Genomic DNA, 144,179 nt, shown 5'->3' with positions numbered 1-144,179 from the left:
ACCTACGTAAGATTCCCTTTTCTTTGTGATGGCTCATAAAAATTACTTTTTGGAAACGGTTGCAGACATTTTCATACGGGTCGAATATCCTGCAGATGTTTGTTAGTTTAACACACACAGATTGTCACACTCCCTCTCAGGTTTCCGCTGTTATCACAACCCTCCTGACCACAGTTTACCGTTGGTGGATTGATTTGACAGAAGACAGAAGCATTTTCAGGTGTCTTCCACTCTCTGTATTCTGTGATTTTTTTTTTTTTTTTGCACAATTAGGCAATGCAGTTGTCATTCACCACCTCACCACAAAAAAAAAGAGATCTGCACCAAAAAAATAAGATGGGAGGTACAAATGGCCACGTACTTTGCATTGTTTTCATGCTGGCATTTAATTAGCCCTTAACTGTCACCCCATCCCGAATACGGGACGCATAGGTTTACTTCACTATATTACAATCAAATCTAATATAATCTTGACAAACTATATATCGTTGGAAAGGTCTAAGGTTTTTTGTTAAAAATGATGTAGGAAAAGTAACAGATTAATTTATGACAAGAGTGCACCCTCAAAAATCTACATTATAACAGGAGTTTTGACCTTTGTTTAAAAAAAAGACTTCTTCGTTGCCTTTTTCTCTATCACATTTTAGAAATCATCAGAAATTATATATCAACTGAAAACTTAAAATCTCAAAATTTACACATTTCACTCACAGCCATGCCCTGTGTTAGAGGACGTGTCACCCAAAAATGAACATTTTGTCATATTTTACTCATGTTCATGTTTATAAGACACTGGTTAATTTTAAGATACAAATTAAGATATTTTAATCGAAAACTGAAACCTATAACTGAAATGCATATGTGAATAAAAGCCTTAATTAAAATCTTTTTATCATAAGTTAGTTGCATAAACATAGCCACATTGTTAAGACTTTGTCTTTAGAACTAGTCTGACCAGCAGCTAGCCAAGAGGTGATCAGACTTCATTTTTAGATTCAAATTAGACAATTCTCCATTTTTATAACTGACTTTCAGAAGTTATGACCAGTCATAAAGAAAAATTTGCCATCTAAAATTAGTTCAGAATATGTAAACACCCCCATAACTCTTCACAATACTCTTCACAATATCATAATTAAACTGCATTTATCATTTGCTATCACATTTAACAACATTTTCTTTAGTTCATTTTTATTTGACAGTTTGAAAAGTTATTTGTTTATATTTTTATATCTGAAATAATACATGGATGACCAACTCCTATTAATAAGGCACTCCTACTCACACTGGTGAAATTACTTTTATTTGCATTATCAACTGTGAAGAAAACCTATACCTCATTACTGAATTTTCCTGACAAATTCCCAAGTGTTGGTTTAAGAAACAGAAGCAGAAAGTGGAAAAAATCAGGTTTTGGCAGCTAGAACTTGGTCCCTCACATACCTCGTTTTTATTGACAGGCCATAAACCATAACCGTCTCCCTCTCTGAGCTGCTTTCTACAATAATCCAGGGTAAGCACATCTTTATGAGATTCCCTAGACCTGCAGTTAAAGTATACAGACACGCACACCAATGGTGAGCCGAGTCTGTGAGGATGGGGCCTGATTGTGAGGGAATCCTGTGTATGGCATGAAGTCATGACTGATGACATAGGTGCCAGCCACGGAGAGCGTGAGAGGGGCCCTTCCATTTAGAGGCCCACAAAAACATGCAACCTAGGAAAGGAAAAGTGAGGAAACTAGATTTAGGACAACACTGCTTCGGTCTCAATTTAAAAGAACTATGCAAATCCCCAGGGCAACCCTCTAAAGAGGCAAATTCAGTATGCCAGATGGCTAGTGAGACCCTATACCCTAAATAGAAGATTAAACACAATACAGCCATATGCCCATCCACCCCACCTTCGCCCATCGGAAGAGTGAGGCACAGTTGCTCCTACGCTTATGCATTATTAAGGAGGTGCACTTCTTCTCCCCACACCAAAATCCCTCCATTATTTATGTTGAAGGACTGAGTAGGATCCTAATAGGCATATAGGATTTCTTCGTTTGTTGTGCAGGCTCTGTCCAATGAGGAAGGCTGGGAGTGGGTGGGAGCAAGTGAGCAGGCTATAAATAGATAGCTCTCTAGCTCTCTGACTCCGTGTGGAGGCTGACACGGGATGCGCTCAGCATGCATAACGAGTAAAGGTAGCACCGAAGAACTCTTGTGGCCAAGCATATAGCAACTCACTAGTAGCCATTTGACAGACCTGCTGATTAGAGGTGTAAAGCAGACTGTGAGCGGGTCTAGCTAGTGCTCGGCAGAATTTTTATCCAAACAACTGCTGCAGGAGATGCAGACTTCTTGGCTGAGTACTGAAGCCAGTATGAGGATGTTATGTAATGGCAGCTAATATGGGTGTCGGATACATCTTATGCCTCTGGGCAATGCTGAAATGACTGACTGGAGTGTGGATGACTCAAACAATCTGCAAGTGCACACTACAGTGTCCTTAAATGATCCAAAACCTACATAAGTAACTTGAATATAAGTTACAAAGTATTACATTTGTAATTCGTTCAATAGTTAAAACAAATTCATATATGAATGCTGACTCCACCCCAAAAAAAGATTCATGTTTTTGTTTGTTTTTTGAAAGGTACAGACAGAAAATATACAGAAATATTCACTCATATTGTTTAGTCAAATAATATCATCCTCAAAATTGGTCATGCATTTTAAAGATCAGCACAGCTGTGCTTTGGCTGTGGGCACAAGGCCATCACAGGCCATGCTCATTTCAGACCAAAACATAAATAAAATAAAAATATGCAGTTGTGATATTGCTTTCATACAAAATTTAAAGTTAAGAACGAGTAACTTGCCTTTCAGACAAAAACGGCGAATTATTTTATACATTTCTTACCTGCCCATTAAATAGTTCCACTAGAAGCCATAGAATATGTTATTTAAAGAAATTTAAATAAGCGTTGATTTCAATGCAAAGAAATTAAACTTTTTTTCCGAGAATTTCTGATGTGTTACAGTGCGGTCATTATTAGTGTTGATATGATTATACCGGTACTAAATATCAACACCTTTGGAACGCCAAACAAATGTAAGTACTAGAACTACCTGGCATATGAAGTTTAATAACATTATATTCCATTGTGTAATATATTATGCATGCGTCTCCAAAACGCATGTAAATATGTGGTTACATAATGAAACAATGCCTTCATCTTTCTCTAACGGAGCGCTCACATAACAATGCTGACCAGCCCAAAGCAATGCATTATTGATATTTTTGCTGCTATCTCTTTAAATGGGATTGGTCTGTTTTGTGTGCGTGTGCATGCGAGAGAGAAAGAGACAGCGAGTGGGAGGCAAGCTTTGTGTGGAGAAACAGAATGAACGGGCTGTTATTTTAGGCTAGGGCATTTATACACTTGTATAATATTTCCTTCCATACACATGTAAAGTGGTATTTTACGGGTTCGGTACTGAGAAAGGTTTACATCTCTATGGCAACATCGACATATCAAATTATCATCACCTCCGCAAGGAAATAACGGGCAGGGCTGCTGCTGCTGCTACTGGTATATTTATTTATTTATTTATTTCCCCTCATGCGTCCTGCAACGCCGTGGGAAACGCGATCGAGTCAGGCAGCGGTATCTGATTTATGATGGATTAATGGTCGTGTGAGCTGCGTATGAAAGAAAGGTAAGAGAATCGGCTATTGATACAGCAAATTATTCTTTAATGTGATGCATGTTTTGATCCAGCTTAGATGACGTTTGACGCAAAGGGTTCAAGGAAAACCAGAATATCAGCGACTGGTAATAACAATTGTCCCCAGGGTTACAAGCACTGATGGGAAGAGTATCAGTATTACTGATCTGAATAAAAGGGTGAAAGGACAAGGGAACGAGAATGCAACATTATTACTGCTCGGGTGAATGTGCATGTCTTTGGCTGTATCTCAAAACCTAGTAAACTGCCTACCTAGGCAGCATTTTTGTACATCGGGGGTATGCTGCTTAAAAATGTTGCACGCGTTTACACTGTAATACATATGTACTTATTATACTGTCTAATTTTTAAGTAAAACATCTAAACCGCGTTTAAAACAGGATAGTGTACTAATAAGATTTTTTTCCCATTGGCAAACTGTTTGCTTCACTTAACCTCACTTAAGTTTGTTTGAATTATGCTCAAAACTAGAATAAATAAAATAAACTGAAAATAAACTGAATTCAAGCTTTTCGATTTCATTTATATCGTTATAAACGACACAAATGTACTCATTAATGAAGATATGTTCTCCTGATGCCCAGGTAGGCAGCTCGCTAGGTTTTGAGACAGTCTTTGTCTCGCTTATGGGATGCTGAATAGTCCTCATGTAGATGACGTCACCTGTCCGTCTTTCCGAGGTCGAGATACACACGTTATCCTCCGCGTTTCGCGCGGCTGTCATGATGTAACAGGCAAATGTTTTGTTCTAGAAACGGCAACGGCGTTTACAGAACGCCACAAGGCCCCGTAGAGTGTTTGTTAATATTTAGACATCTGCATTATTCCACACTTGGCGCCAAGGTTGCTCTCTGTGCAGTGTTATACGACGACAGGAACTTAAAGGGATAGTTCACCCCAAAATAAAAATTCTGTCATCATTTACTCTGATGTTTTCCAAAGCTATATGACTTTATTATTACATGAAACAGAGAATATGCTCATCATGTGTGTTTTTCTTCTATATATTATCAGTGAATTGAAGGTTTAGAGCAACAAAATGGTGATAAAATGATGACAGAATTTTTATTTTCAGGCGAACAGTCTTGATAATGTTTATCTTCAAGTGATGATGCTGAGAGATAAGGCTTCAGCAAAAGCACATGCTCATGGCTGCAAATGAAGACACACCTCTCACTACACAAGCTCAACCGTTAGGCCTATAGGATTTCTTAAAAAGTCTAGCCAGGGATTGATTCTCCTAAGCTGTTTAGAAGCTTAGAAGACCCTTAGTGATTAGGCCTACTATTCTAATTTAAAAACATCAGTGAGTTAATGAGAGTTAGGCTATGTTTAGAAAAGATTACAATAATAATACTCTAACCATTACCACTGGATATAGTAATGTGCGCTAAGTGTGCATATTTTCCTTTATGCATAACCTGATGACTAATTACATTTGCCAGTAATGAGTAGAATATAACAGAGCTTACTGCACAGAATACTGTATCGCACAATGCAATGTGCTTTACTTGGCTTTCCATGTTAGTGTGACTAACTCTCTAAACACTAGGCCACAACTTCCCCATGTAGTAAGCTGTTATTTCATTCTCAAAATTTCTAAATGACATATCCAATATGGGCACTTAAATCTGGCCTTTGCTCAGTATTCTTACATTTTATTTAAGATTTATTATTAGCATTTTTGCCTTTATTATACAGGACTGTAGAGACTTAACATGAAGCAACATGAAGGGGGTGGGATCAAGAAATATCAGGGGTCAGGACTCAGGTTGCCTAAAGCAAAACCGCGCCTCGTGTTGAACCGCTGTTCACCAAGCTATTTGTTCTGACAGCATTAAAATGAATGATTTTATCTGGATGAAACATTAACAGTGACAGATCTCTCTCTATTGGTTTGTCAGGAATAAGATCAGCGATAGCAGCTACCGCTGTAAGTAATTTTATAGGTGAAAGTGAGCATGTGTGGAGGCCCACTCAGTGTTGACAGTCTAGTGTACACTATCCTCACTGAGAGAATGTAGATTACACATCTTCACTTTCATATCGAACATCCCCCTCTCTAAAGGGTCAGTTATAATGATAAGTTATACCAAGGACTTTATAACTATAAATTTTTAATTATCATTCTAATTCTATCAGAGTAGAATTAGAGTAGCACAGCAATAATAATAACGGCAAAGAGGAACAATATTGTGGAAATCACTTTCTGAATTTTTTTCCAGCTGATGAACAATAAAACTACTGAAAGTTCCATCATATTTAAAGAGCTTGAATATTTAAATTGACAAATGCATTGTGTTCTTATGCAGAACACTCTGTTGTTGTGGATGCTAATATAGTTATCGTAAAAGTTATCGTCTTTGGTGTGAACATGCCTTTAGCAGGTGGCAAGTTCATCAATTTCTTACTAAGGGCCTGTTTACACTAGTGCGTTTTCATTTTGATACAGCGTTTTAGAATTAAAACGATCTGCGTTTACACTGGCGTTCCAGATGCATTTCAGAAATAATCTCTGTCTACACTACATAAGCGAAAATGCATGTCCCGTGACCATTCATCCACAGTGGCCATGCGCGTAAAAGTGTAAACAAGTAGTCGGTTGCTAATCACTGGCAGGTTCAACAATGAGCATGATGGTGAGGAAAAGCAAGGACTTCATTGTGTGAACAGATGATGAGGTGAAATTTTTACTCAAATTAAATAATGATTACAAGGTGGCCGAAAATGTTGATTGGGAATCATGCCAAAACAAATACAGCAACATACTAGACAGAGACATGATACGGTTCTATACGGTCATCAAGGATACACAGAGATCAAGTGGGCAGCCACGCTATCGTTTTCAAAAGTCCCTGTTGTGGTCCGTTTACACTGAAATGCAACATCAGAGTATTCAAACTAAAACGGGGTCAGCAGCATTTTCAAAAGTCTCAGTTTTTTCGAACGTGGAAAACGCCGGAGTAGTGAAAACGATAGGAATAACGTGGCAAAAGTTATGCGTTTTAAAACGAAAATGTACTAGTGTAAATGGGGCCTAAGTCTGCTGTTTTCCAACCGATACAGTTTTGGCTTCTCAAATGGAAAACCTCAAACTGTCTGAGATCAAACTGAAGTCAAACTGAAGCACCATATTAACTGAATTATTTTGATACTGTTTTGGTTCCTTCTCTGTTTTAGAGACTGTACTTCATTCCTTATTCCTTATTTATTGTTCTTCTGCAGTCATTCACACGCTATAAGAAACTTTTCCTTAAGCTAGCGGCAGCTCTTCCAGGAACAAAACAGACACAGATGCAGATTTTCTTTTTACATTAATATAATTTGTAAAGTCTGTAATGTTAAAGTGGAACCATTCCTCAGCGGGTAAAGATTTCATTCTGTGGTCCCACTTACAAACTTCCAAAGACTCGCTTTAACTTCATCTAACTTCCAAAACTTAATTTGAAATTCCACCGAGGAAGTCTCAGAAGTGTTCTTAAGCCACCTCTCGCTGAGAACACGACTATAGATTGTGGGGTTGCTTTGAACATTCAAATCCCTCTCAAAGAGACCACTGCCAATCCTGTCCACTCCAAGGAGCTTCCAATATCCCATCACCCCTGTTCTCTCTCGTCCCATCCCCCACTCTCATTGTGTGCCAAGCACCGCACATCTGTCCATGGCAGAAGCACCAGGGCTCCATTCTCTGCTTGTTTGTTGTCAAATGGCTTGTGTGCTTCATCAGTAAATCCAAATAACATGGGTAAGGAGGCTGGGCCTGTGGGCAAACTGGAAAGGCTTGCAAAGTGGCAGAGGGGAGAACAGATTTACTCCATGCAAACACACTGCCAACTGTTGGGGAAATACTCTGGAAAGTTTAGAGTGGTTTGCCCCTTGAGTGATGCAGACCAGTTCCCTTGTATTCCAAAGCATTTGCAAATTGACATGTTTTTTAATGGCATGTTTGTAAAGGAAACATTTCAGTCCAAACAACTCCTTGTGTTTAGAACTGTATTGAACTGTACTGTGCAAAGTCCAACTATTCTCTAATCATCTGACCTTAATAGAACAGTTTATCCAAATATAAGATGTCATCTTTACTCACCCTCATGTTTTCTAAATTTGCATGACTTTCTTTCATCTGTGAAACACAAAAGAAGATATTTGAAGAATGTTTCAGCTGTTTTTGTCCATATAATGAAAGTCGGTGGGACCTATATTTTCAAGCTCCAAAAAGGTCTTCCCAGCCATATACTTTGGAAGTAAGACAATAAAAAAACATTTTTTGTCAAAAATTGCTGGTAAATTTCTCAAATAATTACAAAGAAATGGAAGAAAGACTGAAGCTGAAACAGTAATCTTTGTTTTGTTTACAAATTTTTACAGTGTAGTTTAAGGCATTAGCATGTGAACTCAACCACCAGCAATTAGTTCAACTTGTAAAAGTTATTTTAAATAACAGTAATCATCCCTAGAAAAGACGGAAATACTTAGACGTTTCTCTGAATTGGGGATTGACCCAATATAAGTCTTTGTTTGTTTGTTTGTTTGTTTTTGCAAATGTATTTGCAGTTAAAGACTCAAATGAAATCAAATGAAATATTCAGAGCTAAAAGCATGTCAATAATCTAAACAAACAAGTTTAATCAGTTATTTAGTTGACCTATTTGTAACCAAGTAGTTAATGTATCTTCTACAAACTAATTCTAGCTATTTAATCCTCTCAGCTTGATTCAGAAAGAACTTCTGTATGTGTGGCACTTTTATTTGGAAAAGTATAAAGGCGCCCAGCATGCGGACACGATTTATAGCCATGTGCTTCTAAAACACCACCATAATTATTTAAGAAGGTGCTTTTTTCCCTTCTGTATATCCTGATGAACTCCCTTGAACCCATCTGGACAGCAGCCATGTCCTTTACATGCCTCACTTTCAAATAAACTGCTGCTTAACTGTGTTTCTGGAGGTTTTCCCTGGATACTTCCCCTTTTCAAATACTTCATAGGGACGACAGCTGAACTGATTTGTTCTAGTGCTGGATGTGAAGAGAACAACCATGTAGCTTCAGCATCTGAATATTAAATGATTACTTGAATTTCAAATTGTTCTTAAGAATTTTAAATGACATGCAGCTACATGTACATATATATATATATATATATATATATATATATAAGATGTTAACAGCGTTTATGTAATAATGTTTCGGTGTATAAAATCCCATTGACTGAAATATGAGAGGACCTTCACATCGAGGGGTCACTGTGTCTGAGAAATACTGACCAACAGATTTACTGGTTATTTTAACACGTATCTAACACAATATACTTCCTGTGTAACTGAATGAGTTTTCTTATTATTGTGCCAAGTCTAAATATAGATTTTTTTGTTAGAGAATATCACTATGGTATTGCGACAAAAAATACACTTTTTAAATATAGATCCCTACCCCAAACCTCAATGCACATTACTTCTTTTTCTTTAAGATTATACATTTTGTGCTGAAATGGAGGGTAAAGACAGCATATGGATGGGGCCTTGGCAAGCTGCCAGCGATTCCTTCTTGGCACATATCTCGGTACAGAGAGTTCCCATCAAGCCCCATCCAAAATATGTCAGCTAGCTTTTTTATACCACTTGTCCCTCTCCACTCGAACATTTGCTGCACATGGTTTGCCATTGCATCTCTGGCCCAATGAGTGTTTGATTTGCCCCAGTGGAGAGGGCCACTAGCTCTTTCTGTGCCAATTTTATATAGATATGCTTATAGAACTCTCGACTGCATTGCCCACACAAGTGACACATCTTGGTGGGCCAGTGCGCTCCTCTGCAGTGCAGATCTGTAGCTAAAGGCGTTCTGATGTGCTTCATCAGGCAGTTCAGTTGCTCTCCTTGGTGCTGAAGTTGCACTAACAGGTACTTTTCTCTCTCTCTTTCTGTGTCCTTCACTGCTTTTCCACTAGCGGCACTTTTCCTTAGACATGTCACAAAGACATCTGCTATTTGAGGTACTTAAAGTTCCTTTTAATTCTAGGTGCTATTTCTTGTAAACTTGTTGCCAGTTCATTTGGGTTTTAATACAGTGTTCCCCAAGCTTTTTTGTTTTGTGTACCCCTACATTCCCATCAATAATGCCTTAACACGCCTTCATTAATATAAAACCTCAGCATTGTTATCAATATTACTTAAAATGGTTATTAATACAGTTTTTCACTTTAAAATGGAAACAAATCAGACTCTTGAAGTCTCACCTCTCTTTTTTAATGGGATACCTGAGCTTGTTTGTCTTCACAGGTTTTGACGCTTAATAAATGATAGTTTTGATCGTTTTTTTCTGTAGGTTCTAGCACTAATGTTCTTCAGATGTCATCTTAGAAAGCTCCACCTCTAGAGTGTGGGTGTGGGTTTGTGGTCTACTCTTTAGTGTTTGATTTCCTAGGGAAGCAAATTAGATGTGCTTCCCCCCACTAGTTTTCAAAAGCTGTGAAATGAGTTGTTCATTTGCATAGTTTTTGCCTAGATTGTGTTTCTCCTGTGAAGGTTTAGTGGTCATTCAGTCAAAACACTCTCATGCAAAATTAAAATGTTTTGCTTTTCTTTAAGTAAATCCATCTAATTTGCTTTTAATCATTCTGCATTCAAAATCATTATAGGGTGTTTATGGTATAAGTGTTTGAGCTGCGGAGATAGTCACGACAGCTTATTGAGAAAAATGTCTGAAAGCAGGCAACACTCATTGACATTTTACACTTGAAGCATTAGTGCACAGAGCACGCACACCTGCATGGAAGTTTTAAGGTGGACCAGAGTGTTGAAAAGGCACCTGTTTTTCACAGAACAATTTTAATTCCTATTTAGTTATTTTATCACCGTTTCGATTTCACTGAATCTTCAATCTTTCTTTGTTCATTCTCTGTGCTGCAATGTCTCTATTCGCATTGTAATTAAAAAATGAATGCACACAGTAAATTATCTGACTATATTGTGAATAATAAATGAGCCTGAGAGTGTGTGAGCGAACTCCTGTATTGATGTGTGAAATACAGTAAAGCAGCTGATGCTCATGTTATGTCATGCACCTCTTGAGGTCACTATCAAGGGGTCCATCAAAGATCAAATTTCTACGTTTTTGTTCACTCTTTCCATACCGACATTTACTATCAGTTACTGCAGACAAAAAACAACTAATGTCATTGTTCTTACTATTGCAATCGATATAGATATATCAGATATTGTACAAACAGATCCAATTACTTGGTAAATAACACAGAGTAGCCAGTCAGTCTTAAAGATCGGATTTGAAACAGAAATCTAATTTGTTCAGTGTTAACCAAGCCTCTGAATCTACATCTACTGTTACAAATAGTAGGCTACAGTGGGGCTAAAACCCCATCTTAAGCCTTTACAAAATGTGTGGAAAATTGTAGATGTTGTTTTGATTAAAAAAATATGTAAAGATGAGTGCAGCTAAAGTTTGTAAAAAGCTGAGGACTGATACGATTATCAAACTAACAGTGTTTTTTTTACTTTTAGACCCAACATGAAAAAAAATAATAATTACACCTTAAGAAAATGTAACATCTACTGAGAGAGAGAAACACACATAATAATATTTTGCTCAAAATATTTATCTATGAAATGGTTGGCAGAGCAAGTACAAATCTGTCATTGGAAAAAACAGTTATTGTTAAGCCCTGCCATAGAAATTAACACTTTCTTTAGAGCTGTGATCACATTTATGCATAGTGTGAAAAAATATTTTTTAAATCATAATTATATATTTTGAAATATCACTGTCAATATGTTATTGTATTTAAGAGCAATGATTCAACTCTGGTCTATTCACAGGCTTCCAATGCTGAATATGTCCACTCCCAGTGACCTCAAGTCCCCATGCGTGACGCGAAACGGCATGGTCAAGCTTCCCCCCCAGCCCAATGGCCTCGGTTCGGCCAGCATCACTAAAGGCACTCCAGCTGCCAAGAATCGCCTGTGTCAGTCGTCCTCCGTGCCCACCATCTTGCCTCCCACTAGCCTGCCCTATCACCTGGAGCCCCTGCCCACAGCAGCCTCACTTCTGGGCCCCGACCTGGACACGAGCCCTGTGACTGCCATCAAAGCTCCCCTCTGGCAATTTCCCAAGACCCTGCTAGAGAGACAACTGGTCCTGGACGAAAAGGTGCTGAACCGGCTCTTGTGGTACTTCACCACGGCAGAAAAGTGCATTCTAGCCCAGGTGTGCAAGACGTGGCGGAAAGTGCTCTACCAGCCCAAGTTCTGGGAAGGCGTGACACCTATTCTACATGCCAAGGAACTCTACACTATTCTGCCAAATGGGGAGAAGGAGTTTGTTAGCCTGCAGGCTTTTGCTCTCAGAGGATTCCAGTCCTTCTGTCTAGTGGGGGTCTCGGATTTGGACATTTGTGAATTCATCGACAACTATCCGCTGTCGAAGAAGGGAGTCAAGTCTGTCAGTCTAAAGAGGTCGACTATTACAGATGCGGGACTTGAGGTAATTATATATTCCATTATGTCATGCTGTCTTTTATTTGACTATCGAGTAATTCAGATATGATTTGTGTGGAAACAACTATGTTTACAATACAGGGGTCACGAAACTTGATCCTGGATGGCCGGTGTCCTGCAGAGCTTAGTTCCAAATGGCCTCAATACACCTGTCTGGAAGTTTCAGGTTAGGCCTTGATCAGCTGGTTCAGGTGTGTTAATTAGGGTTGGAGCTAAACTCTGCAAGACACCAGCCTTCAACTAGTCTGGTGACCCCTGGTATGATGTGTAATGGTAAAAAATCTATCAACTGGCAGAGATTTATAACAAAAGTATATATAAAACACACACACTCATACACTGCGAACTGCAACTACCAACAAAATAATGCCTTACTATTAAATTGTCCAACTTATTAAATTGTTATGCATAATTTAACATATTGCTTTACTTTTTGAAGTGAATGAATTACATTTATTTGTACATTTCTGGGGTTCTCAGAAGCAGAAGTCCACATAGTTTGGAAAATACTATAGACCAGTATGAAGACGATGTCACAGTTAACATCACTTGCAGCTGCGCGAACAGTGTGGTGGCAGAAAAACACTGGTAACAAGTGGAGGGAAATAGGTAAAATCCATGGAATAAGAGAAAAATATATATTTTTGTGCCTTTGGATGTAAGAATCAGAAGGCAAATAATTTTTTAAAGAATACTGTCGTCAAAGACGCCATTTGAATCTAAATGCAGTCCATCTAATGGACAGGCTATAAAACCTGTTATGATTAGTATTACCCTACTTTTTAAGCATAAATTGGATTTCATAAATAGGTCTAGCTGTAATATTCACATACACATATTGTATTAGCCCTACAGTTACAGCATGAAATACTATTTAACAGGATTTTTAACAGGACTCAACAATAGCAAATTTGTCAATTCTGAGGAAAAAAAGCCAGAAGTCAGGGATAGTTGATTTTTCTTATCAGAATTGTGAGATATAATTTCAGAATAGTGAGAAAAGTCAGAATTTTGAAATATAAACTACATTTTTTATTTTTTTATTATTTTATTCCATGGCTTCCATAAACTGCATTTTGAAAACTGTCATTTTCTGCCACCAGATAGGCTCCTCCCACAACAAAACATCACTGTTTGCAAACACTGAATTGGTCTTTAGGCCCTAGTGATTTATGGAAACTACAGAATTTTTTTTTTATATCTATATATCTATATATATATATATATATATATATATGGTATTAGTATTTTTAAAGTAAAGTATTACTTTTTAAGTATTTTTAAGTAAAGTAAAGTTCATGAAGTGTTTCAAACATGAGTTGAGCAATGATTACTCATAAATATAAATCCTTTGAATTTAAGATCTCCATCATTTACTGCCCACCCCTTTTAAGTATGATTAAACAATTAGCTAGATGGCAATGTGGTCGCAGCATCCATCAGACATGGTTAGAAACAACTGTGTTTTGTAAGAGCATGCAGCAATGATCACACTCATCACACTTGTCTCTATGCTGTTGCTATTCTAGGACTGGGCTTTTGTTGCCATGGTGAACTCTCAAATTGTTCGTGACAGCATCCAAGCTTTTTTCCCCTCAGATATGCAAACCAGCATGTGCAATGATAGAGACTGTGGAGCTTCTTCTGTCTGAGAGAGGACTGGGCACCTCAGGCTTGTTTGTGAATTATATAGGGCAGGGCAGATATCACAGCACAGTTCTTGGATCGTGACCAAGTACTCAATAAGAGAGCAGAGTCCTGCCCTCAAGAGTTCATTTTCTTGCCTTAAATTAGCTCTTTCATTTACATTTTGTCTTAACCATTGGTCTCTTCAATATAATTAAGATGTTCCTGAAACATTTCAATGATTAAAAACAGAATATGTGCACATTGTTTCCTTTTTCATTGGCTCAGTAACTAGGTCAGTGGGGTCACACAATCCATTAGCTGTGGAACACCTAAATGCAGACATTTGCTGTTAATCCCAAGAATTCTCTTAAATATTCAGGTGTTCGTTATTTGGGCCATATATCCACTGCATATATATTTTGGACCATCTTTCATTTCCCAATTTACATCAATCAGAGGTGCATTTCCCAAAAGCATTATTAACTCACTATTGTCACAAGTTCAGTTAAACTCTACTGGTAACAACAGAACTTGCAACCAAAGTCGCTTTTGGCAAACGCATCCCAGTTTATGAATTAGCCTAGTATTAGAATAGGTCAAATAATCCTCAGTTTCTATAAAACAAATGTTTGGAAGTGCTTAAGATATGTATGAGCATCGTTATTTTTTATTATTTCCATTTTGTCTTGTTTTATAAGTTAAAGAATGTGGCACTAAAGAAATGTTAATGACAGCATTTGTAGCATAATGTTGGTTACCACAGGAAATTATTTTGACGTTTAATTATATCTCTCATGAATTTAAAAAGAAGCAGACAAAATATAGTAACAACACATCTGGCCAAACATTTATGACTGAAATAGGGTCTCTTGAATGATAATAGTTCTGTGACATTACATAAGGACTTGGCTCAACTAACAGCAACACCAGCACTCTCTGTCACTCACTGATGATATTGTATTGGGTGTCCACATATATCCCAGGTTATTTCCATGCTTTCCCGCTTTGCTCAATAATTTCAAATCTTGAATTTTGTTGTCATTGTAGAGTGGGTATTGCAGTCTAATTGAGACCGAACTCTGCGATATTGATGAAAAACAATGGACATTAACGACATCGTTGGGGTGCACATATCGCAAACTGAACTGAACTGAACTGAATGTTCCTTGTCTATTCCAAACTTTGGGAAAGTTTGTTTACTTGCTTTTTTTGTCTGCAACTGGCAACACGCAGGTGTCATACGTCTACAGCAATGCAGCCGCAATTTCAAAATGAATCTCGGAATAAATTCTGAACTTTGGTTCGACTCCAAATCTTTAAAGAAAGAATTGCGACGAAGAGGAAGAGTTCCGTTCTGTAATGTTCTGTGCATTAAGCAGAAATGATTGCTGAAATTGCAAACATAAATATTTAATCTCATATGTGTATAAGTAGGCTACCTACTTAATAAAGTCATCGATAAATGTATGAGTCGGTGAGCGGGAAAAGTGTAATGACCGTTACTTTTTAATTTATATGAGCGCGTGGCTTTCTGTGCAGAATAGTAGAACGTAAAAGTAAGCCTACAGATTTATCATTTATATGCTTTTCTCTTTACGCTTAACCATGGTTTATTATTTTCAATGATAAATTTGGATTTATAACATACATCTGATAACTATAACATGTTGACATTTTCAAGATTTAACTGAAGACAGCAATCTCAGTCATAATTATGTTCTTTGAACAAATTTGACCAATGAGAAATGTTCTGTATTTGTATTATTAGGTTGTCAAAAATCCTTCCTGCAATGGTTTTGGGAATGTTAATTTATGGTGAAAACAAAGCAATAAAGAAAGCAATTAGAGAATGTTTAATGTAGAGAATGTTTAGTCATTGGAGCCATTAGTGAACAAAGGCATTCCTGCAACATTCTAGCAATGTTAGGAATTGGTTTACAAAAAAATAACTAAGTGGGAATCATAACCTAAAATTCTGGGAACATCCTGGGTTTTCAAACTCTTCTGGAGCTTCTCAAGCTTATTTAATACAGTTGAATTAACTCATCAGCTGTTTAGTAGAGTAGCCCATTACCTAACCTAGGTATGTTTAATAAATAAAGAAGACTGCTTGAAAATGCCTACTCCACGATAATGCTCTGAATGTTCATTAAGCTTTGGACAACTTGCACTGCACTAGTAGCACATTTGCAGTGAAGTGTATGCTTGACATAACATTGCTTCTCCTGAACTCTTCAGGTGATGCTGGAACAGATGCAGGGTCTGATGCACCTTGAACTCTCCGGCTGCAATGATTTCACAGAAGCCGGCCTGTGGTCCAGCCTGAATGCGCGGCTTACCTCTCTCAGTGTCAGCGACTGCATCAACGTGGCAGATGACGCCATCGCCGCCATTTCTCAGCTCCTTCCCAACCTATCGGAGCTCAGCCTGCAGGCCTATCACGTGACTGACACGGCCATGGCCTACTTCACCGCCAAGCAAGGCTACACCACCCACACCCTACGCCTGAACTCCTGCTGGGAGATCACCAACCATGGCGTAGTTAACATGGTGCACAGCCTGCCAAACCTCACCTCCCTCAGCCTGTCAGGCTGCTCGAAGATCACAGACGATGGCGTGGAATTGGTTGCAGAGAATCTGAGGAAGCTCCGGAGTCTGGATCTGTCCTGGTGCCCCCGCATCACTGACATGGCCCTTGAGTATATCGCCTGTGACCTACACAAGCTGGAGGAGCTGGTTCTGGACCGGTGAGTGTGCTGAGTTTGCACTATGGAGTGTTAAGTAAATCTTGCTGATATTTCTTCTTACAGAGCCTCACTGGGATTAAATTTGGTACATGGAAAGAATGATTACTATGTTCGTATTGTGTGCTTATGACTCTCCTTTATATGGCTGTATTCAGATGTGTGCGGATCACAGATACAGGCCTGGGTTACTTATCTACCATGTCAACTCTGAGAAGTCTCTACTTGCGCTGGTGCTGTCAGGTAAGTGTTTGTGCGACTGTTTTAGTCAGCTTAATGGGATAGTCTTGTTATGAAAATAAAGATATGGGTTGCTGACATATACGTTATCCATTAACTTTTTTATTCATCACAATTAGGTTAAAATGTAAATAATAGATCATTTCTAGCATGTCACATCAACTAAACATTTCCCTGTACTTTTAGGTGCAAGACTTTGGGTTACAGCATCTATATGGCATGAGGAGTCTTCGTCTTCTCTCTCTAGCAGGTAAAAACACTCTGGAAGTGCTGATACTGCAGAAGGCAATGATAAAGCCCTGATAAAGTTCTATAATGAAATGACACTGTATGTTTGGAAGTAGATTGTTTCTATGAATACCTGAGCTCAGTTAATCCCTCAAAAACAGATAATGCTGCCAGAGTAAAAATATATTGCTTTGGAACAGAAAGATAAACTTTCCTTTTAGTTAATGAACACATAATCATATACAAAGCTAATTCAAAATGACATTTGCAGATTAGAAAAATCCCCCTGTTCTAACAGTAGCTGTGCATAAGGATTTTCTGTTCTAGTGTTTTTTTTCACCACATAGCTTCATACAAAGGCCATAATAAACTTCACTTTTAAACTACAAACTTTACATTTCTGTGGTTGAAAACATTTCCTCTGAAACTGATCCTTATCTGTTAGTTGAACTGCGTTTAGCTTGATTAGAGACATTTGACGGAATGAAAACAGGAAATATATATATATATATATATATATATATATATATATATATATATATAGTACACTAAACGTCATTTTATGAGATTGATTTTGATTTGAAGTAACTAAATGTTTTAAAAATAAGCCACTTATCTTTATATTAATAAAATTTTATCTTTATAATCTTTTGACAGCAATAAAAAAAAAACCTATTTTTTTTATATAGGTTTAACGAAGTAAAATTTAAATGAAATCATCTGTGATGCAAAAAGAAGTGTTGCCCTACATCCCAGTGTTCATACTATCCATCCTAAATTGTATGTGAGATTAGAAGTGTGTCTCAAAACAAAAATGATTTTTGAAGTGTGGATCTGTGCACACTCTAATGCCTAAGTTTTCCCACAATCCATTGCGCTTTGGTGAAGGATTCGGTTCAGGACTCCAAACACTAATAAAAAGCTATAAAAAACATTAAACATGGCGGATGTGTGTTATGGACAGTTAAGTGGAGATGTTTACCTATATTATATTTCATCTGCAACAACAATGTAAACTTTAATAAATATCTGTTTGGCCTTTAACTTTTAAATGCATTATTATGCCCAACAAATATGAGCAGAGTTCTCTGCATAAAGACCCCGCAGCTGGCAGATAAATATTGTAGGATGTTAAATGAAATGAAATATGGAGATATGGAGGACATTAACTGTGACAAGATGATTGACAGGCCAGTTTACAAGTTGACAAGGTGCATGTAACTATGTGTCACAGTGCATGTATGTCCCAAAAGCTTGCTACTCTTCTGCTCCACACACAAAAGTGTCTACTTTTTCTTCACCAAAAGAGTACATACTTTAAGGGCATAGTATAAGTAGGCATTAGGGTTGCCACCTTCAATACAGAAAAATAAGGGACGCCTGGGGGGGACGCCTGGGGGGGACACCCCTCGGGGCCACGATGACCACAGGTCCGATGACGTGCCAGTGATGGTAAATCACAACTTAAAACATGTTTTCATAAAAAATACCACACGGTTAAACACAACCTGAACTATAACTTATAACCGTGTGGTACACCTGCGTTAACTCCGCTACTGTAACCTAGAGAGGAGTAGGATGAGAAATTGCTAATGAACTTTAGTAATTGTATAAGGTGGCGTGAACACAGATTTTGGATAAAATATTTGTCATTGTTTGCGGACAGTAACACCATCTAAACAGTGAAACCACATAATAAATAACCGATCTACAAACATTTCTAAATTCATGTAAAACACACAATTTTTTTAAATTATTATTGGTAAATTAATCTATTTTATATTGTCTATTGTTAATTCTACTGTAGCCTATTCAAGAATGCAATCATTTAAATTAGTTAAGTTGTTTATTTGCTTCACATAGGCACTATATTTTTACTATTAAATATATCCCTCTTATTAAAATAATGCTTTGTCTGACTGTACACTTTAACCGTAATAAACAAATCGGTAACACTTTAAAATAAGGTTCATTAGTTAACTACATTAATTAACATTAACTAATAATGAACTGCACTTATACAGCAATTGTTCATGTTTGTTCATGTTAATTTCCACATTTAATAATACTTTATTAAAATCTTGTCAATATTAGTTAATGAACCGTGAACTAACATGAACAAACAATGAACAGCTTTATTTCTATTAACTAACATTAACAAAGATTAATAAATACTGTAACAAATGTATTACTTACTCATTGTTAGTTCATGTAAGTTAGTACATTAATGTTTAATAAATGAACCTTATTATAAAGTGTTACCAACAAATCATACCATTACATGATTCATTAACATTTTTAACATTATTTCTTAACAAATAGGCAACCTATGAAATCTAATGTAGTCAGTCAGAAAATGATTGAGGTGATAAAAAAAAAAAATCTGCCTCAGGAAATGATTGAGTTCTCCCGAGGCATGCTGTCGCACGTCATCAACCACAAGCCACCGTGCGCAACAGAGAACACTCGCCGATAAATTGACCCGCCCTCCTCTGACTCTGATGGCCGTGAACCTGAAACAAACCAATCAATCCAATGATGGCAGCGAGTCTTACCCAATCAGGGGCAGAATAGGACGAGTCTTCACAGAATGCCGGTGGGATGATTTGTATGGGATGCAGCATTGAAGACAACTCCGAAAATATGGGACAAACCCCGTCCCCATTTTAAGGGACGGGTGGCAACCCTAGTAGGCATATTAGGATGCAGCATTGTTGTCACACAGCATTATAAACAGGAAGTGAGCTGGTGAGTGGAGGGGGCTGCTAGTGTTTGAATTTGACCAGCTCTCATTTTCTCTGTCTCAGGGTGCCCTCTGCTGACCACTACTGGCCTATCAGGCCTGATCCAACTCCAAGAGCTGGAGGAGCTGGAACTGACCAACTGCCCGGGCGCCACAGCCGAACTCTTCAAATACTACTCCCAGCATCTGCCGCGCTGCATGGTCATCGAGTAGAGCAAAGAGTTTCATGGGCACCAGCACCCACCACATCACCAAAACCTCCTCCTACAGACTGATGATAAACCCAACTTCATCCTGGACCCACAGGAAGAATCAAAGAGAGAACCTGAATGGAAGTTTTTTTCTGGAGGGGTGAAAAGAGATCATTGACATGGAAGACAAAAAGAGAAATCTGAAAGAAAAGGTCGGAACGGGCCTGGACTGACGAGCGAGAAGGCAAATGTACAAAGCGCAGTGGGTCAGAGGCTAGATCTTTCATTAAATAACATGACACATAAGAATCAGCCCCCACACATACATGAAACATGTTCCTCCACTGAACTGTGAGACTAGCTTCCATGTCTCATCCAAAACTGTTTATCTTGAAGTGACAAAGGTGTGCGCTGCCTGTTTGAGCTGTCTATCATATATCCAGGGAAAGTTAGAGAGGAACCGAAACATTTAAGGGAAAGAATGAGGTTATGGAGCCACTGCAATAGGGTCTGTCTCTTCGCTTTTGTCCAGTGCCATCCGGGTTTCTCGCTCCCCTCAGTGGTGCTGCCGCTCCATCTCGGTGTCTGATCAAGGGAAAAATCCAGACCTTTAGAGATGAACAGCTACCTAGATTTTCACATCAACGCTACTTGCTTTTTGTCATGCTCTTTTTTTTTATATTATTTTTTTAAGCATTATTTTTGATGAGAAGGATTACTGTGAAACATGTATGGTATGTGTTGGTGGTTTTGGACACTTTGAATAAGACGGAAATCCAGGTACGGTGAAGGTACAGTATTAATTGGTACTGTCCTCTGAAAGGAACCAGCATAATCAGAAGTCAGGAGGCTATTTTTTTCCCAGCAGATTGCTCTTTTAAAGACATTTCCAGATATTTTGAGTTGGAAAGAACGAGGCAGTTCGGAACTGCTCATACATTTTAATATAGTTCAGAGGGACTGTGGTTTGTACAAAAGATAGCTTGGCTTTTCCATCTGCCCGTTTTATTTTAATTCCATTTTGATGTCAGTTGATACTAGTGGATTATGTGCAGGTTTCCATATTAATCCTGATTCAAATGAAAATGAGATCTCAGAGTGATCCCATAATGCAGCTGGGCCACGTGACAGCCTTTCATAGACTGAAACTGCACGTCATTGCTTACTTGTCACCAGGCCAAACCATTACAGCTGCGGACAGCATGGCAGTTCTACCATAGTTTCTTACAGTACGGGCGAATTGTCTCTTTCAGCCCGAGTCCTTTTAAATACATCTGGTGAATACGGTTTACAGTGATTTTCATCAAATGCAGAGGCAGGCCAGTGTAATTAAAGAGATCACAAACATCCCACTCAAGCTTATTACAGTAGTCTCTCTTCATCTAGCAGTTTTGCTTTCCCATTAAGCAATACCCACATGTCTGCTTTTAGATTAGCAGCGCCTATTTATTTTCAGAGGTGTCGGGTTCTTCGCCCTCACAATTGTGCTCATCTGTGGTGCCTACCTCGTTTTATCATGGGGTATGTAGAATACAGGTCCGTAGGGGAATTTGCTGAAACCGTCATTTGTTGTTTTCCAACCCACACCATACACCATACTGAACCCTGCATTTGTCCTCTCAGGAGATTAACATGCTGCTCAGATCACCTCAGATGGGTTTGCTTGGATGTTGATCACCTTAATGTTCACCTACTTTACACAGTGTCAAACTTAACACATGCAAAGTGGCAGAAAATATGGGGTGGTGAATAATTTTGGAGTCTTAGATTGGCGAATTATTTATTTAAAAGCAGCCCCTAAGTCCTAACTAGCAAAATGTGTTTACCTCTGAATATTCGAATCATCTGTGGACCGATATGGTAACAGTGCATGCGATTTGGTACTTCTTTCTTCAGGAGAGTGTACAGAAATGTACTTGTTGACTGAGATTTTAGGCATGCTGTCCCACTCGAACCACGGCTGGTTAGCGCCCCTGCTGGTACATGCCTGAACTACATCATCTAGATGCAAAACGTGTATCTCTACATTGCTGGCCATCCAAAATTAGCAACATATTTTGACTTATTTTAAAAACAAACGTTTGAAAAGTAATGGCATTGAGGAACCATATTAAGTTTTCCCAAAGAAATCTTGCAGTGTACTGTTCTTTTAACAACTATTTTTGCCAGGAAGGAACCTTTATTTTGTGGACAGTTGAGAACAATAACAATTCCAATCGATTGCTAGCTTTCTCCAGGTATTATAAACCTCTTAGATTCACACATTAAGCTAATCTTACTCCAAAAAGTATAGAACATACAGATGTAAAATATGTCAGTGCACTCTTAAGAAAAAAAAATACAAATGTTGTCACTGGGGAGGTACCTACCTTTTCTAAATGCACATCGTTGTACCTAAAAAGTCTATATTAGTACCTTAAATGTACATATTAGTACCTAAAGTGTAGATATTAGTACCTAAAAGGTACAAAAGTGTACCTTTTGAAAAGCTACTGCCCCAGCGACAGCCTTTGTACCTTTTTTTCTGAGAGTGCGTAATTCCAACATCACAGTCTTTAAGTGGACACTTCACTATCCCACTCTAAATTCACTAGGCTTTAAAGATAACAGATTATATCTACTAAAAGACACATTAGCACTCACCTCAGACAGTGGGGTGGGGGGGTCACAGCTAATCAGGGTCAGCGGCTGCTGGTTACCCAGGTGAGATCCCCTGAGACTTTTAATCTCACAACCTTGTGTGACTTTATCTTTTGAATCATTGAAGTTGTTACGTATTTATTTGCTTTTACTTATCATTGGTAGTGAGTTAATTTATTGACACGATGCACATATTTATTTATCTATTTATTACATTTCCAAGGATTGTACTAGCTTTATTTAGAAGTAGAAAATGATTTAGATTTTTAATTTTATTATGGAAATTGGAGTTGAGCTTTATTCGTTTATTTGTAGGGTTAGAATAACCGCTGTCTCCGAGGCACGTGCTTTTTTTGGCGGGCAGACTGTTAACACACAGCTGACAGAAGAATGGAAGGGCAATAACCTGTTGACAGAGGCCTGGCTGACAGTGAGTTGACCTATTTCTAGCCCAACCGCTGCTCATTTTCTCGTGTTTACTGACTAATCTAGTTCACCTCTTTTGTTTTTGATTGTACAATGGATGTAAGGTGAGAGATGCTGTCATAAAGTCTAGTATCCTAATAGTGTATCGGCATTGTGTCCAGGACTGGATGTGAAATATTCTGCACTTGTTCATATGCCTGTGCTGAAATTGTAGCTCTTGTTGGTTGCTTTAAGGTATCCTGATAACTATTAAAATACATATTGCAGTATTTACATTCATTTGATAGTCTTACAAAGAAAGCAACACGATTTTATTCACAATCTTAAAGATCTGAAGGAAATCCCATCAAAGCGTCTCCATAATAGAAACAACCATTTTGAGATGAATGAAATAAAGAGAGATTATTAATATATCGCTAAGGCATTGCATAGTATTTGAGGACAACTGTATGAAACTGTCAGAGATATTGTATTAATCTTGTATAAATACTATCGTTTTCACTTCCAAACCGAGCCTTTTCCCTCTTTGTATAGAATGAGAGTTTATGCGTGTGGGAACTTTTTTCACATAATAGAACCTTAAATATAAGTATGATAACTCATGCACTAACCCCACTGTAATCTGTAAATATCTATCAATATGTCGAGGTCATCTGTCAAAAGGTTTCAACTGTTTTTGAGGCTGCCTGGCTCTAAGCGCACACGTGAGAAACCTGGTCAAGAAAGAGGCAAGATATGCAAAAAGGTTTATGTCTTTTAGCGATGAGTAACATCAGCAATGGATAGTATAGAAGACTTAAGCTTGTTTCGCTTTGTATGTTGAGCTAATATCAAAGACACGTTAATACAGGCTAAATGCAAGAACATTAACAGATGTTTATTGTGTGTCTACATTGCCTTCCTCATATGATCGAGGCAGGGAGTCAATGAAGTACTGGTACTACTGTATGAATTTCGCTTTATTGCCAGATAAATCTGACTGGCAGATATGGACTGGTTCTGTCTGATTTAAACTGTAAATTTAAACCATTTTCAAGGCCAGTTTCCATGAATAGTGTTCCTCTGATTTTGCTCTCTGAAGGTTTTTACTAGCTTATCCCATCCAGGGTGTGTCGGGAGTTTCTGTTCACCCTCCAGCTTGCTTTTAACTCTAAATGTCTGGCGCTTCTAATTGTTAAGCGAATAGAATAAACCATCTGTAAATCATCACCTCTAACTCTTCCCAACTAACATATGTCAGGATTGTTTCTTTTATAAAATTTGAGAATGACATGATTCAACAACAGAAAACAGCTCTTTTGTTGGCTCTTTGTATGTACTTGTACATGTAATATTAAACCAATATTAGTAATGCTTTTGACATTCATACAGGGTCTATAACAACGACTTTTATTCTGGTGCAAACACTTGGTTTGGGTGACTGTGGTACAACAGCCTATAATGAGCAATGTTAAATATCTTCCTCACGCTGATTATCTCAGATGTTTTTCTCATTTCTTTGGTATTTGATTTCTCTGGCGTGACATGGGCATGTCACAGTTCCCAGTTCTTTAGGGGACATTTCTTTCTGTAAATACTGTTGTAGTGGTTAATTTGAAATGAAATAGAAAAAAGACAAAAGTTTTATGAACTCCATCTCATGGCTGCAGTGCCTTGTCAGACAAGCGTTGTTGTTTTCAGTTGGTTGGTTCCAGTCTGCACCGTTTTAGTAAAAGTGGTACAAAATAAGCACCATTTTTGCGTCATTAATTTTCTCTGACATGAAATTGTTATGGCATAGTTCACCCCAAAATTTATTAAATGATCGAACCGTACAGCTTGCTTCTGTGGAACAACATATAAGGTGAATAAATGACTGATTTTTCATTTTTGGGTGAACTATTCCTTTAAGACATGTTGTTAGCTGTTACTGTATGTTTGAATGTGCAAGCATTCACAAACACATCTACCTTACCTATTTTGAGACACACCGTTTCTGAGACATTTATTTATTTTTTTTAATGAATAAGGCTCTGAAAATGAAGAAAAGCTTAGTTGTGCTTTGCAGGCCAACAAAAACCTATCCCGCAGAGCTTGATAAAAGATGTTTCAATCAGGCAGCTGGGGCTCTGCTTTATAAGCATGTGTTATATAAGAGTCTTAAGTAAGCTACTTTGGCAAATTTAGCCTGATGTTAACACTCCTGCAGCAAGTCACAAAGAAAACGTCTTCACTTGGCACTCAATAAAAACACAAACAAGGACACGAAGAAAACGGATCAAAGGTGAAGCGACTGTTGAGGTATGATTAAGGTTTTAAATGCAGAAAGACATCTGTCTGTCTTTTGTAAAGAGTTTAGGCCATTCTAAAATAATAAGACATTTTTTAAGTCATTGTACATACAACTATCACATAAAAATTATAAACACTACTGTTCAGAAGTTTGGAGTCGGTAAGTTTTTGTTTTTAAAGAAGTTAATTTTATTCAGCAAGGATTCCTTAAATTGACCCAATGTGACGGTAAAGACATTTATAATGTCAACGGATTCATTTTTCTTAACCTTTTTAGATTAAATATTATACAAAATAAAACACTTCCAGACTTCATCAAGCAGCACAACCATTTCCAACTAATAATACAACTAATAAACTAATAATAATGATAATAATATAAAAATTTCATAAGCACCAAATCAGCATATTGGAAAGATTTCTGAAGGATAATATGACACTAAAAACTGGTGTAATGGCTTATGAAAATTCAGCATTGCCATAAATCTGTAATGGCAATGCTGAATTTTCATAAGCCATTACACCAGTTTTTAGTGTGTATATATACAGTACAGACCAAAAGTTTGGACACACCTTCTCATTCAAAGAGTTTTCTTTATTTTCATGACTATGAAAATTGTAGAGTCACACTGAAGGCATCAAGGGCTATTTGACCAAGAAGGAGAGTGATGGGGTGCTGCGCCAGATGACCTGGCCTCCACAGTCACCGGACCTGAACCCAGTCGAGATGGTTTAGGGGTGAGCTGGACCGCAGACAGAAGGCAAAAGGGCCAACAAGTGCTAAGCATCTCTCGGGGAACTCCTTCAAGACTGTTGGAAGACCATTTCAGGTGACTACCTCTTGAAGCTCATCAAGAGAATGCCAAGAGTGTGCAAAGCAGTAATCAAAGCAAAAGGTGGCTACTTTGAAGAACCTACAATATGACATATTTTCAGTTGTTTCACACTTTTATGTTATGTATATAATTCCATATATAATTCCACATGTGTTAATTCATAGTTTTGATGCCTTCAGTGTGAATCTACAATTTCCATAGTCATGAAAATAAAGAAAACTCTTTGAATGAGAAGGTGTGTCCAAACTTTTGGTCTGTACTGTATATATATACATACACAGATATTTGAAATTGTAATTAGTTTTTGACTGCATTCTGTACAAATTAATGCATCCTTGGTGAGACTGAGGCTGCATCCGAATATTGAAAAATACTGCCTTCGGAGGACGCATTCCAAGATAGGAAGGCATCATGGCACATCCGAATTCAATGTTAGCTTCATTTCCTGTCTCCTGAGATGCCTTCATCTCGACGATTTTTAAAGATAGCATAGATGTATCCTTCGCTGCCTTTGATATCCCACAATCCTGTGCGTTCCATTCTGTGACAGTTAAGCCCAAAATTAAAGATGGCATCTGAAATTTGCGGTCAGTGGTCAGTTTGTGTGTAATTGTTTCTATTTGATCAACGTTTTCCACTTTTGATGTCATTTCTAGCAATAAATTAATATTTCAGTAATGAAATATTCCACTTAGTTATCACCAAAGCTCTCTATATTTTGCTGTAGATCATTTAACCGTTACACTGCCTCAGAAGCCTGTTCGAAATCAGTTTCATGAGGTGCCTTCGTGCAAAAACGCTGCCTGCAAAGTCATTGCCTGATACGGCAGCGAGGCAGCAAGTCACCTGCCTAAGTTTTCGGATGCAGCCTGAGACACTTATCATTCATCCATGGAAGAAAATGTACCTCACCCCAAACTTTGGAACAGTAGTGTAAAATATTACAGCAATCTCCAAAGAAACTAATAGCATTGATCAGTGGCTCCACATAAATATTGAACGGTGGCAATTTTTTAATCATAAATCAATGGTGTTTACATGTATAGTAATATTAGTAACAAGGAAATGATGACGATGCCGCTAATACATGTCGAGTAAAAAATGTGATGCTGTGATAGAAAATAAGAAGACATTATGGATATGTACAATAGCTTTGATAAGCAACAGGGCAAGATGGACTCCTGACGTCCAATGGAGAGAAGTAAACAGCACAATGTGTACCTTTAAACAGCAAGTTAACTAGGTTAGTGAAAGACAAACATCCCTACATACAACCGTAAGCTTGACCTGTTACTGTTCAGCAAACATCAGTAAGAATCGACTTTCTCTTGTTCCCTTATCTATCTCTGCATTAGAAATGATCAATAGTATTACATTTCACACCGGAACCTTTAAGGTCAAAGGTTATATTTGAAAAATTTCCCGTTATATCAAGAACACACTGGCTAGCATCACAGCAGCCATTTATAGATAGCAGGAAAAGAGTCTTTAATGATCTGTTAAGAAAATACCTTCAGCTTCGAAGCAGCTATGGTAACAAAAATATTTGTCTAAGGTTCTTTTTAACCTCTTCTTTTACAAAAGTACAGGGAAGGATCATATTTAGCGAAAAAAAAAAAAAAAATAATTACTTATGGAAATAAAAGATCAAAAGGAGCATGTCACATTGCTGGTTCAGTGTAAATGTATAGGTGCAGTAACACAGATAGGGATTATGGGATTTTCTCATGCTGTGAGGTGTCAGGCGTGCAAGAACACACACACATTTTCCAACATGCCATCCCTCTGTGCCATTCATTCGGCAAAAAACAGATTAAAGAGAGAAAAAAAAATCTGTATGTTACTGTATGTTTGAATGTGCAAGCATTCACAAACACATCTACCTTACCTATTTTGAGACACACCGTTTCTGAGACATTTATTTATTTTTTTTAATGAATAAGGCTCTGAAAATGAAGAAAAGCTTAGTTGTGCTTTGCAGGCCAACAAAAACCTATCCCGCAGAGCTTGATAAAAGATGTTTCAATCAGGCAGCTGGGGCTCTGCTTTATAAGCATGTGTTATATAAGAGTCTTAAGTAAGCTACTTTGGCAAATTTAGCCTGATGTTAACACTCCTGCAGCAAGTCACAAAGAAAACGTCTTCACTTGGCACTCAATAAAAACACAAACAAGGACACGAAGAAAACGGATCAAAGGTGAAGCGACTGTTGAGGTATGATTAAGGTTTTAAATGCAGAAAGACATCTGTCTGTCTTTTGTAAAGAGTTTAGGCCATTCTAAAATAATAAGACATTTTTTAAGTCATTGTACATACAACTATCACATAAAAATTATAAACACTACTGTTCAGAAGTTTGGAGTCGGTAAGTTTTTGTTTTTAAAGAAGTTAATTTTATTCAGCAAGGATTCCTTAAATTGACCCAATGTGACGGTAAAGACATTTATAATGTCAACGGATTCATTTTTCTTAACCTTTTTAGATTAAATATTATACAAAATAAAACACTTCCAGACTTCATCAAGCAGCACAACCATTTCCAACTAATAATACAACTAATAAACTAATAATAATGATAATAATATAAAAATTTCATAAGCACCAAATCAGCATATTGGAAAGATTTCTGAAGGATAATATGACACTAAAAACTGGTGTAATGGCTTATGAAAATTCAGCATTGCCATAAATCTGTAATGGCAATGCTGAATTTTCATAAGCCATTACACCAGTTTTTAGTGTGTATATATACAGTACAGACCAAAAGTTTGGACACACCTTCTCATTCAAAGAGTTTTCTTTATTTTCATGACTATGAAAATTGTAGAGTCACACTGAAGGCATCAAGGGCTATTTGACCAAGAAGGAGAGTGATGGGGTGCTGCGCCAGATGACCTGGCCTCCACAGCCACCGGACCTGAACCCAGTCGAGATGGTTTAGGGGTGAGCTGGACCGCAGACAGAAGGCAAAAGGGCCAACAAGTGCTAAGCATCTCTCGGGGAACTCCTTCAAGACTGTTGGAAGACCATTTCAGGTGACTACCTCTTGAAGCTCATCAAGAGAATGCCAAGAGTGTGCAAAGCAGTAATCAAAGCAAAAGGTGGCTACTTTGAAGAACCTACAATATGACATATTTTCAGTTGTTTCACACTTTTATGTTATGTATATAATTCCATATATAATTCCACATGTGTTAATTCATAGTTTTGATGCCTTCAGTGTGAATCTACAATTTCCATAGTCATGAAAATAAAGAAAACTCTTTGAATGAGAAGGTGTGTCCAAACTTTTGGTCTGTACTGTATATATATACATACACAGATATTTGAAATTGTAATTAGTTTTTGACTGCATTCTGTACAAATTAATGCATCCTTGGTGAGACTGAGGCTGCATCCGAATATTGAAAAATACTGCCTTCGGAGGACGCATTCCAAGATAGGAAGGCATCATGGCACATCCGAATTCAATGTTAGCTTCATTTCCTGTCTCCTGAGATGCCTTCATCTCGACGATTTTTAAAGATAGCATAGATGTATCCTTCGCTGCCTTTGATATCCCACAATCCTGTGCGTTCCATTCTGTGACAGTTAAGCCCAAAATTAAAGATGGCATCTGAAATTTGCGGTCAGTGGTCAGTTTGTGTGTAATTGTTTCTATTTGATCAACGTTTTCCACTTTTGATGTCATTTCTAGCAATAAATTAATATTTCAGTAATGAAATATTCCACTTAGTTATCACCAAAGCTCTCTATATTTTGCTGTAGATCATTTAACCGTTACACTGCCTCAGAAGCCTGTTCGAAATCAGTTTCATGAGGTGCCTTCGTGCAAAAACGCTGCCTGCAAAGTCATTGCCTGATACGGCAGCGAGGCAGCAAGTCACCTGCCTAAGTTTTCGGATGCAGCCTGAGACACTTATCATTCATCCATGGAAGAAAATGTACCTCACCCCAAACTTTGGAACAGTAGTGTAAAATATTACAGCAATCTCCAAAGAAACTAATAGCATTGATCAGTGGCTCCACATAAATATTGAACGGTGGCAATTTTTTAATCATAAATCAATGGTGTTTACATGTATAGTAATATTAGTAACAAGGAAATGATGACGATGCCGCTAATACATGTCGAGTAAAAAATGTGATGCTGTGATAGAAAATAAGAAGACATTATGGATATGTACAATAGCTTTGATAAGCAACAGGGCAAGATGGACTCCTGACGTCCAATGGAGAGAAGTAAACAGCACAATGTGTACCTTTAAACAGCAAGTTAACTAGGTTAGTGAAAGACAAACATCCCTACATACAACCGTAAGCTTGACCTGTTACTGTTCAGCAAACATCAGTAAGAATCGACTTTCTCTTGTTCCCTTATCTATCTCTGCATTAGAAATGATCAATAGTATTACATTTCACACCGGAACCTTTAAGGTCAAAGGTTATATTTGAAAAATTTCCCGTTATATCAAGAACACACTGGCTAGCATCACAGCAGCCATTTATAGATAGCAGGAAAAGAGTCTTTAATGATCTGTTAAGAAAATACCTTCAGCTTCGAAGCAGCTATGGTAACAAAAATATTTGTCTAAGGTTCTTTTTAACCTCTTCTTTTACAAAAGTACAGGGAAGGATCATATTTAGCGAAAAAAAAAAAAAAAATAATTACTTATGGAAATAAAAGATCAAAAGGAGCATGTCACATTGCTGGTTCAGTGTAAATGTATAGGTGCAGTAACACAGATAGGGATTATGGGATTTTCTCATGCTGTGAGGTGTCAGGCGTGCAAGAACACACACACATTTTCCAACATGCCATCCCTCTGTGCCATTCATTCGGCAAAAAACAGATTAAAGAGAGAAAAAAAAAATATAGGGGAACTTTCTCTTAGCCAAAACCTGGTTCAATTATACCCATAATTCATCCCAGATGCCTAGCCACAATATAGATTTATTTCAAATAGACTCATATATGAAGTTTACACGCCTAAGCGGAAATGTCTTTAGTCAAACGTGTCGATTTTCCATCAATGGCGATCTAGAAGTGAAATGTTCATCTCTTCCGTTCTGACTCGGGGTGAAGGACGGGCACTCGCTCCATCCCTTTCAAAGGTGACTCTCTGCATCGCTCTTCTCTAGGGTACCGTTTTCCAGGGTTAAAGGTGAAAGCGCCAGTCCATTGGCATTGCTCTCGTTAAGTCTCTTCACTCTGTAGGTCTCATAGTGGATGTTGTGAGTGACGTCCTTCAAATCTTGCAAGTGGGACCTTGAAAGTAGAGCGCAGTAGAGCATAATATCAGTTTTGATCCCACAGTAACACCCCCTAAGGGAAATATGCACAGTGTAAAATATAAGTCAATCTCTTATGTGGAACTGAATTGTTTTCTGACTACATCAGCTTTTTATGATCCCTTTGTGTGATTTGGTTGGTGTAATTTGATCTCGGCTTCAGCAGGAGGCCAATCAAAAAGTGTGAAAGGCGATTCAAAAGTGTGGAGAGTTATAACGGTCATCCTTTGTTTCCCGTTTCAGCAGGGAATCACTCTCATACCATCTGTCAATGGGCCGCCATCCAAGAGTTACGGCAAGGGGGCTTTGTGACCCGGCCTCACCCGATCAGACAGTAATTAACCTGTCCTTTACTGAGCTCACAGGAAACAATGTCCTCTTGCCTTTCTCAGCTGTGCTGTTCGGCCCTACTACTCAGATATCCACTTTAGAAAGCCGATAACCATTTCAGCTGGTTAAATCTAAAAAGCAAAGTTTGCAAAACTGATGTCATGTGACCAGAACAGTTAGTTTGATCCCAGATTATAACTACTGTGTACTTACGTTTAAATTAATCATTTGGAACAAAGCACTTATTGTGTACATACATGTTTTACATTGTATTTATATTTTTAAAAAACCTGCATGTAATTACATCTGTAATTAGATTTATAATTACACTGTTGACCTATCCCTTACACCTTAAACCACCCTTAAACCTTCCCATTCCATCAAACCTGTCCCTAACCTTACCCATATCCCACCGTGATAGCAGCAAAAGTGTTTTGCAATAGAATATGAACACAATAAGTACATTATAATGATTTTTTTATGTAAGTACATAGTAGTTGAGGCCACTTAATAGTGAGACCGTTAGTTATAACTGCATGAAACCCTGACCAATCCGTTGTTTAAAGAATCTAAAGGAATGCTAATCGAATTTGTTTCATAAGTTGGAGTCAATTATAAAAAGAATCAAATAAAACTATGTAAAAAATCAACCAAACTTCTACAGGATACAATAAAATATAAGATAAATGAATAAAAAGGATATTTTAGAATGCAATGAAAAAAAAGCATAAAACAAAAAGAAAAGAAAGACAATAAAATTAAATACAATTTTTAGTTTTTCCAGTATTCTCTTAATAGAAGATTTTAGTTTTCTCGCCCCAGGTAGGATTGGTTCTAAATTATGATTTGAAATCATATGATTATGATTTAAATTCAGATATCATCCCTTTGGTATTTTTTGTTTATTTATTTATTGTTGTTTTTTATGCGATGAGATAAGAATGTCTAAAAACATTAGTTAAATTAAATTTAAATTAAATTAAATGTATACATTTAGCAGACGCTTTTATCCAAAGCGACTTACAGTGCATTCAGGCTAACAATTTTAACCTATCATGTGTTCCAACCCGAGGAATCGAACCCCCAACCTTGTTCTTGATAATGCATTAATAATGATAATGCTCTACCACTTGAGCTACAGGAAATAGTTGAGCCAGAACTGTTGGGCAGTGCCACCAGTTTTGTATTCTTGTGGAAGTAAGCCTTCTGTACCTCTGGTTGTCCACCTACAGCTGAACATTTGATTTACAATAGTATGGGATGCCATTGATCTTGCGGTTTGGACCATATTCTAAAAACATAAAGTTTGAGATGATATCTTGTCAACCATAATGTAAGGGTTATAATAGTCTGCTCCCATTTTACCTAAATAGTAAGATCATATGCCATTAGTATACTAAAGTCATTCTGTTATGATATTTGAAGACTTGCAAGTTAAAAAATATGACTTACCTGATAAGAAGATCTCTCAAGAGTGCAAACTCGCAATGCGCAACATTTTCAACTGAAATACACAAAATACAAAGGCATGTTCAAGAATTCATCCAGGGATATTGCGCCACTGTACTTTGGACACACACCACTTGATGGCAGTGTTGAATAACCTAAATCACAGACAATCTTGCCTTGAGAAGCCTGTCAGCCATCATTACACATTTAGATTTGAAGATTGTTACATTTACCCTGCCGAAAATACCAGCATGGATTTCCATGGAGGTCAACCAACAATCTTTCTGGTGAAACTAGTTAAGAAGCCTGGCGGAGACACCAGCATCCAAAACACAAAATATCACAGATGACCCACAATTCATAGTGTTCATTCAGACTCTCACCTTCGATGATCCCCCACTTTGTTTTTCTTCCCAAGACTTTGTTCCCATTCACCTGGTGTTCCTTATCTGTTCCCACCACAGCAAAGGGGATGTTTTCCTGAAAGAAACATTCGCCACACCCTCAAAATTTCATTGAGTACAAAGTATGAATCCACTTAAAACAACTTAAGAAATCGATCACATAAAAATTTACCAAGATGTGAACTAGTTTGTTTCTTCATCAAAACCTGTTTTGAGATACTGAGCATTACAGTATTTGCTCACCAGTGGATCCTCTGCAGTCAATGGGTGCCGTCGGAATGAGAGTCCAAACAGCTGATAAAAAACATCACAATAATCCACAAGCAATGCACTTGTGACTCGGGACCATCAATTAACATCTTGTGAAGTGATAAGATGTGCATTTCTAAGAAACAAACCCATCAAGACATTTTAAACTTAAAACCACTGCTTCTAAAACCACAGTCCTCTATCAATAATTTTCCTTTTCCAGTGACAACATCATCTTATCTGAATCAGGAGGAAAATATGCATAGATCAAGCTCCGTTCTAAACAGATATGTAAGTTTTGATGTAAGAGAACAACCATGGATGGACTTTTCAAGGCTTGATGGATTTGATTCTTCCAAACAGCTTTTCATTTCACTAGACATTAAGTGATGGACTGGAGTTCAGTGTGGACTCTCATTCTGACGGCACCCATTCACTGCAGAGGATCCATTGGTGAGCAACTGATGTAATGCTAAATTTCTTAAAATCTGTTCAAATGAAGAGACAAACTAATCTGCATCTTGGATGGCCTGAAGATGAGAACATTTTCAAAACAATTTCACCCCCAAAAATGATACCTCTGTCCTAACTTCTAAACCCTTCACCAGGAATGATCATTTTAGGGTGAACTAACCATTTAGATCAACACAGCACAGCAATAAATTCTTAAAGTAGTGCAGTCATACCCTAATTTTATCGTTGAGTATCCGGTCTTCAGCGTCCTCATCATATTCTTTCTGTGGATACACTCTGATCCCGTTGGCCTGCAGGTCCTGTCTTATCTGCAGAGAGAAGATTCCAGTTAAGATGGATTCACACTGATTTTTACAACCTACCGCACACACACATATAAACAAAACCCGCACACTCGCCCCGGGGGGTGAAATATGACAGCAGATTCTCTCCCTCCAGCTCTTCCCGCTGTATTTTACTAGTCTCAATCTCAACCCTCATGCATTCTTGAACTCAGAGGCCACAGTAAAGTTCACCAGGAAATTCTGTTTTTTTTTTCTCTCACAGTCAGAATTTCGGGCCCGAGGTGCAAAGCATTAGACATTTATGCCTTTGCTGCCATGTGTTCGTGTGGGGGAGGATTTTGGAGTACTGCTGTTGTACATGGATATGATATCAGCGATTGATATCTTGAGCACAGTGTGACGTCCGCCCCCGCACGGCGCTCTGCTCGGGCTATTGAGCAGTGAGAGACAGCTCTGGATAATGGGCTGAAATGACAGAGTACATCATTAGGAGTGTTGTTTGCTGTATATTGATAGAAGACACACTGTGTGCGGGGGCCGTTCTGGCCCTGCGGTCTGTGCCGTCGGAGCTGTCCAAAAGTGCTCCGTGGGGAGAACTGATGGCAAGTGGCCCGGGCCCAAGTAGTAGCTATACATCAGTCAGAGGAGAGACCGTCTCTCGACGGAGACGTCGCAGACACTGCTCATAACCTTAGTGTGCCCTATTCATTTTTCCAACCCAGAGCGAGCGGCCGCATGCCAAGAGACCTTTGGATATCCGAATGCGATGATTCTCTCTCGCTCCATTCAGCCCAGGCTTTTCAATCCATCTCACCTTTTTTTTGTGAATTTTGAAAATTCCAGCATTTACGGCAGCAGGTCATCCATATTCATGACCTCAATTATGCGAAGGGCTGAATATTTACGTGTGGGTGGGAAATATAGAGGGATGAATCCAATTGTGGCTGCATATTATCAAATGTGAGTGAAGTTCTGCGCGCAGGTGTTGATGACGGACAGCTCACCCTCTGTTTGAACTCTAGCCGCTCCTCTAGAGTAAGTGTGTCTGCTTTGGCGATCACAGGGACGATGCTCACTATCTTCCCCAGTCTCCTCATGAACTCCACATCTATAGGGCGTAACCTGTAGAAGAGCAGGACGGAACATTACTGAGGGCCATTTTACACCATTTACACATTTAACACCTTACTGACTTCTGTATTCTCTAAATACAACCCATATAAATAATTTACTATATGATAAAAGCATCTTCTAAATGAATAAATAAAATAATAGATAAATCTAGATGTAGATAGATCTAGAGGCCAAAATAGATGTTAAAATATCTTTTGAAGTAACAAAATAATGTTACATACACCATTTTTATTTAGCGAGGATACATTAAATTGATCAAAAAGTGACTGTAGAGACATTTATAAAGTTGCTTAAAATGTCTTTTGAACTTTCTATCCATCAAATAATCCTGAAAAAAATGTATCATGGTTTCTACAATAATATTAAGCTAAAATATAATTAACTTTTTTTTGACATTGATGATAATAATAAATGTTTCTTGAACAGCAAATCAACATAATAGAATGATTTCTGAAGGATCATGTGATACTGAAGTAATGGAGGAATGATGCTGAAAATTCAACTTTAGCATTAGAGGAATAAATTACATTTTAAAACATTAACATTAAATTGTAACAATATTACTGTTGTTACTGCATTTTAATTTTGATCAAATAAATGCAACCTTGGCTGAGCATAAAAGACTTCTTCAAATACATGATTACTTGACAAAAAAAGTCTTACCAACCCAAACTTTTGACCACTATTGCATATTTTCCTAGATGATATGCATTACAAACATTAAATATCAAAATGTTAAAATGATTTACAAATTATGTCTGTATGTTAAGGTCCACTGCATCCAAAAGACAGCAACTACTTCACAGCTGTCAGATTGTTTTCAGTAAGATGCATATGTTTTGCTGCCAAAAGAATGATTTTTTCACAAACTCTCACTACTGTAGGTTAACAGGTTAAAATCTCTAAAGTAACACCCCTGTGATTGTAAAATGAAACCATATAATATTAATTGTGACAGATGCACAACAGCATTTTAACACATTAGGCGGTGTAAACCACATGATGCGTGCAGGACGTTGATACACACCAGTGTCCAGTGGCTGGCAGGAAGTAGACACAGCAATGAACACGAGTGTCTGGGATTCTTCTCTTCCGGTTGACATTCAGCTCCTCTTTCAGGTATTTTTCATACTGTTCATTGACATACTTTACAATGGGCTCCCAGCTGAGACAAAAGACACAGGGAAGGATTATCATCACAATTAACAACATATGCTTATACTTATAGTTAATGTAGCAGTCGAAGTCGAAGCAAAGTCGAAGTATGATTTTAGTGGAAAGCCTATGCCAAAATGCTCTCTAATTACTAAAGAATTGATCTCACACAGATGTAGAGCTATCTGAACAGCTACAGTGGAGACCAAAAGCCTGAGTCTGATCTAGTGAAAATTATATTATCAACATAAATGAAATAAACGGTTGAATCAACACAAACTTTTGGATTTGGTTCTGTGTAAAACCTGCTAAATATGTTCTCCAGCATGATTTTATAATAACCCAACGAGCATGAAGTGCTTCAGCAGAACATCTGATCTTCTGTACAAAGGTCACAGATGTCAGTGACCTAGAAAATAGTACAGTATCTTAATTTGGAGTTTTATTTTAAAATGATTCATAGTTCTAAAATGGTGTTTATTTTCGAGATTAAATTTCGATTTTGAATACCATATACCATATTTTAAATGTGCTCTAAAACTTTCAGACTCTACTGCATTTTTAAATAGTATGAATTCATCTGATAATGTTGCTCTCACCAGTTCTCATTGTTGATTTGGTCTCCAAATCCAGGGGTGTCAATTACCGTAAGCTTCATCTTCACCCCTTTCTCCTCGATGACTAGAATATAACAAGGAAAAAGAGTAAAAGAGTGAATAGAAAAGGCAAAAAGAAATATTCAAGATGGATCCACAGCAGACTGAATGAAGATTAAGGTCACAAGGATTTAACTTTCAATTTCCAGAAACATATATTCTTAAGGACTATCAATTAAAATTGCACACCGAAGACCTTAACTTTTTCATTTATTCTCTATATCGGATATAATGTTGCAAGAATGCATTGTATAATATGAAAATCAGCCTGTAAAAAAGGGTCTAATAAGCTGTTTGTGCAAGCAGAGATGCCTACTGTATCCCTGGCATTGGTTGATTGACATTAGCAGTTAACTCATCATGTTAAGCCTTCTTGATGAGAGAATCACAGAAAAAATATGACGAGACTGTAATGAGGAAAAAATAAACTGTCAATGAGTTTCAAAGTGCTATAAGCCTATCTGACGATGATCAATTTTCCGTTCACAGTGGGTCGTTAGCAAAAGAGAGTGCCATTTTTTTGGATTGGTGGGCCAATGATTGAAAACCCCCTCATGATCAGCTAATGGAAACACATATGCTTCTCTTGGCATGACTCAGAGACAAAGCAGGGCTTAGTTCTTCCTGTATTCACCCACATGGAGGGAGCAGAGCTGAATGGTGGCATTGAGCAGCCCGCCACTTCATTTTCTGCACTGTGTAGTCTTTGAGAGAAGGGGGGACTGTGTAACACTCATCTCCCCTGGCGGTCAGCTTTTTTTTTCATGGGCTGTGAGGGCCAGTGGGCAGCTTTGTAGTGTGTGGAGGTGTCAGGCACCCTGAGACTTTGGTACTCTTTGTTTTCCACAGGCCTGTAGTTTAGAAAGACAAAACTGCTGGGGAAGCAAGGGACGGCAAGACATCTGCTAGACAGAATGTCTCAAAACGGAGACTGCAGAGGCAGTTTAGTAGTTTAGCAGTAACACAAGGAGTAGTTTTTGTCATTTGGATAGAAAATACCAGAACAGGTCTATTGTGCCAGCCTTTTTTTAAAGTATTTGCAGAAGGTTATTTTACACTGATGAATACTAGAATGAGCTAGCAAAATGAACGAAAAAGCAAAATGTTGCTAGGAAACAAAAAGGCACCATTAATTAGAATCTAGACAGAAGGTTGTATCTTGTCTAAGAAAAAATAACATTTATTGCTGGGAGGATAGGAGACAATCATTACATATGCATACACAGCCATTCAGGTGCTGTATTCTTTTTAAAGAAATAAAAGTTTTAATCAACAAGGATGCATTAAATTGGTCAAAAATGACAATAATAATAATAATTCAAACAAATGGTGCTTTTTTTTTCTACTTATCAAAGAAAATCTTAAAATGTATTACAGATTCCATGTAAACAAACAAAGAAAATAGAATTAGAATGATTTCTGAATGATCATGTGACACTGAAAACTGGAGTAATCTTTGCTTAGAATTCATCTTAGGAATTCAAATTATAATTCTAAATATATTAAAATAGAAAACAGTTATTTTAAATTATAACAATATTTCTATTATGACAACTATCGGAAGGATTGGCATGGTAATGAACTTGACCATGTTAATGTGTTGGTCTTGGCGGAATAGATCTGCTACTCTGCTGCTGCTGCAGAGACTGAGATGTGCTACTTCCAATACATCCACAACATGCTGCTGTGAGCATGTAAGAAATACTGCTGCTGCACATATATCATATATGAAATAACCCCATAGTATAACATGCATAAATCGCCCTGTCTCGGATCTATACAGGTGGAGCTGGGGAAGGTGGAGGGTTTCTGAAGTGCACTTCAACTGCTACAGCAAGCTCTAGTCAAGTATTTAAAGTATTTGCAAGCTCATTGGCTGCCGATACAAAAAGAACCAAAATAATTAATAATAAAAAACAAAATAATAAAAGAACAAATAATAATAATTTTTTTTTAAATAAAATCAGCTGCATCATGTGATGATGTCAGTATGTCAGACTGAGTTTGACCTATTGGACTGCACCATCTAGAGTGTCCTGACAGAACTTTGGATTTCACTGTATTTGTGATCAAATATGCAGCCTTGGTGAGACTTCCTCCAAAAATGTAAAAAAGATTAAAAAAATTTTTTAAATGCAAATGAAAATATTTTAATGTAATAAGTTCAATGGTATAGAACATTTTCCCCATCTGTAATTGTATAGATAGTGATAAATTCTCACATGAGGACTAATGCAATCGAAAATAAATATTTAGATCATGTGTCAAGCTCTACGGTCCTGCTTTTCTGAAGGCTAACATAAAAAAACGAAAAGGAACAGGACACTCTCATTCACTGTAATGTTTACGTTGTGCTACGCTGAGAAGTCAGTGAGGGGTGTCTCCTGAAGCACAGGGATATCTCAAGAAGTCACAAGCTAAACCGACTTATCATCAATCTTCTTTTGTTAAGAAACAGCACACCCAGCTTCTCCCATTCTTTTCTTCTCATCCACCCTTTCTCCCATTCTGCATGTCAAACATTTATTAACTATTGGGCCATAAGTTTTGATAGGTGTGTGAGGGATGAGGTTTAGCTATGGCAGGACAGAGATACAACAGATGCTGCTACAACTGGATAGAAACCTCTTTCCAGTTGCAATGACACAGATATGCTAAAAACATTTGTTCTTGATTTTACACAAAAAAAACTTCCAAAAGCTTCTAAGATTTTCCACAAAAACAGTTTACTGAAACAGCAACTGTGAAGATTTTAATGCACATATTTACAGGAAATTATAGTTTCGAATCTAAAAACGGATTTCTACAATTTGTCCTTCGGCTTACTGAAGTGAAAGCTGCAAAGAAGCAAAGCTGTTGCAAGAGTGTGACAAAGGGCTAACATTTACATATCTAAAACCTGTCAAGGGGAAGTCAGAAACGGAAGAGAGATCAACAAGCAGATCTAGGTCTAAAACTTTACCTGAAAACAAAATCAAATGACTCATTTTAAAACCAGTGGGCAGCAAACTAAAGGAATAAGGAGAGAGGTTTAGCATAGCGGCTACAAAACCTGCACGTGGCTGTAGTAACACCTAACACCATAGCTTCTGTGATAATTCTCTGTAGGGTTTTGTAATTAAATATTACTGCACCCATATCCAGACTAGGGTTAAAGTTCAGTGGTCAGAAACGGAAGAGAGATAACCAAGCAGATCTAGGTCTAAAGCTTTACCTGAAAACAAAATCAAATGACTCATTTTAAAACCAGTGGGCAGCAAACTAAAAGAATAACAAGAGAGGTTTAGCATAGCGGCTACGAAACCTGCACATGGCTGTAGTAACAATTAACACCATAGTTTTGGTGATAATTCTCTGTAGGGTTTTGTAATTGCATTTTTCTGCACCCATATCCAGGCTAGGTTTAAAGTTCTGCGGTCTTCATACATTTCTGCTGTCAGGTAGGAACCATGGAAATTAACATAGCAGGCTACGCTAATGACCCAGCCCAGCAAAGGTCTTTGCACAGCAAATGACTGACACTTAAAACTACAAGCGGAAGCATGCTTATGAAATGCTAATTTGTAGGTCATTCTATTTAAGGGCAGATTTGTGGTTAAACTAGACAACATGGGTAACTCCGAAAACTTCTGACCCAGATGGAAATAGCAGGGCTAATTAGATAACAGTGCAATAGCGTATACATTTTATGAGTTAGTCTACAGTTTGTAGTCCTAGTGGCCTTTGCAACCCATTAAAAGTTAGCACAATTTCTTTAGTTGTCCTACCGAGCTATTTCTGAACACAAGAGACAGAGGACCACTATCAAATTTTATGTTTGTTAGACCCTTGTCAGACAGTCTAAAATGAGAAATGAAGATGGATTGCTGGGTGCGACTACACTAACTACTGAGGGCAAGCAAACACACACACACACTCAAACAATACATTAATTTAAAGGACTAGTTAAGTTGGATACGGCATCTGCCTTTCACGCCTCTTTCCAACGAAGCATGGTGGCGGTGCCAAAAGCAAAATGGAGATTCATTGCTTTCTCATTGCCAAATGTGGGATGTTTGAAAGTACGTGCATCTCATGCATAGCTGCTTACATGGTCTATGTAACTGATCTGTTTGTATTGTACACGGTCATTTCCCATATTTTTACATTGTTCGCACATACAATCAAATGGAGTATACTTCAAAAGGCTATGCTGTATGCTTATGTCAAAAGTCAAGTATACTTTGGGCTTAATGCTCACTCATAGCTTATCTTTAAAATCTAAAAAAATTAAAAAAATAAATTAAGCGTAGATGAAATTGATGGAACATCCGATCTTTTCTTCTGTATTGTGATATATTTTCTATTGTGCATTGCATTCAAAAGGCAGATGAACATGAGCATCCAGTTATGACATTTCCATGCCTACTTTAATAACAGTGTTATGATACCTAAAAGCGCTGTATTTAAATTTAAAATGTAAACAATTCATTTAAATTTGAGAGTTTTATTTTTTATGTTGACTAAAGTATTGTGATAAAACCACAAGATTAAAACAATTACCAGGTTATCAATACCAGTGCCAAAATTTATTGCCAATTTTATCATGACATTTTTCTCTTATGAAAATAATCAATTATATGATCCTCAAGTAGAGTCAAGAAAATCAGTAAAACAATTCATAGTTTACATCAAAAGCAAAGTAGCAGACGTTACAGCCCTCAGAAACCTTTGAAACAAACTTTGCTTCATTGCCAAAACAAGCCTAAATGAAACCTAATTCTACACATCTCCACAAAATCACACCTTCCTGTTTGGATAGAAGAACCCAAGCCTCTGTTGATTGTTACTCTGGAGGAAGTATGCAAGACAGAGACGCCACATTGCTCAATCAACCAATTCATTCACTCAGCTGAGCCAGACGCCTTGTATAAGTGGTGGCCTCTATTAGACCAGCAGTCATCTCCTGACCAGTGGGATAAAGCACATCCCCTGTGCATTCTTCCTCTGTCATTCTCTCTGAAAGAGAGCTCATAATGACAGCCGTGGCCTGATCTCAGCAGTTGAAGTCGTGTGATTGATCTCTCCTAATCCGTCCCCTTTGCAGGCTTTTTAATTTCTTTTTCCTTTCAGAGCACATGCTCCGATCACTGGCCCTTTTCCAAGTCAAACCCTACAAAACACTGAGCTGCCTCCAGTTTGTCCTGTCTAAATGTCATTCTTCTTTAATCCCTTCATCCTTTCAGAAGTCACTCAGGCCAACACTGTAACACGTCATCTTACTGATGTGAAACACCATGTGTGGTTTGTACCAATACCGTAGAATAGTGAGAGTCCAATTTAAGAAAAAAATGAATGCAGTGAGGCATAGTACACTAAGTGTACAATTCCTCAACTACAAAATAAGTGTGGGCATTTTATGCACTCATCAGTTGCATTATTTCCCTATGTAGAAGAAGAGGAGGGGCTAAATGGTTACACATCAGATTGGTTCGAAGCATCTTGTCCGTTAAATTGAGTGGAAAAAAATGCGAATTCTAATAAAAACCTGTTAGGTATTCTACTTCTCTTCACATGGTGCATATATATTTATTGTATTTACAGTATAATTAGCTTGGTTGCATTCAAAAAATATGATTGTATCATAAAATTACCATAAAATACATAACAGCACCAGTTTACAACACCTTCATAAACAAAATAAAAGCATGGTAACAGTTTATATTAGGGACCAATTCTCACTACTAACTTGTTTATTATTAGCATGCATATAACTAGCATATTGGCTGTTTATTAGTACTTATAAAGCACATATTCTCCATGACCATATTTTACATTCTTAATTCTACCCAATACCTAAACTTAACAATTAATGAGCTGTTATTTAGCAGTAATTAGGAGTATATTGAGGCAAAAGTCATAGTTAACACAGTTAATAGTCAGTTAATAATGATAATTAGACCAGGAGGGTCCAATAAAATGTGACCAAAAACATAAAGCAAAAAAAGAGTGTCTTGCCATCTTGCTTCGAGTAAAGTCATCTGAATACACATGATGTAATTACGACTTCCCAACTCATAAACATGAACTTCACAGGAGGACTTGAACATTCCATGAAATTAATACACTAGATAGCACTGTATATAGAGGGCGTACATAATTTGGGACACATGTATTGACAAAATGCCCTTTCGTGGCTATTCAGGGCAAAAGCACAATTTTGAAAGACCATAAATGTTCAGAGACGTTTACTGGGTCCAATGCTGCAGTTATGATATTACCAGCAGGGGCAAACAGGCTGTGCAAACTAGCCAAACCTTGACCTCTTGGGTGTGACGGGTGTGTGATGTTGTAGCTGTGAAGAAAGAAGCGCTGAATACTCACTGTGGCTGATTGATTGCAGTTGGACAGTTTTCGAGATCTTCTCCTCATAATTAGGAGTGCAGGACTTCCTGCTGACCTTGGACTTGAAGAGTGTGTTTACAAGCGTTGACTTCCCCAGACCGCTCTGACCTGTCAATGAGAACGAGAACAGACTTAATGACTTTTGTTTGTAAACTGCAGTAAAGCACAATTAACTGCATATGTAGCAGACCCCGGGCACGTTTATTTGCAGGACGACCTTTGCTTACCATTAGCAGGGGGGATAAAACTTTATTACTGCACATAGATAAGATGGCACACATAAAATTGAGGTCATAAAGTATCACATGACCAGGCAGTGCAGGCCTCCAGGGTTTACATAAGCCCTTGATACTGCAAATCATCGGTGATGTAATAGGACCAGGTCAAGCCAAGGCAAAGTGCTTTAGCATCTTATCTGGTGGGTGTCCAAACACACTGACAACACCACGCCGCCGGGAGCTTTGGGGAGCTTTTCCACTTAATGACTCTTTCACACTAGTCCTCACGGAGATCAGATCAGAGGGAGGAAGCTATTACCAGAGAGGGAGCCTTATCAAGGCCATCTCAATTCACACAAATAAGAGTAAATCTATGGGGCCACCTTCACTGCTTCAAAGGACATGTGCTCTGTTAATGTGAGCCGCTTAGTATTGAGTGCTGATGATGGGCAGTGTGTGTTCGGTCTCGCTCAGAGGGACCCTTGGGCCCACTGGTCAGCTTCCCGTTCACAGTGCAGGGGTGGGGAATGTGCTAATCGCTCTCACCGCTCCGTTTCTACCTGTTGAGAGGCCTGGCTGCCTCGGGAAGCTGTCAATGGCTGAAACGATTTGACAGAGACAGACGACGGAGCCGGGGAGATCTGGCCCCTTTATCATTGTCCACCTCAGCAGAGGCTTTGATGGATTTACGCCATGGCCTCTTACCATGGGAGGCAGTTGACATCAAATTTATGAGGAACTGACATTGCAAGTTGTGTGTCCTCCTGGGCCTATATGATTTACCAGTTCAGACAATGCCTGAGTAAAGCAGGGCCTCCTGAAGATTTCAGTGTGATCACATATACCATACCTGTTCTGTGGGGATGGGAACAAGAGGTTTCGATTCCCCTAAATGACTCTTATTCTATACCATTTAGAAAGAAATAATTGGAAAAAGAAATGCAAATCCATTGCCAATTTATGATGACATTTTTAACAACTAGTCAGCAACTACAGTGATTTAGGCTACAATAGTTAAAAAAAAAAAAACCTTCATATGAGTCATATGCCTTTGATAATCAGACTATGCTGATTGCACTGCATATTTTTGATTCACTAACAAGAACCGACTCATCCATTCATGATTCAGACTTTACCTGTCATGCTGTATATTTTTGATTTGCTAAAAAGATCTGGCTTATAGACGGTTTCAACAGCAACAACATAAACAAACGTTACTGCGCATGCGCGCTTTTGTGGACCTAACTTAACTTCCGGTATACTTCCAAATAGAATCAATAACAACATCCAAGTCCCTCTTGAGTAGATTTTTTTTTTCGATAACAAACAAAATATGTTTGCTGCGTGGATCAGGTGGACTTAATGAAAAGGCAAATTAATTATTTCCGAGCAGGAGATGCATAAAGTGCGAGAAATAGAGGTTTCCCCAGTAACAGCTGTAAACAAAGCAGAGCTACACTCACAAACGCTGCGTTATCAGACATATAACATGCAGTCTTCCATCAGAAATAGTGAAATAAAAACACCCGTGCCTCCTTTTGATATTTAAACATATAAATGTAAGGAATTATTATTATTAAACGTGCACTACGAAAATCGATCAGTTTTAAAATCGTGGCGAGTCTCCAAAAATAAATAAATGTATGGGAAACATATCCCACAGCACAAACACCTTAGCCCAACTTCAGTCTACTCATCACCTTGACTTAAACTGCGTTTGTAGAAGGCACCGCAGCCAGACCGATATACACAACACAGACCGGAAGTTAACTTAGGGCCAGGCGCGTGAGCCCAATGAAACAGTCTATAAGATTATTTTATTCTGCAAAAGGACTGCTTTGGTCGTGCTTTGTTGCAAACTGTATATTCAGCAGTGACACTATTTAGAGCATTTTAGTACAGTGTTACATCTGCATCACTGGAAGAATAATGTATGGGAGAGAGCCATTAAAGGAACCAAACATCAACTGACCTCATAAAAGACCCCGTGCCGAGATAATGTGAAAAGAATAAAGGCTAGACCCAGTCAGGTGAGTCATGCATTGACACACTCGCCCAGAAACGCTGTGTTGTAACAGATTGTCATTTAACCACAACCACATGAAACTCCAACAAATGCAGGTTGCAATTTCACCAGTGTCATATGTGTTTAACTCCAGTTGATTTCTCAAAAGCATTTCAAATGGTGAAAACACATCTCCTTTGAGACACTTTGAAGCACAGTTTGCAAAGCTTTTCTTTGAACACAGTATCTACAAAGCCCCCTTGGCTTGAGGGCGACAACAAAGCTGAATGTATTGAAAAATGTCACAATATGCTAAGCTCGTATTTGGGAGACAACTGCTACTTGACTTATGGGAAACTGGGAGACTCGCAGTAGTCCTCAGGCTACAAAAAGGTCCTGACCTTTACAACCGAGGACAAACTACACAGACCAACAGACTCCGAGTGCTACCATATGTGTGTGCGACTCTCGGATAAGAGCACCCCAGGGCAGGGAAATGTGGACAAGTGAGCATAGCCCACCAAACTCATCCTGTAAAGTTTCCTCCATTGCTGCGACTTCATCCTGTTGTGTATATCTTGCTTTCGCACAATTCCTCCTCTTCCTGTATCTTGTCAAGTTTGCATACACTGTCAAGTCATGCTAGTTAATACATGCTAGAGTTCCCAAACACACCCTTGTCAGAACCCCTGCCCTTGTGTTCTACAATGCACTGCCAGGGAAACAAGAAAATACACAAACAGAAGACGTACTGTACATAAACCATAAAATGTTTTAAATTCAAACATTCATTGTTCAGAATTAAAGTCCTTTGAAAGGGGCAAATCAAATGATCTGTCAATAGCTTTACAGTGCATCGAAAGTGAGTCAAACAGATCTTTCTTGCTCCATTTTTTACTACTAGCATTTCCATGCCTGTCTCTACCGGGAAAGGGAGAGAACGGTTCACCTTTGATGTATGTCCAGAGTAGCAGGCATGGAGTGCACCACCATACCTACTACATAGAAACACTGTTACCTCCACAGTTCACTGAGGCAAGGAAGAAACTTTCACAGGCCAAATGTTACAGAGGCAGCTTTTTTGGGAGTTAGCACTGGAACAGAGCCGTGTTCGCTCTGCAGAACTCATCACAATACTGATCTGCTTTAACACGCTTCTGATCTGCTCCCCATCAAACAGGTTTCAAGCTGCTCTGGATAGAGAGGAAGAATCCAAATGGCCAAAATGAGAACAGGTGAAGACTGTTTTTGTCATATCTCTGCCTAATATCATTCACACACACTTTGAGTGGATCATATTTAAAGCTGAAGTGTATTTATCGAGTGTTTCAGTCAGCGTTTCTTCAACCATGGCTACTTTTATCAGGGGTTTATTAAAAAAAAAAAAAGAAAAAAAAGGAAAAAGAGAAAGATTTTTATTCTTTTCCTTTTGTTAGATAAACATCACATTAAAACCTTGACCCAAAGCTAGACGTTCAGTCTTTAAATATGAAAATTAATTAAATTTGTTTTCATGTTTAAGACTGATTTAAAGGTGCTGTATGTAAGTTTTTGACAAAAATACCATAATATGTTTGCAGATATTTAAGAAACATGCTAAGTTAACATACTTGTTTATCTGAAAAACAATGCTACAGTCAGTTATTCCCCTTTTTCAAAATGTGTGTTCCTGATCAGAATGTTGGTCTTTTTTTTGGTTTGTGAAACCCGCCCACTGCCAGTTTACCCAATTGTATTTCAGCACCCCGGGTTGCCAGTTGGCGGAAAACACAGCACATTTAATTTCATTCATCGTCAAGTGCGCTCATTCCTGTTGCTGTAGTCAATCTGGCAACCTGCACGTGCTTCAAGTCTGAGGAGGAGGGGCCATGTGAAAAAATATTTAAAAATAAAAATATTCCAATATTTTGAATTTGGACTGCAATACTTGGTTCAACCACTCTGTGTCAATCCTACATACAGTACCTTTAAGTCATAATTCACAAAGCTGTTTGCACTGCACTCTTTTTTTTCATACAATATTTTATTTTTGTGCATCAATCTATTACTTAATATATGAAACCATGATTCACACTGACAAAAAAAGTCTTCTTTTAGTATTTAATTTTATATTTAATTAATGTAAAATAAAACACTAAAAGAAGTCTATTTTTGTGAGTGTGGATCATGGTTTCATATACCAAGTCACGATTTATAAGTCATAACTGTAAAAAAAAAAAAAAAACCTTCAAACAAACCAATGCAATATTTATTTGTTTTAATATGATACTGCTTTTTAAATATTTTAAAAGTATTTTTTATTGTGCATCATTTCCAATCAAACGGTTATTTGGACAAATGTGTGAAATATTGTTTAATTACATAGGACATTTAAAATGAGATATTAGCGTTAGAAAAGAATCAGCCATTTTATTAAAAAGTTTAAAATGTCTATAATAAAAGCAGGCGTTTAATAAAACTCTGCTTTCTATGCAGAAGGAAGGGGGAAAAAAAGTGCTACATGAATACAAAAAAGGGATGTGGTGTTTCCTTTTGCCAAAAAAAGATAGGGAAACTTCCACAACCATTATGCTCTGGGCTTGAGCCAACAGTCTGTGGATGGGAATACAGAACTGCAGAAGTACGATCCATAGTTTAACAGTGAAGATACTGTGTTTTGCTGACAAAACAGGGGGCATAGGGAAAGAGTACACATATTTATATGTACTCCTGACATTGTAACAATACAAAGCTGGTTTAAAATCAACAAACTTGTCCTTTCAGATGGTAATGAGACTGCTGTAGGAATTTTCATTACTTAAAGGAAGCCAAATGGTCCTGGGCTGGGACTACCCGAGTGTCCAAACAATGACAGATGGGAATGGGGTTGCAGGACTGTTTTGGAAGAACAGTTTGAAAAGCTAGTGGTGAACTCAGTGGTGCAGAAACTACACACTTCAGCTTTAATTTGTTTTGCTGACATCGCTACGGAACAGCGGCTGATACTGGGTTTCTCTGTGAAACTCGCAGCCTTTGAAGGATTTGGCAAAATGTCCTTTCTATTACCACTATGGAGGAGCCACCACGGGGAGAGAAAGCACAAGCAAGGGAGTGAGAAAAACCTGGCAGTTCGGTTTAAAAAACAGAGGAATGAAAAAAGTGAAAAAAAGTAGAATGGCTCTCATTGGAGAGCTGCATGGCCTTGAATTTGTGATGCTGTGGCCATCATAAATCCCCTTGGCTGGCCCAGTTGGGGAACACACTGAGCCACATTTGGATCCAGTCTGGTCCTGCCTCCCAGCACACAGACAACACAACAATAGCCCTTGCCATTTAATTAGGTAAGGACACACTCAGCCAACACCCCCCTCTCTTGCTAGACGCTCAGGGGGGTTTGCGGGGTTCCAGCGCTCTGATTGGTCAGGCTTGAATGAGGTGGCCAGTTTGAATCAGGCAGATGTCCAGAAACTGCCCAGGACAGTTAATACCAGCAAGCTCTACTGAGCTGGCAGAGTACAGCCCTAGCAGGTAACCTGGCATAAAATCTGTGACTTAAGACTTATAATAAAATACAGTCTTCTCATGAAATTCATAAAAATAAAAAAAATAATCTCTTTTCTATTTTATTATATCATTCTTATATATAATCATTCTATTATATTTATGTCATAACTCATGTCTTCAGTGTCACATGATCTCCTTCAGAAATCAATGTGCTGATTAAAGAAACAATACATATATCATTACCTTATACAACATTTAATGACATTTTAAGATTTCTGTATATCAGTATTATTTTTGTGGAAATCATGATTTTTTTTTTCATAAATTAAAAAAAACGGCTTTCGTTTGGAATAGAAATCGTTGTAACAATATAAGTATTTGTCAGTTTGATCAATCTATGCAAACATATCATGCATTGTGATTTTGTTGCTTAGAAATAAAAGGATCTTTGGTTAAATGATGGTCTCATGTCAGAGCCACCACATACATATTATATATATAGAAAAATATTGCAATACAGTTTGACTATATCACCCATCCTATTTACTACACAAGTAATGTTTGTTTATAACAAGCTCTTTCATGACAGACAGAATCCACCTTTAACAAATACACTATTTTACCAAGTCAACAACAGTCTCTGAAAGGAGATGAGTTTTTAACAGGCAATGGTACGATTTCCTCTTCACCTATCTATGCTTCCTGTTAGAGGCTGAACAGTCTTTCTGCCCCCATCATAGACAACCACACTCAACTGTTGATGTTTGTGACTTTTTACCTGATTTGACACCTAAAGTCTATTCTATTTTCATCTCTGCAGTCTTGGCTAAATCGTCCCCATCTCAACTAAGCTCATAAGACAAAACGAGTTAAAGTTCACACTTTGAGCACAGAGAAAACAAGAGGTGTGAAGTCGTTTAGACAGAGCCGTTATGCATGTCGTTTGAAATTCAAAGTTTCTATGTACTTTGCTGAACCAGTTTTGAGGGCTTTGTATTTTTCTGTTTCTGTATAAGTAACTGGACCTATCCTGCTTAAAAACACATTCACAATTCAATTTAAGTCAGAGCAATGTTCCACTTACCAACCACCATGATGTTAAATTCAAAGCCAGCCTTCATGGTTTTGCGTCTCATCTGGTCCAGCACTGCCTCAATGCCGACATATCCGAAAAGATCTCTGCCCTTGATAATGCCTTGTGTGTCAGATTCACTGAGGCATGGCAGAGGATGTTCTATCTCCACCACTCTCTCCTCCATCACCTCCATCTCCTCCTCCATCCGGACAGGTGGCTCCAGATCCAGGCCCTGCTCCTGTGCTGTGTCTGCCGACAGAGAGAAAGAGAGACCTATAAGTTAAAGGGGTCATATGATGCGATTTTAGTTTTTTCTTTCTTTTTGTATTGTTACAAGCTCTCGGTGCTTAAAGAAGATCTGTAAAGTTTCAAAGATTATAGTCTTTATTATTTAAAACAAAGATATATTCTTTATAAAAGTTGAGACTCTGCCACGCCCCCCTAAAACGGCTCATTCAAACCCGCCCCCACATTTCTACGTCACTATGTGGAAATATTTGCGTAATGCCACCCAAATGTTCACGCAAAGAAAGAAGGTGTGGTTTCAGTAACCACAGTTAGTGTTGAAGCAGCCATGTCAGGGCGATGCTGTGTGTATCTAGGCGAAGGCAAAACCACTTTATTTGACCTTCTGAAAGTAGATGCATTTAGCAATCTTTAAGATTACTTACAACAGAACAGCAACACATTTAATCGATGACCGTTTTGTGAACCTAGGAGAGGAGGTCATTCTGACTTTGCTACGACAATCTGCCGCTTCTGAATCAGCTACTGGAAGTATGGTTTGTTATTAGTTTAAGTATTTGCTATTGAATGTTCAAATGCGGAGTATTGCGCGTTGTATGTGTGTGTGTGTGTGTGTGTGTATGTCAGAGAGACAGGGTCACACAGTGGAGTCAGCTGTCTTAACCGTCCATGGTTTGTGTACTGAAAACACATACGAGCTTCATCACTGTTTGTCACGCGACTCTGTTCCTCTTTCAGGCTTGAACTGACGGTAAAATTAAGGACATTATTAAGTGACTTTACATTTATTTTGAAAGAGGAAGCTCACGATTATAGAAAGGGACGTTACATTTCTGACGAGTGCTTGCGTTTCCAATGCATTTCCAATCATGATGCACTGGGTCAGTTGGCCAATCAGAGCAGACTGCGCTTGTCAGAAGGAGGGACTTTGTAGAAAACAATACGTTTGAGAGAAGAGGGGCATAGAGGACCAACAATAATGTACTGTATTTGAAAAAAAAACTTTTTTTTTGTACATTAAAGCATGTCAACATATTCCAAATACATGGTGTTATAATGATATTTAAAAAAACATCATATGACACCTTTAACATATAGAAGATATAGTACAGTATCCTCTCAGGAAGCCCTTAAACAAATATTAGAATACACATATTTCTTTAGAAAAATCTCAGTCCCAAATGAGTCCTTGCAGCTTGCATCAGAAAGGCTTTGGCAATATAACTCAGCATATCAAGGGGACCCTTCTGAAACCTAAAAATAACAAACAAAAGACTGTAGAACGGCATTAAATGAATCAAATTAAAAAAATAAAATAAAAAAGTGAAAATTAAAATTCATTTTAATATAATAAGTATTAGCTAAAATATTAGTACTTTTGTTGTTGTATTTGCCATTTTTGTTGTTTTTTATTTTTCTATTTAGCTTTATTTTATTTCAGATTTGAGTAGAAGTTTTTCATTTAATATTTGTATTTTATTTTAACACAATAACAGAACTGTTTACATTTTTATTACTATTATTACTGAATGGGGAAGCAGAAAAAAGCCCTAGACCAGGTAAGGTTAGTTTCCTTCAAGCATTTTTACACTGGCATTCTATTACATCTAGCGCCCACGTTTCCTGACATATTATGTTCTTGCACAAATGCCTAATTCACGGCTTCAATTAATTTGAGGAAAAGATTTTTATTTTTTGCCAGGCTTGTTTATGAGTCAGAGAGTTGTGCCGCTGTGAGCATGCTCTGAGCATGCAGGTGGAGATTAATACACATTATGATGACTGACAGGAGGCAAATGTAGGTGAGGCACAAATCGATTCAGATGGGGAATTGAAATAATGAAGACGAAAAATTGAGAATTGTCCATAATTGTGCTTCCATCCTAGGCTGAAATGAGGCATTAGATTCATTTGTTAATGTTTGATATGTGGGTCAGGAAGAGGTTGATTTTATCTTAAGGTTTACTCTGCATTCACAAAATGGAAATGGATATGTAAAGTACCACCAATATGCATTGAACTTCATGCAGCATAGTGTCAGCAGTGAAAAAACAGCAACCCAGAGCAAAAATTGTTTTGTTCAGCTCAATTGAGTTGACTTGCGAGAGCGGCCAACACAGAGACAGCAGTTCACACGGCACTGGTTAACTACTGAGTCACACACACCTGTCAGCTGGCTCGGCCGGAGGATGCCCCGTCTGACTTAGTGAGCACAGCAGCAGCAGGGGCTGGAGAGTGCTACTGGGCTAATGTTTTTTTTTTTTTTTCTTATCCATGTACTGTAGTTTGTACCATTAGGCTACTATCTTGAGACAGCTCTGTTTATAAGAGGATTGGTAACAACCCCCCTGATAACCCCTGAAGTTGTCCTGGTGGAGACAATACTCCAGTCACAACTAATTGTTTAACTCTAATCATTCAAAGGCACGATTACAAAGAAAAGGACCACTTGCATTATTTAAAGAAGAAACCAAACAAATACATTTGAGGCATAATGCTTTTTAGCTTGTTTATTTTCATATAAAATATGGCATTTAGTTGCTTCAAACAATTGTGTAAAACTATTTAAAACATCAGCCATGTTAGGGGCTATGCATTACAAGTAATGCAAATTAGATAATCTGATTACTTTTTTCAAGTAACTAGTAATGCATTTCTTTTTAATTTACAAGAAAATATTGGAGTAACTTTTTCAAATAAATAACTTCAGTCACTTTTTTCCCCATTTAATGATTGACAGTTCTCCTGTCCGCATGTTGAGAGAAAATCAAGAGTAAAGGCTGATTTATACTTCTGCATCAACACTCGCCGGAAATTGTGCATAGTACCTGCAGGCTGCGGCGTTGCATCTCTCATTTAATCTTTTTCAGTAACCAATGTCTTTTCTGCTGACCTTCGATGATCCAGTTAAACTATACTAATAAGCAAAAATTAGTCTTGATACACATTTGCGCTTCTTTTTTTTATTGCTTAAGTGTGTTGAACGTTTTTCTTCTGCATTCTACTGTACAGACAATGAATTTCATTTTCCTTTACCCTGAGGCTTACTCCTTTTCCCATTGACAAAAATAAAACTTTTTTATATAAAAAAAAAAACGAGCAAGCCCTGCCATGATTTAAAAAGTAACGCAAAGTAATGTAATGCATTACCTTCCATAAAAAATTATGTATTTAGTTACTTTTTTAGGGAGTAACGGATTATTGTAATGCATTACTTTTAAAAGTAACTTTCCCCAACACTGAATATCAGTGTAAATAGTAATAATCGCAATTAATAATTTCAAGGGAGTAATTGACATTTACGATCGACAATTTTATAATTGTGCAGTCACAATATAAGAAGATCTAGAATATAACAAGGGACCTCAAATATGAGAAGACAAGCTTAATTACTCTGCCAACACCACAGCTGCTTTCACACAAAGTGTGTGTGTCTGTGTTAAAATCAGCTCATTTGTGTATGAAAACATGGGACTGTAAAATGACCCCCAGGAAATGCCAAGTCTACTATCCTTTATTATGCATTGCTAATGGCAGTGACTGTGAGCTGCACCCAACATGACACTCTGATTGCTTCATACACATGAGTGTGTCCCATTAACAGGTCAACTAAATGTCATTAACACAAGTATGCAAAGTACACCATAACAATAGAATTTATCTTCAAGGGATAGTTCACCCCCAAATGTTGTCAAATCACCTTCATGTTATTACACATTTGTATAACTTCCAAGAATAGGTTATTTCTAGAATGTTTTAACCGTTTTTGCCACAATGCTGGCAGAATTGTTTATTTTTGGGCTGAACAATCCTTTCAAGACAAGCTACACCATGAGTTGTTTACAACTAATATGATTATATAATTGTCCACCTCAGGCACAAATTGATACCTTCTTAATTTTCCTTGGTATTAGTATTCCTGCAAGTGTTGATGTGTTTTTGCTAGAGGCTGTAAAGATGTTATTCACCCCAATATGGTTTTCTCACAACTTCTAAAGACTTTCTCATGCTGTGACTTCGGCCTGGCCACAACCCTGAATCTTGCTGAGTCATACTGTCCAATTATATTGGCTTAAGAATTGAAACATTGCATGGCACATGCAGAAGCTGATTCATGTTCATTTTAGAGAGTCAAGAACTATGTGTAGGAAATCAGCATGCAGCCTGTGCTGCGTTTGATCAGCTGAGACAACCTTTGTGAACTGAGGTCCAGAAGACTTAATCAGCTATAAATATACCTTACGTCCTCCATCCACCAAAATGGAACTAATCTTAGGCTTCTTATTCCCTAACTAACAATACATTCCAGAGTGCCATCCAGCACCTGAGGATCTACACAAGACTGCATTGACTTGAGGTGAAGCAAGTAAATTTCTGATTTTGAACTTTGTGTGATTTGAAAAGTATGTGTTGTTACTGTTGGACGCACAAAGTTTGAAGTAAGAAAGCAAAACTTATGCAAAAGGGAGAGGAGACAGCCAGACTGTGGATTGGCAGATTTATTTATTTGATGCTGTCTGCCTGTTAATAGAAGCTGACAAATAAAGCCATGCTTGGAGATTGAGAGGGGAGACATAAAGTCGTCCAAAGGCTTGAGAAAAGCAAACAGAGTGAGAGAAAAGGGCTCCAAAGTTGGAACTTTTTAATAAAAACCTTGCATATTGAGTTTAAATAAAAGCAGATCTGTCTGGAGGTTTGCTCAGTGTCTGTTCTTGTTCTTTAATAATAAAACTGTTCACAGATGTGGCCCATCTCCATTTGACATGACTAAGAAACACAGCAGCACACAGCGAGAAAACAAAACTCACTCTTACTTAGTACAAAGCACCTCAGATATAAAAAAAGTTAGTTTCTCAAACCTTTTTGCACCCTTTTCCCTCATAACCCCATCAGTAAGGCTCAAGTATTCATTTATTGGCACCAAACCATAAATATGTTTATTTTAACTCATACTTCACTGAAGTAATAAAAATCTGTTCAATATTGTTTTGATTAGCTGAGTCGGAGACCTGGGCAAGTACAACTAGATGTGTCAAACTGAACTTAAAAGTTTTACAAACTGAACTAAAAGCAATTTTGAGATATAGGGTTATATATAAAGCAAAAAAAAAATGGTAAATGTCAAGATGATCTACAACTAAATCTGTGGTGTAATCACACCAATGCCCAATGTGGTCATGAACAGATCTATGACAGGAAACTAGGAAATAGAAAAAGAACACATCTAATTTTATAATAAAGTCACCTCCAGTTTCCCGTGAGAATCACAAAGACCCACAGAGGCAAAAAAAGAAAGAATGTAGAGCTAAACGACCACCCATGTTACACTTTAAAGATGTTCAGATATGTAGTGCTAACTGCTAAATGCTAGCATCTGATCTACAGCTCAAAATAATGGATGTTACATGCCATTGTTTTGTCTCATAACCTCTTCCCATATGGGAAATATCATCACAATATGAATTTTAAACCACAGCAGTATCTCTAAAAATACACTGTAGACCTATTTGGCCGATAATGAAAGAGAGAAAGAGAACTATCAATAGTGCGTGTTAATATTAAGCATTGATGATTGGTGTAAAAGTTTCTGAGGCCTGTGTTGTGTTTTGTGTGACTCTGCATAGATTTTGTTTAATTTAGCTACAGCTTTCTGTAGCTAGCAATAGAGAACACCGTTTACTGCCATACACTAGCTGATTGCTAATTTTTATGCCAATTACAAAGTTACTCAGCAGTAATCTAGTTCAAATGCTGGAAAACCTCAACACAAAATGCTAAAAGACTGCCAAAATGCTAAAACTAATCAGTCCCAGGACCATGTAAAACACATTTTATCCATGCTAGTCAACAATACCACAAAAAATACCTTACATCTGAACCTCATCATGGCACCATTTTGGACTCTTAGGCTCTCTGTGTCAACTTCCTGTTCATTTTCATCACAAATTAGTAAAACTTCAAAAGTATACTTCTAAAATGTTGCAGCACACAAGAGGAAATGACTCAAATGATTTTGTATGAGAGAGTGAGCATTTGATTATACTTGCTGCAAATGGCAAACACGCCTGTTGCATCTTGAAAAGGGGTAACCAATAACCATAACCGAGTTTCAAACATCAGAGCGTGTCAACCCTCAATTCCTTCCTGCCTGAAAATTTCTGAAATGACAAAAATAGAGCAAAACAAGCCAACTTTGAAGACATCATTTTAGAAAAGTGTCCTCTCGGGCAGCCATGAGACTCTCCCTTCCCCCTTTTGGCACTGTTGAAGTGCACCATTGCTCTTGGTTCCATTGTTATCAGAGGGGCAGTGAAGCTGAGACACACGCAAAGCTCATGGGATAAAAAAAGAGATTCTTACCTTCTCTCATTCACAAAGCTCTGTCCACTCCGCTTTCCCCACTAAAGACCCCGCGGCCCACACCAGACAGTCCGCAACTGTGATGTACCTCAAGGCTCGTCCCTAAACTTCTGCTTTGTGCTCTGTGTAACTGCCCATGCACTTCTCCCCCTCTCTCAGTGTCTCTCTCCCTCACTATGGAGAAAGAGCGCAGGGGTAACGGCTAAAGCTGCTCATGCTCATTCAAATGCAGATCGCCAAGAAGCTTCCACTAATCCAAAAGAGGACTTCTCCCATCCACCCCTCCTCCTCCCCCTGCATCTCTCTACTGCTTCTCTCAAACTCATTTGCACACTAGTAGGGCTGCTGTCAGTCGTCCGGCCCAGGCTCCCCTGCCGACCCCACAATGAGGAAAATACGTAATTGACCCATAAAATCAATTAGGAGAAATTTTAGTGCTTCTTTGAATAGTTGGCATCCACAGACTCGCTCATCTGAGAGAAAAAGAAAAGCAAATCGCAGTTACTCGTTCAGTGCTGGTAATAATAAGTGCCGTCTGTGCTGTCACGCTGGGCTGTTTAGGCTGTGGATTGCTGTTAAAAGACGTGAAAATGGTCAGTCAGATGTGAGTGGTTTTTATACCGACAACGAGCTGGTAGTTTACCATTTACAGAAAAGCAGCATGGATACATATTATTATTGCACAGCAAGCCAGATATAACTGGATAAAAACATTGGTATGTTTTCATTTGAACAGTTACAATTTTAGCTGTTCTTCAAAACTATACACAGATTTTAATAAAATGGATTTAATGGAAAACCATGTGTGAACTTGAAGGGACAGTTCACTAAAAAATGAAAATTCTGTCATTTACTAACCTTTAGGTTATTTCAAAATCGTCAAAAAAAATTTCATCAATCATAAAAGTAGTTTGTATGATCTTTGCAGTATATTCAAGTCTTCAAGAGCAATATTTTATAATGACCAGATTGAAATTTAAGATTTATAATCCAGTTGGTTTTTAAACATTGCGACCTGATCGTTGAGTCAGTGGGATGGATTTGAGGAGAAAATTCTGCAATAAATGAATCATTTAGGCCAAATGGGAAATTAAGCAAATGATTCTCTGAAAAGATGACTCAAAAGAATGATTCGTTTATCCCAACTTCTCAAATTCTAGTCTTTTGCCTCACACCAAACTTACAGCTTACAATGTAGTGCTTTAGAGAACTTTAAAGATACTTTTTTTTTTTTTTTTTTTTTTACCATGACAGCCTCTGTCCCAATTCACTATTATTGTACTGAAAAGAGTGGCAAGAATATTCTTAAAATAATAATAAAAAATACCCTTTACATTTGAATGTAGAAAGTGTCACACAGGTTTGAAACGACATGGGTAGATAATAACAGAATTGATTTTTTTTTGGGTGAACTATCTCTTTAAGGACTCCCCTCCAGATCTGTTTAAACATGAGGAGGTAAAGCATCTCTGCACAGTTTCACTGAGGAAGTGTGTTTTTCTCACTCTCGAACTGTCATTCTGACTTATCACAAAATCTAAGTGTTTAGTCTTTATGCTCTCCATAAAATGAAGTCCACCTCATATAAATTAAAGTCAAGGAAACCGCTGAATACACCCATGTAAGGATGGGCCTTTTTCAAAACAGCTAGCCATGAGAGAGTGTGAAAATGCCTTTGAGTGAAAGAAAGTGTGTTTGTGTGTGTGTGTGTGTGTGTGTGTGTGTTAGTGTGCAGGTCAAACCCATGCTGAGACGCTGTGAGGATGGTTTTATGTTTGAATCACAATAATGTTCCTTTGTTTGACATTCAATAGATGGCTGATGTATCATAGTGAGGCCCCAAAACAACACACTCACACTTCCCCTCATAACACACCAGCCAATGACAAAACCACAACATGTTTCTACAGCTCAATACAACAAATAGGCCTATTGCAAACCACAACCAGTTGCATTCGACAAATGACAGCTAGTAAGCAGATTACACAAACTAGAAACATTCCAGCAGAGACATTGGTATAGTAAAATATTAACAGAAATCAGTCTTTTACCTTAACAGATAAGTGGGATCCTGGAGCAGCTGCCCTGCCCCATGTGCTGTCAGAGAGTGAATTGCGAACTGTTCAGGATGTCAGTTACGAGAATGTGTGAGTCTAACGTGCCTGTGTGTGTGTGTGAGGGTGTGTCGTAGCCTAACCACAGACAGCACTCCGAGGGTGATGCATTTCCTTGCCTTTGGGCCTCTCTCTTCCTGGTTGTATTTTAACTAGTTTTACGCCACACAAAAGAAAAGGAGTTCCTCCAGCTCTGTTATCACCATGGTTACCTAAATAAGAGTGTTTCTCAAGAGTGGGATGGATGTTTATCCATTTTCCTTATGTCATCAGCGCAACTCTCTGTTAAAATCCCACCCCTTAAGATACGAGGATATGTCTTTCACAATCCCAGAAAGGTAAAGTAGAAAAATGGAAATGCAATCCTTGTGAATAGAATACAATCTGCTGGGATGCGTGAATGGAAATCCGGTACGAAATGAACTAAGAGAAGCCGTGGAAGCTTCCAGAAAGAGCAAATTCCCATCCTACAGTGTCTAACCTCACACACACATATATACACTTGTGCCTGCAGCATATCACCACATGGCGCATCTCTGCTGTTTTGGGAATTCTCTCATCACAGCTGACAGGAAAAAGCATTTTGATTAATGTGGCAATCGGAAAATGACCTTTGCATGCGGCGAGAGCTGTCTATTTTACATTCAATATTTAATCATTTGATAAAGTATAGAACAAGCCCAATGACAGCAATTCATCACTTTCATCTAAAAGCCTTTCGCAAAGCTCCGAGCCACATGCAGGGTCTGTATGCTCTGCTGCGTCTACAGCTAATTAACTGACTGCGGTTTGTTAATGGAGTTTCCTACAAAGTGCTCTCCACTGCCACATTGTTCTGGTCATTCCAGGTCATTATCTGATGACTAATACTTCTTCTTCTATTCGAGTCCACACACTCTGGAAATCTATGTATGATAAGATACACTTAAAATAATTCTGGGCCACTGCATGACAAGGATTGCTTACTGAGAGATAGTTCACCCAAAACTATTTACTCACCCTTGTGTCATTCCAAACCTGTATGAATTGTATTCCTCTGAGCTTTTTGAGAAGAGATTTTGAAAACTGTCTTTGACCATATAATATCAGATAATATAATAAAAGTCGATAGGGTCCAAAACAACACTGTATGGACGAGGTACAGCTTTGTAACAACATGAGAGTGAATATTTAATAAATGACATTTTTGACTGAGCTATTCATTTAAATTCATAAACCATTTGGTGGTACAAACATAGAGGTTGTCTAAACAGATGTTGATTTTTACGGATGTTGATATGGTTGAGTAAAAAGGCAAGATAGGAAGAGGAAGAGAGGGGGAGGAAGTGTGCGTTTGCTGTGCCACAAGGGACAGTGAATTGCCACTAAATGTCTCCATTACTGCTCCTCTTTAATAAAAAGCACATGTATGCACAGACGCTGTCAGTTCATTCATACTGTTGCCAGGGTAACCTCCCCAAAGAGACTGGAAGTATCGGGTTACTATGAAGATCTGTCGCCACACACCGTGAGAAAGCTGCTGGTCTTTACTCCAGCTTTGCTTGTGTGGGATTCGAGGGGTTAATTCAATTAAAGCATCTTAACCTCATCCTAATCCAAGCATGCTTAAAAGGACATGGCAGACGGAAGAGAAGGATTCTGAAGTTTGACCCCATCCTCTGGTGCGTTCTCAGTGTCTTCCACACATAGTGGGAGGGACAGGTGAGGACAGAGCGAGAGGGCAATGGCAAACTGCCGGACATCTGTTAGAGCGCCTTCTAAACTGAGCTGATGCACAGCTGGAGTTTCTGCTGAGAATTACCAGAAGAGAAAAGTATTACAGAACAACAAGTTTCTACCAAATGTGAACTGGGCCCTTAAAAAGTTCCTTTAGTTTGCATCTATAATAATGGCATTAAAATAAATTTCTGCATTAGATGCTCTCCTTGATACTACAAACACGATTCCAAAAAAGTTGGGACACTGAACCAATTGTGAGTAAAAAAGGAATGGAGTAATTTACAAATCTCATAAACTTATATTTTATTCACAATAGAATATAGATAACATATCAAATGTTGAAAGTGAGACATGTTGAAATGTCATGCCAAATATTGGCTCATTTTGGATGTCATGAGAGCTACACATTCCAAAAAAAGTTGGGACAGGTAGCAATAAGAGGCCAGAAAAGTTAAATGTATATATAAGGAACAGCTGGAGGACCAATTTGCATCTTATTAGGTCAATTGGCAACATGATTGGGTATAAAAAGAGCCTCTCAGAGGGGCAGTGTCTCTCAGAAGTCAAGATGGGCAGAGGATCACCAATTCCCCGAATGCTGCGGGCGAAAAACAGTAGATTAATATCAGAAAGGAGTTTCTCAGAGAAATATAGCAAAGAGTTTGAAGTTATCATGATCTACAGTGCATAATATCATCCAAAGATTCAGAGAATCTGGAACAATCTCTGTGCATAAGGGTCAGACGAATCAAAATTTGAAGTTCTTCTTGGAAAACTGTGACGCCATGTCATCCGGACTAAAGAGGACAAGGAAAACCCAAGTTGTTATCAGCGCTCAGTTCAGAAGCCTGCATCTCTAATGGTATGGGGTTGCATGAATGCGTGTGGCATGGGCGGCTTGCACATCTGGAAAGGCACCATCAATGCTGAAAGGTATATCCAAGTTCTAGAACAACATATGCTCCCATCCAGACGTCGTCTCTTTCAGGGAAGACCTTGCATTTTCCAATATGACAATGCCAGATCACATACTGCATCAATTATAACATCATGGCTGCGTAGAAGAAGGATCCGGGTACTGAAATGGCCAGCCTGCAGTCCAGATCTTTCACCCATAGAAAACATTTGGTGCATCATAAAGAGGAAGATGCCACAAAGAAGACCTAAGACAGTTGAGCAACTAGAAGCCTGTATTATACAAGAATGGGACAACATCCCTATTCCTAAACTTGAGCAACTTGTCTCCTCAGTCCCCAGACTTTTGCAGACTGTTATAAAAAGAGGGGACACCACACAGTGGTAAACATGGCCTTATTCCAACTTTTTTGAGATGTGTTAATTCCATGAATTTTAAAATCAACTTATTTTTCCTTTTAAATGATACATTTTCTCAGTTTAAACATTTGATATGTCATCTATGTTGTGTTCTGAATAAAATATTGAAATTTGAAACTTCCACATCATTGCATTCGGTTTTTATTCACAATTTATACAATGTCCCAACTTTTTTGGAGTCGGGTTTGTACAAATATATAAGTGTAAATTCATTGTAATGTTACATCTTATACAAACTAAACTAAAAACTAGCTCATTAACAAACCAACTAAATACAAACCAACTAACTAAACATCAAACTGACTAGCCAACAAACTAAATAACTAACTAACCAGCTAACTAAAAAAACATCTAAGCACAAACCAACTAATTATACAGCTGTGGCCAAAAGTTTTGAGAATGACACAAATATGAATTTTTACAAAGTCTGCTGCGACAGTTTTTATAATTGTAATTTGCACATACTCCAGAATGTTATGAAGAGTGATCAGATGAATTGCAATTGCATTTCAGCCTTGCCACAAAAAGACCAGATGACATCATGCCAGTAGACACTTTTCCACTGTCGGGCCAGTGCGAGCAAGTGCTTTAAACGGGCTGGGCGGTGCTAATAGCCTCAGACATGTAGCACTGGGACCAAAAAAGCACTGCGTTTCCATCGTCGGGCCAGAAGCTCCGCTGCGCTTCACTAAAACCTGCCCTTTACACGCCTCTTAGAAACAATGTCACACAACCACATCATTTCAAAAACAAAGGGAAGTTATCAGAAAACTAATAAGAAATAAGTCACTGGAACTAGCGCGGTCACAAAATGAAGATGATAAAGAAGGCTGTTTGTTTGATAAAATAAACACCAAACAGTGCGATAGCCCCTCATGGACGACTGATTAACTATTCTCTCATTAACACAGGTGAGAGTGTTGATGAGGACAATGCTGGAGATTACTCTGTCATCCTGATTGAGTTAGAATAACAGACTGGAAGCTTTAAAAGGAGGGTGTTGCTTGAAATCCTTGTTATTCCTCTGTTAACCATGGTTACCTGCAAGGAAACATGTGCAGTCATCATTGCTTTGCACAAAAAGGTATTCACAGGCAAGGATGATGTTGCTAGTAAGATAGCTCCTAAATCATCAATTAATCAGATCATCAAGAACTTCAAGGGGAAAGGGGCAATTGCTGTGAATAAGGCTCCAGGGCACCAAAGAAAGTCCAGCAAGCTCCAGGACCATATCCTAAATTTGATTCTGCTGCAGGATTGGGGAACCACAAGTGCAGAGCTTGCTCAGGAATGGCAGCAGGCAGGTGTGAGTGCATCTGCACGCACAGTGAGGCGAAAACTTTTGGAGGATTGCCTGGTGTCAAGCAGGGCAGCAAAGAAGCCACTACTCTCAGGGACAGATTGATATTCTGCAAAAGGTGCAGGGATTGGACTGCCGAGGACTGGGGTAAAATCTTTTTTCTCTGTTGAATCCCCTTCCCGACTGTTTTGGGCATCTGGGAAAAAAGCTTCAAAAAGTGATAACTAAAGTTCACACTACAAGATTTTAAGTAAACAAACTCGCCGATGTGTCGGGCTGTGATCGGGGGAAAATCAGTGGGTGATTGGAGCTCACCAACCTTTACGTGGGAACTACTCAACGACACGTCAAAGAGGCCCATTGACGCATCGCAAATGTCAAATGAATATCTAGCATGCTGAATATCTGGAATGGTCGGCCGACTCGACATCACGTGTTGTCAGGTGTCTCGACAAGCTACAGCCAGTGAGAGAGCAAGGCATGTGTTGAGGTCAGTAGAAGAAAAACAGCAGCAAAAACATAGCTTTAAGAAATGTTTGGAGACAAGAAATGGAGCAAATTTTTTTCACAACAGATCATCACGCAAACTTATTTGTTTAAAGTGTTTGCAAACCAAATGTTATTGCACTCTTGTTCATATAGCAGTACGTTTAAATGAAAAATGTGCACAATACACTACTTTTGAATGCATTATTAATTTTGTGTATAACAATGCAACTAATCGCAGGTAGTCATGCGATTAATCACGATTAAAAAATGTAATCGTTGCAAGCACTAAATTATACTTAAGTATACCATAGTAACACCTGACAAAAAGATCTAAAAACACTAAAGCAGCAGACATTGTGAAAATTAATATTTGTGTCATTCTCAGAACATTTGGTCATGGCTGTACATCAAGCTGACTAACCAACAAACTTAACTACTAAACTAAACTAACAAACTAACTACCAAAACAAAGTACGAACCAACTGACTTACTAAACATCAAATTTACTAAACAACAAACTAAACTAGCTAGTGCACTAACAAACAAACAAAATAAAAACCAACTAAGCATCAAACCGACTAACCAACAAACTAAACAGCTAAACTAACTAGCTAACTAACAAACCAACTAAATACAAACTAACTGAACATCAAACAGACTAACCAGCAAACTAAACTAACTACGCCGCCAACCTACCAACTAAATCTAAACCAACTAACTAAACATAAAACTGACTAACCAACAAACAAAAAAACTAAACTAACAAACTTACTAGACATTTAATAAACCAACTGACCAACTATACATCAAACTGATTAACCAACTAAACTAAGCTGCACTAAGCAAAACAACCAACTAGGTAAAAATAACCAATCAACTTACTAACTGGTTTAAATCAATAATAAATAAAGGGACTGGACAGACCCCATAATGATCTGTGTTGGAATACTAACTAACTAATTAGAACTAAAATAAACTTAGCTAAGCACATTGGTTTGAATCATGGTCTGGTCAGGCATTTTAATATTTTAGCTCGAATTACTAACTACCAACAAACCAACTCACAAACTACACATCAGACTGACTAACCAACTAATTTAAACTAAACAATAAACAAAGCAACTAACTTAATACTACCTACCAGCCTACTTACATACCAATCATCTATCAGTCTGCAGCAAGTAATTTTCTAGCAAATAAAGTAAGTGAAATAGTTCAACATCATTTGTTCCAGTGGTCAGAATAGAGGCTGTCATTGTTTGACAGTCTCCTGTTAATCTGAGGTGGTAAATATACACTCTACACCTCCACATCGTGCCACTTTGAGGTAAACAAATGCTTCCAAGTAACAGCCGGTGATTAAGCTTAATAAGGATGACAAAGTCAACTTACCATCAACAGTGCCCAAAGAGCCGAGTCGTGTTCTGCCCTGACAGCTGCTGCTCCTGGTAGGACACGGTTTCCAAAACTAGCAAAAACGATTGCATACAGTACAAGCGCACAATGCACAAAACCGCCCTCACACACTTCTCTTTTTCACTTTCTATTTTGCTTTCTTTGCATTAACCGTTCACTCATGGATTCTTGCCAAGAGGATGTATTTAGGAGAAAAACACACACAGACACATACACACGATCAGCAATCACTTTCATATTCTCTCCCTCTGTATTTGTGTTTGTGTAATGGCCTATAATAGTATTAGTTGTGCTATCATCCTTCAGTCATTATAGCATACCCAATGACATTAAGAAAACCATCAATAAACACAAGGTGTCTCTATAATTATTACTGCCTGCTCCCTTGAGTAACTTAATCACTATGATAATATAATAGCTGCCTCTTTAGCACTGGTTCAAGATGGCACACCATGTTGGTATCACAATGGCTGAGTGTGTTTTCACAACATATGTGGCTCTACTGAGCCTCGTTTCATTTTCAGGGCAGGATGCAGTTGTTCTTAGGGAGGGATGACTCTTCCAGGAAGCCCTGTCATGCTGTCCAAGAGGATATCACCTTTCCCCTCTCCCCCTCATCCGGGCTGGGGAAAATGTGGGTCCAGAAGGCTTAGAACTTTGACCTTCTACACTAGATCTACAACACAATGTTTTAGGCTTCACAGATGAAACATTTCCAGTGTGATTTTGGGCTTTTGAATTATTTAAGGTGATTTTTTGTAACACATAAAGCAACTTCATAGGAAAAATATGTGCCAATCAGTAACCTAATAAAGGCACTTTTATTTATACGGAGCAAGTTGCATTATGGAGGTGGCCATGTTAAAATCACATAACACTTGTTGAATTAATCACTACCAAATGCAAAAAGTGCTGAAATTTTTTTTTTTAATATTTCCACCTACAAATAAGTGTTATTTTATATAAATATCCAGTAACTCTGCTAACGTGGAATTGGTCTGAAAAGGGGAAGTGTCACAGACATCCTATTTTTACTAACGTCTTCAAGAAAAATCTGAAATGAAGTGTATTTATCAGTGCTGTTATCAGACCTTAACTATGACAAAAACTCAGTAATTGAAATAAAGCTGATACAAATATTACACACACACACACACACACACACACACACACACACACACTATAAACAATTAAGTGTACAAAATGAAGCAACAAAATTTAACATAAAATGAATTCACACATGCACACACATCCTGCCATGTGAAATCTTTTCAAAACCTTGGCTTTCCTTTCCTTTTTTTTCCTGAAGAACAAGTAAAACTCTTCATTGGAATCTATGCCAATATAGACCTCAGAGTATTCAAGTTGTTTGTTGAGTTGTCTCGCAAACTGACTTGGTGTCAGATAGTGTTTTCCTAACATGGCAACTCCAAGAAGGCCTCTGCCAGGAATGTGGAGTCCCATCGTAGCGAGTGTCAACACGTAAACACCCAGCAGGTCGGGGCGAGAGCCTCAGCACGTCGCTTAGAGCTGAAGGAAAACACTCAGATAGAGATTGCAGCACCACCCCTGCCCAGAGCAAAGGCTGGTTATATAGACATCACAGTAGCAACTAGTAATGCTTTTCCCAATTGGGCCGTACTTACAGTTGCTTCTGGAAGATGTAAACTCCTGGAATATACTTATGCAATAATTGTGATTTGTCTAACTGCAACTTGAACCTGACCTGGAATCCTGACTTGAAAAACATTTTTCTAAAAACCACTAATGCCACATACTGCATCTGTCACACTGTTGGATCATTTAATCAACAGATAAAAAAAAATCTAATTACAGTTAAAATGAAAAAAAAATAATAATAATAATAACAATAATAATAATAATAATAATAATAAACAAATTAATTACTATTAAGCACCTTAAAATTATAAAAAGAAAAAAAGAAAACATACAATGTTCATGTTTAAAACATACATGTTCAAAACATATCTTAATACATGATTTAAATATATATTTAAATATAAAATATAATATAACAATACAATAAAATATAAATTCAGGGTAGTATAATTACACAAACACATACACGTGCACACATTCCACCTCATAACATCGGAGATAGTAAGTAAAATAAGCATCAGTCATTTGCAAGAAGCAAAATGTGCCTGGATAATCTGCATAGAAAAGAACTAGAGTTCCCTAGTACCCTAAGGTGTTCGCCCTTTCCTTTCCACCCTTATCCCCTCTTTTGACCCCATTTAGTGACACAAGGTCTCATTTGTACCCTTAATCTGTGCTAATGTGTAAGTTAACCCTCTCATTTGCAGGGGGACATAAATGAAGGGAACAGCATTCCAGATGAGCTGCCTTGCCAGCTCAGCATTTCACAATCCCACCCTTATCCCATCATGTGGAGTGGGGTTTGTTTAGGGGTCACTAGAGATCGGGCATCTATAAGGGATCAAAAGGAGATTCGACCAACATAGTGCTTAACACCAGTGAGAATGAGAACTCCTGTTCGTTTCAACCCAGACTCAGTTAGTATGTAGAGTATACACTCATGGCCTGATAAAAATCACTCTCTCTCTCTCTCTCTCTCTCTCTCTCTCTTTTTTGCTACAGGCACTCTGGAATAATTGACTCTTAATTATTGTTTTTATGTGATTAGAGGCTTGTTTAAAGTGAAATAAGAACAAATCAGCATTATACAACCGTATAAATTCCTGCAAAAAAAGAGCACGCTCTCAAAGCGGTGTGCGTGAAGAGCTGATTACAGCTTTTTGGAAACGCATTAGCGTCAATCTAAAAGAATGTGAGAGCGCATGTTTTTATTCCAGGGAGTAAATAAATCTTTTAGAATAAAGGATTTGAATCAGCTGGGCTAATCTGACATGAGAACATTACTACCCCCTAGTGGTTGATCGGATAACTGCTAGATCAAGCAAAGGCAGGCGCTGAAGTTCCATGGAGGCTTGAAGACCCGTATGCCAGAATGAAAAAAAAAGGAGTGGATGAAAAGGAAAAATTTGAATCCATCCATCAAACTACCAATCTTCTCTTTAAAGCTGCAGTTATTATCCAAAGTGATGTAGGTCAATCTAAATGAGTCTATCATAAGAGCATGTGATTGTTGCTGTTGTAAAGGACAGGAAGAGCATGACTGGAATGAGAGAGAGAGAGAGAGAGAGTTTCACAGACTTTTCAGCTGTATGTCATACTCATACATTAACTTGATGCTTTTTTTCCCTATAATTTCTCTCTCCTGTTGCACACCTTCACATACTTGCAAGCTGTCAATTTTGCTCATTTTTAGAGATATTTATTACTACTGCTAAAACTTAACTTGCTTTTTTATTTTTTTTGTGGAGCTTAAAGATAAAATAGCCAATGCAACTTCAGATGATATATATATATATATATATATATATATATATATATATATATATATATATATATATATATATATATAAACTGTTCCAAAGAAAATATAATCAGAGTAAAATTTATTCAGCAAGGACACATTAAATTGACCAAAAGAGAGATTTCTGTTATTAAATTTGTAATGCTACTAAAACAAATTTTCTATGATTTTTATTATTTTTATGCTGCTGTTTTGAACTTTCTAGTCATAAAAGAAAGCAGAAAAAAAGTCACATTTGCCTCAAAAATATTATGCAGCACAACCACTTTCACCACTGACACTTAAGCAAATCGCTTAAGTGCAAATGTTTCTTGAGCAAATCAGAATATTACAATGATTTCTGAATCATTATGTGACACTGAAGACTGGAGTAATAACTGCAGCAAATCCAGCTTTTCCATCACAGTAATAAAGTGCATTTTAAAATATATTAATATATGTCTTGTTGATCAAATAAACACAGCCTTGGAGAAAAAAAAACATTTGAACAACCGTACCATCCCCAAACATTTGAATTCTAGTGTATAATAAAGACTATTACTTCATGCTGTGCATGACTGAAAAATAGATATTTTGTACATTTTCAAATCCATTTTTGACAGTAATAATTATGTTTAGAATCCAAAGAAAACATTTAATACATTTTTACATGATGAGTGCTCAACTTGACCCTTCTAGCATGTGAAGAAAATTGCATAAACGAACACAAAGATAACATTTAAAGATTTCTCCTGTTCATTATCCCAGACATCCTTATTCATCACTGATGCTATATATACCAATCCCCAAACATATACACGCAAGCTCACTCACGTACATTTCTACAAACACGTACACGCCGGACCCCACAAATGCATAACCATGGAGCACAGCGGTATCCGTTTCCCACTTTTCCTCTCCTCTAGAAAGGTTAGAGACATTTAGAAAGCAGAATTTTTTGCCCCCCCGGCTACACTGTTTGATCCTGACACATTGAAAGAGGGTGTGATTTGTCCTGTAGTCGAGAGCACATCTGCTGTCTGACCCATATTTCCTGTGCTTTACGCAATTGATTGGAAAGAGCACAGGGAAATGTGATGAGCAGGCAGCATCATGTTCTCACACAGGCAACATATCAGCGAGTTGTGTGTGTGTGGCAGAACGGGGGAGTTCATGTATGTTAATGCATGTTTGAGAACAAACGCCTGCCTTTCCTTCCAGGTCGGCCAGAAAAGTCATTACATAAAGCCGCTGTCTTTCCACAAGCCATAACTCTGGGTCTTTTGTATCAGCCTTGCCACTATTACAAGTCCAGCCTTGCACTGTTTCCCCAGGGTTTGTTTGTTGATGGAGCTGAGACAAATTGCCATGCCTACAGGCACTAAACCGTACTATGGGAATACTGATGGTCCTGGCCTTTACACAGAGTACTGCTTCCAGATCAGACACCGTATCACGTATCCTGCAGGAAAATCTTATCCAAACTCTGCTTCTAATAACCTGTCTGCTGCACACGGTTAATTACTCCATCACAGTTGAACACTACAGCACTGAGTCAACAAAAAAAATGGCTGAAATTCTTCGAGGGTCAGAGTCCAGCTATTGAAGTTAGGTGCTACCGTGTTTGCATAAGGCGGTGATCTGTTGTATAAGGTATTCTGGTGGAAAGGGCTGGTGTGAAGCACTGGTGTGCACATGCAAACTGTCAAGACCAAAATAGCCTTTAAAAGTTGATAATGTTTTAAAATGTAATTTATTATTTTGATGGCAAAGCTGGATTTCCAGAATCATTACTCCAGTCTTTAGTGTCACACAATTCTAATATGATGGTTTGCTGATTAAGAAACATTTCTTCTTATTATCATCATCAATGTTGAAAACTTCTGTGTTACTTAGTATTTTTGAGGAAACCGTGCTTTTTTTCAAGATACTTGATGAATGGGAAGTAAAAAAAGCATTTATTTGAATCTAAAATCTCTACTGTCATTTACTGGAATACACTTTACTGGCATCTTTGTTAAGGATTATCAGCCTTATATTGCTTATCTTAAAAAAAAAGTAAAAAAATAAAAAGTTAATCAATCTGAAACCAGACTTTTGAATGGTAATGTATGTTTAGAATGAATGGTAGTAGAACACTTAATAGTTAATTTCCCATAATGCTTTGTAAATTTCTCTTCCCCTCCATTCCAAGGAATACTCCAAACCAACTTACTTTGGTGTTTTAGCTCATATCTTGTAATGTTTGTTTTTATTTTTATTTATTTATTTATTTATTTTTTTGTAATGCAAATTGTTTTCCCATCAGATTACATTTAATAGGTTTCATTAAAAAAAAAAATTGTAAACAATTTGAGGGTGTGTGATTATGCTAATAATGATTGACATTTATAATACATCAGAGGGCATCAGTCCCATTGTAACAGTTTCCTGCTTGGAGTCGATTTGTCCCCCCAAAGAGCTCAAAACAGCCTCATCCTTATTCCGTTTCCATTCTGCTGGCTATGGAGAGTAACTGGTCAAGGACCTCTGAAGCTGGGGCTTTCCTTTGCACTAACAATAACAGGATCTCACCACCAGATGCTCTGTGTCTATCTCTCCCTTTCTCAGTAAAGATATCCACTACACTTTTATTTTTCCTGGTCTCATCACTTTCGGGTGAACAAAACAGAAGAGAAAAACACCCGAGTCCTGACCATCAACAAGGGCTCCATTCATATCTTATCAAACAAGCCTGGACTCAAAAGACTTAAGGAACCTCTTTCTTTGTGGTGCCCATCCCCCATTTTCCATGTCCTCCTGGCTTCAGCAGGGTGTCTGTGGTCCTTATCTCCAGACAGAAGGGTGAAGACTCTGTGTAGCCTCAATTCATCTCCCTGTGAAATGTGCATTAGCCTCATCAATTTGCTTAACTTACTTTGAGAGAGCAATCGCTGTAATTGAGTGCTCATCTAATTAGAAATCATTCACACCCACAAAACATGTTTAGCATGTCGGGTTCAGTCCCTTTCAATAAAGCCGTCTTAAATGATTGGAGCTCGTCTGGTCCAGGGTCAGGGATGATCACACGGGTGTGAATGATTTTTATTGGAGGTGGCAAACACAGCTTGTAACATTTATTATTCAAATTGATTTTAACGTTGGACTAAATATATATTTTATGGCGTTTGGTTCCATTGGCATACCTTAAAATTAGTTCCCTGCATTAATATTAAGCGTGAAATATCCAGCACGAGTAACACCCAATTCTTGATTAAATGAGTTGAATAAATCAGTTCTTCTGTGGTTCGCAAACATACAACTTAATCAGTTATGTCCATTCTTTTGAGCTGGTTCTTTTTTTAGTGAATCACAAACATGCAGTGTAACCAGCAAACTCTCATTTTTGAGTAAAAAATTTTTACGAGCTGATTCTTTTCAGTAAATCTCAAACACACAGCATGATCAGCGAAGTCCAGTTCTCAGCCAAATGGTTTCTTTGAGTCAGATCTTGATTGGTTTTTGATATAACAACCCAAGTGAAAAATAAATATGCAAACATGTATTTGACTTACATTTATTTCATGTTAAGTATACTACAAATACATTTTTATATGCTTAATAAAAACACTCTGCAACTGTACTTTTGGTATGCTAAACTGGTGTTCTTAAAGTCTGCTGAATTGGAACAGCATTGCTTAATGCACTTTAAGTGTGTGAAAATACTGCTGAGGTCCAACTAAAGACACACTGAAGTATATTTGATTGCGCAAAAGTGGAACTATTGCAAGTATACTTCTGGTACACTTTAAATATCTTGGACTTAAAGAAAATATTATCCAAAGATCATACATATCTTCATCCACAGTGATATTAAAAACAAATATTGGACTTAATATTAAGAAATTTGCATTGTGCACATTTAGAACTAAAAGAAAGTTTAAAAATAATTTTTATATCAGTAGGTCTCATGCGATATGTCAATAAATATGTTAATTGACATGAACTGTACTTATAAAAATAAAAAAATAAGAAGAAAATTAGATTAATTGTAGACTACAGGCTGTTGTAGTCTACAGAGGAAAGCAATCCTTGGCACACATCAAACTTTTTATGGTAGCTGGATGTATTTCAAAGGCGAGCTTAAGTATCTTATCTTTCATGTTTAAACACTTGGGTGAGTTTATTATGGCTCTAAAATGAGGGAAATGCACAAGTTTAGTTCAGCGCATGGATCTGGCATTTCCTTCCTCGTGAGTAGTTCCCCGTCCTGTCACAAAGGATAAACACAAAAACAAGCAGCCTCCCATTATGCACAGCTGATGCTGCTCTCCTCCCCAAAACAATATCATCCTTTTAAAGAGAGGAAAACAGATGCTAGGAATTAATACGATTAGTTCTGCAGCTTCCCTGCCCATCTACACCAAACTCTCTATGTTTATCTATGAACTGTGGTAGCTGGTTATGAATGACAGTCCTGTCCGTCTACAGATTCCAAATATTAGTATTATCATCTGGAGCTTACAGGCATATCAGGTGCTGGGGAAGTATCTGCTTCAAACAAACCGAGGGTCACTTGGACAAAGAGACAGTTGTTTACCACAAAAGGCATATAAAACCTCCTCTGTGATGTGACTTCAGATTCCTGTTGCCCCTGGGAAATCTTTTTCAATTCGGCACAATAAGATTGTGTGTACTGAGACAGCTGGAGCTATGTGGGAACTGGTGAAGTATGTGTTAAAGCTTTCCAGTAATGTGATATAACGGCTTGAATTCATTGAAAGCTCCCGCTCACTCACTGAAAAAAGGGGAATTTGCTAGGAATGCAGATAGTGATGTTTATCTGTGTTTCAGATTCAAGATTCACTATGGAAATCATGCTAGTCAGTTAACAGGACAGAAGATTTGTGGATGAGGCACAATGCGCCTAATTAATATGCAAATTTCACACATTTCATTGCACGCATTTGTATGCCAACTTGGAGCTATCAAAACATTGTTGGATGTACACTGTTATAAAAGACATAATACTTCTATTCAGCAAAGATGCATTAAATTGATCAAAAGTGACAGTAATAATAATGTAATGTAAATAAGGTAATGCTTGTTTGAAGTGTTTTTTTTATTCAGTAAGAAACCTGAAATATTTACCTATAGATGCCCACCAAAAATTCTTGTGACCACATAATTCACTCATCTGATTGGCTAAAATATTACAAAAACGAACATATTTAATGACGCGTCATCTCACGTCTGGACAGATGTTGCAGGTGGTTGTTGAATAATATGCAAAAATGGCAAAAGTGGCAAAACCGTTTAGTGAATTTGCCCCCAAGGCTTTTATAAGTGAGTGTCTCATTCCCATCTTTTTTAAGACATATTATTATCAGTTCCTTCTTCAGGCAAAGTGATATGTAATGTTTAGAGCTGTTTTTGCACATCGGGGCATATATTTAGGGGAGAGACTCACTGTTGCAACTGTCAGAAAGGGCACATAACACCCCTCATTACCCATGAGTCACTGTAAAGAATTAGTGAGAAAGAGCACTTCAGAGTTTACTGTTTCCTGTTTATTAAGATATGGTGCCTTGAAGGCTGATACAAACCCTGAGAGAATGTCAAACAGCTTAAAAGATAACAGCTACAAAAAAAAACAAGCCTTTCATTTCAGATCAGGAGAATAAACAGTCTGCTCTCAGACTCTAACCCTCAGTCTGTGACTGCCATTTGTTTAGACTTTTACACTAACAGAAATAATTGGCTCTCGGCTTCATCTATCAACTCAAAACCTGACTTTCTTTTCGCAATTGTCAAGATAACCTTCTTCACAAAGGGTATGGAAATGATGCAAAACACCAGCCTGCCAATCACCCAAAAGCCCCCATGTTGAATGCACCAATCTGAGGTCCTTTAGTATAAAATGGGGGGCTTGGGACTCAACGTTAATAAAGAGTGTGATTTTTCTCTCACTTGAAACCAGAGTACCTGCAGGTCTGTTGTTTGACCCATCTATTTCCCATAGCTCTGTAAGAGAAATGGAAACTCAGGCCCAAGAGAAAGATCAATCAATAGCACATGCGAATGGCCTTTTCAGATCAAAGTCGGCCAAATGTGGGCAGAGAAGCTGTCAAAACAATGGACTCCCTGCACAACAAAGTCAGATCAGTCCCTCCAAAAGCACATATTTCACAGATTAAATATAGAAGGCTTCACCAAGCATAACAAACAGTAGATTAACGAAGGCACGAGCGAGGCCTGGTGAGTCACGTCTGTAGAATGAAGGTGCGACATTTTACGGCGCGGCGGAGCGGTTACATTAACACTCCGGCCACACTCAGATTACAGTCCTGGGTCTGTGATCATATCCTTGACACCCTACATGACCGACAGTGAAGCCCTTAACCTCTATTTCCGCTCGTGCCAGCGTGATCAGTCCCCCATCGAACCTCTGGAGGTAGTGTATCAGTCAACCCGCGGAGAAACGGCTCTGATGTTCAGACTTGGATAATCAACAAAGAAATGTTTGGAATGGAGCAACATCTTGGTCTAACAAATATGGGGATTAAATTGCACTTCTGTTGACAGACTGAATCAATGAACCTTTGAGCCCATGGCTTGATTAAAGAATTCCATATTTAAAAACCAAAAAAAAAATATGGTGCGAATTTTTAATTACAGTAAGATGATATCGTTCTGGCAGAAGTTTGTCAAAAGCATCCATTGTTAAGATTCTGCTGGATAACATGCTATGACTGGCCCATAATTGGGCCTTAAAAGTACAATGTTACATTTATTTACATAAATCTGGCATGGCTTAAAGGCACAGTTCTGCCAGAAATAAAGCCATCATCTACTCAAATACATGATTGTGTGTAAATATAATTATATCATAAATTTATATGTTAAAAAAATAAATAAAAAAAGAATCATCCTCATGTTGTTATATACCTGTAAAGACTTACTAATTAAAATATTTTGAAGAATGTTGGTAACTAAACAGTTTTGGTTACCATTCAATTAACAAAATGCCTTTTACAGAAACATTTGGAATGACATGACAGTGAAAAAATTATAGATTTTTATTATTATTATTTTTGGCTTAACTATCCCTTTTAAGAATATGCTTAAAATGAATGTTCTGCACATAGTTTAAAATTGTTTATTGTTTTAAAATACTTTTTAAAAAAGTTTCCAAGGCAGGGCTTAAAGTTCTTTGCACCAAGCCGGATTTCCGGCGTGCAGCGTTTGGTTGCGGAAAAAAAAAAAAAATCCTACATTAAAAATAAATAAATAAATAAATCTTGTTGATTGATATCACTTTCGAGTCCATGAGTTCACCTTCAGTTGGTATGATCTCACTAGATTTGTAACGTAAATAATTATAAACCTTTGCCAACACAGGAGAATACTTCAACCTATGTCTAAATCTGCCATGTATTATACATCGTGATTTCAAAATAAATGTTTCTGCATGTGGCCAAATATTAAAATGTAATGGATTTACATTACCACGTTTAATCATGCTGTAAAGTGAAACGTCACCAGGCCATTGGCCCCCTTTGCATGTATTTGTTTTAATACATTAATGTACTAAAGTTGGTTATGTTCTATGGAAGCATACGAGTAGCATTATTCAATTTGGGATGTAATATTCAAAATGACAATGCAATATGTAAAATGACAATGCATTTCTGTATTTACATTTACATTTTCCAATACATTTGTGCAACATTTGGTGCAAAATGAAAATGAAAATTAAATAACCCAATTTTCATTTGCCATTTCATACACCAGTTTTAATATGTAAAATGAATACTAATTGTAACGCTTTATAAGTTGCAAAATTAAAATGAAAATGTATTACAGAAATGATTAGATATGTATAACATGTTCAAGCAAAAACTGTGGCAAAATGATCATTTAAATGCTATTTTTCTTAAATGCATTAACACTCACAGTCAAGACACTTCGATTGCATTTTCATTCAATGTCCCGCAATGAATGTAGCAAAATTCAATGTGCACATTGAAAATGCATTCCGAGCCGATCACGTCTCCGCCCCCTCCCGACACGTCAATCACTGCGTGAACAAGGCGGGGCTTGCAGAAGGTCACAAGGTCTCAAGAAGAGGATTCAAGTGAGAGAACATGGACAAGACAGTTGGTCCGTGTACGTTTTGATAATTTCGGTTTATGGCTTCAATATTTCATTCGCACTTGTGGGCGGAGCTGAAACGCTGCTTTCATCTGATTGGTCGAATCACTCAACCTTCAGCTCGGTCTTTTCATTCTTTCAGGCAGAATAAGAGTCAGTGCGAGTGAAGCACTGTAATGTCTGAAACTACACTCACTGTTAATTAGCATAATATTTTAATCAGATGTAGCTGGTCACATAATTTGTGCTGCTGCGACCTGCAAATTATTTCTAGGTTGTAGTATTGCATGAATATTGTCCCACTGATAAATACAGTGCAAATAGTTCTCTCTCTTTGGATAAAAGTGAAGTGGAAATAAAAATCAATAATAGACAGAACAGTTCCAAGTCTGTAACATTTACCACTCTCATATTTTAAGTCATAAGGCACTATGTATGTGTGTGTGACATTAATAAATAATTGTAAAAATTAATATAGTTACATGTCTAAATAAAAATAGTAAACTTAGCTCTGTGCTGCTCAGTGCTCCTGTAGCCTACCCCAGAGCGCCCTCTCGCGGCTGTAGACGGTAATGTTTTCACTTGGTTCTGAATAAATGCGACTTATATGTTTTTTTCCATGTCATGACATATTTTTGGACTGATGCAACTTATACCGAAAAATACGGGTAACATTATTATTATTATTTATTATGAGAGTAATTGACACAGACTAGAACTTTAATGTTTCACCAAATTCAGCTCAGATCTCCAGACTCGTCTGACTCGTGTTGCTGTATAACTGGCCAGACTTACCTTCCTAAAAAATCATATTTAATTTTATTTCATAAATTTAACTATATTTATTTCCACTTCACTGTTATCCAATGAGACAGAACTATTTGCACTGTTTTTATCAGTGGGACAATATTTATACAATACAGTATACAACCTAGAAATAATTCAACGGGGTCTCTTGCAAGTCGCAGCAGCACGAATTATGTGCCCAGCTACATCTGATTAAAATATTATGCTAATTAACAGTGAGTGTAGTTTCAGACATTACAGTGCTTCACTCGCACTGACTCTTATTCTGCCTGAAAGAATGAAAAGACCGAGCTGAAGGTTGAGCGATTCGACCAATCAGATGAAAGCAGCGTTTCAGCTCCGCCCACAAGTGCGAATGAAATATTGAAGCCATAAACCGAAATGATCAAAACGTACACGTACCAACTGTCTTGTCCATGTTCTCTCACTTGAATCCTTTTCTTGAGATTTGAGTCTCTGACCTTCTGCAAGCCCCGCCTTGTTCACGCAGTGATTGACGTGTCGGGAGGGGGCGGAGACGTGAACGGCTCGGAATGCATTTTCAATGTGCACATTGAATTTTGCTACATTCATTGCGGGACACTGAATGAAAATGCAATCGTAAGTGTCTTGACTGTGAGTGTTAATGCATTTAAGAAAAATAGCATTTAAATGATCATTTTGCCACAGTTTTTGCTTGAACATGTTCAGAGGTGGGTAGTAACGGGTTACATTTACTTCGTTACATTTACTTGAGTAATTTTTTGGGGTAACGAATACTTTTCGGAGTATATTTAAAGATGGGTACTTTATACTCTTACTTGAGTAAATTTTTTGGGGAAAATCTGTACTTTTACTTCGTTACTGTGGGCGACGCTCCTCTTGTTACTTTATCTTAATGCAATAAATGTTATAAATGCTTCAGTTTGTTCCAAACGTGCCGTCTAGTTTTCTCTGGGCAATGAGCGATGCCCATTCGCGAATGATTCATTCTTTTGAGTCAATTCTGTTCAAAGGCTTGATCAAACCAATTGGCAAACGAGTGAATTGGTTCATGAATCAGTTTGAATGAGTCGTTCAGTTCCCTGCCGCACGCGCTGAGCATCTGAAGTGGTTCACTCGGAGTTGTAACGTTTAAGAACAGAAAGAGCGTTGAAAACGTGGCTGGAACTCCACTGAATTGAAATCTGCAAAGGTTATTATTTGCTAGCGATTGAGATCCTTATTAGATGAACACCGCGTGTGCTGTCTACTGTTTAACAGGTAATAACTTGGGCTACATTCGATTACAGTACACGATACCACTGTGACATTAGTTTGTTGTACGTGTGTGGCTTATAACAGAGGGGAGTCAAGTTGAATGAAGCTTCCAAAAGACAAAAAATAGCCGATTAAGATTTTATTAATTTTAATACAATCACACTGGTGCAAGTCAGCTGGTAAATTTAGATCTGTGATCGCTTGCTGGCGCTTAGCCAGAGATAGATGCGTTTATACCGCGCTGCGCATTATAACAAATCACACATGATTCTTTTGAGCTTATTAAAGCATTGGCCAATCAGAGGTGTTCCGATGAGTCATCACTAAAATGCCGGTGCTTCCTTCACTCGCTCCTGACTGAATACCTCTTTCTGGCGAATTCTCTCACAGGAACAACAAAGTGCAGATGTCTGTACGAATCTTTAATTAAGATATTGATTTCACAGTGTTAACAGTTTTAGTGATTTTAATGGGAGTTTCTGAGAGTGATTGAAATCTAGACTGTCAGTGAAAATGATCTTTAATAATGTAAATGTTATTTGCTCTCTTTCTGAACAATTAAAGATTAGTAGCAATATTTAAATCACATTAACTTTCAATGTTAAATTCACATTTAATATAAAGTCAGTCGTACTAAAAATCTGTTATGGCATGACACCTATATCTGTTACTTAAGTAAACAGACAAGCTTTTATAATAAATTACATAAATTGGAGTAAAGGATGATGAAATATATACATTTATACACACACATACATTACATACATTTTATCTATATATCTAAATAAAAATAGGCTCAGTATATATGACCCAAAGTAACTAGTAACTAACTACTTGAGTAGATTTTTTATCCGATAATCTTTTACTCTTACTCAAGTAACTATTCAAGACTAGTACTTTTACTTTTACTTGAGTAAATATTTCTAGAAGTACTTTTACTTTTACTTGAGTACAGTTTTTGGGTACTCTACCCACCTCTGAACATGTTAGACATATCTAATCATTTCTGTAATACATTTTCATTTTAATTTTGCAACTTATAAAGCGTTAAAATTAGTATTCATTTTACATATTAAAACTGGTGTATGAAATGGCAAATGAAAATTATGTAATTTAATTTTCATTTTAATTTTGCACCAAACGTTGCACAAATGTATTGGAAAATGTAAATGTAAATACAGAAATGCATTGTCATTTTACATATTGCATTGTCATTTTGCATATTACATTCCAAATTGAATAATGCTACTCATATGCTTCCATAATGTTCATATTATGTATAGGCATATTACATTATGTATTTTAACAGTGTTGTTCAATACAATCATGTAATTTTTGGTTTTTATTTGAGCCAATTATTATTGCCGTATCGTTAGTTTATATATAAATAGTCATAATAAAGCCTGTTTTTTACTTCGGTCTATTTGTGTTACTAAAAAATATCAGATTACTAAATTGTAAAAATAATTAGTAGATTACTTGATTACCAAAATAATCATTAGATACAGCACTAGATTAGTTAAAACATTTCTAAATACAACTGCATTGTTTTTACTTTTTGTAATTAAAAGACAAATATTTTGTCATTGAAAATTAATAAAAATTGTATTAAAATATTGTCACGTTCTAGTGAACCAAGTATCTGTATTTTGTCTCATCTCGTGAGCTAAGTGTATTGTTACACCCCTAGTGTCGATAAGCAGTGATATACGTAGCTCATAATTTTCCAAGTGTATGATACAGCTTTCATTCTTCAGGTCAATGATATATTCATGAAAAAGAAAATCAGTTTGAATAAAGAAAGCAATAACTTTGCCATAGTATCCTTTCAAACGTTAAAGTTGTCAGAGTCATTGCATGCTTTGCATGTGCCCCCCGCCACCGGAAAAATTTTCAGGTTCAGGATTTTTTTTTGCTTTAACCTCTGCCAAGACTTTAAGTAGTTCGGCACAAAAATAGTCAAAGATAAAGGGTTTTGCAATCGAGAAATTTGCTGGAAAATGCATTATCTTTCCAGTGAGTTTTTAAACTCTGTCCAGTGTCAGAATCACAAAGAGAATTATCTTTTTTGGGTGAACTATTACTCTACGTCTGGCTCAATTATACAGTCTTATGCAACACTATTAAGTTGTGCAGCCTCTCATAAATGAAATCCTTTGAAATACAATTACAATTTATGTACATATCCCAGGAAAATATACTGGACATGGGCCGTCAGATTGTTGATATTGCTTGACTAATTATATCTTTGTCTCTAGAAAGACCTAGGAAGTCTCCGAAGTAAATTCCCAGCAAAAACAGGTTTTTCCCTCATGTAAAATCATAAAATCCAAGCTGATCCACAATTCTCGCACTCCAGGACCGTGCCTGTTCACCAGAGGAAAAATACAGATAGATCGAAAACGCCCCAAACGCCGCCATGCATTACTGCTGGCACTTTCTAAATCAGCAAGTCTGTCCAAGGACCTGAATGATGTGCTCACTCCCTGTCACATGTTTGGAATGAGCTGTGTGCGCAGCCCATTAGCAGATTGCCTGTTTGAGACAATATACCACTCGTTATTAATGGACAACATATATCATATCATATGCAGACATATATCAAGTTATCAGCTGCTTTAAATGTTGGCTCAAACTTTCAAAAAGAAAGTAAAAAAGCAAACTTTAGCACAAAAGCTGGATTATCAACATAAACTACATTAAACATGTTAGTTTCTGCTCCACTGAGACTTCATTCAAATTATTTATGAATACTGCAACCGCAATTCTATACAGTTGAACAACAATGTCAGTTTAACCGATGCTACTCTTAAGCGCTTGTGGCATTATTTGTTTAGGAAGCGGGCTAGATTTAACAAAGATTTCTCTGTCTAAAGTGTAAAAAACCCTCCCAGAGAACCTTTGCATCCACAATATCAGGTTAATAAAACCTGTCCTGTGTTGCTATCAGCGTATTGTGTTAAACTCAATAAGGCTAGCCCCACACAGACTGCCAACACAACTGAACATCTGAACTCATGATGCGTGCATACTTCCCTCAGGCTGGAAATATTTTTCCACTAAGAATTAATTAATCCCATCCAATTATCTATTTTTTTCCCAAACCTTCTCTTTTCTCTGATCAGCTACAAAGCCCCCTAAGTAGCTGATCTGAACTCATTCACATCAAGACTATCAAACCTACTCTAAAACAAGAATGGAGGGCAATCCTGTGGGTCAAAATTGTCATTTATTTTTTATATCTGAATATCCATCAAAATCCAAACAGGATTCCTGAATTCTAAAAAGAAATAGATAAATAAAATAAAATAATAATAATAATAATAATAATAATAATAAATCAATTCAATTATAAATTTCAATTATAATAAATTTTCTTAGGGATTAAAATCTACCTCCGCGTATTTACTATAGGGAGACTTTTATATTACTATAAGGTTACAATTAACAACAGAGTCCAAACTTATATTCAATTACTATTTTTATTTAAATATAATAATCAACACTCAACTTATAAAATTAAATAAAATAAAAATAAAATTGTATGCCAACATTTTGTTTACAAGCTTTTTTTTTTAGGTGTTTCCATGGTGGAAACACTGACTGAGCAATTACATGAGACCATCAAAAAGTCTGAATGGTCTTAATTTTTGGCTGTGGCTTAGCAGCACAAAGGTTGTGGGTTTGATTCCCAGGGAACACGTTAGGTGAAAAAATGTTGGCCTGAATGCACTGTAAGTCGCTTTTCACAAAAGCATCTGCTAAATAAATAAATGTAATCTAATATACAAAATGAGGGTATTACTCTATTAATGGTACAGTATCTCAAAGCATCATGAAATTAGCCCAAATATTTCATGTAAGGGACACAGGGTGTGTAGAACTTTGTGAATGATGTGCATGTGAATTCTGTGGAGATTTGTGTGGAATTCTCTGGCAGCAGATTCCGTGCAGGTACTCCTGATTTATTCTGGAAAGAATGTCGATCACGCCTGAGTTTAATCTTCATGCCTTGGACAGGAAGACCTGATATCTGAAGCAATTTCTCTTTAAAATAAGGATTTTCCTTCATCTTTGTCCTTTTTTAAATGTAGCTGATGAATGTGAGGCCAAACACTAGATTTAAAGCTTGTCCTTCAATTATCAGCATTGACATTGCAGGCTCAGAGGATTAGATGAGGTCAAATGTGACCCAGAGGGGCATATTTTCCTCTCATGGAAATGAGTGCTATCATGTTTAACTTTACTCACAGGCAATACCTTTCCACATCAACATTACAGAGCACCTGAAGGTTGCTATGGTAATTTGTAAAAGCTCCACTAGATTTAATACTGGGTTGTTGTGGAGTGGCAACACACACAATGCGGCTTAAACCCATAAACACTGCTCATCTTCTCCAATGCCCCAGACAGCATGCGCAGGTAATAAATCATCGATGACAGCAAGCTAAATTATGCTAAATGGGGAGAAGACATATCCAAATCTTTCTCAAAAGAGAGCACCAGGTTCACACGTGGAGAAATGTCCTGGTAACAGGCAAGTCGATCCCATTACAGACCCACCTCTATGGGCGTAAGATAAGAATACTGCTGCCTGTTAATGTTGTCTTATCTGCTAAGGAAACACATTTCCTTCTCAATACAAAAGAAGCTGTGATATGACTGGAAATGGCACCAAACATGAACTAAAAACAGCTTAAAAAAGAAAAGAAAAACACTAGAAATAATGTTCTGGATAAAAAAAAAAAAAAAAAAAAAAAAAAAAAAAAAAAGACGATACAAAAATTACATTTTGTCCTCTGAAGTGCCTGTATATTTAGTAACACAGAAATTGATGAAGTAACTAAAGTGTTAAACTCAAAGAAAGGCGATCAACTTCTTCTACAAAACAGAAAACTCTCGTTCTCTCCCTAAGCTGGAGGGGATAATGGGAGGGTGGCCTTAAACATCTGCTTGCAAAGAATTTATTCCCCAAATCAGTGTCATTAGATCCAGAATAAATTCTATAAAAGGGAGCAAAAAGCTTTCAGCCTTCATCAGACAAGTGGAGACATGAAGCCAAGACCTAGGAGATGGGGGAAGCAAGGAGAGAGACTTATATGGCAAAAAATCTTTTTCATTTTGACTGGATTTCAATTCTGCAAAAATGCAGAAAGCAGCACTTTGACTGATATGAAGAAATAGTGAAGTTGATGGAATTTTACACTCCGGATATGGGAGGAACTTCTAAGGTCATCATGATGAAAAGAATCGCATCTCATCAGCAGACTCATGCTTTATATGACCACATAAGTAGCTGAGGCGGTTTCAGAAGAGGCACCATCATCTGTTCTGGAGGTCTTGCTGAATTTATGAGCAGCTTTAAAGATTTCACTCTCTCTCTCTGTTAGAGGAAGAGAGCGGAAGAAGACCCTTTGGCTGTTTTTGTTTTCATGTTTTTTTTTTACTAGAAAAACATCTTGGAGCAGAAGGGAGTGATAACAAAACAATAATTTAAGCAGCTAACATGCATTAACAGAACATTTTTCATTTTTACAGCCAGTTGTAACATGATGGCTGATTTTACTGATATATGTCTACATCAGTATTAGACTTCAATAAATGTGAGAAACAAGAAGTGTAGAACATGAGTCAATCTCCCTCATCAAGTACTGTACAACTTTTAAAATGTTTTTCAGTCATAAGTAGCCTACTACAAAAAAAAAAAAAATTAAAGGACCCACCCCCCCACTTTTTTAACACACAAAAAGTGTTAAAACTGTTTATCTGTGCTAAACATTGCCCTGTTTGTTTGAGAATTCCGACCAGCCCAGCATAGCAACACTGGCTCAACCAATGATGTGAGTTTGGGTGCAGGGCTAACCAATAGAAGACGGTAGGAATGTTCATTAAAACCGTTCATTATTTTTTGCATTTCTTTTTGGTGCTGTGCTATCAGAACACTACTGTTTGTTTAAATGGATACTCCACCCTAAAATGAAATTTTTTCATTAATCACTTACCCCCATGTCGTTCCAAACCTGTAAAAGCTCCTGAAAAGTCTCGTCAGAATACTCCATCTGCCATCAGACGTGCAATCTGGGTTATATGAAGCAACAGGAACACTTTTTGGAAGTGAAGAAAACTAAAAAAATGACTTTATTCAATAAATTCCTTAAATGCTGTGCTGTGTATGCTCTTCTGTGTCCTCCGCACTACAAGGATGCACTGTTTTGTTCCATAGCAGTCTATGGGACAGTCTCAAGCCTCCAGCTTCCTCTATTTTTGCGATTCGGTTTGACGATGCTAATGATCAAAAATTACACACTTCACCTTTAGGGAATTATTAAGAAATTATTCTAGACCATCTATATTTTGCAGTTAAAACAGGAATGAAATATGAATTTGGAATGGCACACTAGTACCTACTACCTCCTCTGAATCTGATGGACACTTTACTATCCCATAATACTGGATATTATTCATACTAGACTTTAGAGGTTCTTCAGCATTGAACCTTTTCACAATATTCTAATTTTCTGAGATACTGAATTTGGAATTTTCCTTAGTTGTCAGTTATAATAATCAAAATAAAAAGAAATAAACAATGAATGCAATGTGTGTAATGAATGAATATAATATGCAAGTTTCACTTTTTGAATGGAATTAGTGAAATAAATCAACTTTTTGATGATATTCTAATTATATGACCAGAACCTGTACATAAAACTTTATGCCACTATGTCATCCACACCATTAAAACAGACTAACCTGCTGATTGGTGTTACTGGGGTAATTTTCATTGCACAACTCCCTACACAATATTAAATGATTGGTTTTAATGATTGGTTTAAATGATTGGTTTGCTCTTTTGTGTTAATTTTATTATTCAATTTTATTTAATTGTTCGCCGGTTCCCGCCTCCTTTTACCCATGATTATGAAGTTTATATGGTGGAGGGCTGGTGCCAAAACCCGGGAAGAAGGAGGGACGAGCTGCCAAAGATCCACTGAGGTGAATCCGCGGTGCCATAGAGCAGGGCGAAGGAGTCTGCCGCCGTGGACGCTCGAGGCGGTGGACTGGAGTGAGTTGCTGGGGGGACGGACAAACTCGCTGCCGGCCGCCCCAGATGTGGAGGGACGGCTGCCATCCGTGAGGGAGCGGAGAAGTCGGTGCTGTTCGCCTGGGGCCGGAGACTGCTGCTGTCCACCAGAATGGGACGGAGCAGGGAACGAGGGACTCCTGCCGGCTGCCCAGAGTGATTTGGAAATGAGCGACACCTGCGCCACTCACCGGTCTCGAGTCCCACGGAAGAGATTGGAAGGATACAAAAGAAGAGCAACGACAGTGAAGGATGAGGGAGGACCAGGCCTGGGCTTTATTTTGTGTTTTGGTTTTGTTTGTGCGTGACAGTCGTCCGCGAGGGACTGACGCGCTGTTTTGTGTTTATTTTATTATTAAAGTTTTAATTTGAAAATAGGATAGCCCCTATATGATAGCTTAACATTATAGTCTTTACTGACAGTATAAATGAACTGGAAAGCCCTGTTGTCCCAGGACAGCTATAAACACAGGGAGCGTGTTGTGTGTTTGGCATGAATAGTGAATGATCTTTTCCCTTGTTATCACAGGAAACTGTGCAAAGGGCCTACAAATAGCTCAATGATGGGTCGATGATGTAAGGCCTAAATATACTCACATTTAAAAAAAATACAACAAGTCGTAATGCACATGGAACATGATGAAAACATGGGTGGACATTTCCTATTGGCTTTGTAAAAGGGCTACATCCGTATGTACTGCACCCAGATATTTTGAGGGAAAAATGAAAAGAAAACAAGACACCACAGAACCACTGAAAATACTGCCTGAAGCATATAGCATGACATAAACAGCTCCCACATCCCAGACTTCCACTGATGCAACTACTGCAAAGTCGGTTTCATCCGAACCCATCAGCGCAGACTTTACAGCTCAACCATCTGACACACAGCAAACAGCACAGCTCAGCCTGTGGTACAAGCCTGGGGCGGCACCTATTTTGATGTGCTTCCTAACACTGGAAATTATAAATCACTGTGAAAATGTTTATGTTTCGGAGATGTTTCAGTGTGGGGGCTGGCTGCCTGGGATCAACCCAGATGTCAAGACGCCCACCCTGATGTTAGCTCACACGTGAAACGCACAACCAACACTGCTAGAAAGCTATACAAGAAGGATCTACGTGTCCAAACATAGTTGCAGGCGCCCACTGATTCCCTCCAGTTCAATGCTCTCTATTTTCTCAGGTCAGGAAATGCACCCCTCTCCCCTCTGCGACATGACCCCAGGAAGTGAAGACGGAGGGAAAAACACAACAGAATGAGGCAAATATAAAACATGTGGAGCTGAAAATTCCCCAACTAATTTCTGGTCAGACAAAATCAAACTCACAGCTTTCCCAACATGTATTTTTGTCTAAAATACATCAAAATTCATTACGGTTTGTGGTACTCCACTGTAATATCAAACACATTGCCATTTATGTGGATATATATATATATATATATATATATATATATATATATATATATATATATAATATTTATTTTTTCAGCAGTCTTATCTCTTTCTTGTCTCACAGTGTCTCAAACACGTTTTTCAAAAAGACAAATGCTGAAGTTGGAATGCATACTACTCTCACTATTTCTGCCAAACAAATATATAGAAGAAATAGTTAGAACAGTATGGTAGTACTCGATGTCCAATCCAGTCATGTTTTATTATTTGCCAATTTCCAGTAAATAGTTGTTGTGGGGTCTAGTGGTAGTGTTGCAAAAAGTGTCATTACTTTTAAATGTCGCTTTGTTTTTCAGATGACTGTAAGAAGCATTTGGAGGAATTCTGATCAACAGTCTTTATCATTTTCAATCATGTTATAGTAAAAAACAAAAACAAAGGCAGATTAAATTGATTTCCAGTTAATTTATTATATTGTACAAGTTAATTTTACTGGAAACCTTGCTGTTCATGGAAATTTACAGTTCATTTCTATGGGATATTCTGTAAATTTTAGGCGAGGGTACAGCTTAGTGTCACCCTTATGATGAAGTCACGCTGGATCTGCTAAATGACTATATATAAAAGTAAATGTACTTCATAGATTAATGCTCGGACTCAAAAGATATTTGACACCAGAGCGTGACAATACTTGATGTCCATGGTGCTGACTATGAACTTCCCCCCTATATATTCTTTCCTTTGATATCACTAAGCTTCAATTCTGAATTAATTATAATCAATTGCTATGTAAATGGTAAATGGACTGCATTTATATAGCGCTTTCAACAGACCACATGGACATCCAAACCGCTTTACAATTTGCCTCACATTCACCCATTCACACACCAACTGCGGTGTCAGCCATTCAGGGCGCCATCCAGCTCGTCGGGAGCAGTTGGGGTTAGGTGTCTTGCTCAAGGACACCTCGACACTTGGTCAGGTGGAGCCGGGGATTGAACCACCAACCTTCCGGTTTGTAGACAACCTACATGAACCACTGAGCCACTGCCGCCCCATGTAAAGCCATACATAAGAACCCTGTCTGGATTGCACTAATCCTAATGGTAAGTGAGTCTCTGGATTGGATGAGATCATGGTAACAGAGATTTACACACCTGAGAAATTTAACTGTAAAAGGGGCTGATTCTGTAGCCTCTGGCAGTGTTCGACTCAGCTATGTCTGCCAGGGATCACTTTACTGGGTAGGCAGTGATGACAGGTTCCCCTGAACTGTTATCACTGTTTGCACTCAGCTGTTTGTTGATATGCCAGGAATTCCTATTTTTGTGTCTTTTTTTCTCTCCCATCACCCTTTTTTTCTACAGTACGTCAGTAAGGTGCAGAGAGACAGCTGTGATGACAGCAGCCCTTCAAATAAAGAGCTGCCTTTAGACCCATACAGTTCGGTTTACTGAACTAATTGGATTCATTGCAAAGGGCATACCTCCCATTTTAAATGCACGCTCAATAGAAAATCTTTTTCCGACATGAAGCATAAGCATCAATGGCATTGACCCAGTTCTTCGTGTTAACATTAATAAGTCAAGTTATTGGCTATTAAGTCTCTGAAATTGGAATATTAAGGACACTACATCTTACCTTCTGATCTCTTGAGCTCCTTACGTTGTATTGCTGGTGAGTCTTTTTTGATGCCATTACTCAGGGGGATGACCAGACTTGGTTCAGACACTGGCACCTTAGTCTCCACTTTGGAGAAAGAGGCAATTCGCTGTAATATGGAACCCACGGTTTCTTTGGCATGGATATTGTCCTGATCTACATCATTGCTGATCTCAATCCGTCCTGACAGGGAAGGTAAGGCAGGGGCCACCTGGACCACTTGGGGCTTAGAGACCATGTTGAACTGTGGAGTCTGGGCTGGAGACAGAGGCACTGGAGATTCGCTGATGTTGGGTACTGGGATAGCTCCAGGAGGTGTGATGGACTCTGTCTTTTCAATGATGTTGTTGTTGTGGGCCATGGGTAGGTCGGTGCTGTCCATGTTGCTGATGGATGCAGAGGGACTTGCTGAGACAGTGGGACTGTTGGATAGCATGTGAAATCTTGGAGGTGGTTTAGGTGCGCCTGAGGATTCCGTATGAGACTTGAAAACCAAGTTATCAAGGTCAAGAGGGAACTTGTTGAGGCGAATCGGATCTTTAAGTCTAGGTGACTGGCTGTTGATAGAGGAGTCTCTTGCAAAGGTACTGCTGTTCTGGATGTTATGGGGACTCCACTGCGGACCTGTATTGGTGAATCGTGATCCAGGTGAAATCACTCGTCTCATTCCCGCAGTCTCCATCTGAAAGTCCAAAGAAGGCATGGAGCCATGGCTAATGCTCATGGGTTCAGTTTGGATGACCAGAGGGCCCTCCAGCTCTGAATGGAACACGTTTCCGTGTGAGGAGAACTTCTTCAGGGCAGGGCTGCCTAAACGTTGGGCTTTGAATTCCCCAACACCAACAGGACTCTGGGGAGGGCTTGTGTAGGAGCAGAGTTTTGAAGAGGCCTGGTACTCCAGGCTGGAAGAGGAGCTATGGAGACTGTCGTTGTCACTTCCTGGCCCAGAAGACAAAGTGAAGCCGTTGGGGTTGAATTTGTTTTGAAAAGAGGCAGCTCGGTTGATCCCAGTATTTGCATTGATAGTAGGCTTTCCCATTGTCCCTCGGTTGAAGGAGAGGCTGGAAACCATCCTATTTCTCATAACGGGGCTCTGAACAGGACTGCAGCTGATACTAATCCTGGAGCAATAAGGAGGAGACACTTGGTTCCCTGGACTCCTCACATCATTTGTCTTGTTGAGGATAGAACTCTGGCTGATGGGAGATGTGACAGAAGTTGTAGGGGAGAATGTGGGAATCTCATTCACATCATCAATATCAAAGGACCTCTTCAGAGCTGTATAAAGAAACAAAACACAAACTTGTCAGAATATTCAATGTCAGAAGACACTCTTGAAGGCTTAATGAATAACCAAAAGCCATATCCTAAAATGAGGTCGGTTAAATTGTACTTAATAACCAAAGGGCAATTTTCAGTTCCATAAACACTAGGCTACAATTTATCAGGTAATACATTTCTAAATTAGTGATAATACATCAAAGATTTAGACTTCTTTCATGATATAAATCATAAATCAGCTAAGACAGTCATTTCCTGTTTTTGATTTAAAGAGACACTAAAACCTAAAAAGGATATACTTCACGGTGAGGGCAGCCTGGAGCCCTCTCTGAATGGACGCCTGTCAGACAGATTTTGAAGGGCCAAGTCATAATTACAATGGTGTCTGAGCAATCTTGCTTTGAGGGTGATATAACAACTGTGAACAGATATGCTTTGTTCAAGCACCCAGGTTGTGTTTTGTAAGTCTTTAAGAGATTAGGACTAAGGTAGATGAAAATATCTGCACATACAAACACCAGTTAATGATCTTTCATACAAAAGAGTTTCAGTAGTTTAAGATAACTAGAAATATACTGAAACCAGATAAATGAACAAATAAATTAATAGATGATTCAAAATCCACACGGACTGTGAAGTAAAAATTGTCCATGTCACCCCTACATTAACTTTAAAAGCACAATGATATTTGTTGTCCATTAAAAACATGTGCTAATGAAATGTACAATAAGATTGTGGAAACAGTCTCTCGTGAGGCTGAACGGTAAGTCTACACTTGTAGCATGGAAATTGTGGTGACACTGAATAATCCCCTCATTCTCAGAAGCAGCAACACAAAGCCGAAGGCAAACAGTGCTTTCCGACCTTTTCCCTTTGTGAGAGGCAGTGGCTTTTCCTCCATTACAAAGGACCAATTCAAAGACACAGTGTCAGGGGCTGAAGGCTTGGATTACAACAGCCCTTCACCGTGACTGAGAATTCCAGTGGCAAACAGTACAAATGTCCTAACAGCTCAGTGGCAGACCCAATTAGAAGTGGAAGCTTGAGCATTTCACATAGACACCATTGCACCTTGTGAAGACAATTGGATCTGTCTAAGGTGTGATGCCATGAGTTGCTTGTGGTTGCAGACTACCACGGCTCACGCGTCATCTTTGGCATATCACACACTCAGGCACCATGACAGAACGTCAGAGGTTTTCAAACCTCTTCAGGTGCTGCCTTGTGTAAACAAGCAGATATCAGTGTGAAGTTATCAAAGCATCTCGCCCAGCAGCCCTGATTTTATCTTCGCCTGGCAGGGGGCAGGGCTGGAGCCAGGGCCGCCTGTCTTCCCATAGGGTATGCTACTAATTAGAGTCACGAAGACTACAGGCACTAAATGAAATCACATTTCACGCAGGAACAGCCCCCTCTTTTACAGTGAGGAGACCACAGACCCTTTGTTTCAGCTCGCCCCTCATCATCTGCACAGCTGTGAAAGTTTAGGCCTAATCGAATTCCAGCAGCACGGCTGTCCATGCATCGCGCTACAAGCAATGTCATTCTCTTCAGAGCCCCAGAAGCCATTTAATATGAGAAGAACACCATTAGGGTGCCACTTGATTCAATGGAGGGGAGGTTAAAGTTGCCGTGTGTACTCTCACAATGGCACTCGAAGTGATGGAGAAGTGCACTTTTGCAAAGAAGTACACACCACTTTAGCTGACTACAGTTTTGGAAAGCGAAAAAAGTCACGTGAGGGAGGGACAGCAAACCAAGTGGCAAAGTCTAACAGCTTTTTTTACGGTACAGCACATGCAAGTGTAAACTTGTACTCCCCTTTGACTAAGATAAAAAGGGGCTGGTATCAGGTAATTACTGGCACCCTGTCAAACACTCAGGAAATAATTACACTGGCAGCCAAGCTTACCATCTTTGTGCTGTTCAATATTATTTCTCACAGATTTGCTGCAGTTTAATCCTCTCTGTTAACACATGGAGCAGCACAATGCCTGCACAATCTGATAAAAGATAGGAACCTGAGAAGATCCTTCTTCGTCCTGCTCTCTTTTTCCTCACGACTGAGTCTCGAGACTGTCTGCAGCGTGTTATGGTTCTTTGGGAAATGGGATAGAAGCCAATGCCTGCTGTGATGATTATATGCTTCCTGTCAAATACTCTGTTTACATTCTTTCATTAAGGACATTTTGGGTCCTTTTGTAATTTCCTGTTAATAACCAGGTTCAATCCAGTTTGGGACTGTTTGACCCTTGGAGAAAAAGTTGATGCACTCATGGGCTACATAAACACAGATTCTCATTGGTTTCTGAAATAAGATCAAAAGAAATATTTCAACCAAAATTTAAGTTCTCATTCCAAACTTGATTTTTTTTCCTTTGTAAAACACAAACGAATATTTCAACAGTTTTTTTCCATACAATAAAAGTAAATAAGGTTCAAAACATGTCGCCAGCCACAAACCTTGCACAGTGAATATATTTTTGACCCATTCTAAAAGGAGCCACGCAGAAGTATAAAAGATAAATTTCCTCTGTACAAACACACAGATTCAGGTTCATGAAGTTCATGGTTTCTCTACACTATCTGCTATGTTACTTTGGACCTAAGGTTTATGATGAGGGGCTGCAAGGCAAATAGGTAAATGCCTGGAGATGATTGCAGAGGGGGTCGTCAAAGAGACAGTTGGAGGAGGTCAAGTGGACACCATACTGTCACTGATGGATGTATATTACCTATCCACGACATTTCTGTTAAACACATACAGATTATATGCTTCAAATCAGCAACATTTCCAGTGTAAATGTAGCTTCTCTCCTCATTTCATAGTCCTGAGAGGGAAAGTTTTAGAGATGCACCTATAGGGAGAGTGAATCGCTGGCCAGACTGATGGGGGGGGGGGGGGGCGCAAGTTAGGGCCTGTTGTGGTTTTCCATCCCCCACCATCACATTCCTCACAGGTATTCCCAAACGACCCCTTGAAACACCACCCAAAGCATATATTTCAGACGTTGCTCAGACCACCTCTGCTAAGGCACATCTGGAAGCTAAATTCCGAGCTGCCATTTTTAGCATTGCAGCAATGCGAATAGGGTGCTGCATTCACTTCCCCGGGGGCAATGAAAAACATATACACCATTACAGATACTCTCTACTACACCTTTTTAGCTTTTTTAGTTGAATTTAACTCTTCCATCATTGTGATCCAGTATAACTGCATGCGCTATTCAACACCAGTGTGCTTTCATTACCATTTCAGATTTGGCATCTAATGTTCCAAATGGGAATGAAGATTAAAACAAGCGTGAAAAAAGCAACTCATGGCTGATAATGGAATTTGATGGGCTTCAGTCCGCATATACTCAGTATCAACTGTCAGGCATTTACATAGAAACATGCCTGAGCCACTTTGTGTTCTCCAGGATTCCTGTGTCTTTCTAAATGTAACTTGGAAGCTTTTTGTAGAATCTGATATTAGAGAAACATTTTAGAAACTACCTTTTCTAAACACTGATCAAAGGGTAGACAAAGATTGAATAAAGCTAGATCATCATGTATAGAGTTAGTTTTGGGTGGACCTGTTTTTAGGAATGATAATCAAACTGAGGCTGAGCTGAGATAGAAATAATCCATAAACTTACTACTTAATTCTAACCTTCCCTCGCCTCCATAAACAACCATTTACACTCCAATACTTTAGAAAGATGAAGTTATAATTACTGTTTTGTGAGACTGCCTCATGGCAAATTAGGTAGGTATAAATATTTGACATAGAGCCAAGAAAAGTGAGGCAATTTACTGCTATTGCCCCCAATCTAGCTCAACCATAAATTAAATATCTGTGATTGACATAACAAAATGAAACATCAGAAAGCTGTGTTACCATCTACAAGCAAAATAAATAAATACACAAATTCTTTTTGTTTTTTTTTAAGTAAAGAAGAAAAAAAAAGACACCATACAAAATATATCCACACTATGAATTCTGTATATTAAAATTAAAATAAATAAATTAACAAAACTAAAATAAAACTAGTAGAAACTGGCAACCCGGAGTGCCGAAATACAATTGGGTAAACTGGCAGTGGGCGGGTTTCATAAATCAAAACGGAGACTGGCATTTCAGCCAGAACGCACATGTACGTATATTAACTTTGCATTTTCTTAAATATCTGCAAACATATTGTGTTATTTTTATGCTTTAGTAGAGTCAAAATCTTACATACAGCACCTTTAAGTGTGCATTATTTACCCAAATATTTTGTCTAACAACTGGGTAACACATTACACTACATAGTGTGAGTTTGAACAACCACAAATTGAACAACTATTTTGTGAAACAGTATTTACTGAAACAGAAAAAAACCTAACCCTAACCAAAAAAAACAAAACAAAACAGATAACATCTCTTAATGACATCAGATGGTCAAGTATTGAGTCTTTCGTTAAATGGGACATTTCTAGAGTTTCTAAAGTTCAAGATCAAAATCCCATTAGTGTTCATACACACTGAGTGCAAAGAGCATAGATATTTCATACAGACCTTCAAGCTTAGCCTCCTTTATGCCACAAGGCTTTACCAGGGGCCCCATATCTCCTCAATCTTTATTCTATGACTCCCATAATGCTGTGAGGAATGCACTATATAGGCTGAAAAGGCAATGAAAATGATCATCCTTTGTTTTAATGTAGATTTTAGTGAATCAGTATGATGAATCAAGAACATATAGACCCTGGATCTGCTTAAGCAAAAATTTAGCCTTGGGATATACCATATGCCTTCTCTAATGGGCCAGTCTCAAATTACACAACAGGAAGTTTGAGGCTGGTTCTTTTGAATATATTTTGCCTTTCCCAGATTTCCACACAATCACATTTACAGGAAATGCATCCGTCGTTACCATCTGAACAGCCATCTCCATGCATCACAAAAGTTCATGCCTACAATTGAACTTCTACTGATAAGACATGGATAACTGCTTTTCACAGTCACTCGACCACAAACGGCCATATAAAAGAACCAAGAATCTCACTATATGTCCCACAACATTCCAAGAGGCGTTTTCCTCAGAATGAACAGCGGTTCTATCTATCTTCACTCAAGCACATGGAGGCACACTGATCTCTTGTTCGGAAATGACCTTATTGGCTGGTTTGAGGTGAAGCTGAAAGAATTTAATGTCTCTCTTGTGGTATCTTCAACCAGGAATCACATGGCCTGAGTATGAATCTGAGAAAACTGAAGTAGCCAGCACTAAGAACACTACGTCTTTCAACACATACATACTCAAAGTGATATGGCCTGCGATGATCCCATCTTCTAATTAAATTCAATTTCGCTTTGTCTCAAGTCATAATACTTTTTAAGAGCTTAATAAAAGCTAGTGGTAACTGACAGCAATCAAGGCATGTCAAGTGATTTTGTTTAACGCATTGGCAAAATGTTGAGAACTGTAGTGCTGTTTCAGCTCTTGAAGGAACCCACCCAGTGAACATGTTTGTTTACTGCTTAGCAAAAAGACTTCTCAATCTTCCCTGTCATCATGTGTCATTGCCACAGTCTTCTTAAGAATGAGTGTTTGCTGAAGCATCTACCAGACAAACCGCTCCACAACATTATCAAGGCAGAAAAAGCGCTTCCTCAGACAGTATTTAGCTGACAACTGTTTCCAAGTAACACGCAAATATAATAATAGATGGTGCTTTATTCTGAGTGCTTGAACTAATTTGTTTTTCCTCTTCACATCAGCACCTGTCTAAACACTGAGAGAAACTATTGTTCTCCTGTTCCCGCTGTGTCCGTCCATGACGGATCTATTGGAAAGGGTGCCTCTCTTCCTCAGAAATGTGTGTCAGATTCAATAGTGGACACGGCTGTGGTGAGGGTTGTGAAGATGGTTCTTGACGCTCTGCAGTTTAAAGAAACGGAAGATTGTGAGCATGCTAAGATAATTACAGCAGCACACCAGAGGAACTTTCACTACATAAACTTGTACAACTTTTGGAAGTACTTCAGAACAGATAGATAGATAGAATATACTGTACACTAAAGGCATGTTTGCACTATTAAATGTTGTTTTACATTTTGCATACATAAATTATACACTTAACAGGATCTCTTAAACATGCCCTATGACCTAACACTGAAGACTAACCAACCCAGTCTTGCCTCGAGTCATCCATGTGCTTAGGGTCTGTATGGACAATGGATGTACACAAAGTGCATTACAATAAAGCATCAAACAAACGTTCATAGACGTCCATAACCAAAAATTGCATGCTAATATAGACTAAAAGAGAGTTTAAAAAAGTTTTAAAAAGAGAGGGAAAAAAATCTACATTCTAATTAGTATTAAGTTATCTGCATTTTTATTATTCTACATACACATGGTGAAAAGTGTCAAGAAAAGTTTTAGTTTTCCAAATTTTTAAACATTTAATCTGTAAATTATTACGTTTCTCAAAGCTCCAAAAAAAAGCACTTATTAAAATGAATGAACGCGCGCACTTACCCTCAAAATCAGACAATATCCCCTCCAGATGGTCATTGACTGAGATATCTGACATCCTGACTTCAGTCCACTGAAAACTTCCAGCCTCAGTGGCACGCAATGACAAGAAATAAACTTTGCGAAAACAGCAAAAACAAATCTTAAAAGATTTTCAAGTTTACCCGACGATTTTTGGGCTTGTGATGCAACAAAAAAAAGTTGCGAATTAGGTGGGAGTTGTTTCTCATGCGAGAGCGCAGAGCAGAGCTTCAGATTCAATAGAGACCCAAAAGCAGACGGAGCATCTGATAAACCTCCTCCTCCTCCTCGTCCTCGTCCCTGTGAGCCCTGCCCCTCACGAACAGAGTGCTCTGCTGGCTAAAGTGACTCCCCACCCCGCGGCGGATACACCTGGAAGAGGCAAGTCTGTCCCCCTTCGTTTGCTATTTCTGTTTGTTTGTTTCTTTGTCCTTATCTCATGAGAGATGAGATGACGGAGGGTTTGCGTCTAAGTGGATTTCTTGAGAAGCCGATTATTTATCAATGAAACACTTTGTATGCGGTCGGAGCAGTGTGTAATTGACTCATGCGGTCAGCGCCATATATGGGGACACCACGGCTTGATGTTGCACGGTTTACTAAAGTAAATAGAGAAAATGAGATTGGCTTTGGCCAACTCCGGGGCAAATTGATGAAAGTCACAACTTGCAATCACAAAAGCAGATAGATAGATAAATAAATAAATAGCAAATTATTGATTTCTTTTTAAAATACTTATACAGTATCTATAATTTTATTTAAATAATTTTAATGAATACTTTTTATTTATTTATCTTCCTATTTGCTTTTGTGATCGCAAGTTGTGACTGGTCAAGGTACTTCGAAAGGGTGAGTTATGGACTTGGATTAACTCATGAACCCATACCTGGATTAACTCATGAATTGACCCCTTTGAAACAAACTCATTGCTGTGTTCATGTTCATGTCAGTGTAGTGAAGAGCAAGTGAAATGCTCGTTTTGTTCTTATTAGATGCATTTTTGCTGCACTGTATGCTTATTGTGCATAGATACTGTTGAGAAAATGAAAAGGAAACCTTGTATAATATTGTGCGTGTTGGCCTGAATAAAAAAGTGATTTCTAGCAATGCAATTACACTCAACTGTAGCACTATAACAATAAGTCTTAGATCAGGAAACGGCTTCAGAAATTTTAATCCATTGCGGAGCTGAGGCATAACAGAGAGTTCCTTTCATCTTGCATGGCCTACTTTGATTCTGGTGCTTATTTTCAAGAGATAAGGGTTTTTATTTATATCAGAAACAGGAAATGTGCAATTAAAAGTGGAAGGAGACTAAGAGTGGCGATGCGACTCCACATTTGAGCGTCCATGCGGAGGAGCCAGACAGTGATCCTCAGTAGCCCTCATTAGCCTTATGAGTGTAGTGTGCTAGGGATTACTGTCATATAGCCTTTAATACTCAGTCAGACAGGTTCTGACTTTAGGCAAAGAGTTTCAGTGCTTTGGAAGAGAAGTGAGTCCTTGACCGCGCCACTAACCACCTCTGTCAAATTACACGGGTGTCCAAGGAACAACAATTTCTGGAAGTTGAAAAGTGCAATTCTGTGTATTCGTGAGCTGAGCATAAACAAAAGGAAGAGAAAGGATTTGATTTTGTGATGTTTGTATTGTCAGCTATTCTCCAACATGTCTAAAGAGCACTGAAGTGGTAACGGATTTGTGAGAATAAAAATAGATTTGTTTTTTGTCAGAGATATCCATTCTACTTCTAGTAAAAACTTGATTTCAAGCGTAGTTATTGTACTCTCTGAACTAGGGCCTGATGTCAAAATATTCTTTCCTGCTGCCTTTTGTTCTGTGCAAAATGTGACAATTTCCCAAAAAGTTTAATGGGGTTCCCAGAATTTAAACAAAAGGCCTTTGCAACTTTTAAACAAATTAACATCAATGGGGTATGTGTTTATGCAATATATATTAGACCTTTTAAAACAGACTTTTTTGCATACATCCGAGGTAAACAGTAAATGTCAGAAACTAGCAAACACAGCTGCTGCAGCAGAAAATTACTCATAAACTCTCTCAATTTCCTGCATGCTGCAATTGACTGAAATGCTTCTCAAAACATTTGGGGAGCATTTAATCCTAGCTCAGAGTTACTTTCCCACACCAAAGAAATAAGCTGGAGGTTCTCAAGCATAGTTTCAAAGGTCATGACCAAAGTTTTATAATATTATGCATATCATTGTTAATCCACGTGATTTATCTATACTTAAAATATCATTTAAAGCAGATTTTGGTAGGATATGTGACCAACAGCTGAAAAAAAATCTATATGATTTGTATACATACACTACTGTTTTTTCTACTGCATTGATTTGACAGAAAATATAGTAAAAAGAGTAATATTGTGAAATATGTTTACAAATGGAAATAACAATATATATATATATATATATATATATATATATATATATATATATATTGTTATTTAATATATATACACACATATATCACATGATTCTTCATTCTAGAAATCATTTTAATATGCTGATTTGGTGCTCTAAAAATTACAGATTATCATAAATATTGAGCGCAGTTCTGCTATATATTTTTGTGAAAACTGTGATATGTGTTTCAGGATTCTTTGAAAAATGTAAAGTAGAAAGTACCAGCATTGACTTGAAATAGAAACCATTGATAAATTATTTGCTGTTATCTTTTTGATCAATTTAATGCATCCTTGCTGAATAAAAGTTGAATAAAAAGTTATATATATAATTATATATATATATATATATATATATATATATATATATATATATATATATATATATATATATATATATATATATATATATATAAACATACTGTCCCCAAATTTTTAGAATAGTAGTTTTATTTTGGCACATGTTAGTATGTTACAGTTTTCACTCTGTCCCCATAAGCAGCATGTTACTGAGCATATTTTTGCCATGCATAACATGCTGAAATCAGCAAGAAGGTGAAAAATACTCTGAAAGCTATTTGTCAGTTTGATTTTTTTTTGCAGGATAGGCTTTTATGAAGTAGCATAGATTACTGACATGATTTACTTGATTTTGGCGTACCTTGATGCAGTGACAGCCACACAAATTCTATTAATTAATTAAATATAACTGATGCAGATGATTTCCACAGTGTCTAGCTCCAGTTATATTATTTTTATGGAAGTTTTTTAACAAAATGGTCAATGTAGAATATCAGATGTAATTTTATTAAATTAAAATTATTATTTATTAAGCCACACCAACAAACACACTGTCATTTTGAAAGCTCAACACAAATCTGTTTCTATCTTTATGGTATTGCTTCTCCCATACATTTTTATCAGGTTTTTATCATATTTGCAAGGCGGGTATACACTGACAAACTCCTGGCAGTATCAACACTCAGAAGTGTCTTGGTTTTCATCTTCCAGCTGCTACTTTGAGCACAGACCGAGATGAATGATTTCAGACCGGCACATATCAGCGAGCAGAATATCTTCTGTAGCAGAAGCCCAAGTCTATTGAACTGTTCCGATGCGCAGACATCCACTGAAGCGGGCAATTACTTGAAGGGCTGTGCAGGTAAAGTCAGGCTCATTGGCTGGACGGTGGTTGACCTTTGACCTCACCCACCTTGGGTCACAGATAAGGTGCTGTCACCGAGGTATGTACTCTTCAGAGGCCAGTGTTAACACTGTGTCCGTAATCTGCTCTTAAAGAGGTGAAAAGCAGACTTTTCAACCCGGCGAACCAATCATCTTGAAATCAGCACTGGCACCTGTGGCTGCAGGGCATGCATACCTGTGAGCATGTTGTCACTACGGCTGACAGCACCGCGCGGTGAAATATTTTTTCAGATTTCCTCAGCGATCAACAACATCAGCCCCCTCTCTCCCATTTTTCAGTTACCGACTTCGCATTGTCGCTGTTAAATTATTCAAGGGCGCTATGGAAGCGCCGCTCTGACAGGAACAGGAGATTAATATTTGTCATGCTCTCTGATATGGTGCAACTGACCATAACAGCAAATGGAATCTGATCAAGGAGCACAGAGCAGTGTATGAGAGCTTTCCCGCTGTGCACTCCCTCTTCCCATCATACTCTTCCTCACAGCTGCCTCCAGCCAATACAGATAGAGGTGAGGTGCAGCACAAATCACTGGAGTTTTCCCCTGTATCCAATTATATCCTCTGCAGACATAGAGCAGTCTCGTCACGAGACACTGGAGCGAACTGAACATGTTGCAGGCGTTTTCTTGTTTTATTGTGTGCGCCTGGTTGCTTTCTCAGGGCGTAAATCACCATTGCAGAGGTTAATATCTATGTTGACACTGCTAATTGATTGATCCCTTTTTGGAACTGCACCTAAAGCAAAAGGGTGATGGGCTGGCTGTCATCTAACCTATCCAGAAATCAACTGCAGGAGAAATCTGGCCTCCGGCCTTAGTTCCCATCATTCCTGTGACCTCTTTATCATTATCACCATCTACCGCATTGCGCTGACACAGTCAAGCATGACAAAGCTGCTAGGGGTAGAGGATCGTGAGCTTTAAAGACATAAGAGCCGTAAGTGGGGTCATATGTGTTATGTAAGGACATGTTCAGAACCTGGTGCCCAGGTCCCTTCGGCCACTCCATCCGGCTTGGATAAACATGGGATTGTTTGGAAGAATAGTTTGCCACCTGGTATGATGATTTGATTGATAATAATGTGATTATTATTTCATTACTTACTCACCCTCACGTCATTCCAAACAGCACTGCTTGCTGGAGTAGTGCTGACAATAATGGATAGTGATTGCATCCAAAATAAATGTTTTGGTTTACATACAGTAATATATGTATCGTGTACTGTGAATATTGATGTATATTTTAAATACACACACACACATAAAGTGTTTTGAAAATATCTACATGTTTTTACTAGTGCTGTCAAATGATTAATCGGGATTAATCGCATCAAAAAAGTTTTTGTTAACATATGTGTGTGCTTTGTATATTTATTATGTATATATAAATTCACACACATGCATGTATATATATAAGAAAAATATATTACGTTTATATACTAAATATATTTATATATAATATAAATTATATGAATAAAAATACATACATGTAAATACATTTAAATATTTTTAAAATATGTTGTTTGTGTATTTACATGTAGATAATAGATACACAATACACACATATATTATCTAAACAAAAACTTTTATTTTGGATGCGATTAATCATCACGATTAATCATTTGACAGCACTAGTATTTACAAGCATAAACTTATATCATATATAAATATATTTAATATATAAACATAACAAATTTGTCTTAAATATATATATACAAACAACATACACACAAAATAAATTCAGTGAATATGTTTTTCAAATTGCATGAATTCTTTTGTCTCCCAGACAACCACCACCAAAATTCTATGTACCAACAGGCCAATTTGCACGTTTATGAACTATATATATATATATATTACTTCCAAAACAATTAGATTTAGGTGTTAGTCTTTCGATTTCAGTACCATATATATAAACAATTGTCATCTTAGGAATTATTTTGTACTGTAAAGTAAAAATGTGACCCTGGACTCAGTTTTTTTTTAAATTGAGATTTATGCATCATCTGAAATGAATAAATAAGCTTTCCATTGATCTATGCTTTATTAGGATTGGACAATATTTGGTCCAGATACAACTATTTGAAAATTTGGAATCTGAGGGATAGGTTTAATAATAATAAAGGAATAATCTTATAATAGCACTTGATTATTATTGTACAATAAACCTGGCATTGTGACTAACTCTGGAGTCATTTTTCCTCTGTTGTAAATTGTTTTGGATAAAAGATTCTTATGAATAACCTGTATAATAATATATAATAATGATAAAAATAAAAATAAAGTTATTTTTATAATTTTAATTTGTAGGCTAAATAAATGAGTACAAGAAAATAATTCATGAATTGCTTTATTTTTAAATAACCTTTGACAGTTTTGGAAATGCTTGAGAACAATTCTTTCTTAACATGAAGACTTATTTTTGTGATTTTACAGTCGGCATCTACAGTCGGCATCTAGTCATAGCTGGGGGCGTGGCGAGGGCGGAGTCGGTGTGGGGGAAAACACTGCGAACATCGTGTGTATCTGAATGACAAAAATGCACATATTGAGCGCTCATCAGAGACGCGTAGAACAATTTTAGTCTCTTTTAACTTAAATATTCATATACACAAGTCCATATCGATATTTGATTCATTTTACAGCCCTAATGTAGATGTATTCATTCAAAAATAGCCAAATTCCGTGACGTTCTGCTTTATACAGCAAGTTCTATTTTTGACTGGATTCTGCGATTCAATCGTTTCGCAAACACAGACGGGGTGAATTTATAAATGAAAGTGTAAAAGTTCTGACACAAAACTAAGTTGTTACGTGTCCACACGCTTTTTTAAGTGGGTAAACGGGTTTATGTTCGACACTAGGCTAACATTACATAGTTTTGCTTAAGGTAGAATGAAAAGGCTAACGTTAATTATATATACATGCCACTTTCTGAAACAACCTTACACAGTTTTGATAGCGTTAATAATGAACACAATGTTAATGTAGCCTGCCTGTGATGAATGCCGACTGCACACATTTCCACAACTTCCATTGATCATCCTCACAACTTATTGCTTGTAGCCATTTTGTCATCCTTTCCGGTTCTGTATGTTTATTAGGAAGGATGTAGAACTTCATTTCATAATTTGTTAGTTTATTGGAGGTACAGAAAACGACACAACAACTCTTCGGCATGATTGTCCCGTGTATTTCAATTGGCGCCAACGAAATGTTTTCCCCCACGGGCTAAATTCACATCACGTGACGGGGCGTTCCCGGGGGCGTTCCCAGACCAACCGTCTGTATCTATTATACTAAGCTCCACCCACCCCACCCACCTGCCGGAGTTAGATGCATGTTTCACTGTTAATGTTATTATTAAATAATGAGGCCAAAAATAACATTGCATTCAGTTAGAGAGAAAAGGAATGAAAACATAACCGGCATATTATTTGTTTTGTATTGCTTTTTACCCTTATTTTCTTCTTCTTTTTAGCGTTTATTTTTTTGGCCATAAAACACAGGCGGCTGTGTCTTATCCTATTGGTGATTAATGTAAAATAAACGCTAAAAAGAAGACTATTTTGTGAATGCTGGACTCATTGGATACTATGAAAAATAATGTTTAATAAACAGAAATGAATCTGCCGGTGGGGGCAGAGCCACAAATGCGTGTCAGTTTACAAATCCGAGGGAACAGATTGCGAAAGCGTGCGCACGGATTATGAATTCGTATACGGATTCAAAAACCGAGGGTAGGCTACGGTTTACACAATCGAATGAGGTGGGTGCCATGGCACAAATGTTCTGGTCCCTAGCTGAGGGGATGGGATATAATGATGCGGCCCTAAAGGACACTTTCAACACCGGGCTGGATCACCCGGTTCCTCGAATTGAAATTGAGCAGTTGGATGCCTATAATTTCTGGGAGTTTGTATAAGCCTGGTGGGCTTCTGTCTCGACCGCACGGAAGTGGTGGTCTTCTGCGCCACCCTGGTGGGCTTCTGTCTCAACCGCACAGATGTGGTGGTCTTCTGCGCCGCCTTGGTGGGCTTCTGTCTCGACCGCACGGATGTGGTGGTCTTCTGCGCCGCCTTGGTGGGCTTCTGTCTCGACCGCACGGATGTGGTGGTCTTCTGCGCCGCCCTGGGGGGCTTCTGTTTCGACCGCACGGATGTGATCGTCATCTGCGCCGCCCTGGGGGGCTTCTGTCTCGACCGCAGGGCTCCAAGTCCACCTTGCTCCTCTCTGAATTCCTGCCCTGTCGGTTCGGCCCTGGGACACTGAACGCTATGTCCTTCCTGGACTTGTGTTTTGTTGTTGTTTTGTTTTTGTTTTTGCTCCTCTTCTCTCTGTTTCCATATATGGACCTGGCCCTCCGTCCCTCCCCCTGATCCTCCGCCGGTCCACCTCCCTCCTGGGTTCCTTGTTTTTGTTTTTCTCTCTGTTTCCCTCTATGGACCTGGCCCTCCCCCTGATCCTCCGCCGATCCACCTCGCTCCAGGGCTCCTTGTTTTTGTTTTCTGCACTTCTTGTCTCTGTTTCCCCATTTTACCTGGCCCTCCGTCCCTCCCCCTGATCCTCCGCCGGTCCACCTCCCTCCTGGGTTCCTTGTTTTTGTTTTTCTCTCTGTTTCCCTCTATGGACCTGGCCCTCCCCCTGATCCTCCGCCGATCCACCTCGCTCCAGGGCTCCTTGTTTTTGTTTTCTGCACTTCTTGTCTCTGTTTCCCCATTTTACCTGGCCCTCCGTCCCTCCCCCTGGTCCTCCGCCACTCCACCTCCCTCCTGGTCTCTGTGTTCCTTGGTCTCTTCTTGGGTTCAGGTGGAGCATCTGTTAGCTGCTCCTTGGAGGAGGGGGTAATGTCATGCTGTCTGGTCTCTGTTTCCCTGAGTCTCCACTAGTGGTCTCACTTCCCCATAGGCACCTCACCGTAGGCACTACAATTCCCACAAAGCCTTGTCCCTTCATCACAGTAATTGCACTCCTGTTAATTGCACTCAGGTGTCTTCACTTGTTAGTCATTATCCTCCCTATATTAACCAGTCCTTTTCTGTTTGTTTGCATGGAGTCCTTTCTTTCCGTCACCCAGTTTCCTCGTCTTCCGAGTTCCTTGTCTTCCGAATTCCTGTTCCCGTTCCTGTTCCTTTCCTGTTTGTTTATTTGTTGGATGGATTTATGGTTTTGATCCCTGCTTGTTGATTTCTCTTTGGATTACCCATTAAAACCCATACTGCGATTGGATCTCTCGTCTCCTGCGTTTCACTGGGTCTCCGATCGTAACAGTGACACCCTCTGTATAAAATAAAACAGCTTTTATTAGATTACTGATATGTGTGCTTTCTTGCATTTGACTGTATACAAATTTTAAACATTTAGCAAAAAACAAAAAAAAATCATTTCATTTACTTGTAAAACTACTTTGAACACATTTAAATTTGTGTCACGTTTTTTTTTTTTGCAATTGATTCAATGCATTCTAAATAATCATCTCTGTAATTTCTACAGCAATATCATGCACTCTTAAGGCCAATTGGACATGTGATGTCCTCTTCACAGAATTAAACATGATGCAATGTAACCTGTGCAGGGGTGACTGGATAACTTTCAATGGCTGAATTCCAGTTCTTACTGTGGGCTCCAAACCAAAGCATGCATGACAGATGTTCAATGTCATGTCACTGTCAGACAAAATAACAAGCATTTTGTCAGTCACCCAGACAGATTTGCAATAGCTTTGCTGTGAGGGCATGTTGTTCTCTTAGAAAACCCTTTTAAATGTATTGGCATAACATGCTACAGATGATTGCATAATGCCTATTTTAATAATACATATTTATATTTAGTACATTGTATATTTAGAATATATTATACATTATAAGAGTATGCTGTATTTAAATTCGTATAATACATACATATAAATGAATATTTCTATACATGCAAAATGTGGTTTGTATGAAGTACATGTGTCTATGATACAGTGTTAGAAAAGATTTCTATTTAAATGTGACCCTGGACCACAAATCTAGTGAAGTGTAAGTTTCATGTTTTGGTTTTGTTTTTTAATAAGATTTATACATCAACAGAAAAGTTTAATAAATAAGCTTTACATTAATGTATGGTTTGTTAGGATAGGAAATTATTTGGCAAAGATACAACTATTTGACAATCTGGAATCTGAGATTGTAATTATTTATTTTTTTAGAAAATCAAAAAGTTGTCCAAAAGAAGTCCTTGGCAATGCGTATTACTAATCTTTTTTTATATATATATTTACGGTAGGGAATTTACTAAATATTGTCATGGAACATGGTCTTTACTTAATATCCTAATGATTTTTTTTTCATAAAAGGAAAATCCATAATTTTGACCCATACAATGTATTGTTGGCTAGTGCTACTTGTGACTGGTTTTGTGCTCCACGGTCTCATGATGATTAAATGTTAAATGTATCTTTATTGTGTTATTTAGTAAAATATTTGGATATAGATTAGAAAATATGGAAAAATTAAGATTCAAAATTATGGTAACACTTTATAATAAGGTTCCATTAGTTAATGTTAGTTAATGTATTAATTAACAAGAACAAACAATGACCAATACATCTATTACTGTACTGATTAATCTTTGTTATTGTTAGTTAATAAAAATACAGTTATTCATTATTAGTTCACGCTAATTCACAGTGTATTAACTAATGTAAACAAGCACAACTTTTGATTTGAATAATAATACATTAAAGTTTAAATTAACATTAACTATAATACATGATGTACAAAGATTGTTTTTGCTTAGTTCATATTAACTCAAGTAGTTAACTAACATTAACTAATGGAACCTTATTATAAACTGTTACCAAAATTATGTTTAGACATTAAACATTAAAAACTTACTGCATTAATTTGGCATAGCATTGTCTGAATTAAGATTGTCATGATTCAGTAATTCAGTGATTCATGATTCAAGATTCATAATTCAGTACAGTCTATAAATTTGGCTCTGATTATTTTCAAATTGGATATGATGTTTTTCTTTTCAACTAGTCATTGTCTCAACAATCTTGTTTTTATGTATATGTAGCATTTTTTGTGTTGCATCATCTGTGAGTTGTTGTGTTTGATTACAGGGATGTGAAGGAGTTGAGATAAGAGCAGTTTGGCATAAAAGAAAAATCTATCATTTTGACCCATACAGTGCATTTTTGGCTATTGCTAAGACTTTAGCAATAAAGGTTTTGTGGTCCAGGGTCACAAATAAATGCAGTTCTGTAATGATATATATATATATATATATATATATATATATATATCAACATTTATAATACTAAGAACTGTTTCTTGAAAAGTAAATCAGCGTATAAGAATGATTATGTGACACTGAAGACTATAGTAATGGCTGCTGAAAAGCTAGCTATGCCATCACAGGAATAAATTACATTTTAAAAGATATTAAAATAAAAAAAAAATGTTTTCAATTGTAATAATGTTCCACAATTGTACTGTTTTTACTAAATTTTTTTAATCAAATAAATGCAGCCTTGGTGAGCATAAGATGCTTCTTTCAAAAAATTTTTAAGATAAATCTTACGAACCCCAAACTTTTTGAATATTATAGTGTTTGCAACTGTGTATCATATCAGACAAGCATCAAAACAATATGTGCGCATGTGTTTTTATTCGTCTGATGCTTATTTGATATGCATTCTAAATTACCAAAATATAAATCAAAGATGCATAAAATTACAAAACAAACACAACCCAGTAAATAATCAAATTTCATTTCAAAGGAGGATTGTATTTCAAACAAGGATTATTTCTCCAAATCACTTGATCATTTAAAACAAAAATCTTAACTAGAGATTGTTCAGTGACTTTTTTTTTCCATCTAATCTTTTCACTTGGTAAAAAGCTCCTTGCTGCCATCTGCTGGTGACAGGAGTAGTGTTTTTAATCCGTGATGGCCACCTGATTGGTATTAAACAGGATTAAATATATAGTGTTATTGATGAATAGTTTGATAATGCATATACAGAGTCTACCGCATCTTGTGATGCAGTGGGGGCAATCTGGGGGCCATCTGATAACAGAGTCGTATACTGATTTATTTGCGCTGTATACATAAATATTATGCTCATAATAAATGGAATTGGAATATCAAAGCCACCCTAAAACTCTAAAATTCTGCATGCATTACAGCAGATCTTACCATAAAGGAACAGCACCCTGCGTAGAGTAGAAAGGAAGGAGAAGGAGGGGGTTTAGTGTGGGCAAAGAATTTTACTTTAACTGGATCCACAGCACAGTCAGACAGGTTGATAGATGAGCAGGTAGCCAGGCTTGGTGTAGAGCACAGAGGGCATCTCTTCAGAGATGTGGGGGTAGGTAAGACCTAGTTGAGGTGTGTGCCATGAGCCTGAAAGCATAAATGATTTGTTGTGTAAGGAAACAAAATGCATTTTTGATAAGCAAAGCTATGGAACGTGGCACCTGTCACAACCTCAGCAAACACCTTCATTCACACCAGAAGAAGAATAGCATGCATTCAATCTTTCAGCCTCCATCTGAAATAGCCATTTGTAGAGAAGAACTAAAATCACGCATTGTGAAAGTCTTTGTTGTAATCAGGATTTTTGTCTTATTTGCCAGTAAAAATTACAGATTTATTTATTTTTGTATATGAAAAATTATGATTTTGCATATACATTGTCTTGTATATAAAATAAAAAATACATGGACGAAGATAATAAGATAATCAAGATAATTTTTGAAAACAAATCTTATATAAAACATTATATAAATGTTTTTTTAAAGGTTATTTAGATAGTTTTTATTGGAAGACAAAGTAAATTGCAGCATTTCACAATAAATTACAGTTTAATTTAGTTAATGAATTCAAATGAAAGCAACACCTTTGTTACAGTATTCATTAATCTTTGTTAATGTTACTAAATAAATATCTACAAGTTCATTATTAGATCATGTTAACTCAGGTCCATTAGATAAAATTAGTAGATAACCATAAAAAAAATAAAATAAAAAATAAACCTTGTATTAATAATTGGTCAAATTAACACTAGCTAAAATACATGCTCTACAAGTATTTTCTATTGTTTGTTCATGTCAACCAATGCAGTTAAAAAATAGAACCTAATAGTAAATAAAAAATAAATTTTGGTATTCCGGTGATATTTGCATCAACGGGAACACTAAACATGTAAATACGAAACATAATGGCCTGAACATGAGACAGTGGTATCACATTCACACTGTGATATGTAATATTGACGTCCTTCTCTTGTATGATTACCTGCAGACTGATGTGACAGCGACAATGACAGCGCAATCAGAGGCAATCACCATGCCAAAGGTAACATCCATTCACCCGCTCTAATTAAATGCCATTGTCATGTCAGCAGGGATCCAGTCTGCAACATGCACAAGACATGTCCACCTCTCACTGTGAAAGAGTGCAAAAAATGAAACCAACTTCACCTGCATCATCTGCATCATGCTTAAAATACGCTGTCAGTGATATAATTGATGATCGGCCTTCAGAGTACATTTTTTCCCATAAAGAATGATATTTTTAATGCAGACAGAGACAAAATGTTTGACATTTGTGGCTCCGCTGCATGGCTACACTAAATAACAGTCTTATTTTTCTTCTCAGTTCCAGGTTTTGCAGTTGTCAGTGTTTAAACAACACTACCAAACCGTTTTCCGAGCAACACCATAGACAACTCTACTGCTACATATTGACAAAACGCAGTTCTGTTATGCTAAGTATTACAGAAAATACAAATCACAGAAGATGCTGTTAAAAATATTTTTTTCCCCCAGTAGGTTTTGAGGCGATTGGAGAACTTTAACAAAAGGAGGAAGTTAACTAAGTGGGAGCAGTCAGCGGAAAGCGGTTCTTTCTCATGAATTTCTGAACACTTTTGACGAGTGTGGGCGTTATGCTCCTGAAGGAGTATTGCATATGCATGCCTCCAACGGCGGAGGAGGTAAGGTCTCGACCTTTATTTGAAGAGAAAGCGAAAACTGTCGTGCTGCAATTAAGTTCTCAACAGGCTGTTGCTTCCCCTCCTAAATGTCAATTAACCAAAGTTCAGAGGAAATCAAAGAATGCAGTGAATTTCATAGTTGAGGGTCATACATTTTTACTGAGTAGAGCTAACCTATCTCTGCGGTCTTGGTAGGTTGTTTTTTCTTAGATTCGAAGGTTTTAATATGAGGTCATAGATCATATTTGAGCTGTGGAAGATTTCTCAACAATCATAACCTTCCCAAGGTCTGCAAACCTCAGGAATGCTATATTTTTAAAGGTCATCTTCTGAAGCAGCAACAAAATATATGCATTACTGTAAAATGAGGAGCTATGTTTTGGTGTCCTTGGTATAGGGCATGTTAGCAATATACAATCCATAAATGCAGCCATCAAGAAATGGACATTGAGAAGATTGAGGAGGTCTTGCAGAATGAGCCCCATGTTGACCCTAAACATCGACTGTCTGCTAAAAAAAAAACCCTAAAAAAACATGTATCTCAGTTTCTGGAAACATAATAAGCAGCACAACTGGTTTCAACATGAAAAAATATAAATAAATATAACATGTCTATAAATATAACATGTTAATAAGAAGAAGTATGTCTTGATCACAAAGACTGGAGTAAAATTGCCAAGCTTTGCCATTGCACTTTTTAAAATATACAGGTACATCTCAGTAAATTAGAATGTCGTGGAAAAGTTCATTTATTTTAGTAATTCAATTCAAATTGTGAAACTCGTGTATTAAATAAATTCAGTGCACACAGACTGAAGTAGTTTAAGTCTTTGGTTCTTTTAATTGTGATGATTTTGGCTCACATTTAACAAAAATCCACCAATTCACTCTCAACAAATTAGAATACTTCATAAGTAAAAAAATAAAAATAAACTTTTTAGAGATTTGTTGGCCTTCTAGAAAGTATATTCATTTACTGTACATGTAATTGGCAAGGGCTCCTTTTGCTTTAATTACTGCCTCAATTCAGCGTGGCGTGGAGGTGATCAGTTTGTGACACTGATGAGGTGGTATGGAAGTTCAGGTTTCTTTGACAGTGGCCTTCAGCTCATCTGCATTGTTTGGTCTCTTGTTTCTCATTTTCCTCTTGACAATAGCCCATAGATTCTCTCTGGGGTTCAGGTCTGGTGAGTTTGCTGGCCAGTCAAGCACACCAACACCATGGTCATTTAACCAACTTTTGGTGCTTTTGGCAGTGTGGGCAGGTGCCAAATCCTGCTGGAAAATGAAATCAGCATCTTCAAAAAGCTGGTCAGCAAAAGGAAGCATGAAGTGCTCCAAAATTTCTTGGAAAGGGGTGCAGTGACTTTGGTTTTCAAAAAACACAATGGACCAACACCAGCAGATGACATTGCACCCCAAATCATCACAGACTGTTCAAACTTAACACTGGACTTCAAGCAACTTGGGCTATGATCTTCTCCACCCTTCCTCCAGACTCTAGGACCTTTGTTTCCAAATGAAATACAAAACTTGCTCTCATCTGAAAAGAGGACTTTGGACCACTGGGCAACAGTCCAGTTCTTCTTCTCCTTAGTCCAGGTAAGACAACTCAGGAGTGGCTTAACTAGAGGAATACCTCAACTTGACCCCAGCCTCAGTCCATTCCTTGTGAAGTTCACTCAAATTCTTGAATGGATTTTGCTTGACAATCCTCATAAGGCTGCGGTTCTCTTGGTTGGTTGTGCATCTTTTCTTGCACACTTTTTCCTTCCACTCAACTTTCTGTTAGCATGCTTAGATACAGCACTCTGTGAACAGCCAGCTTCTTTGGCAATTCATGTTTGTGAAGGTTGTCAATGATTGTCTGGACAACTATCAGATCAGCAGTCTTCCCCATGATTGTGTAGCTTAGTGAACGAAACTGAGAGACCATTATGAAGGCTCAGGAAACCTTTGCAGGTGTTTTGAATTGATAGCTGATTGGCATGTCACCATAATCTACTGTATTTTTTATTTTTGTTAAATGTGAGCCAAAATCATCACAATTAAAAGAACCAAAGACTTCATCTACTTCAGTTTGTGTGCATTGAATTTATTGAATACACGAGTTTCACAATTGAATTGAATTGAATTACTGAAATAAATTAACTTTTCCATGACCTTCTAATTTATTGAGATGCACCTGTTGTTATATTCAGATTTAAATATATTAAAATTGAAAACCATTATTGTAAGCATGTTTTGACAATATAACAGTTTTTACTGTATTTTAGACCAAATAAATATATAATCAATCTTTGGAATAACGGTTTAGATATCAGCAGATGTTTGTAAAGCCATAATAGCAGGTGTTATTGTAACAAAGCAGCTCGGTTTCTAGTGTACCTCAGTTGTCATGGTAAAATCTTTCTCTGCAGCAAGATAAGGGCACAATTACACGTCTCCATGAGTGATGGTGCTTCCACCTTAAGTGTTTGGTTAACATGTGAGCGGTCCCAAGTTCAATCCACAATGGGGTCAAGCCCTGTTATGCTAGAAAATATGATGCGTTCCGATAACAGGCCCCCAGTTTACTTGTCCGCTGCAGCAAAATATAGAAAGGAAGGAAGACTATCTGTTTTCACCTGCCACCGGACTCTTAAATCCATTTATTCCTATAACTGCCGTAATTAGACCTCTTATCAGGATTATAGCCATTACCCTTTGACAAGGAGGGCTTTAGCGGCAATTAACTTGGAAATAATTGACCATACTATAATTGGCTTCATTTTCACAAAGAAGACATGACGTCCCCAGACAATGTTTTGCCATCAATGCTTTTAAGATTGCGAGAAAAGATGTCAATTTGCATGCGTCTGCTCCGCACCGCGGTCAACTTAAACCGTTTCCTTGGGCTGATTCTGCGCCACCTACTCAACTAAGTAGAAACATTTTGAGTCGAGCTGCCTTTGTTGCCAGGCAACCTCCTTGGACATTTTGTTTTAGTTATGTTCATGAGCTATTAAAGCATACGAACCAAATCTCAAAGCATGCTATTTTTACCCTACCTTTCCACTTGAGCGTATGCGGCGTGTAATGAAGTGTATAGTTAATAACTAGCTACGGCCAAGCTCTCTATCGTATGTCGCGAAGGACTCAGGAGCGAGGGCTGTGATTAGGCCAGGGGTTATTTAAATCTCACAATCCCTGGATTAAAATGCAGAAAAACGTGCCGTGGAGATAACGTCAAAGGCGGAGAAGAAACACATGCGTCCCTTGTTTACTTTAAATGTAGATTCAGTGATACCGTCTGCATTTTTAAGGTCAGTGGGAAATAAGCATTCAATAGCGTTCCTCTGTTGCTGTTTCATTACAGCTGGAACACGCTCTGTGTGAGCGATGCAGTGCTGCAATACCTGAACTGACTCTCTGAAGCTGTGAAATAAACAAAAGCCTATACGGACTGAATATTGGAAGGCCTTTACAGCGCAATCGGTAACCCTGTGCGCGTTAGATGTCTTTGTTAATCGCAATTCCCCAGATAAGCGGTGTGTGAAGAGGCATGAGGTATTAGGATGGAGCGAAATTGAATAACAGCCTCTGCATTTCAAAACAAATTTGAGACGCAGGTCTGTGTTGAAAGTGCCCTCAAGCATCTGCCATCCAGCACTAATTGGCAACACGTTCAAGAGACCCCGGAGAGGGATTTACCTTGCTGTTAATTGGAGAGAAGTTGGATTGATCGCTAGTTCTTCTTCTGTATAAAGGCTCTCCCATGTTGCTGTCATTCCTTATCATGAGGCAGATTGAGCAGGAGGGGATAAGCTGGGAATGTAATTGGGTTTCTTCTATGGCACTGCAGAAGTTTTGTTGCTGACAGGGAATCCTTTGTCTGTGGCCTGCAGCTATGGTGTCAGAAGGTGGACATGGCTCGCCGTCCAGGCCTGAGAGCTTTGATACTCAAGACTCCTCTGGAACTTTCTCACAGTAAAAGTTAAATGTAAATGTACCGACCCTTCCATGAGATTCGAATGCTGTATTCAGAGTGCCAAGGACATGCTGGGATGTCACTGCCTGGGCTTACTGTTCTGACGTTATTGCTGTGGAGGAATGAATACATTCCAGCTGAGTATGCTCATTCTTCATATGTGCTGCATCCTAGAAAAGAATGGAAATGTCTTAATAAATGACTGTAGCATTGATGTTGAGTGTCACTGTTGTTTGTAAATATATTTTTTTATTCAGCACGAACACGCGTGCAAATGTACATCACCCTTTGGCCACCTCTGGTTTCTTTCTGTATCATGAATGCAGAATATGAGTATAATATGTGAATATGAGCATATTTTATTTTCTTACTATTGGTGAGATCAAAGGCTTTATGAAAGGGCCCTATCAATTTTCTTTTTGAAAATCTCTTAAGCTCATCAAGGCTGCATTTATTTGATCAAAAATACTGTAAAAAATTTTTTAAAATATAATATAAAGTATATGAATTTTTTTTTTCCTGTTGTGGCAAATCTGTCAAAACAGTCTGTACTCCAGCCTTAAGTGTCACATTGTCCTTCACAAATAATTTTTCAGTGAATAGAAAATTTAAAAGAGCAGCATTCATTCAAAATATAAATGTTTTGTAACAAAATAACACTGTTCCAAAGTTTGGGGTCAGTACATTTTTTTTGTTGTTCATCAAGGATATGTTGTGAGGTAATTTTTAGAAAAATTGATAGTTAAGACTTACATTGTTACTTTTTTTTCACATGATAAGTTAGCATATTTTGAATTATACATTACATATATGCATTTTAGTACCTACATATGTAACATAAATATATTAACATACTGTATACCTTTGTAAATGCATTCATACATATTGATATATATATATATATATATATATATATATATATATATATATATATATATATATACAGTGGCAGACTGGGACAGTAAATCAGGCCGGGAATTTGACTCCACCCCAGGCCACCTCTGTTGCTGCAGTCACCACCACCCAATTCATGTGTCCACCAGACTGCTAAACTCTTTGGCTCTTTCAGTTGTTTAAATTAGGTTATACTTAAAAAAATAAATCAAAATCCTTAGACTGTGGATGGGCAAAATAATCAAAAGAAGTATCAAGAAGTATCAAGGCATTCACTGTCTCTATCATCTTTCCCTAATCCCCCTCTCTCTCACTCAGTTTCTCTGCAATATGAAATAAGCAGCCATCAATTGTACTGTTTGTCCCAATGATCACAGTCCTACTACTGATGACCTTATAAATCATAAAAGCACATATTTTTCTAAGAGTATAGCCAGCATGTTTAGTTTTGCTTATAGCTTAAAATTTACTTGAAGGTTTCCTGCTCTGACTCAAAAGCTGAACTGTCCAACCCATCTTGTTCAAAACAGGAGCACTAGCAGCACTAGTGGTGCTACTATTGCTTCTTTCGTCACATTCAAAATAAATAAGCATTGTACACTAGGGAAAAACTTGTAGGCTAGAAATGGAAAATCAATTTCTGGTCAAATTTTTGGCACTAAAAAAATACTGTATCTTCATATGTAAAACAGTGTGCTAGTTTGTCATTAAGATGCTCTTTTAAAACATCTATCATTATATACATTTGTAATATATAGAATATTAAATAGATTTTATCTATTGTAAGTCGCTTTGAATAAAAGCGTCCGTCTGCCAAATGATTATGTAAATATGAGGGTGGAACAGTTAAACTTTTTCACAGTTCAGTTTGTTTTACGGTTTCGGTACCGTTGTATGTGCTATGTTTATGGAAAAACTATACTTTCAAAAATATATATATTATTATCATATTAAGAATATTCTAACTACAAGCAACAGCACAAATAAATACAATAAAGTAAAGATACAAATAAAATAAACTGACTTTCAGGGTCTTTTTTAGGTAGGTCTTGCATTAGTTTTTAGGTACAGAAATTAAAGTAATCAAATGTAATACAGCATTGCATTTTGGACTATAAATTAAAGATTATTCTTTATTAAAGTAAAAAAAGCTTTTTAACCAAGAGCAGTGATTGATTTCTTTGTTGTTGCTGTTCGATTAATATAAAGACTGTCACTTTAAGAGAATGCACTGATACAGTGTTCGTATTAGCATTGATCAAGAGTCAATGATTTGTAGAGGTTTTTTTATCGCTGTAGTTGTAATGTCTGGGAATCCAGAATGCACATGCATCAACAGAAACGTCTCAAGGTTACGTATGTAACCCTAGTTCCTTGAAGGAACGAGACGCTGCGTCGAAACGCTTTTTGGGGAACGTCCCTGACGAGACCGACTCTGAATATCGTGTGCAATCAGTCCATCGGAAAGGCGTGACGTCACGGGCGGGGTGACGTAGCGACCAGGAAGCTATAAAAGCACGTGGCGTGCAGCTGGCTTCAGCTTCGAGTAGGGAAGCAAGCGCCGGCAGGGGTGCCGGGAGTATGGCTCTGCGACGCAGCGTCTCGTTCCTTCAAGGAACTAGGGTTACATACGTAACCTTGAGATGTTCCTTTTCAGGAACTCGAGCTGCGTCGAAACGCTTTTGGGGAACGATGTGCCCACGCTGCCAGACTTCCAAATCCCTGCCTAGTGTGTAGTCAAAAGAGCACAGCTAAGACGAGAGAACAGAAGAGCCCGGCGTGGCTCGCATGTCAAGATCGTAAAATCGGACAAATGTGGAGGGCGTGGACCACCCCGCAGCGTTGCAGATGTCCAAGAGGGACACACCTGCTGAGAAGGCCTTGGAGGCCGCCATACCCCGAGTAGAGTGAGCCTTGGCCCCCAAAGGAGGGGGAAGACCAGAGGACTCATAGGAGACGTTGATAGCCTCGACTATCCAACGACTAAGGGTCTGCTTGGTGGCAGGAGAACCCTTGTTAGAAGGACCGTAGCAAACAAGCAATTGGTCTGATTTTCTCCACAGGGCAGCTCTGTGGACGTATGCATCCAGTGCTCGCACTGGGCACATACAGTTTAGCTTCTCTTGGTCTGGCTCCCGAAAGGGAGGAGGACAGAAGGCCTGCAGTACGATAGGTTGTGGTGTAACAGAGAGAACCTTCGGAACATAACCCGCTCGAGGGTTTAAGAATGCTTTGGCCATACCAGGGGCAAAGTCTAAGTAAGTAGGGGCCACCGAAAGGGCCTGAAGATCTCCAACTCTCTTTAGTGAGGTGATTGCCAGTAACAGGGCAGTTTAAAGTGTCAGATGTCTATCTGAGATATCTTGTATTGGCTCGAATGGAGCTTTACAAAGAGCCTCTAGAACCACAACCAAATCCCAGGGGGGAACACGGGATCGTACTGGAGGTCTCAGCCTCAGCGCACCGCGGAGGAAACGTGTAACTAGGGGGTGTCTACCCACTGACTGACCATTGAAAGGGACATGGAAAGCAGCTATGGCCGCCACGTAAACCTTTAAGGTGGAGTGGGATAACCCCGCAGAGAGCCTGGCTTGCAAAAACTCCAGAACTGTACCAACTGGGCAGTCTGCTGGGTCAAGCTGGCGGTCTCTGCACCATGAAGTGAAGAGCTTCCACTTCAGGGTGTACAGTTTCCTCGTAGAGGGAGCTCTGGATTGGAGTAGGGTCTCAACAACCTCGGTTGAGAGACCAGCTGCTAACAGCTGTGCCCCCTCAGGGGCCACACCCACAGCTTCCACAACTCCGGGCGAGGGTGAATTATCGTGCCCTGCGCCTGTGAGAGTAGGTCTGTCCTGATCGGTATCTCCCACGGAGAGCCGTCGAGGAGCGAGACTAGATCTGAGAACCATACTCGGCCCGGCCAGAACGGGGCTACTAGTAGTAGACGGGCCCCGTCCCGGCGTACTCTCGCCAGAACTCCCGGGAGCAGAGCGATAGGGGGAAAAGTGTACAGACGAAGCCTCGGCCAGGTCTGTACCATAGCGTCCAGTCCCAGAGGAGCTGGATGAACTAGAGAGAACCAGAGGGGACATTGCGATGTCTCCTGAGTCGCAAAGAGGTCCACCTGGGCTGTGCCAAATACTCTCCATATCTGCTTCACCACCTCGGGGTGAAGCATCCATTCCCCGGGCCTCGACCCCTGTCTCGACAGTATGTCTGCTCCCACATTCAATCTCCCAGGAATATACACTGCTCTGATCGAGAGGAGTTTGCCCTGGGACCACAGAAGGATCTGGTGTGCCAGCTTGTACAAGGGGCGCGAACACAGACCCCCCTGGTGATTGATATAAGAGACCACTGATGTGTTGTCGGTGCGCACCAACACATGGTGACCTCTCAGGTCTGGGAGGAAATATTTCAATGCTCGATAGACCGCTAGTATCTCTAGGCAATTGATGTGCCATGTTAGATGGCGACCACTCCACAGACCGCGGGCAGGGTGGCCACTCATGACCGCACCCCGACCGGTGAGGGACGCATCTGTCGCTAGCGTTACACGGCGACAAGGAACTACCAGCACCGGGCCCTGATTCAAGAACCAAGGTTTCCTCCACATGTCTAAGGCACGAAGGCACCGCCGCGTGACCTTGATAACTCGAAGTGGATTTCCCCTCGGGGAAAAGCCCTTGGACTTGAGCCACCACTGTAGGGGTCTCATGTACAGCAGGCCAAAAGGTATCACGTTGGACGCAGCTGCCATCAGCCCTAACAATCTCTGAAATTGTTTGACAGTGAGTGACTGGCCTTCTTTGACTCTCTCGACTGATGTGAGGATCGACTCGATCCGAGCAGGAGACAAGCGTGCCTGCATCGTGGTCAAATTCCACACTACGCCTAGATAGGTGGTTCTCTGAACTGGAGAAAGTACACTCTTCTTGGCGTTTAGTCTCAAACCCAGCTCCCCCATGTGTGCGAGGACGACATCTCGATGTCGAACCGCCATCTGCTCTGATTGAGCTAGAATCAACCAATCGTCGATATAGTTCAGAATGCGGATGCCCTGCATACGGAGGGATACCAGAGCCGCATCTACACATTTCGTGAACGTGCGGGGTGAGAGTGCGAGGCCAAAGGGAAGTACTCAGTATTGGTAGGCTTTGCCCCCAAAAGCGAACCTCAGAAACTTCCTGTGTTGTGGAAGGATGGATATGGAAGTATGCGTCTTGAGATCTATTGTGACAAACCAGTCCTCGGATCTGATTTGAGCTACAATCTGTTTGACAGTGAGCATTTTGAACTTCAGTGACATTACTGAGAGGTTTAGATGACATAAGTCTAAGATCGAACGCAACTCCCCATCCTTCTTTGGAACTATGAAATACCGGCTATAAAACCAGGACTCCCTGACTAGAGGAGGGACCACCTCGATGGCCTCTTTCCTAAAAAGGGTATTCACTTTTTTGTTCCATAACCAGAGCCTGCAGGAGGCCGACTATTGTCTTTCCACTGTGCGCAGGACCCATTGAGATACATTGGCAGTAGTTTCCACGCTGCTAGCTAATGTACTAAGGGAATCAGTCTCTCGAGACTGATCTCTGGAGTAAGAGGCCCCCGAAGGGGAGGCGAGCATCCCAGCTCCGCTACGCTCACGGGCGGAAATAACTGAGTAGTGCTCGCTGGAGGCCGCTGCACCCTGAAACTCCGGCAGGGTTGGCAGACCCACCTCCCGAGGGCACTGAGGTGAGACGGGCACCGTGTAATGAGGTGGACACCGCTCTACCCCAATAGGGGCTGCCCTCTGTAGTCGTGACTGTTTGTACGCGGAGGGGGCTGCTCCCGCCCAGCAGTCCCTCCAGTACATCTAACTTCATGAGTCAAATAACTGTCATTATATTCCTCAGAATTTAATGAAATCAAGCAATCAGACAAGTAAATACGGTCTGGATTGTGATACAATACACATTGAAGTGATATATTGAACTTCTCGAAGTTAGATAACAGTCATTAGATTCCTCAGAATCTAATGCAATCCAAATTCCTCAGAATTTAGTGAAATCAAACAATCAGACAAGTAAACACGGTCTAGATTGTGATAAAGTACACATATAGTGATATATTGACTTCTCAGAGTCATATTCCTCAGAATTTAAAAATAATCAAACAATCAGACAAGTAAACACGGTCTAGATTGTGATAAAGTACACATTGAAGTGCTAGAACCAACTCCTGCTTATTAAATGGAGTTAAAATAACCAGACACGCGGTCGGGTATGGAAAAATTCACATCAAAACTGAAAATGATGTAATAGACGCGTTGCCTCGACAGCGCGCGAATAGCTTAGTCACACAAACAATATTAATCCCCTCGGAGATTAAATAGCTGCTCACTAACGCTGCCCGTATAATGACACTGTTTGTTTTATACTGTGCTTATGCAACTTTGTTTGTGCAACTACAAGCTCGCCGACGCCCTCCGTGTCAATCTCCTCGGAGAAAGAAAGGCAGAGCGTCAAGCCCGACGCTCGGGGGGAAGAGCCGAAGCTCGGGCTTCCAAACCCCGGAATCAGGCAGATCTGGTGGGAACGTAGGAGATAAGGACGTGCCCGTCTCCATACCTTCCAGCAGATCGATCTGCGAACCCAACGAATGCCGGCGCGGCTTCGCCTCGGCGAAAGCGGAACCGGCATCGCGAGGAACGCTTGCGAAGGCTCACTTCTCGAAGAGAGCCCTGCGGGATCGAAGCGTCCGCATTGGCATTCGTTCACAATGCGGGCAGTCGGCCCCCTCGAGAGCCGACTCAACGTGCTTCGATCCCAGGCAAGCCACGCACAAACTGTGTGTATCCCCACTCGTAATGTAGCGAGGGCAGGGAGGAACACACAATCTATAACGTGGCTTGGAATCGCCCTTCATATGTTAGGTCTTTTGCTTTTGTTTTGGCATATTAAGCTGTTTTAGCGATCTTTTAATGGGGCAGACAACAATAAATAGGACCAACAGGACAGACTTTGACATGCACACACAGAGCGCTTGCTGACAGATTCGAAGCTGAAGCCAGCTGCACGGCACGTGCTTTTATAGCTTCCTGGTCGCCCTGCACCCCGCCCGTGATGTCACGCCTTTCCGATGGACTGATTGCACACGATATTCAGAGTCGGTCTCGTCAGGGACGTTCCCCAAAAAGCGTTTCGACGCAGCTCGAGTTCCTGAAAAGGAACATATATTATTTGAACCCTGTTTGTTTTACGTGTTATTTATAGTAAACCATATTACAGATGCTTTGTCAGATTTAAGTTGAACAGCGGTCCCAGTGCGTGCCGAACCGTGTGGGGTGAACTGAACGGTTCGGTTTTTTCAGTGAACCATAGTAAATATAAACGTAATTCTGACCGACCTGCTCCCTTACTGGCGAACATGGCTGGGATTTTGCAGCAACTTGCTGCGTTTGTGGCCAGGGCTTTTCTCCTTTCCGTCTCTGCTGCTCCTTTGTGTTTACGCTCCATTAGGAAGTCGTGGGGAAGTCGTGGCCTAATGGTTAGAGAGTCGGACTCCTAATCGAAAGGTTGTGAGTTCGAGTCCCGGGCCGGCAGGAATTGTGGTTGGGGGGAGTGCATGTACAGTTCTCTCTCCACCTTCAGGGCATCGAACCCCCAACTGCTCCCCGGGTGCCGCAGCATAAATGGCTGCCCACTGCTCTGGGTGTGTGCTCACAGTGTGTGTGTGTGTGTGTGTGTGTGTGTGTGTGTGTGTGTGTGTGTTCACTGCTCTGTGTGTGTGCACTTCGGATGGGTTAAATGCAGAGCACAAATTCTGAGTATGGGTCACCATACTTGGCTGAATGTCACTTCACTTTCATTTTTTGCGCGATTTTCTAAGCCTGCCTCTGGATGTTTGGTCATGTGGTGGTGTCATTTTCACTATGCGATCGCATGATTCGTACATTCACAAGACCGTCAATTAATTTGCAGGTGCATAGCAGCCTATTGCACGTCAGCCTGATCGACTGCACAGCGGCAGGCCAGAACGACCGTCAGGCCACCCACAATGCTCCCGATCAGGCACGTGCACACATAGACATGAAAGGGGGCTTGAGCACCTGCCCTTTTTATTCCTGGAGAGAAAGTGACCTTTTTTCTGGGATGCTTTTTTTTATTTTTGAAAAATAATATATATTTCTGTTTGCACACAGCTTCCCTGTCAAACAAATATATTTATTGAAATATAGTATCTAAATATCAGGTCAGGAGTTCTGAAGCGCTCCCTCTCCCCCGATTGTTAAACCCGATTGTATTGCTTCCGCTAAAGAAAATAGTCCGCTCCGTCTCTACGGTTAGAATTCTGTGAGTCCATAGCAACGCTCTGTTTTTCATGGCAACGGTCTGTTATACTCCGCACTGTGGTCTGTTGGTTATAACAGACCGCATTCTACATTGGAATTCAACCAAGCCATGTAATAAAATAAGTTAATAAAATAAGCATATATCAACACCAGGTGATATGCTTTAGTTATTTTGTTTATCCTATTTACCTGCATTTCCCTGTCAATTAGATGCAAATGTGCGCATTTTAACTAGTTGACGCCTAATTTGCATACAGAACGTCCCCAGTTATTGACTTACATCAAGAGTCTTTCCCCCTGAAATTTAGAAATCTAAATTGGTGAATTTAGAAGAAATCTACAGATGCAAACAGATGGAGGATACACTCTAAAAATGTAGTAAATCTGAGTAACTGCATTTGGTACATTAATAAATAAAACTGAGTAGAAATAAGTTAACATTAAACTTTAAAAATAACAATATTTATAAATTAACTATTTAAGTAATTTAACTTTTTTTATTTCCCCGAAACCTTTATAAAATAGTATTCCATACCACCACAAATACATACATGACATTGGCTTTTATTGAATTTTTACTCAATTATTTTGGTAAGTTTAATTTTAAAGTGTTATGTATTCTGATAACACCAAAATAATTCAAACGATGTAGTGCCTTGTGCAAAAATAAACAAATTATTAGTAAAACACGCCCCTCTGTTTGATGCAGTTATTTAGGTTATTCTAAATATGGAGAGTTCAGATGAAAAATCCTCTAAGTGCCATCTGAAATTTCCTTCAATAATGATCATTTTTATCAAGCTTGTATGTTTATGTTAACTTATTTCACATTACTGGCAATGGAAATTACCTATTAATTGTCATTTAAGTTAAATTACTAAACTTAAATACGAGCTTGAAAAAAAAAAGCTCATAAGAAAATTTCAGATGGCACTTAGAGGCTTTTGCATCTGAACTCTTCATATATACTTGAAACTAGTAGCATAGAAAATTTTTTCAAAACATGCGCATTGTGGAATGGTTTCCTTTGCTGCTCTATAAACCTAGTGAATACTATGGTTTCTGTGAACTGATTATTTTGTAGACTTCATATTTTGAAAATGAAACAATTGCGTGAGTTTGAGGAAGATAAAATTAATTAACTTTTTTATTTTTTTTTTAAAGGAAGTCAGAGTTGCGTTAATATATATATATATATATATATATACTTTTTTGTTTAAAAAAATAATAATAATAATTATGAGAAGTGCCCTTTATTTCACTTGAACCCCTGCCCCTCAAAATGTCTGTGCACGTCCCTGCTCCCGATGGCCAGTCCGCCCCTGTATATATATATATATATATATATATATATATATATATATATATATAGAGAGAGAGAGAGTGAGAGAGAGAGAGAGAGAGAGAGATCAATAATAGGCCTACACACCCCAATAAAAAGTAATATATTTAAAATACAATTCATAGCCTACTAAGTATAGTTAAAATCTATTAACATTTACTGACAGATCACTCAAGACTTACTGATATAAAAATTATAATAAAATTTTATTTGGCGTACTACTTGTGCACAATGCACATTTCTTAATCTTGCTTTTCAGTACTTTCTCATTTACTTTTCAATATCACTTTTAATGAGAATTGTATGATCATTGAATATTATCAGTCTTTAAATGCAAGATATTTAAAGTGTACCAGAAGTGTTCTTGCAATAGTTCTGCTTTAGCAAAATCAAATATATTAATTATATCTTTAATTGTACTTCAGCACTACTTCTGCACAATTACAGTGCATTATTTACAAAATGAGTTGTTCCAATTTAGTACATTTTAAGTTTACCAGTTTAGTATACTAAAAGTACAATTGCAGGGCATTTTCTTGAGTACATAAATATAAAATGTATTTGTAGTATACTTGGAATTTAAATTAATGTATTTTAAAAACATTTAAGTATATTTATTTTTTACTGGGGTATGAAGACTTCAGGTGCAAAAACCTCTAAGTCTGAGATTTTTCTTTTAATTGAGCATTTTTTGTCAGGTTGCTATGAAAATAACACTGGACATTTTAGAAAATAAGGCATTCAGTAACTGACTAATAGGCTTCTCTTTGCAATCAAAGTGAAATTACTTAACCTAAACACAGTAGCCTGATAAGAAATGGTCATTTAAGAGAAAAAATCTCGGACAAGTCTTCATATGTAAATGAATTAATTTACAATTTAATAATAACAAATAATGCATGTTGTTGTTATTCAGGTTAATTCAATATTATTAGTAAAATAAAAGAATCATTAAGCAATATTAAACATAATTATTGAATGTTTTTTTGTAAACTTTAATGCTTAAAACAAAAATATAACAGTAGGGAGCAATATGAATGTGTTTATAGACCTACATGAAGACACAATAAGGATAAATGTAGTCTTTTAAATGCCTTATATACTGAATTTAAAAAAAGGAAAAGATACATCATGGTTTAGCTGATTCCAGTTGCTGCAGCATACACCTTAAGTTAAAAGTTGTTAATATTAGTGTATTATTTTGAGCTGTATGCAATGTGTAATTGCTATTTTTTTAGCCATAGTCAGACCAAAACATATTCTCTTTTGATCCCTCAGTGAATAAAAGTTTCAGTGTGTGTTGGTGATCAGTTCTTTGTTTGACACACAGATCATCCACGTTTTATGTTTCAAAATTTCAAAAAGTCAAATCACATGTGACATGATAACGTCAGCAGTGCCCCACAGATCTCAGTTGAAGAAAAAGCTAAATATGACATAGCTGTGGACTTCAGAAGCATTCTGTAGGATGGGATCCCACAGAGGCACTGTAAAATTTCAGAGCTGCTGCCCAGAAATCCAGACTTGTTAGCAGTAGCCTTGCTTGGTTGATTCATATAAAAAGCCTGAAGCCTTATATCAGAAAGATGCTGTTTTGTTCAAGATATCTATTTTCCCCCAGCTCCCTCCTTCCACCTCATACTTTCTGAAGTGTATCGCGATACACTGATCCCACTAGTCATGAGAGACGGTACTTAATTTATTGCGGATTCAATATTCACGGAGTAATTTACAGATATGTTTCATTTTTTCAAATGTCAAGTCAAGATAAGCCGTTCTAGGGTGAAAACAAATTTGGATGTGGATTGACTCTCAGTGTCGCAGACAATAGGTTCTTACGCCAATAGACAGGAAAAACAATTAATATCACTGGCTCAGTTTGACACCTCCCGTGTTAAATCTGGTAGGAAAAGGCTGTTTATTTTTGATAGACATGACTTCAAATAGGGTTTGATATGTGCTTTCAAATCTCTTCTGTTTTATTGCTCTATAAGCGTAAAACAAATGCTGCAGTTATTGCAGTTGTAAAAAATCATTAATTCTTTGTGTAATCATAAGGTTTTACTCATACACCCGTTCTAAAGGACTGAATGAAGACCAGCCAATCATGTGCTTAAATACCCTTGTGGAAGGAAAGTACACTTAAAGGAACACTTCACCTTTTTTTTGAAAATAGGTTCATTTTCCAACTCCCCTAGAGTTTTACCGCTTTCGAATCCATTCAGCTGATCTCCGGGTCTGACGGTAGCACTTTTAGCTTAGCTTAGCTTAGATCACTGAATCTGATTAGACTGTTAGCATTGTGCTTAAAAAAATTACCAAAGAGTTTCTATTTTTTCCTATTTAAAACATGACTCTTCGGTAATTACATCTGCAACGGTTAAACTCCATAACTATGGGAAGAAGGAGGCGGGAACCGGCGGACAATCAAAATGAAACTTGAATGCTCAAAATAAACATAAAACAGCGCATCAGCCCCTCACGGACGACTGACGCGCACAAATAAAAAGCAAACACAAACTAAAGCCCAGGCCTAGTCCTCTCTCGAGGCCTAGTCCTCCAGTTTTATATCCTTCCATCTCCTCCGTGGGACTCGAGACCGGTGGGTCGAGCAGGTGTCGCTCATCTCCAATCACTCCACCGGCCTCGCTCTGTTCCCACGTCTCTCGGCCCCGCCCCACCCATCGCCCCTCACAGGCCGGGGGGTACCCTCGAGACTGCGCTCTACTCCCCCCCCCCCCTCCGGGGGGGACCGCTCACGGGGACCTGCGGGAACCTGGGGGTAGGACAGACGAGGCGAGAGAAAAGGAGATGGAAGGAGGAGCGACAGAGACAAGAAAGGGGAGAGAGGAGAAAAAAAAAAAAAATTCTGTTTCCCAGATGCACTGCTGCTCGGCCCTCCATCAGCTGGGTGATCTCCTCCGCGGTGCCTGGCGGTGGCACTGGACGGCCCTCGGCGGACGGCTCGACATTCCTCCGCCGCCCGGTGGACGGCTCCAAATAATGCTCAAAATAAACATAAAATAGCGTGTCAGTCGTCCGCCACAACATCGTGTACTAAGACCGATGGAAAATGAAAATGCAGGGTGCAGCAGGCACAGTGATATTACGCAGTGCCTGAAAATAGTCCCCAGCAACTCTGCAACTACACAAACTAGCTGGGACTATTTTCAGGTGCTGCGTAATATCACTGCGCCTGCTGCACCCAAGGTAAGAAAGCGATGTTCCTTGATTATTCGCTGGAGTGAGAGTATAATTCCTAGCCATATCGGCCTAGAAAATCGCAACTTTTCTTTTTCCGTCTTAGTACACCTATGTAACTAAAGAGTCAAATTTTAAATAGGAAAAATCTAGAAACTCTGTTAATTTTTTAGCTAAATGCAAACTGCCTAATCAGATTCAATGATCTATGCTAAGCTAAGCTAAAAGTCAGACCCGGAGATCGACTGAATGGATTCGAAAATGCAAAAACTCAAATGTTTAACTCTAGGGGAGTTGGAAAATGAGCCTATTTTTAAAAAAAAAAGTGGAGTGTTTTTTTAAGCATATATAGTACTTATTGTCTTTTAGAGTTCCTACCTAATATACACAAAAATGTGTATTAATTGCATTATTTTGGAAAAACATATTGCAACTTCATTTCATTTAAATGATAAATTCAGTCCATTTCTCAGCCTACATTAGAAGCACTTTGGTTACATATGTAATCATCTTTGGTCATTTGTACTGTGCATTTTACTGTAACTAAATACTTTATGCTGAAACTTAATCTGCTATACACTTTATTATAATCTTGAATGTACTTACAGATGCTTAAGCCCTTTACTTATGCTGTTTAGTTTAAAGTACTTTTTTAAGTACCTTCGACGGTTTGTGTGTTTATTATACCTACTTAATCCTCCTTTAAAGTATACTTCCTGAAGCATTTTAGAAAGGTAGTCAATTCAATTGTACTTTTACTTCAAATAGAACTCCTAATTTGACATTAGCTTAAAGTGTGCTTACGTACTAAGACACATTCATGAAGACACATATGTTAAGACCCCTTTACTCTGTTTTGTCTAGCTGTGTAGCACTGATTCTAATACTCTGATTCAGAGTAACTCTTACTCTTTTGTACTCATGATGTGTGCTTTGAATGTGTGTGTCAGTTTTAGCTCTTAGTCATGATAAAGACAAGCTAATGGACTGATGGTTGAACACAGTTGTGTTGTTGAAGCTGTGTGATGGTGAGAGTGGTTTGATTGTGTGGTTCCCCTCTGCCATTGAGCTGCTCCGGGGGACCGTCTCTGCAATTGTCCTTCTATAAATCACTTTGGATAAAAGTGTCAGCTAAATGACAGATTTCACAAATGCATACTTATCATCTGAGAACAACCTTACCTACCAAGATCCCATATTTAGCACTCCATTTAAAATGTTACTGCATATTACAGCTGTGATTTGGAGGTGTGATGAGTTTAACGACACTTATTAACGTCTTACTATTGGCAGGCACATAAAAAGACAGCTTTCTAATCTCTGTATACTCGTGGGCTCAGTTAGCACACTAAATGTCTCCCTGGGGGCCATTGCTTTTCAGGTCCCCACTTGCAGGATGGCAGAGCTTATTTATGAGAGCCAGTGTGTCCAAACATAATCACTGCTGGGCCGCCCCACTGTTGGATGACAGGGTAAAGAACCCATTCCCATGCAAGCTCTTGAGCATCTCAATAGCCTTCTGATTGATGACTATAGATTTAATTTCCTCACCAAATGCATCTTAAGCATTTGGATTCGGTCTGAAATTGCCAGAGAGTTTGCCTTTTGGTCAGCTCTTTAAAGTCAACCACAAACAGTCTGAATGTTTTGTTCTGAGCTGGCTGATAGAGTCTAGTAGATGAAAAGAACAAGGTTGTCGATAACTCATAAACCGGTCTAAAGAGAGCTTTAGAGTCGAGTGGCCATAAAATGAACACATGTGGTGGCATCGTTTGAGCTGATTTTAATTATTTTAATACTTTTAATGCATTTTAATGAGTGGCCTCTTCACACATATAACAGTAGGATAGTTCTCTCATTCACCCTTTTTATCTTTATTCACAGGTAAATAAGAATTTGGACACTTGCAAGCCCTTGTGTGAGTGGTAATAAAAGAGTTTATAATACATGTAATTTAATGCGTTAGCATTTAATGTTATATACCATTGTTGTTTTAGTATCATTGATTATTAACATTCTGAATATGCTTAATGTTTCACTTAATCTTATTGATTTGTTTATATAGTTTTTATTAATGTATAATTTTTTTAACACATCAGGTTAAGCTAAATAAAAATGAGACAGTGTGTGTGAGTGTGTGTGTGTGTGTGTGTGTGTGTGTGTGTGTGTGTGTGTGTGTGTGTGTGTGTATGTGTATATATATATATATATATATATATATATATATATATATATATATATGTATATATATATATATATATATATATATATATATATACATATATATGTTCATGTTCACATAAACCATGAACAATATATAACTAAGCATCAATAAATACTGTTTACTGTTTTCAGTTTCAGTTCATTCATTAACTATGTTAATGAAATTCTAACCTTATTGTAAAGTGTTATTTGAATTATTATATTTTTGTTTTGCTTTATTTGTTTTAAAATCATTGTATTATTAATTTAGATTTTTGTATGTTCTGCGTGAGTGCATGCAGTATGTTTCAATTAGGCGACAGTCTTGTGGATTAGTCAGATGGTTCTGCTGTTTTCCCTGGTTTTGGAATAAGCTTTTCATCCTTGTGTAACTTCAAATTGGTTGGAGATTAGAAATATGCATATACTGTATGTAAAAACAAGATTCTGCTTATTTTTCTGCCCGTTACGGCACAGGGTTTTAGAGTTGTCTTAGAATGTTTCCATAGTGCTTTGTTCAAACCTGACTAACTCTTTTGTGTCATTCTCCAGAAACTGTTGCCATTTCTCTGTTTGGTTCTCTTTGCAGCCTGCCGTTTGGAGTGCACATTGGCTATGTCTGGGCAGGAGTCAAGCAGAATAATGCAAAGGCTTTTCTGAGATTTATTCCAGAAACACTACTGCTGAGTCAAGAGGGTCTCCTTGAGTTCTGACACACACATGCTGGTTGTCCATTAACAGACTAATGTGTCCTGGCTTTCACATCCGTTGGTTTTGGAACCTTCATATTTAAAGCTGAAGTATGTCATTTCTGTTCCATTAGAAGTTCACTAAAGGTAAAAGCATAAATAAAGGGCCTCATTCCGTAATAATTCAGTGAGTTTTGTGTATTTTTGTGTGCCGGAAAAGTTCACACACTCAAAATTTCTGCAGGAAAATCATACATTTGTACTTACCCTCATTCTAATGATTATTTTAAAAATGAAAACATCACTGCAGGTAATTTTTTCATTATTATTTTATTTAGGGCAAATTTTTACTTTTTTTACAGCCTGATTTCTAAAAATTCTTTAAAATATAATACAACTGGCATAACAAAATGTTTATTTCTTTACCAGAGGAAATGTGGTTGAAGCTTGTTCTAAACTTATCATACATTTTACTGCTAACATATTCACAAAATCTCTACCTAAAATGTTTTTACAAACACATTTTATGCACGAACACATGCGTATGTAATTGGCCAGCCAAACACGTAGCCCCACCCCCAAACTGACGCCATTGGTTGCAACAGTGTTGCTATGTAGGTCTGGTCAGGAGGATTCTACAAACAAAGCAATGTTTTGAAACACCACTAAATTTCTGTTAATGTTTCGTGTGAATGCAATCTACGAATGACCGCCTTAAGTCTCAAAATGTAGCTTGAATAGAAGAGAGTATTTTAGCATTAAAAAATAAAATTACTCACTTCACCTTTAAGTGGAAAGGTTTTGTGTCCAGACAGGACTGGATAATCTCGCTTTGAGATGTGAGGTTAAGGCTTCATCATTTTGGGTGAATGGCTTTATTGTTTGGAGACCCCCGACTACGCAGTTGGGCTTGAGTCAGGCTAAAAGCTGCAGTGATTTAAAGTAACTGTGTGTGTGCACATACAGTACAGACCAAAAGTTTGGAAACATTACTATTTTTCATGTTTTTGAAAGAAGTTTTGTCCGCTCATCAAGCCTGCATTTATTTGATAAGAAATACGGAAAAACAGTTATATTGTGAAATATTATTACAACTTAAAATAATAGTTTTCTGCAGTATTTGAATATACTTTAAAAAAATAATTTATTCCTGTGATGCAAAGCTGAATTTTCAGCATCATTACTCCAGCCTTCAGTGTCACATGTAACATCCAGTCTATCACATGATCATTTAGAAATCATTCTAATATTCTGATTTATTATGAGTGTTGGAAACAGTTCTGCTGTCTAATATATTTGATGAATAAAAGGTTAAAAAGAACTGCATTTATTCAAAAAAAAAAATTCTAATAATATATATTCTAATAATATATTTTCTTTACTATCACTTTTTATCAATTTAACACATCCTTGCTGAATAAAACTATTGATTTTATTTAAAAAAAAAAAGAAAAACCCAAATTACTGACCAGTAGTGTATATTGTTATTGCAAAATATTTATATTTTAAAAACATAGCTTCTTTTTTTTTACTTTTTATTCATCAAAGTATCCTAAAAAAGTATCACATGTTCTGAAAAAATATTAAGCAGCAGAACTGTTTCCAACTTTGATAATGAATCATCATATTAGAATGATTTCTAAAGGATCATGTGATAATGATCCTAAAAATTCAGCTTTGCATCACAGAAATAAATGATCATTTAAAGTATAATAAATTTAAAAACAATTATAATATATAATATAATATAATATATAGTATAATATATCACAATATTACATTTTTTTCTGTATTTTTGATCAAATAAATGCAGGCTTGATGAGCAGAAGAAACTTCCTTCAAAAACATTAAAAATAGTAATGTTTCCAAACTTTTGGTCTGTACTGTACATGCTACCATATAATCAGAAGAAGATAAGAGTATTTAATGCACCTCGCCTAGTACCTATAATGCTTAGCAAGGACATGAGCTATGGGAAAGTAAGAATGTTTCGCTCGTGTCAACAGATATTTACGAGCGAAAAGCAGTGTGACTGCTTGGCCCAGAGATGGCCTCATGTCAGGCAAAGGTCTGCTGCCAGCTGCCGACAAGATGTAGGTCAGCCCAGTTCAGAATAGCTGCAAGACCAGAGCCAGGGGAACGGCAGTGACCTCATAAATGGTAACTCTGTGTGGCAGCGTACCTCTTCTTGTTTTTCCTCTCTCTGATCCTCTTTTAACCTCTCATTGGGCTCGGACAACTCCGTCCAGGTCTTTTCGTCATGATCCCAGTCCCTAATGGGATTCCTTTTGACACTCTTACAAGATGTGGCACTAGAACACAGAACTGTGTGTGTGTGTTGAGGGGAATCAGGGAATGGCTCCCATTTCGTGTGAGCTCCCAAGACAAGGCACCAATGGGATGCCTCGTCACATGTTGTGTTTGTAATGCCACACTTTTATGGACTTTTAGGCAAGTCAAAAGTTCAGCAAGACACTTCAATAAGCAGATGGATTGATTGAGCATCTTGTTAAGCTTGTAGCTATTTGTCATAGGAGGGAATGTGTGAGCTGGATATTTTTTTGAGTAGTTGCCAAAGCAGAATAGTTCAGCATTGTACTTTAGCACAGTGGTAAATTTCCTAGGTATTGAGGAAACCGTGGAAAAGATTGTAAATTATTGATTGATTGCTTAACATTCCCATATTTGCATAGCAATATCTACTTGAATTTGAATTTAGAATAAATTAGCAAGGGCACTTGGACAGAATCCGGGCTGTTGCTTTCCATTTGCATCTGAAATGCAAACCTCTCTGTGTTATGCAGACGATCTTCGCAATCTACATAATGGGTGGTTAACTGAATCCTGAAGGTTTTTTTTTTGGACAGTCATTGAAGGACCATATAAAAATGTGCATCTTTTGTCATTAGAAGATGCCCTCTTTTGAGATATGAGCTGGAATACATGTGAGTCAGATGCCTTTAGTCACAAACCGGAAATTTGGATGCCGAGAGACATATGCAGTGACCTGATCATTGTGTGATACTATTATGGGTAGTTCTGCTTAGTATATTGAACCACGCAGCAGTCAAGTAGCATGTTATATTTCCTGCACAAATGAAATTAGGTTATATTAAGTGCTGCATTAAGTCAAAATTAAATGTAGAACCATCCATTTGCCTTTCATTGAACAGATACTGCCATCCAGTGGAAACGGACTGAATTCGGGCTTTGATATTGTCTTGTAATGTACATTTTAATTCAGTTTTGAGGAAAAAACTCAGACCCTCTATCCTAAAACGTATAGGAGAGTGAGCCAGTCTCAATTCTGACTACATATGACTCCAGTGACTGTGCCTAAGTGGTTGGAATTGATGAAAATACCTCAGGTTTCACAGAAATTCTAGCATGCTCACACTTTTCACCAGATGCATTTTAAATTGCTTCTCATTGTCCACCACATTCATATATGACCTTGAGAAATTAGACTAAGAAGCAATTAATACGTTTATTCAGCAAGGATGCATTAAACTCATCAAAAGTGACTGTAAAGATGTTCATAATATTGCAAAAGATTTATGTTTTAAATAAGTGCTGTATATTTCAACAAAAATAAGCAGCGTGATTTGTTTTAACAGTCATAATAATAAGAAATGTTTCATGAAATCAGCATATTAAAATGATCTCTGAAGGATACATTTTTTTCCTATCCTATAGAAAAAGTCTTCACTAGTTTTCACTAGCGGTTGACTTTTTCGTATCCCACTGTACATATTGTTCATAAGAAATTTGATAGACATAAAACATTGATTTGTTCAAGCACTCTCGCTTTATTGTCTCCAGGGCAAGACACGTTGGCGTTGTCACGAGGGGACAATGGATAGGTTTGTACCGCGGGGTCAGATATGAAATCTAGCGATATTACTTTGTTTACGAGCGCCAAAGTAATTGCATATTTGGAGGTGGAAATGCACAAACAAATTCTGGAATAATGTGGCCTTGCTAGGGTCATTAAGACGGCAGCATTGTTAGCTTTTACTGTGAAATATAGCTGTCTAGCAGAGCGCCTGGGGCGGGGAGGAAGCAGAGGATCTAGAGAAACACATTTCCCCTTTGCCTGCTGCTTTGAATGCTATTAATTTCATGCTTTGGATGAGTGAGCCGAGGCCCTTTTCTGGTGGACAAAAAAATAAATCTAATTCATGTTATGATTTGCTGTTCTTCATCTTTTATATGGTTAAAATGTCATGATCTGCTTTTTCCTTCCTTTTTTGTCTGAATGTCACATTTGGATACTCGTATGTGATTGTTACAGAGAGTTTGTTTTCTTTGGTATGTAAATAGGGCTTTGAAATTATGCAGCGTTCATGTGTTTCCCATACTGTGATGTTATTAGGTATAATCTGTAGCAGATTGGGATTTCCTCACTTGTTTTTGTGCTTGCAAAGCTGCTAAACGGCCTCTTTTACAGTTGCGTTCTCAGCCATTAGCGGATGTCGATGCGACAAAAGGAACCTCCAGAGATTTTGTTGACTCCAGTTCAGATGGTTTGTGCAGTGTGAGAGGTGAGCAGCAGGAGACTGTCTGAGCCAGAAGGCTAGCGCACCAGCTCAATCACGCTCTCATCAGTATTCCACCCGTAAGAGGATTTCTCCCTCGCCTTTCTTTTCTCTCACGACAAAGATCCATCGCCCACTCGTGCCACCTAAACACTCAACCCCTTCGACTCGCTCCGATCTGACTGCCGTTTGTTATTGACAGAGGATGAGGGAGAGCACACGATAAAGGCTTGTTCTGAGGATGAATGGAGCGTTCCTCCACAGTGCCCCAACCAGACTGCATTGGTCTTATCAGGGTCCCGCAGGCGCACCTGATAACTCTGAAGGGCAGAGGGATCTTTTGGGGCTCACTAGCTGGACCTCTGTGCTTAATTCTGTCCAGTGAGGACCGATGTCCAATCTGTCTGTTGCAATTTAAGTATTTCCGGAGGCCAAGTCACTGAGGCAATCTGGTTTCTCGCCAAAGTTGTATTGGCCACGGTAGTCGGGTCATTGTGCATTAGTCCGGATTCGGACGGAGGGAAGGGGTATTGTGGCGACGGCTCGGTAATGCAGAATAAATAGAAAAGAGTGACCTTGATCAGGGTGAATAAGAGCATGTTAACTGGTGGAGAAAGCAACAAATAAACAAGCCGGTGTAAACGCTTTGTGACAAAAGGGGTCACTCACCTAATTGATTTTGCTCTTGGAGGAGCAACTGTATGCAAACTGTTTTTTGTAGGGTCAGAGCATTTTGGGAAATTTCAAATGGCAAAACACTGCACTGTATATTCCACACTCACAGGAAAAGTGGAAGTGATGTGGGCTAAGTATATCCCTGCTGGAAACTTGGAGTGGGTTGAATTTCATTGATTAGAGGTGTTTTTGAGTTAACTGCATTTTGCATTATAATTATATTTATTATCCTGCGCATATAGAGGGACAACAAAGCAGGAAATAAGAAATAAGACTCAATCATGTTGCATCTTTTACTTGGTGCAATTTTCCTCTATTACTGTGATCTTTAAGGACAAGATATGATAATATAGACTTTTTTCCAAGCAGCTAAAGCGAGAACCTATTGCATACAAAATGTGTATTGCATTTATGTCACTTTGTCTTCCAGCTCCTTGGGACGCATCGTGCTCAATGGCCAATCAAGAGCAGTTGTCTGTCATCATGGCTGGAGAGAAAAGCTGATCCCCCGCTCGTGGAATTGTTCTGTCACTGGATGGATTGATTCATTCTTCAGTGTTCAGGGACCACTAACAACTACTTGTCTCTCTCTGATTATATCTTAGCCTACAGATTATTGAGTTACAGACTCCAGGTACTGACCTTGGCCAAGTATTAATGTTTTTCAGTGCTGTATACCTACTTTCTGAAAAGCGAGGGTTAGGTGTTCTAAGAGCAATTCTCAACTGGTCACCTAAAAATGGCAGGAGTGGTTTGATGGTGGACATCTGGGGAAAAAAGCTAAATAAATGCAGGACAAAGAATATTGAAAAAAAAGCTAAATAAATGCAGCCGAATATATTAATCGTGCACAGGTAGTGGGGAGCTGATATATCAGCTATTTTTAAATGTAACGTTGAATATATAGTTTAGCATTTTCTCAATTTTTCACAATGATGTCAAAGTTTATGCTCTTACATGTAATATTAAGCAAATTCCATGAATATCCATTTTTCATCTCATACATTTATAATGTTGTGATGCATAAATTTACTTGTTGCATTTGAAATGATTGATTTTTAAGTGTTTTTTTTTTTGACAAAATTGTATGAAATAAAATATATATATAATTTTTTTTTGTTCATTTAATTTTTCAAAAAATTTTGTCCTGAAATTATATAGAAAAAAAATTATATTATATTATATGGTATGGTATGGTATGGTATGGTATTGTATTATCTTTCTTTCTTTTTTCTTTTTATTATTATTATTATTATTTTTAATCAGTGCATCACTAAAATTATGCTTAAATTCTGAACAACAGGAGTGTTCATCAGACTGGTATGCCAGTTAGGAGTTATATACATATGGAAACAAAATGTGATTTTCCTCAATAATAGTCCAACAAGGACACAAAAGGCATGTTTACTGCATTCCAGTGTTATGTTGTTTGACAGAATTTCATTTTGAGTTTTCTTCATTTACATTCTTGCATGAAACCCTCCATTCAGGCATTAGTCACTCGTCCTGCAGATTGCCGCAAACTAACTGGCAGATGGTAGCTTTGTGACGGTGGTATTGTCTCTGACATTATGTTAAGACGGTTGCTCTTGATCCAGTGAACCATTCGAAGGCTCATAGAGGAGCTCAGCTGCATTTTGTCTGGGAACAAAAAAAAAATCAGAATTTATTTCTTATTCTTTGGTCAGCATATCTAGGCCCCATCCAGTGGCACTGTGCTTGTCACATGACTGACATATACAGTGTGACAGCCCCAAGCTAGGTGAAGGCAAGCTATTTCTACTCTGAATTCATACTGGCATTCTCCATTTTCTCAGCATAAAAGCCAGACAATGCTGGTAGATATTCATTTGATGTATCCCTGGTGGACAAAAAAAGATGCACTCTTGTGTGTGAACGTCTCATGCTCTCACGGTGCTAGGGGAGAAGCAAAATGGGTTTCGAGTAGTTCACGGTGATGGGAAATGTACAGTACTGCAGCGGGGTTGCATCTTCCCTGTTTTGGAATTGCATCAGTTAAGTCTGAACTCTTGAGCGGCCCGGAATGAATGTGCTCAGGTCATGGTCTCGTCCGTTTTCTTCACATGTAAATGTGTCCGAGTGTGCCCGTATGACTGCCTCTTGTCTGAAATGACCTTCACCCGCTGCACTTTCTGAATGAGAAATCCATTACAAAGGAAGAAATATGCTTGCAAAACACCAGAGGCTACATGACTAAAAATATAGCTAGTCTCCTAGGTGACTAAGCAAAGTTTTCACCGTCTCAAATACATAAGCCTTTGACTTTAATATTCAAAGGACTCCCTTTTCAATAGCATGGTGTCAAAATAAATATTGAGCTTATATATTTTGTAGCGTCTTCGCCCCGGCATTATTTTGACTGAGCGATTCGGATGATAACATTTTTAGTTTGTTTTGTTGTTGTTTATTGTCTTTTTTTCCCCAAGTATGGCTGTAACCATGGAAACGTGCAATTAAATGAGGGTAGGAAACAGCAGCCAGGCCTGTATATGCTCTGAGCCAGTGTAGCCTGCATGTGTGTTCACTGGATAGAATCCTTTCACGCTCCATCTCACACAGTAATGCGCTTTATAAATTTTGAAGCAAACATTTAGCACCGCATTTTTTCCCCTTCCTATTTTCCCTTCTTTTCTGTGGCGAACGCACAGCGCAGCATGTTTCCGACGACAAAGGTTATTATGTGGCTGCTGCCAAACTATTAAAGAGGAAAGTCATATCTATGGAGAGAATGAGAGAGGATCGGAGGGGAGCCAGTTAAATATTTCATGAAGGTTGTTTATCATGGTGTATGTATTACAGACTATACATAATTTAAGAAAGTGATATCGTGTCCCCCTACTTTGCTATTACTAACTCTCGTATTTTAATGGCATGGAGGGGGGGGGGGGGGGGTCTGTGTGTTAAATTATCAAGTGCTGCATTGTGGCATCCTAAAGTTCCCACTTCTCCCTTCCTGCCTCTCCAAAGCACAGCTCACAGTTTCAATTGACTAACCTTCCCAATACAAGTTACCAGAGCAGGGCCAGGCCATTTTATTAAATGTAATAAACTCTGTAGAAGATAATGAGAGCTCTGCGTGGGAGCAACAAAATCAGGGATTGATCAGGATAATGTGGCGAGGGTGGCTTTGGTGGAGCTGTTGTTTGGCTGGTTAACATGCACCCTTATAGCAACTGCTGGTAGATGATGTTGCTGTGCAAAATCTTATCTGCACAATCCTATCTTTTGTTCCATTTCACTGGTGGAGTGAATGTTTTATTTATGTGTAGCCTACACTATTCGGTGCTTAATTGGAAAATTGTTATGCAGTGTTCTTAATCATAAAATATGTCTTTTGAATGATATGTTACATTAAACGAATTAAACATTTTCCTTTCTTTGTTTTGAGTTAGCCTGTGTTAACTAGTATAGTGCCAACAGTTTAAAAAAGAAGCTCTTGATTAGTAAGACATCACAATAACATCCTATGTTTTTTATCAGTAGCCGGATCAGTAGCTTAGCAAAGCGCTAACTGCTATCACGATAATACCCTGATAGCAAACATATATTACTGAGACATCTATTTAATGTATGCATTTTCCCCAATAATATGTATTCTTTAAGCCACTGGTAAGACTCTACATTAATTTCAGTGCATCTGCTAAAAAGTTTCCTGTCAGAGGTTTTGTTTTTTGAGGGCTTAGTTTTTCGTAGCTTTCTTACATGTGACTGTTTAGTGGTGCTTATTATAGTCTGATGCAGAAATTAATTAGCTCACGACTGTTTCCCGAACCCAAAATAATTTTTTTACACATGCATCTTTCAAACCTCATTGGTTCAAAAATATAGATCTGATGTTAATGATGTCATGCTGGTGGAGAAGTTAAAACTTCTGCTAAGTAATAATTTAATGTTAGGTATATGATGACTACTTTGGTATTGTTTCTTCATTGTTTTGCTTTATGTACAGATTTTTGATTCAATCCTCGATTCCCTCTTATGCCATGCTTAACGGGGTTCTGTAGCACAGTGGTTCTGAACCACATTCCTGGAGGACCCCAAACACTGCACATTTTGCATGTCTCCTTTGTCTGACACACCCATTTCAAGTCTGTGAGTCTCTACTAATGATCAGATGACCTGAATTAGGTATGTTTGATTAAGGAGACATGCAAAATGTGCAGTAATGGGGGTCCTTCAGGAATGTGGTTAAGAACCACTGCTGTAGCACATGCGTACATGCACACTCTTTAAATATGGCACTTTCATTCTCTCACCAAACTGGAAGACACTAAAATTTGTATAAATATGGAATAAAATATATAAATTGTACTGAATGTTTGCCTGCTTATTTTGCCCAAGAACATGAACAAAAAGAGCAAGTCCACATGTAATTAGAGCTTTTTTTGTGCCGCTGATTCAATCCTAGTCATTGAACATTGTGTATCTGCTGATACTGTGTCCCAATCCAACACATGTATATTCCTAGTGTTTGAAATAGCCGGTACAAGTCAGTAAGACAAAATGGTTGATTTGCCTCGAACCCGATGCGATTCCAACTATATAACATTTAACATGTTGAAGGCTTTAGTTCCAAACAAATAACACTGCAATGCTGTTTTAAGGGGTCCTATTATGCTTTTTCTCTTTTTCAACTTTAGTTATTCTGTAATGTTGCTGTTTGAGCATTAAAAAAAAAACAAAAAAAAAAATCCAATTCAAAAGGAGATTTTTATTTAACAGAAATCACTTTTCAAAAACTACAACGAATGACTTGTTTGGAATACAATGCATATTTTCCAGGATTTGTGATATCACAAATATCGATGAATGGGACGAGACCTTGTTGAGCTGCACTAGAGAAGGCAACGAGTGTTATTACTATGTGGAAGACGCGTTAGCTTTCCCAAGGCAGATGAACTTAGAGTGGTAATGTCACAGTGTCTGGGTTGTGTTCCCTGGGTTCCCACTAGGTGTCCTCAGTTCCCACGGTGTTTATCATATTATCACTTCCTGTCTCCTTATTTGGTCACCTTCCTCCTTGTTTAGTTAATTGATTGTTTCCCCACCTGTCTCCTGTTTCCCCATAATCCTTTTGTGTATTTATACCTGGTCTGTCTGAGTCTTAGTCACGGAGTCCTTGTTTAATGTTGAATATTAATTCATGTCCGTCAGTTCTTGCCCTTGCCTTGTCTTCGTTTGGTTTATGTTTGGATGGATGTTTTTGGTTACGACTCATGCCTGGACTGTGTATTCTCTTTGGATTACCCCTTATTAAAGACGTACTCGCAATTGGTTCTCTCTCCTGTGTTTTCCGTAACTCCGATTGTGACAGAAGGACTCCGTCACAGTAAGAACCAGCGGTATGTCTGCCTATGTCTCATCCCCAGCCATAGAGCGGGAGAGAGACGGTTTTGAGGGAACTCGCCTGGTGGTTTTCCGGGGGACCAGGGGAGGTCACCGAGGAGGGAGTGGTCGAGAGGAGACCCAGCATCACTCTCAACCATGGCCTCCCTTCGACCCGGGTCTCGTGTGGGATGGATCAGAGCCACCATCTCACCATGGCGGACGGAGAGGGGAGAGGAAGCGCACGTCCGCCACGGTGGCGCCACTGCCCATGATTGCCGCGAGTCCAGCGCCACGGTGCAAGATGGCCGCCAGCCCAGCGCCACAGCACAAGAAGGCCGCTGACTCATTCTTGGATTATTTCGCTACGCTGTCCAAGATTCTAGAGATTCCCAAGACGGTCAACGTCAGGGCTGCTGAGCCAGCGCCTCAGCACAAGATGGCCGCCAGCCCAGCGCCACAGCACAAGATGGCTGCCAGCCCATCGCCACAGCACAAGATGGCTGCCAGCCCATCGCCACAGCACAAGATGGCTGCCAGCCCAGCGCCACAGCACAAGATGGCTGCCAGCCCAGCGCCACAGCACAAGATGGCTGCCGGCCCAGCGCCACAGCACAAGATGGCTGCCGGCCCAGCGCCACAGCACAAGATGGCTGCCGGCCCAGCGCCACAGCACAAGATGGCTGCCGGCCCAGAGCCACAGCACAAGATGGCTGCCGGCCCAGAGCCACAGCACAAGATGGCCGCCAGCCCAGAGCCACAGCACAAGATGGCCGCCAGCCCAGAGCCACAGCACAAGATGGCCGCCAGCCCAGAGCCACAGCACAAGATAGCCGCCAGCCCAGCGCCACAGTACAAGATGGCCGCCAGCTTGGAGCCACAGCACAACATGGCCGACTCAACACCTGAGTCTCCAGACAAGGTGTCACCGACTCGCCATCATAGAGGGCGGAGGAGGAGGAGACAGGCGTCTACCGTTCCTCAAAGCCCAGAGGACGTTCCCGAGGCGGTGCCCGATGCTGTTCCGGAGGCCGAGGCGGTGCCCGATGCTGTTCCGGAGGCCGAGGCGGTGCCCGATGCTGTTCCGGAGGCCGAGGCGGTGCCCGATGCTGTTCCGGAGGCCGAGGCGGTGCCCGATGCTGTTCCGGAGGCCGAGGCCGTGCCCGGTGCCGTTCCGGAGGCCGGGGCGGTGCCCGGTGCCGTTCCGGAGGCCGATGCTGTTCCGGAGGCCGAGGTGGTGCCCGATGCTGTTCCGGAGGCCGAGGCGGTGCCCGATGCTGTTCCAGAGGCCGATGCTGTTCCGGAGGCCGAGGCGGTGCCCGATGCTGTTCCAGAGGCCGATGCTGTTCCGGAGGCCGAGGCGGTGCCCGATGCTGTTCCGGAGGCCGAGGCGGTGCCCGATGCTGTTCCGGAGGCCGAGGCCGTGCCCGGTGCTGTTCCGGTGGCCGAGGCGGTGCCCGGTGCTGTTCCGGAGGCCGAGGCGGTGCCCGATGCTGTTCCGGAGGCCGAGGCGGTGCCCGATGCCGCTCCGGAGGCCGGGGCGGTGCCCGATGCCGATCCGGAGGCCGATGCTGTTCCGGAGGCCGAGGTGGTGCCCGATGCTGTTCCGGAGGCCGAGGCGGTGCCCGATGCTGTTCCAGAGGCCGATGCTGTTCCGGAGGCCGAGGCGGTGCCCGATGCTGTTCCAGAGGCCGATGCTGTTCCGGAGGCCGAGGCGGTGCCCGATGCTGTTCCGGAGGCCGAGGCGGTGCCCGATGCTGTTCCGGAGGCCGAGGCGGTGCCCGATGCTGTTCCGGAGGCCGAGGCGGTGCCCGATGCCGCTCCGGAGGCCGGGGCGGTGCCCGATGCCGATCCGGAGGCCGATGCTGTTCCGGAGGCCGAGGTGGTGCCCGATGCTGTTCCGGAGGCCGAGGCGGTGCCCGATGCTGTTCCAGAGGCCGATGCTGTTCCGGAGGCCGAGGCGGTGCCCGATGCTGTTCCAGAGGCCGATGCTGTTCCGGAGGCCGAGGCGGTGCCCGATGCTGTTCCGGAGGCCGAGGCGGTGCCCGATGCTGTTCCGGAGGCCGAGGCCGTGCCCGGTGCTGTTCCGGTGGCCGAGGCGGTGCCCGGTGCTGTTCCGGAGGCCGAGGCGGTGCCCGATGCTGTTCCGGAGGCCGAGGCGGTGCCCGATGCCGCTCCGGAGGCCGGGGCGGTGCCCGATGCCGATCCGGAGGCCGATGCTGTTCCGGAGGCCGAGGTGGTGCCCGATGCTGTTCCGGAGGCCGAGGCGGTGCCCGATGCTGTTCCGGAGGCCGAGGCGGTGCCCGATGCTGTTCCAGAGGCCGATGCTGTTCCGGAGGCCGAGGCGGTGCCCGATGCTGTTCCAGAGGCCGATGCTGTTCCGGAGGCCGAGGCGGTGCCCGATGCTGTTCCAGAGGCCGATGCTGTTCCGGAGGCCGAGGCGGTGCCCGATGCTGTGCCGGAGGCCGAGGCGGTGCCCGATGCCGAAGCGGGGCCCGATGTCGAGGCGGTGCCCGATGCCGTTCCGGAGGCCGAGGCGGTGCCGGAGGCCGAGGCGGTGCCGGATGCCGAGGCGGTTCCCGATGCCGAGGCGGTGGCCGATGCTGTTCCAGAGGCCGAGGCGGTGCCCGTTCCCGATGCGGTGCCCGAGGCCACTCCCGATGCGGTGCCCGAGACCGGTCTAGAGTCAGGGCTAGTTCCAGTTGACCCTCCAGAGTCGAGTCAGATCCTCGTGGACCTTTCAGAGTCAGGTCAAGTCACTGGGTGGCCTTCTGCTCCGCCCTGTTGGACTCCGGCATCGACCACAGGGGCGTGGTGGTCATCTGCTCCGCCCTGGGGGGCTTCCGCTCTGACCACACGGACATGGTGGTCTTCTGCTCCGCCCTGGGGGGCGATTGCCCTGACTACACGGTTGTGGTGGTCTTCTGCTCCGCCTTGGGGGACTCTGGCGTCGACCACGAGGACATGGTGGTCCTCTGCTCCGCCCTGCGGGGCTTCTGCTCTGACTACACGGACATGGTGGTCTTCTGCTCCGCCCTGGGGGGCGCTTGCCCTGACTA

The 144,179-nt window shown here is 38.8% G+C and overlaps 2 protein-coding genes across 6 annotated transcripts; one reads left to right on the top strand and one right to left on the bottom strand.

Annotated features, from left to right (window-relative positions):
* The first annotated feature begins 3,341 nt into the window (after positions 1 to 3,341).
* LOC132144771 (F-box/LRR-repeat protein 16-like) lies at positions 3,342 to 21,375 on the top strand. 2 transcript variants are annotated; one of them, XM_059555354.1, is made up of 6 exons: positions 3,342 to 3,583; positions 11,571 to 12,234; positions 16,116 to 16,624; positions 16,780 to 16,864; positions 17,048 to 17,111; positions 19,897 to 21,375. In XM_059555354.1, the coding sequence occupies exons 2-6, from the start codon at positions 11,578 to 11,580 to the stop codon at positions 20,043 to 20,045; spliced, it is 1,464 nt and encodes a 487-aa protein (XP_059411337.1). In that variant the 5' UTR covers positions 3,342 to 3,583; positions 11,571 to 11,577; the 3' UTR covers positions 20,046 to 21,375. The 2 variants fall into 2 exon arrangements, with proteins under 2 accessions (XP_059411337.1, XP_059411329.1); XM_059555346.1 differs by having other exon boundaries at positions 3,343 to 3,710.
* Positions 21,376 to 30,232: 8,857 nt separating this feature from the next.
* On the bottom strand, positions 30,233 to 97,615 carry LOC132144740 (neuronal-specific septin-3-like). Of its 4 annotated transcripts, XM_059555316.1 has the most exons (11): positions 97,280 to 97,615; positions 89,466 to 90,764; positions 50,798 to 51,037; positions 43,987 to 44,115; positions 37,567 to 37,648; positions 36,840 to 36,977; positions 35,683 to 35,800; positions 34,607 to 34,702; positions 33,651 to 33,747; positions 33,271 to 33,322; positions 30,233 to 31,465 (listed from the first exon to the last, which is right to left on the bottom strand). In XM_059555316.1, exons 1-11 carry the CDS (start codon positions 97,332 to 97,334, stop codon positions 31,306 to 31,308), a joined length of 2,466 nt encoding a protein of 821 aa, XP_059411299.1. In that variant the 5' UTR covers positions 97,335 to 97,615; the 3' UTR covers positions 30,233 to 31,305. The 4 variants fall into 4 exon arrangements, with proteins under 4 accessions (XP_059411299.1, XP_059411317.1, XP_059411312.1 ...); XM_059555334.1 differs by lacking the exons at positions 89,466 to 90,764; positions 97,280 to 97,615 and adding an exon at positions 65,744 to 65,875; XM_059555329.1 differs by lacking the exons at positions 89,466 to 90,764; positions 97,280 to 97,615 and adding an exon at positions 59,446 to 59,571.
* Between the last annotated feature and the right edge of the window lie 46,564 nt (positions 97,616 to 144,179).

Source organism: Carassius carassius, chromosome 1 (genome assembly GCF_963082965.1).
Source record: "Carassius carassius chromosome 1, fCarCar2.1, whole genome shotgun sequence".
NCBI lineage: Eukaryota > Metazoa > Chordata > Actinopteri > Cypriniformes > Cyprinidae > Carassius > Carassius carassius.
This window is presented reverse-complemented; position numbering and strand designations above follow the sequence as displayed.

Excerpts from the sequence above, each read along its gene's own strand:
- LOC132144771 (XM_059555346.1), top strand. Across the intron at positions 12,235-16,115 it reads TTACAGATGCGGGACTTGAG|GTGATGCTGGAACAGATGCA; the intron begins GTAATTATATAT and ends TGAACTCTTCAG. Across the intron at positions 16,625-16,779 it reads GAGGAGCTGGTTCTGGACCG|ATGTGTGCGGATCACAGATA; the intron begins GTGAGTGTGCTG and ends GGCTGTATTCAG.
- LOC132144740 (XM_059555316.1), bottom strand. The coding sequence starts at position 97,334 with ATGTCAGATATCTCAGTCAATGACCATCTGGAGGGGATATTGTCTGAT. Across the intron at positions 90,765-97,279 it reads GATATTGTCTGATTTTGAGG|CTCTGAAGAGGTCCTTTGAT; the intron begins GTAAGTGCGCGC and ends TTCTTTATACAG. Across the intron at positions 35,801-36,839 it reads CTGCCAGCCACTGGACACTG|GTTACGCCCTATAGATGTGG; the intron begins GTGTGTATCAAC and ends GCTCTTCTACAG.